General features: G+C 43.2%; 1 protein-coding gene across 1 annotated transcript; it reads right to left on the bottom strand.

Annotated features, from left to right (window-relative positions):
• Window positions 1–48,871: 48,871 nt before the first annotated feature.
• On the bottom strand, window positions 48,872–132,428 carry LOC133235654 (histone H1.1-like). Its single transcript, XM_061397356.1, has 2 exons — window positions 132,362–132,428; window positions 48,872–49,176 (listed from the first exon to the last, which is right to left on the bottom strand). The coding sequence occupies exons 1-2, from the start codon at window positions 132,426–132,428 to the stop codon at window positions 48,872–48,874; spliced, it is 372 nt and encodes a 123-aa protein (XP_061253340.1).
• Window positions 132,429–132,656: the final 228 nt, after the last annotated feature.

The raw sequence follows: 132,656 nt of genomic DNA, 5'->3' as shown, positions 1-132,656 counted from the left end.
GATACACTGAGAAAGTGTTGTTTTAAAATACCTGCCAATTCGGAAAGATAACAATTGTTTGCTATTTTAAAATTGCATCTAGATCTCTGGCATTTTTTTCTTAATTGTTCTTTAGTCATAACAACTAGCATATTAAAGAAAAGAAGCATAGAGAGATTCCTGAGGGGAGAAGAAGCAGGCAGTCATTTCTCAAAAAGAGCTTCCTTTTTATTGCAAGAGAGGACATTATAGGTGGTGTGAAACTTTTTCTTACTGTTTTGCTGAATTCACTGTGGTCCAGAGAGTGATCAGCACTCTGCAAGAACCATGGGGTCTTTATCAAGTAGGAAAGAGCTGGTCAGACCGCTGTGAGGTCAAGAGATGCCTGTGCTGAGTTGAGCTGGTGATATTAGGGTGTGATAAATTGAATCTGTTGGTGGCTTATGTTCTTTCTATTATCAAAAGGAATGTGAGATGACTTATACCAAAAGATACAGACACATTAGGAGAATCACCCAAGAAACAGAAAATTAAGCCTCATGTGGAGGGTTTTTGCGAACAGGCTCCCTGGCTGGCCGTGCCTGAGGCTGCCTCTCCCACCCGGTCCGTCCAATGACTCTGAGGAAAGTTCCTGATTCTGTATTTCAGTAAATGACACCTGTTGTTCATGCCAGAACTGGAGTCATTTTCCCTTTCCTCCTCCCAACTCCTTTTAAATTCAGAGTACAATTTATATACAGTGAAATGTACAGGTCATAAGTGTAGAATTTGATGAGCTTGGACAAATGCGTTTATCTGTTTGACTCACACCCCAATTAAAATACAGACTATTTCCGGAACATTCTGTTGTACTGCCTGCCGCCTAAGAGATAAATTGTGGTTGTAAAAACAATTTATTTGCTTTTCTTCATTACCTGACAGCACTTTTGTAACTTCCTTTGACAGATACCAGAGTCAAGAATACGGAAACTATAGCGCTGTCTGTGACCTTGACTGATGGGGTGTTTAATGAATTTCTAGGTGGTAATTATCACTGATGATTTTATATAATCTCTGAAGATAAGACCACGCAGTCAGAATGCCTCGGTTCTCAATATAAAACCTTTGTTTTGCTTGCTGTAGGAGCAATGTGTTGCTGTACATTAAACAGAGTAAGTTCTAATGCCAAGGGTGTTCCCCGGGCTGTAGGGCAGGAAATATCGGGAGGTGCCTTTTTATGATTCTCTGGCTGGTAAAGCAAATTCCCATCTCTTTCAATGGAGGGAACTTAATTTCAGCAAGAAAAAGCACTGGGGAAATAAAGTTTCACATGCGTAACCGGGCAGAATTCTGAGTGTTTTTATAGCTGGCCCTTGAAAAGTCTTTGAGCTGCATATATCACACCCTGGGGTAGCCTGGTCACGTGACAGCCAGGCTGAAAGTCACTCAACTAATGTTTTGTTGAAAGGCTTCCAAATACTCACCATGGACTGTGGACTTAATGGCAAACAGGTACTGAATACACTTTGACTTTGGGCACCAAAGCCACAGGCAGACACTGCCTCACAGAATTCCACTCCCGCCACCAGGGATGTGGAAGCACTTATTAGGGAAAGGGCAAGAAAGAGATTCATCCTGCTGTTTAAAATTAAAGATGCCTTTCCCATCCTAGGGCCTCCTGAGAGAAACATGAACTCCCTTCAACTGGACTTAGTGCCAGCAGCAGAAGCAGCACCACGGGAGTTGTCTAGCTGAAACTGGGCTGACGCGCTCCAGTTTATTTCAGACTAATGGGCTTCTCTGGTTTCAGTCCCAAAGTCCTCACCAGGAGATGTGGACATTTCTCCAGTCCTAGGACCATTCTACCTGCCCTGGGTTGTAAGCATGATTCTGCCTACAGATGTCATCATGTATTTATCTGGACATAGGGGTTGTTTTTAATTCAGGAATAGATGCCAAAGGATGAAAGAAAGATCATTTCCTACTGGGAGACTGGTCTGACTAATATTTGTCTGTGTATTTGTAGAAACTCCTTGTAGAACCTCAAGAATATGTTTATTCCCAAGTCAGTGCAACTTAACCCTGCTGAAGGAATTTTGGAAGGACATAGTTATGGAGATGCAGTTATTGAGAATGTGCTGGCATTACTCATGAGGCACCATGGCCTAGGAGCCCATACTGGACTAAGCCTGGGGACCAGGGTTCTATCCCCAACTTCATCACTAAATTGATGGGTCACTTACAAAACAGGGAAATTATAAAGAGATATGTTCTTACGTCTTTTCCAGTTATAAATGTCCATGTAGATAGATAGCAACAAGTCAGATTCAATTTTATGGGGATCAAGTTAAAATTTTAGGATTGGCACTAATGATGACCTGAAACTCCCATAACATTTTCCATCAGCAAATCTTTTAATAGAATATTCTGATTTTTGCAATGATCAGGTAGCTTATATAGGTCAATTAGACTGCTTAGAAATCTCTAAAAGCTGAGCAAACTACAAACAAAACTAAACAATCTCCCCTTCTCCTAGCTGTTTGAAGACCTTGGAAAGCAACCGTGATTTTGAAGAAAAATATATCATGGTGAGTCTAGGACTCCTGACTACTTTTCTTCTTGACGTATTTACTAATTTATAAGAAGTGAAGGGCTAAGAACAAAGCAGAAAAATGACAGCTCAAGCCTACTGTAGTCTCACTAGCTTGAGGAGACGACTTTGGTGCTCATGGTTATTATTAAATAGCTGGAACTTGAGGGTTTATTGTCTCAGAGGAAAGGGAAACTCCAGAGAAGTGGTTCTAAAATTTTATTCAGGTTTTACCCTCAAAACACTTGCAAATTCATAAACTACATGTTTACTTCATTTCAGTTCAGTCACTCAGTAGTGTTCGACTCTTTGTGACCCCATGAACCGCAGCATGCCAGGCCTCCCTATCCATCACCAATTGCTGGAGTCTACCCAAACCCATGTCCATTGAGGCAGTGATGCCATCCAACCATTTCATCCTCTGTCGTCCCCTTCTTCTCCTGCCCTCAATCTTTCCCAGCATCAGGGTCTTCTCAAATGAGTCAGCTCTCTGCATCAGGTGGCCAAAGTATTGGAGTTTCAGCTTCAGCATCAGTCCCTCCAATGAACACCCAGGACTGATTTTCTTGAGGATGGACTGGTTGGATCTCCTTGCAGTCCAAGGGACTCACAAGAGTCTTCTCCAACACCATAGTTCAAAAGCATCAATTCTTGGGTGCTCAGCTTTCTTTATAGTCCAACTCTCACATCCATACATGACTACTGGAAGAACCATAGCTTTGATTAGACAGACCTTTGTTGACAAAGTAATGTCTCTGCTTTTTAATATGCTGTCCAGGTTGGTAACTACATGTAGTAGAAGTATATACAAGGGAAGCAGAGAACAGCAGCTAAAAGCTGAAATGTTAATTAAGCACAGCTTTGTAACAAACCTATGATGCTGGTGAGAGAATTTGAATTTCAGGGCTCTTTGAAGGGAGATCCTGGTGTATATGCTGGGATCACATTTGAGAAGACTGGGAGTAAATGAAAAATTAGAACTAGACTAGCCCTCACAAGGACAAACTCTCAAGCTGAAAACATCTCAATTCTTGATCAGATAAGGTGATTTGCCCCCAGTCTATCTGCCTGTCAGAAGAAAATGAAATTTTCTCTGAAAAAAGTAACTTCACACAGAGCCTCTGTAATACTTCATTCACAATGTCCAGCATTCATTCAAAACTACCAAATATGTCAGGAGACAGAGCAAAATAAATGTAACTAAGAAAGAAACAGTCAAGAGAAATGGGCCCATAGGTGATCCATGTATCAAAATTTAAATAGGAATGAAATTTAAAATAGGAATTGCCTGGAGATCCAGTGGCTAAGACTCTATGCTCCCAATGCAGGGGGCCTGGGTTCAACCCCTGATCAGGGAACTAGATCCCACATGATGCAAGTAAAAGTTCTCACGATTGAAGATCCCAGAAGATTCGCTTGTGCCACAACTAAGACCTGGCAAAGCCAAATAAATCAATATTTTGAAAATATTTTTAAATAAATCCAGTTTATTCTTCAGATCAGATCAGATCAGTCACTTTGTGACCCCACGAATCACAGCATGCCAGGCCTCCCTGATCATCACCAACTCCCGGAGTTCACTCAAACTCTCGTCCATCGAGTCAGTGATGCCATCCAGCCATCTCATCCTCTGTCATCCCCTTCTCCTCCTGCCCCCAATCCCTCCCAGCGTCAGAGTCTTTTCCAATGAGTCAACTCTTCACATGAGGTGGCCAAAGTACTGGAGTTTCAGCTTTAGCATCATTCCTTCCAAAGAAATCCCAGGGCTGATCTCCTTCAGAATGCACTGGTTGGATCTCCTTGCGGTCCAAGGGACTCTCAAGAGTCTTCTCCAACACCACAGTTCAAAGCCATCAATTCTTCGGTGCTCAGCCTTCTTCACAGTCCAACTCTCACATCCATACATGACCACTGGAAAAACCATAGCCTTGACTAGACGAACCTTAGTTGGCAAAGTAATGTCTCTGCTTTTGAATATGCTATCTAGGTTGGTCATAACTTTCCTTCCAAGGACTAAGCATCTTTTAATTTCATGGCTGCAGTCACCATCTGCAGTGATTTTGGAGCCCCAAAAATAAAGTCTGACATTGTTTCCCCATCTATTTCCCATGAAGTGATGGGACCGGATGCCATGAGCTTCTTTTTCTGAATGTTGAGCTTTAAGCCAACTTTTTCACTCTCCACTTTCACTTTCATCAAGAGGCTTTTTAGTTCCTCTTCACTTTCTGCCATAAGGGTGGTGTCATCTGCATATCTGAGGTTATTGATATTTCTCCCAGCAATCTTGATTCCAGCTTGTGTTTCTTCCAGTCCAGCGTTTCTCATGATGTACTCTGCATATAAGTTAAATAAACAGGGTGACAATATACAGCCTTGACGTACTCCTTTTCCTATTTGGAACCAGTCTGTTGTTCCATGTCCAGTTCTAACTGTTGCTTCCTGACCTGCATACAGATTTCTCAAGAGGCAGATCAGGTGGTCTGGTATTCCCATCTCTTGAAGAATTTTCCACAGTTTATTGTGATCCACACAGTCAAAGGCTTTGGCATAGTCAATAAAGCAGAAATAGATGTTTTTCTGGACTCTCTTGCTTTTTCCATGATCCAGCGGATGTTGGTAATTTGATCTCTGGTTCCTGTGCCTTTTCTAAAACCAACTTGAACAACAGGAAGTTCACGGTCACATATTGCTGAAGCCTGGCTTGGAGAATTTTGAGCATTACTTTACTAGTGTGTGAGATGAGTGCAATTGTGTGGTAGTTTGAGCATTCTTTGGCATTGTCTTTCCTTGGGATTGGAATGAAAACTGACTTTTTCCAGTGCTGTGGCCACTGCTGAGTTTTCCAAATTTGCTGGCATATTGAGTGCAGCACTTTCACAGCATCATCTTTCAGGATTTGGGATAGCTCAACTGACATTCCATCACCTCCACTAACTTTGTTCATAGTAATGCTTTCTAAGGCCCACTTGACCTCACATTCCAGGATATCTGGCTCTAGGTCAGTGATCACACCATCGTGATTATCCAGGTCGTGAAGATCTTTTTTGTACAGTTCTTCTGTGTATTCTTGCCATCTCTTCTTAATATCTTCTGCTTCTGTTAGGTCCATACCATTTGTGTCCTTTAGTGTGCCCATCTTTGCATGAAATATTCCCTTGTTATCTCTGATTTTCTTGAAGAGATCCCTAGTCTTTACCATTCTGTTGTTTTCCTCTATTTCTTTGCATTGATCGCTAAAGAAGCCTTTCTTATCTCTTCTTGCTATTCTTTGGAACTCTGCATTCAGATGCGTATATTTTTCCTTTTCTCCTTTGCTTTTTGCTTCTCTTCTTTTCACAGCTATTTGTAAAGGCCTCCCCAGACAGCCATTTTGCTTTTTTGCATTTATTTTCCATGGAGATGGTCTTGATCCCTATCTCCTGTACAATGTCACAAACCTCATTCCATAGTTCATCAGGCACTCTATCCATCAGATCTAGGCCCTTAAATCTATTTCTCACTTCCACTGTATAATCATAAGGGATTTGATTTAGATCATACCTGAATGGTCTAGTGGTTTTCCCTACTTTCTTCAATTTAAGTCTGAATTTGGAAATAAGGAGTTCATGATCTGAGCCACAGTCAGCTCCTGGTCTTGTTTTTGTTGACTGTATAGAGCTTCTCCATCTTTGGCTGCAAAGAATATAATCAATCTGATTTCGGTGTTGACCATCTGGTGATGTCCATGTATAGAGTCTTCTCTTGTGTTGTTGGAAGAGGGTGTTCGTTATGACCAGTGCATTTTCTTGGCAAAACTCTATTAGTCTTTGCCGTGCTTCATTCCATATTCCAAGGCCAAATTTGCCTGTTACTCCAGGTGTTTCTTGACTTCCTACTTTTGCATTCCAGTCTCCTATAATGAAAAGGACATCTTTTTTGGGTGTTAGTTCTAAAAGGTCTTGTAGGTCTTCATAGAACTGTTCAACTTCAGCTTCTTCAGCGTTACTGGTTGGGGCATAGGCTTGGATTACTGTGATATTGAATGGTTTGCCTTGGAAACGAACAGAGATCATTCTGTCGTTTTTGAGATTGCATCCAAGTACTGCATTTCGGACTCTTTTGTTGACCACGATGGCCACTCCATTTCTTCTGAGGGATTCCTGCCCACAGTAGTAGATATAATGGTCATCTGAGTTAAATTCACCCATTCCAGTCCATTTCAGTTTGCTGATTCCTAGAATGTCAACATTCACTCTTGCCATCTCTTGTTTGACCACTTCCAGTTTGCCTTGATTCATGGACCTGACATTCTAGGTTCCTATGCAATATTGCTCTTTACAGCATCAGACCTTGCTTCTATCACCAGTCACATCCACAGCTGGGTATTCTTTTTGCTTTGGCTCCATCCCTTCATTCTTCCTGGAGTTATTTCTCCACTGCTCTCCAGTAGCATGGTAGCTTATTCTTAGAGTGATAAAAATGTTCAAAAAGTGATGTAGCTATCATTGTGTAATGTGAATATGCTTAAATCTGTTGTATTTTATATTTTAAATGAGTCAATTGTACTATCTGTGAATCATATCCTAAATAAAATTGGCAGAAAAGCCCCAAACTTAAAAAACTAATACACCAGAATAACATGTAGTGATACTAAATTTGTATACAGTGAGTTCTCTACATGCAAACGAGTTCCATACCAAGATGATGTCCATAAGTCCAATTCATTCATAAATCCAACAAAGTTAGTCTAGGTACCCGACTAACACAATCAGCTATATTGTGCTGTGCTGTGATAGGTTTATATTACTTTTCACACATATAATACATTAACAGCAAACACAATAAAAGGAAGAAAACATTTTTAATCTTACAGTAGAGGACCTTGAAAAGTACGGTAGAACAGTACAGCAGTTGGCATATAGGGGCTGGCATTGAGTGAACAGATAAGGAGAGTTACTGCCTGGAGGAGAGGAGGTGGGAGATGGTGGAGCGGAAGAGTCATCAGTAATAGGAGACAGAGGGTGAGCTGTGATTTCACTCATGCCTGACCGTGATGGAACACACGTTTGCATCTTTGAAAGTTCACAACTTGAAGGTTTGTATGGGGGCGGGGGAGCTTACTGCATTCTACTTGGATTGGCAGCCCCAAGGTGCTAAAAAGGAGGCCAATAGAGTGTTTATTTAATTAGAGGTAAATGGCTCTGTAGATAATCCATGCTGGATCTAGAGGACAGGAATGAGTAGTATGTTCTTTTCTGTAGAAAAAAATTACATCAGGAAACACTTTGATATCCCCACCATCCACTCTAGAACATTGGCTTTCTTTCCTCCAAAGATGTGGAAATTCAAGCATGAAATTCTGCAATTAAAAACCTCATTGTTCCTCTTCATACAGCACATAAGACCTGGAAATACCGTTTAATTATTTAAAGGGCCTGTGTAATAAGTAAATGATTGAATGGTACATCCCCTGGTTAGAATGTGAAACCCTGTGGGTGCATTTAATTCTCGGGGTAGTGAGCAGTGACTTCATTTTGATTAATGGTTTCACACGAAGCACTTTTAATTTTGGTCTCTGAAACAATAAAGATTAGGTACAATTAGAATAACCTTAACATTTTAACTTGAAGAATGCTCTTGGCCTGCTTGTTGCTTCATTATTTAACTGGAAAAAAAAATGCATCAAAAGCATGAACAACTTTCTTTAAAAAGCATCTAATTGATTTTTGCAGAAGTTTTCTTAGTAGACTTAGACTGTTGAAGGAACACTTGATTCTGGCAAGTCATAAAGTCACACTTGCCTGAGTCCCTGGTGACACGCCAGGGTCCTTTCGATTTGGGGTCCTGAGCTTTGCCTGTGAGCTCAAGTTTATCCGAGGGTGATGGGCTTTCCTGCTGCCGTCTGACAAAGTGACACTTTGAACATATCCAGACCTGCAAAGGCAATTTTTAAAGAAGGCAGAGTATATGTTTGCTCTTTTAGAGGTGGTCTTCAGCTTCTCCTGCCACAGACCTTTGGTCTAAATAGCTGGTTTTCTATGGGAAGGTGGGAATTTCTTCACTAACAGGGGGGTCAGGCTGTCCAGGAAGCAAAAAGAATCCATGAGATGTCACTTGAATTCCCAGATCAGTAGCATCTTCTCCATTCCTTCAATTCCCAGATCACATGAGCTGAGTCTCTCTTACCTCCAGGTGAGTTATGACTCAAAACCTAATTTTCCAACTGTTTTCAGGGTACCCTACTCATTAATGGACTTCCCAGGTGGCACTAATGGTAAAGACCCTGCCTGCCGATGCAGATGTAAGAGACCCAGCTTCAGTCCCTGGGTCAGGAAGATCCCCTGGAGGACGGCATGGCGACCCACTCCAGTATTCCTGCCTGGAGAATCCCGTGGACAGAGGCGCCTGGAGGGCTGCAGCTCACAGGGTCACAAAGAGTTGGACACGACTTAGCAGCACTCGTCAACACTGGGGAGTCACAGAAGACTTGAGACACTTTCTGCTCACTTGCCTGCCTTCTCCCTCCCAGAAACACGAGAAATCCCTTTTCTGGTCCATCATGCCTTCAGCATCCCATCACGAACAAAGAATCTTACCAGGAACAGGGTGGAGGGATGGGTGTATCAAAGAATTTCTCCCACGTGAACAGTGTTCTCTCTTTCTAAGAATACTTCTGGTGCATAGAATTTTGGCTGATACTAACCTAAATATTTATTTCCTCTGAGTCATCTCAAACTTTAGGATAGTGGAAAAATCATGAGCTTTAGAACACTTAACTGCGTTCCAGTTCTAGGGTACTAGCTGATAACAGTTATCCCCTGTAACTCAGTTTAATGGACAGTAAATGGTCACCAACAAAGCAAGGTCTGGAGCTCCCAGCAAGAGTCTGGCAGCTTCCCTTCCCCTTTCCCTTGTTTATCCTACGTGCAGCACTCAGCGTAGCTCCTGGCGCCTGGGATGTGTTTACGTTGAAACCAGTTTGCAGTGGGCTTCGGAAGAGTGACTGCTTTATCCTGGAAGGTCTGTACAGAAAGACCAGTCTGGTATGGAAAGAGCTTACTTGAGTTTTAAGTGGCCATTTCAGTGCTGTTTTTCAGAGATAAGGCTCTGCAGTGCTGTGTACAGTTATGATTATGTAACATTTGCTGCTTCTGGACATTCAGCAGTAAGCTTCACATCATCAGGCTGCAGAACGAGGTATTTTTGAAAAGCCAGCTCTTTAGAGCAGAGCTATGAAATCGAGGGCGAATCTGGCAGGGGATGGAATCTGTTGGTGGTAGGGAAAGAGGATAGGGTGATGGTGAGGTTATTATTGGGGGGGTGCGTGGTTGAAGAAAATAAAATATCTGCCTAATCTCAGTCTTCTGCTATAAACATGCTTATCTCTCTATAGACTCAGAGTCTCCCCCAAATCCAATCATACCAGATAATTTCTATACTTAGCTCCTTGTCACCTTAATGTCTACAAACTTGGAGTGCTCCCTATTGTAAAATCCAATCGAAACAAAGGGCTTGTTTTCCATGTAGGTTGTTTTCCTAACGGAATCTTTCCCAATGAGCTTAATGAGTGTTGATTAAATTTATAGACAGTGTGATTTCTTCAACAGCCCCCAAGTCTATAAAAACCACGAGAGGAAAATAGTCTTTCCCCAGGTGGTAAACATAAACGCAGCTCCCTATCCACCTGTTTTCATTTAATCGTGGATTGTTTGCCTCATTTTGTTCTTCCCATGTGGAATGGAAATGCCTGGTGTTGGCAGAGAGAAGCCAGCCACACTGAAACATTTCTACTCTGAAATCCTGAGTCGGTTAGACAATAAATCCAAACTTATTTTTCTCTTGTTTGGAATTAGCCTCATTCCCGCCCCACTCCACCCTGGTCTAAGCCAAATATAGTTTGCAGGTCGAATTTTGCAGTTTTTGACCTGTTCTTTGGTTAGGAAAAGACAATGTAGAATATGATTGGTTGATCATTTTTCCTTCTCTAAGATTTCCCAGCTCTAGTCCAAAGACTGCCATTTTCTCCTCTCTAGTGTCAAGAGTTTCAAAGCCTGAAAGGAAGCAGTGACAGAAATGGAAAGGATGATGGGGATTTAAAGCAGAACCCAAAGCATCTTAAGAACCTTACTCTGGGTCTCCCTGGCCCTGCCCAAACTAGTCCATTTTTCAGCAAGCAGATGAGCCTTTTCAAATAAATGAAGAGGGCTGTGATGATTCCAGAACTGATGGAATGCAGATCAAATAGAAAAGGGAGGAGCTATAAGTAAAAGCTCAATGAGGAGCGAGAGTGGAAAGGGAGGCAGTAGCTCCCCTCTCCTCTCGGGTTTTCTGACAGCAGGTGGGCTCAGAGTGAAGGGGGTAGTCTGCACCATCTCCTGTGAGATACTGTCCGTTATTCCCCTGTAACATGATTCTATTGTAGGATGAAGTGGAAGTTGAGAAAAGCTGAGGCGTACCTTGTCCCGAATCACGTGCTCTTTAGGAGGTAGATGGATTTCAGTCTGAGTCTGTTGTTTCCATGGCAACATCCCCTTTCTTGGGTTAGGATTAAGAAAGGATTAAAAGATAAAGGAAAACAGACTAAAAAATAGAAAATTCCACCAGATAATTGCTATGTTTAATACTTTAAAAAATGTGTCTGTATGTATAGGATCAAGAAATTGGAGAATCCAGTAAGGTATAAAAGAGGAAATAGAAACGATCTCAGTACCCCCAAAATAGTCACTGTTAGTTTTTAGTACATTTCCTTCCAGGACTTAAACATTTCAGTATTCAGCTATATGTTGAAGTCATCTATCTATAATCTGCACTTCCCTGGTGGCTCAGTGGTAAAGAATCCACTTGCCAATGCTGTAGACATGGGTTTGATCCCTGGGTTGGGAAGATACCCTGAAGAAGAAAGTGGCCACCCACTCCGGTATTCTTGTCTGGGAAATCCCATGGACAGACGAGCCTGGCAGGACATAGACTATGGGGTCTCAAAGAGTCGGACATGACTTAACAACTAAACAAGAGCCATCTGTAATCTGCTTTTTTCCACTTAATATATCATGAACATTTCCGTTCTACACATACTCTCCTTTAATATGGTTTTCTTTTTAAATATTTTTTTATGTGACTCATTTTTAAAATCTTTATAGAATTTGTTACAATGTTGCTTCTGTTTTATGTTTTGGGTTTTTGGCCATGAGGCATGTGAGATCTTAGTTCCCCAGCCAGGGATCAAACCTGCACCCCCTGCGTTGGAAGGCAAAGTCTTCCCTGCTGGATCACCATGGAAGTCCCTTTAATGTGATTTTAAATAATTGAGTAATTCGTTCAATCAAAAAAGTTTTATCAAACGCATCTTATGAACCAGGCACCATTCTAAGAAATTGGGATTCACACACAAAAAAAGCTAAAGACGTCCTGCTGCTGCTGCTGCTAAGTCGCTTCAGTCGTGTCCGACTCTGTGCGACCCCAGAGACGGCAGCCCACCAGGCTCCTCCGTCCCTGGGATTCTCCAGGCAAGAACACTGGAGTGGGTTGCCATTTCCTTCTCCAATGCATGAAAGTGAAAAGTGAAAGTGAAGTCGCTCAGTCGTGTCCGACTCTAGCGACCCCATGGACTGCAGCCCACCAGGCTCCTCTGTCCATGGGATTTTCCAGGCAAGAGTACTGGAGTGGGGTGCCATTGCCTTCTCCAAAAGACGTCCTAGCACCAGGCAGTTCTCACTCAATGAGAGGAGACACATAATACATGGTAAACAAATAAACACAATAAATACAGAATCTGATTTACAAAGTATTATGAAGTCCATTAGGGATATAATGGAAAAGAGCTCTATCTTCATTAGGGAAGTCAGAGAGACCATTTCTGAGGATGGGACTGTGGAACGGAGAATTCAAGACTAAAAAGGAAGGTAAAAGAAAGCTGTGTTCCAAGCAATGGAGCAGCAGTCCCGACGAAGGGCCCAGGAGGTCGAAAGACTTCAGATAGGAGAGGTCTTCTCTGTTCAGGGTGGGCACAGGGCTGTGCTGCTGGAGTGTCTGAAAGGAAGGGAGGGAGTTGGGGAGATGAACCAGCGGGGGGACACAGGGTGGAGCTCATCAGTGTTTGGGAGCCACAACCTTTATTCTTACCCTAAGCACAGCTGAGAAGCTATAGAGGCTAGGCGAGCCAGGGGAGCCCAACTTGATGAAGGTATAACAGGCACGGGTGTCTGAGCCACAGGCATGGAAAAATGGAATTTATTCCATAACCCAGTTTAATTTCTGACTTTTAGCCTCGGGCTGCCCAGTGGCAGCCAGTCAGATCTCTCCAATTGCAGCTTTCTCTCGGTTCAATCCAGTGACTTTTTAGTAAATCCAGAAGTGTAATTCAATCACCCCTTCCTTTTCCGGGGAGGAGGGGCTTGTGTGCATCCTGCCGAGATGTGCACGGTATGTGGGTGATGTCCTCTGTGATGGTGGTGGGACGGTTGGATTGTTGCTCCTTCTCTAGTCATCGCTGCCAGCACTCAGGCGCCATCCTCATCCCCATGGATCCCCTGGGAATGGTCCAGTTGTCTGATGTTGGAGGCTGGTCATCAGTTCTGTCCCACCGACGTGACTGGCCCCACCAACCCTCCAGTCACCAGGCCAGGGCAGGCTGCCCCTCTCATCAGTGGGCAAAGGCCACTGAGCTGCCCTCCCTCAGACCTTCCATGGCCTCCTCCTGAGATAGGATGGGGCCAGGGAGTCTCCTCTGCCTTTGTGAGGCTGCAGGGATCAGGGGACGGTGGGGGAGGCGGGGAGGAGCGGAGCGGCTTTCAGACCCTCACAGAAGTGCTAATCCTCAGTTTCTTTTCCAGGCCTCTAGGGTCCAGTGTTCTTGCTTGGAGAATCCCAGGGACAGTGGAGCCTGCTGGGTTGCAGTCCATGGGGTCGAGAAGCGTCAGACACGACTGAGCGACTTCACTTTCACTTCTCACTTTCATGCATTGGAGAAGGAAATGGCAACCCACTCCAGTGTTCTTGCCTGGAGAATCCCAGGGACGGGGGAGCCTGGTGGGCTGCCAGCAGCAGCAGCAGGGACCTATAGTTCTGACAAGCAGGAGTGCAAGTTCACTCTGTCCTAGGATTCCCAAAGGTAAAGAAAGTTTCCTCTGGACACAGACCCCAGAGCAGAGGTGATCAGACATTAGGGGACTCTCTCACCACCCATCCCAAGGACTGCCAGGTCGGTTGCCCTTTTTTTTGGTTCTTTCTTTAATTAGGATTATAGTTGCTTTACAATGTTGTTAGTTTCTGCTGTACCAGGAACTGAATCAGCTATTTGTGCATATATATCCCCTGCCTCTTGGACCTTCCTCCTACCACCCCCCCACCTTCCATGCCATCCATCTGGGTCATCATAGAGCGCCGGTGCTCACTGGCTTCCCACTGGCAATCTATTTAACACGTGGTAGTGTATGTGTGTGTGTGTGTGTGTGTGTGTATCAGTCCTAATCTCCCCTTCCCCCTCTGTGTCCACGCATCCTTTCTCCACCTCTGCCTCTCTAGTCCTGCCCTGCAAATGGGTTCAGTTGCACCATTTTTCTACATTTCACATGCATATGCATTAACATGCAGATTTGCTTTTCTCTTTCTGACTGACTTCACTCCGTATGACGGCTTCTGGGTCCATCCACATCTCTACCAATGGCCCAGTGTCATTCCTTCTTATGGCCGAGTAATGTGGTAGGTCTGAACCACAGATTCTCTATCCATTTGTCACCCCTGTTTCATCTTTCTGCCTCTTTCGTCTCTGGAGACTGTGGGAAGGCAGCAGTGTGATGCTCAGAGCTTCCAGCTTCACTGTGGACCTGGATGAGCATCGAGGGCACTTCCAGGGCACAGGGCAGTGGGGTCCACCATGGACTTTTCTCGGGGCTGCCCCAGTCGGCCCTGCTACCCAGCCCCGAGCTCAAGAAAGTCCCTGCATTTTCTCAGGTGTGTCCCCTGGTTACTCTTTAAGTGACTTGCCTTGCTTACTGGGAAATCAGAATTTTGTTGCCTTTCTGTAATCTATTCTCCTGTTAACACTTAAAGTTTGGGGTGTATGGTTACACATTCTCCTTTTTTCCAACATTGGTCTATTTCTGTTATTTTAACAGTTTATTTTCTTTTTATATACTTTGACCGCTTCAGTTAGAATTTGTAAGAGAAAGCTTTAATATCCAACCTTTCATCACCCGCTCATCCATAGGTTTTGTTTGAAGATGTTACCTGTTTAATACTCTGGAATCCATTTTGATGTTTTGTGTAAGGTGATGTTGTTCAGTCATTCAGTCACGTCCAACTCTTTGCAACCCCATGGACTGCAGCACGCCAGGCTTCCCTGTCCTTCACCATCTCCCCAAGCTTGCTCAAATCCATGTCCATTGAGTCAGTGATGCCATCCAACCATCGTGTCCGCTGTCGTCCCCTTCTCCTCCTGCCCTCAGACTTTCCCAGCATTACGGTCTTTTCACATGAATCAGTTCTTCACATCAGGTGGCCAAAGAATTGGGGTTTCAGCTTCAACATCAGTCCTTCCAATGAATATTCAGAACTGGTCTCCTTTAGGATGGACTGGTTGGATCTCCTTGCAGTCCAAGGGACTCTCAAGAGTCTCTTCCAACACCACAGTTCAAAAGCATCAATTCTTTGGCTCTCAGCCTTCTTTACGATCCAACTCTAACATCCATACATGACTACTGGAAAAACCATAGCTTTAACTAGACGGACCTTTGTTGGCAAAGTAATGTTTCTACTTTTTAATATGCTGTCTAGGTTGGTCATAGCTTTTCTTTCAGGAGCAAGAGTCTTTTAATTTCATGGCTTCAATCACCATCTGAGGTGATTTGGGGGCCCAAGAAAATAAAGTCTGCTACTGTTTTCATTGTTTCTCCATCTATTTGCCATGAAGTGATGGAACCAGATGCCATGATCTTTGTTTTTTTAATATCGAGTTTTAAGCCAGCTTTTTCACTCTCCTCTTTCACCTTCATCAAGAGATTCTTTAGTTCCTCTTCGCTTTCTGCCATAAGGGTGGTGTCATCTGCATATCTGAGATTATTGATATTTTTCCCTGCAGTCTTGATTCCAGCTTGTGCGTCATCCAGCCCAGTGTTTCTCATGATGCACTCTGCATATAAGTTAAATAAGCAGAGTGACAATACACAGCCTTGACGTATTTCTTTGCCAATTTGGAACCAGTCTGTTGTTCCATGTCAGGTTTTAACTGTGGCTTCTTGACCTGTATACAAATTTCTCAAGAAGCAGGTCAGGTGGTCTGGTATTCCACAATTTACTGTGATCCACACAGTCAAAAGTTTTAGCATAGTCAATGAAGCAGAGTAGATGTTTTCCTGGAACTCTTGCTTTTACTATGATCCAGCAGATGTTAGCAATTTGATCCCTGGTTCCTCTGCCTTTTCTAAATCCAGCTTGAGCATCTGGAAGTTCTCAGTTCACGTACTATTGAAGCCTGGCTTGGAGAATTTTGAGCATTACTTTGTTAGCATGTGAAATGAATGCAATTGTGTGGTAGTTTGAGCATTCTTTGGAATTGCCCTTCTTTGGGATTGGAATGAAAACTGACTTTTCCAGTCCTGTGGCCACTGCTGAGTTTTCCAAATTTGCTGGCATATTGAGTGCGGCACTTTCACAGCATCATCTTTTAGGATTTGAAATAACTCAGCTGAATCCTTCATCTCCACTAGCTTTGTTCATAGTGATGTTTCCTAAGGCTCACTGGACTTCGCACTCCAGGATGTCTGGCTCTAGGGGAGTGATCACACTATCGTGGTTATCTGGGTCATTAAGATCTTTTTCTATAGTTCTGCTGTATAGTCTTGCTACTTCTTAATCTCTTCTGCTTCTGTTATTTCCTTGCTGTTTCTAACATTTATCATGCCCACCCTTGCACGAAATGTTCCCTTGATATCTCTAATTTTCTTAAAGAGATCTCTAGTCTTTCCCTATTATTTTCCTCTATTTCTTTTCATTGTTGACTTAAGAAGACTTTCTTAATCCTCCCTCCCCCCCAAAAAATAGTTAACCAATGGTCATAGTAATATTTATTGGTGCAAAATGTTACCTTTGAAAGTCTTCTTTTAGTATATAAAACCATTTTTTTCTGTAGTTTAAGTTACTTTCACTTAATTATTGTCTCTTTATGTGTATTTTCATACTTAGTTGAGTAGTTTCTTTTTAATACTCCTTGTTTATTCAAAATATTCTTGGCAAGTATCATCCCTATATTTTCCAAAATGAACTTTTTTCATCAGTTTGCCAGATTAAAACAAACACACACTTTGAGCTGTTTTAAAGGACATGCTGTATTAAATTTATTTGGTAAGGATTTATTTTCACTCCAGAATATTGCACATAACAACACATTTTATTTCTCTTATAGAATTGTCTTACGCTTTTTTCTGTTGAGCGTATTCCTAGGTATTAAATATTTTATTGTCTATTGTGGAAGTAATAATTTTTCCACTGCAGCTATTGGTTTTTACATATATACTTTGTCTCTGGGCATTTTATTAGTTGTGCAAAATTTTCTATTGAATTATCTTCATTTTTCAAGTCAAATGATAGCAACTACAAATAGTAATTGTATCTCCTCCTTTGCAGTTGTTAAATATCTTAGTTACATTTATGTTTTTGATTGAATCTTTCAAAATAAGGTTTAAGAAAAGGCAATGGCAATAGTTCAAATCTTTGTCTCTTGAGACTGTTTCTGGTATTTTTGTAAGCTAAGCTAACCTTAGATTTTTTTTTAACCATGTTAAATGTTCTTTGTATTTCTAGTTCAATATTTTGTGTATGTTTATATTCCCCAAATGACTTTTTACTACATGGTTTTTATTTGATGTGATAAATTAATATATATTTTACTAAGAAATCTTAATTCAAGAATAAAAATTTTAGACGGTGTCCCGCTTGCTTCTGAGGTGGTCCTTTTTAATAAACTACTGAATCCAGCTATTATGTAAGAGCTTACTATTTATATCAACAGTGAGATTTATATTTTTCTATTTTGATTTTTTATTGAAGTATCACATTTATATAGAAAAGTTCAAATCATAACTGTGAAACAATCACATGAAATTTGTTTTATTGTATATTTTACTTCAACTTTCAATTTTATGTTTCTGTCTTTTCTATTAGGTTTCAGCCTCAGCCTTAGACTCATTACATAAATGAGCTGTGAAGCTTCCCATCATTTTCAGTGATAGAAATAGTTATGAGAATTTTCTGTCCCTTCATACTTTGAAATAACTAATCTACAAAGCCATATCTGAGTGAACTTTACTTTGGTAACATTTTCCATTTCTTTTGCAGCTATTCATTACCTATTTTATCTGTGTACAATTTTGTACTATTTTGTGTAAGAATTGGTAATATATATTACTTTTTAAAACTTTGAAAACAATATCCCTTTCTCTGGTTATATCATATTTTTCAACTTAATTTTGTGAATTTATTTCCTCTAATTTCTTTCTGAGATAACATTTGACAGAAAAATTCATCGCTGTCCTCAAGAATATGTTCTTTTATTTATGCAGTCTATTTCTCTTAATTATTTATGTTTGTTCTGCTTTTAGCTGTATTAATTCCCTATATTTCATTAGGTTTGTTTTATATAACTTCATATAACTTCTTGAGTTGAATCCTTTCTCATCTTTGCTATTTTTCTTGTTTAATAATTATAGCATTTATAACAATGAAATACCTCTTATAACAGGCCACAAATTCACATATGAGTTTTCTACAGTTGCATTTGATATGCTTTCTGAATCAAGAGTGCAGAAATCTTTAAAGTGTTTAAGTTGGATTTTAGCTGTCTTTAAATGTTTAAAAAAAAAGGTAGAAGTTTATTTCCATTCCACATAATACTAGTTCTAAGATGATCCATAAGTGGTTCCTCCCGTGGCTGTCCAAAGATTCATCTCAGGTCTTGCACCTCCATCCCTTGGGCTTGACCTTTGTCCACCTAATTCCTCCCAAGGTGAGGATAAGTCCATGATGTCCACCTGACATTAATTGTGACCACGCTCCAGGGCTTTCCCAATTACTCTACTGTGTATTTAGGATATTTGCTTCTTCTTTCAACTAAGAGATCCTCTAAGGGGAGATACTGTAAGATCATGCAAATATTTTGCTCTCCATTAAAAATGTCCCTCTAGATTTAGTATCCATTGAAGAGTCTTGCCTGGGAACAAATCCTTGGTATAGTCATCACAAGTTTATTGACCTTGAACAGTACATATTATTTTAAAATATGGACATTTTCTTAAATGAGAAAAGCAAATGAATTACCTTGATGAAAAGAACTAGCAACATCCCTTGGTTTCCTGATGAAAGGTCTTTTTTTTTTTTTGGCACGCTGTGAGACATGCGAGATCTTAGTTCCCTTACCAGGGATTGAACCGGCGCCGCCTACAGTGAAAGTGCACAGTGTTAACCACTGGACCACCAGGGAAGTCCCTAAAGATTCTTTTACCAGACTCATTAAACGGGACCCAGATGATACATGTTGTATCATCCTCAAGGAAGATGCTCAACTAGAGCACATTCCCCTTACCTTTGGCTCAGGTTTTTTTGATAGAGGAAAGACCAGCTGTATTTTAAATATTTGTTCTGCTTAGCAGAGACAGACAAACTCTTTCAAAAATGTGGGCCAATCGTTTATCTTACAATGCTGCAATGGTTTATAGTAAGACACTTGGCCCAGTAAATTTGTTCTAGCTCATTCTTGTGCCCCCAAGTGTGCAAACCTATCAATTGGGTAATTCAAGAATTACATGAATGGCATTAAAACATAAATTTTTATAAATCTATCAGGGGAGAGCACTGCCAAACTAGTTACTTAAAACATTTGTGGAATTCAAGGATGAACCAGAGGCTTCAGTGTTCCATATTATGACATCTGAAGCCTGTCAAGATTCCTGCCCAGGAGATAAAAGCTCTTCCTGGGGGATCCCTGAAACAATGTTTCCCTAACATCCATCCTTAGAACAGAGTGAGACCCACCTGGAGCTTTCCCCAGTCTAATCTAGACTTCAGCCTGGAGGAAAACTAACACCCTATTATCCGTTTTCATAAGCAACATCCAGTCAGTTGAAAGGGGAGAGTCAGATGTCCTTCCTTTTGAAAATAGTGGCACTAATAACTGCTATCTTTTCTAGGTTGGTTTTTCTTAATCTGCTCACTCAGTAAAATTAAAAGGTTGCAAGGCTTTGCCTCATCACTCAGTTTTTCGCGATTAACCCCACTTCCCTTAGATTCCTAGTCTGGGAGCCTCAATGCAAGGGCTGTGTGTCTCCAAGCCACAAATGCCTCTTGCATGTCACTCTATTGATTTTTCCCCTCTGAGGACATCTCCTCAAAGAAATGATAACTGGCGTCATCAAAAGGCACATCCAGATGGAAGTTCAGGTCCCCCCACCGCCCATGCCGCCCAGCGTGTCCTGCCCAGAGGGGCCCGAGTCATTGTACTGCTCCCTTTCAGGGGAGTACTGTGTCTGGAAAACTGACAGCGAATCAGCCATCCATGGCAACAGGCGGCCAGAGAGAAGAGCAGACCCCGAGAACACAAAGAAGCGAAAATATATGATGACCCAAACATGGCACAAAAAGCTGAGAACTTTTTTCCCTTTGAACACAAATGTGTGTCTCTTTTCCCTGGAACAGAAGCTCATTCCCTCTCCCATCTGTGTGACAGCTGCAGCCTGCGTGCCGGATGTCAGCTAGAACAGGGCTTCTGCTCTTCCTGTCCCAGTCCGCACGGCTCCATCCTTATGTAAGGTTTGGTTCAATGACTTTTACAGTAATAAGCAGCATCGATCCTCTTAAATTAAAAGGCTTTAAAATATTTTATAACCAAGTTCTGATTTCTGGATTGGAGTTTTAAAAATAATTTTATTAGCTTGTGAATGTTTACTTTTGGCTGTGCTGGGTCTTTGTCGCCGCTCGAGCTTTTCTCTAGTTGCAGTGAGTGGGCTTCTCTTGCTGTGGAGCACAGCTCTAGGGCACATGGGCTTTAGAAGTTGTGGCAGGTGGGCTCAGAAGTTGCAGCTCCTGGGCTCCTGAGTACAGGCTCAGGAGTTTTGATGCATGGTCTTAGTTGCTCCATGGCACGTGGGATCCTCCCAGACCAGGGATTGAACCTATGTCTTCTGCATTGGCAGGTGGATTATTTACCACTGAGCCTCTAGGGGAGCCCTGCACTATTGAATATGGATTTTTCTACTCCTGTTTTGGTTTTCCTTTTAAAATGTCTTTATATTTACTTTCTTCCTAAAGGGACGAAAACACTTTGCTCCTGCGGACGAATGTAGTTCTAGTTTACACTGTCCTGTACAGCACATGCTGCTGAATTGTGGGCTTTTACACTTCCTAGTGTCAAAGTATTTCCAGTGGTAGAACGATGAGAAAGATGAGTATCAAACTGACTCCGTGTGTGGGTGTGTGTGAGAGAGAGACAGGGAGCGCCAATTTAGAAAGATCTTTTTTAGTCTTTTTCTGTTGTTTTTTAATTCTTTATTCAAAGTAAGAAAACTAAGTTGTCTTATTTCTGCTTTAGTTTGTAGGCATGCCTGTGTGCGGGCTTCCCAAGTGAAACTAGTGGTAAAGAACCCACCTGCCAATGCAGGAGATGTAAGAGAGCAGGTTCGATCCCTGGGGTGGGAAGATCCCCTGGAGGAGGGCACGACAACCCACTCCAGTATTCTTACCCAGAGAATCCCACGGACAGAGGAGCCTGGCGGGCTGCAGGCATGGAGTTGCAAAGACTCAGACACAACTGAAGCGACTTGGCACATAGCGCACACCTATGGAGAGCGTGCTTTGTATACACCTGAGGCTTGTTGGATGCCACTGCCAGGCTATCTCTGTGGATGAGAAATGCTTTGTGAGTTGGCGGGTGGGGGTCGGGGGGTCTGGGAAGCAGGGAAGGAGAGACACAGAGAAGGACTGGGACACACCTCCTCTCAGCCTCTCCACTTGCTACAGCAGCAGCAGTGCTGAGCAGGGAGCCTACATGCCTATAAAGGGAATTCCTGTGTAAATGCCTCGAGGCCCTGTGACAGGCAGTGAAATTTGTTTAGAGTAAACAACCAGTCTTGCTTCCTGTAATCCAAAAATGGAAAAGTAAAAAAAAATCGAGTACAGGAGTCCTTATCACTTCTGGGAAACAATGTTTATGGTCTGACTAAGAGATGAGCAGATTTGAGGACATGGAGAAGGGTGGGTCCGTTCTCCAGATGGAATTTCTGGCCTTGAAGGCTAACTACTGCCCAAAGCCATTCTTCTCTTCTGGGCAGATTGTATCATTGCTCTAAATATTTTATGTCCTTCTGCCTTAGTCTGGATTCCCAGAAGGCGACCCCAGAACAAAGATTCAAGGGCAAGTAGTTTGTATGGGAAGTGATCACAGGAAAAACAAACTTGGGAATGAAAAGCAAGAAACAGGACAGAAGCTAGCGGAGGGGATGTTATAAAGCAGGTTACCACAGAGGGCGGCTGAGGGATGAGGGAGCTGGAATGTTCTTCCAGCTAGAAGCTGGAAGACTTCCTGGGCCTGGGGGGCAGTGGGAGGAGGCATGGATTTCCTGGCATTATGGCCCTGTTCTAAACATGGACAGGAACGCTCCATGCTGGCAGCTGCATGAGAGGCCAGTTTGTACCAAAATAGTCAGGCCAAGGGACTACTCGTCGGGGGCTCGCTCATCTGCCTTGCCCTCCATGGGAAAGGCATGCATATCCTGCCCCGACTTCAAGCTTGAACATGTAATGCATCATCTTCTCTACAGGAGGATTGTGTTGCTCTGTGCCACTGCCATGAAAATTTGGCCAATGAAATCTGAGCAGAGATAATGTGTTCAACTTTGTAACAGAAGCTTTAAGAGCCATCGCCTTCTCTTTTTTCTGTTACCTTGTACCCAGCAACATCCGGGAGAAGTGCTCACTTAATCTCAGTCTTGAGATGTAGAAAATATGTCACTGAATCTCAGCAAGGTGAGAATGAAAAAGAAATAAAATTTGTGGTTGTCAACCTCAGAATCTTTGAGGTTGTTTATTACAGAAACAAAGCCAGACCATCCCAACAAGTACCTGTGTCTAAAAGTAAGTGTTGAGGGAAAAACAAACAAAAAATATATGTACATCAACCCTAGGTCTGGCCAGAGAATGGCAAGGAAAGTTATGAGACCACTAAGACACCATCTCGTTTATGCTGTCGTGAAACATTTGATCTAATTCTCACCACTAACTTGGAAGAAAGATAATGCGCTCAATGAGCTTGTGGTCTTAGGAGTTGCAAACAGGATACTGGTAGCCTGACTTGGTACTATTGGCTGAATTTCACATTAAAGAGGTGAACTCAGAAAAATCATTGGCCTGTCTTCCAGGAGGAATAGAAGGGGAAAGAGGAAGTCCAGAAATGCAGGTACTTGCGTTCTGAAAAACCTTGGTTTATAACGACAGAAAGGTAGGACCTGGTTCCTCAATGGTATCCTGAAGCCACTGTTACTCCCTAATGCCCTGACTAATTCAGTTACTCTACACAGGAAAGCAAACTGAAGCCGTTAGAATTTCTGGTCTATTACCAATATCTGAATTCAGTTTTAAGCTGATGTGGTATATAGTCAAAGGACTCAGAGCAGTGTTTGTCCCAGGAAACTTGCAAGACTCGGGGGATCACGGTCTGGGTTTGGTCTCTGTGCAGTCGCCCCACAGGACCTGGCTTTGGGTACCGCACTGGGGCGAGCGGGGAGGAGCTTGTGCCCAAGGATCGTGCGTGGAGGAGCATGTGTACAAGGATTGTGGATGCAGAAGCATGCACGTAACTGTTGTGGACGAAGGCACTTGGGCACAACGGTTATGGATGGAGGCGCTGGAGCATAAAGTTGTGTCTTAGCAGCTCAGGTCCTGACACGTCCGCCCTTCATTGCCTGAGAGTCACAGTCAGGCTCTGGCAGAGGGGCTGTAAATTGTCTGCCAGTCACCGTGCGACCTCCTTGAGGGCTAAGGGGTCATGCCCCTCATTATTTATACAGAAGTCTCCCTCCTAAGTATTTGTGGCAAAACGTGTGTCAGGAGCTCCTTTTTGTCATTTTCAGCCTCTCCTCCTGGTCTCCCCCTGTGGATGGAGTCATCTTGAATATGTTCTACAGAATTTTGGTTGACTGCCTGGAACCCGGGGTGTGGAGAACCTGGGGACAATTAGCTTCATGTTCTTGACAAACAAAGGGATGCTTGTTCAGCAAACAGATGGGCTGATCCAGGGCAGGTATTTATTTTTTTAATTGATCCTGGTCTTCACCTTTCGTGAGCATAGCCTGCAGCCGCTGGGCTGCCAGGACTGTAAAAGCCTTAACACGATTGTCCAAACGTAAAGTAGACCTCCTTTCTCAGGGCCCATTAATCATTTGCCAAAAATGACCATGTCTGGGTGGTAAAGAAAATCTCAGTAATTTCCAGAAGGCAGATATTATAAAATCAATCTTGCCTGGCTATTCAGTAGACACACTTTAAAATGTTTGAATTCAATTTTCACAACAAGTAAATGTCATTAAAAAAAAAAGCAGGCTACTTCTCTAGATGAAAAAGACTTGAGTCACTTAAAATATAAAATGTTGCTCTTGTTTAGATTTTGGTTCAAACAAAACAACTCTAAAAAATATTCTTGTAACAGCTGGATCAGGGACTTCCCTGGTGGTGCAGTGGTTAAGACTCTGTGTTCCCAATACAGGGGTACGAGTTTAATCCCTGGTCAGGGAACTAAGATGCCACATGCCACAGGGTTGGCCAAAAGGGGGGAAAAAAAACAACAGTTGGGTTCAATAAATGATGGACTATTATGACACCAGGGAATTACCGATTTTGTTAGGGTGATCACGGCACTCTTTCTTCTGTAACTGAAATGTTCCTGATGAAAGAAACCTCACTGAGTGACAATAATCAGCTGCTGTAGACAACCTTCTGGCCCTGTCGTGACTCTGGTGCCACCTGTAACCATCAGGACAGTGTAGGCTCCAACCTGGGTGCTATACTTGAAATTCTCAAACACACACCTCTTGTAAAGCATTCAGTGTCCCGCAATCCTTCAACAATTCTGCTAGCAACGCTGTCCTGGAAGACTCAGCTCATAATCGCCTTCCTGTATTCCTTCCCCAGCCAATGTGGCATGCAGATGCCCATGTTATCACTTTATGACACTTACTTCATTAGATTGTATTTATTCTTGGAACATCTGTTTTGTCCCACTGTGCCCAGCATACTACCCCCCACCTCAAGCTATCACCCCAGTCTGCCCATTTCCTTCGAAATAGAGTCATCTCCATTTTCTCACCTCCATCTACTGCGTAGTCTACTTTATTTTTTTCAAAGAATGAAGCACAGTTGATTTACAATGTTGTGTTTGTTTCAAGTGTATAGCAAAGGGATTCAGCTACGCATATATATATTTATATACATATCTTTTTCATATTCTTTTCCACTATGGTTCATTGTGGGATATTGAATCTAGTTCCCTGTGTTATACAGTAGGACCTTGTTGTTTATCTGCTTTATATATAGTAGTGTATATCTGCTAATCCCAAACTCCTAAGTTATCCCTCCTCACCCCGTTCCCCCTTTGGTAACCAGAAGTTTGCTCTCTATGCCTGTGAGTCTGTTTCTATTTCATAAACAAGTTCATGTGTCGTATCTTAGATTCCACATATAAGTCTTAGCATACAATATTTGACTTTCTCTATCTGACTTTATTCACTTGGTATGATAATCTCTGTGTCCATCCATGCTGTTGCAGATGGCATTGCTTCATTGTTTTTAGGGCTGAATAATGTTCCATCTTTTGTATATACCGCATGTTCTTTATTCATTCATCTGTCAGTGGGCAGCAGGTTGCTTCAGGTTGCTTCCAGGCCTTGACTATTGTTAACAGTGCTTCTGCGACCATTGGAGTGCTTTTCAAATTACAGTTTTTGAATTAGAGTTTCTTTATGAATTAGAGTTTTCTCTGGATGTACACCCTGGAGTGGGATTGCTGGGTCATACTGCAGCTCTATTTTTAGTTTTTTTAAGGAACTTCCATATGGTTCTCCATAGTGGCCACACCAATTTACAGTCCCAGCAACAGTGTACGAGGCTTCCCTTATCTCCAGGCCCTCTCCAGCATTTGTTACTTGTAGACTTTTTGATCATGGCCATTCTGGCCAGTGTGAGTTGATACCTTATTGTAGTTTTTTGATGCTGCTTCCCCACCCACCTCTCTGGTGCACTCAGTGTGGTCTCCAGATTTCCTAATCTCACTCGACCCTGCATAGCATTTGAAAGTATTTTCATTCATGATTTTTTGATTATCTATGGGCTCATTTTTTTAATAACTGTCTCACTTTGACATGTCTCAACATAGCTTTCTCTGCAGATGATGAAACAAAGGCTTGTAAGCCAGGAATTAATTTTTGAAAGTGATTTCTGTCTAAACATGAGTTCAGAGGGAGTTGGAGCAGTAAAGCAGAGAAGGAAAACAAGCTGATTTGCTGGTATTACCCTGGGCTGAGAATATCACCACTATGGCCACCAGATTCTATCTTGCTAGGGACTGTATAGGGAGCTACGCAGATGCACTTGGGAACGTTCCTCCTGAGGTTCAGTAGAGGGGAGGCTTCACCCATCAGTTCCCATCCCCCACTGGTCAAGGCTGTTAAAAGCATTTCACTCCCCCATTTGCGTGAGTGGGGGAAGAGTCCAGGGGGTCCCTGAAGGTGCCCTTCCTGCTGATGGCAGCAAATCCTTGTAGCAAAACCCCCGCTCATTTGGTACAGCTGTGATGAGATACTTTCAGACTGTGTGTGAGCTCAGCTGGATGCGCCTCCCAAAACGGCAAGATTAAGAAAGGAGGGGACTTCCCTGGTGGTCGGGTGGTTAAGACTCTGCTTTCCAACGCAGGGGGCACAGGTTTGGTCCCTAGTCCAGGAACTAAGGTCACACATTGCTGAAGGATGTGGACAAAAATTAAATTAGTAAAACTGAGAGAATTATGACTTTAAAAAAAGAGAGGAAAAGGGGGCCAGTAGGATATGAAATAGGGAACAGGAGATGCTCAGTGCTCCATTTTCTTCCTGGGTCCTTTTCCTCTACCAGTCACTTAAATATGGTGTTTCCCAAGGCTGGTCCTCAGCTATCTTCATTTATTCATTTAGGAAATTTTTCTTGAACACCTATTCTTTTCTGGGCATTTGGGATTCAACCATAAACCACAGAAAAAGACTTTTTGCCCTTATGGGTTTAACATTATATGTTATGAATAAGAAAGTAATTTAACTAGTATATTAGAACTGTTATTGAAAAACAAAAGAATATAAAAGAAATCAGGGGCTCTGGGGATGGGGTGATTTTGCCAGGGTAGACTGCAAGAAGGACATGATATTTGAGCAAAGCATTAAAGGAAGTTAATGCTTCGAACTCATGTCTCTTGTGTCTCCTGCATTGGTAGGCAAGTTCTTTACCAGCTGAGCCATGAGGGAAGCCCGATGTTCAACAACACAGAAACCTGGAGGAAGAACTTTTCTGAGGAGGGAAGAGCCAGTTCAGAGGCCCTGGGCAGCGGCATGACCAGCATGTTTGAAGAACAGAGAGGAGGCCAGCGTGGCTGGAGCTGACTGGGCAGCCCAGCGGATACCTAGAGACCATGACAGGTTCTAAAGCAGAGGAGCCTGCTAAGCCACACGTGCACTCCTGATCCCCACGAGTTTTGAGAACATGGATGTTGCTGTTTCAGGCCAGGAAGTCTGGGGGACATGTGATATATAGCAATAGATAACTGACAGGTAACAATAGATAACTAATACAGGGGATATTGTTAATCCAGAGAAGATCATGGCTTCAATCAGGGAGTATCACTGGAGGTGATGGAAAGTGATCAGCTACAGCCTTGAGAAAAGAGTCAGGAGGATGTGAGATACAAGAAAAGGAAAGGCCAAGGGGGATGTGCCCAGAGTTCTGGTGACATCAGTGACAGATGGCATCAGGCACGCAGTTCCCTGCCGTCTTGAAGGAATGTGCTTGGAGCCAGAAGCAGCTAGATGAACTCTAAGGGAAGGACGTTCTCCCTTCTTACTCTCCCTTCTACAGGGCAGGAGTGAGCACAGCCTTGCTAGTGAGGATAAACAGCTCTTGGACGCATCGGGCAGTCTGAGCCTAGGACAGTGATGCCTGCTAAAACTCGCCAGCTGCCAATTCCTGACAATGTGAAGGGCAGCTTTGTTTGGGTGCAATCCCTCTTGCTCTAAAAAAGCAGAACAGGAGAAGTTATTTTTAAGATGAAAGAAATGATAACAGATTCTTATGTCAATGAGAATGATCCTGGAGAAAGGGAAAATCTGATGAGAAAGGGGAGAACTGTTGGAATGAAGTCTGTGGTGACTCGGGCCTGGGGATGGGACATGGCTCCCAACATTGGTTTAACCGAGGTGCACACCACATTCCCTCATCTTTGGTCTTCATGTTTTCCTGGTAAGGCAGGACCATAAACAGAAACAAGAATATCCGTCAGACCATGGCATGCAGGAGAGCACCCACTTTGACCAAAAAGGGTCGCTGTTTATAAGGCTCATGCTCTGGGCAGTTTTCAAAAGGTCAGGAATATGTCTCCCGCATTGCCAGGTCACCTAAGTTTCGAAAGAAGCCTGTAACTCTAAGTGTATATGAGAGCTCCCAATTGTTCGATGCCCACAACTAATTCCAAATAAAATTTTTAAAAGCAGTCCACAGGGCAGAGCACATTAGCATGTTGAATGGAATGGTGGTCCATGCCAGGCTCCCTATTTTAATTAATCTCTCCTCCACACAGTGCCTGAAGTGAGCTTTTAAAATGCAGGTGTGATTATCTCAGTTCAGTTCAGTTCAGTTCAGTCATACAGTCATGTCTGACTCTTTGTAGAATCAGCACGCCACACTTCCCTGTCCATCACCAACTCCTGGAGCTTGCTCAAACTCATGTCCATTGAGTCAGTGATGCCATCCAACCATCTCATCCTCTGTCATCCCCTTCTCCTGCCTTCAGTCTTTCCCAGCAGCAGGGTCTTTTCCAATGAGTCAGTTCTTTGCAAAAGGTGGCCAAAGTATTGGAGTTTCAGCTTCAACATCAGTCCTTCCAATGAACACCCAGGACTGATCTCCTTTAGGATGGACTGGTTGGATCTCCTTGGAGTCCAAGGGACTCTCAAGAGTCTTCTCCAACACCACAGGTCAAAAGCATCAATTCTTTGGCACTCAGCTTTCTTTATGGTCCAACTCTCACATCCATACATGACTACTGGAAAAACCATAGCTTTGACTAAATGGGCCTTTGTTGGCAGAGGAATATCTCTGCTTTTTAATATGCTATCTAGGTTGGTCATAACTTTTCTTCCAAGGAGCAAGTGTCTTTTTAATTTCATGGCTGCAGTCACCATCTGCAGTGATTTTGGAACCCCCAAAATAAAGTCTCTCACTGTTTTTGTTGTTTCCCCATTTATTTGCCATGAAGTGATGGGACTGGATGATATGATCTTAGTTTTCTGAATGTTGAGCTTTAAGCCAACTTTTTCATTCTCTTCTATCACTTTCATTGAGAGGATCTTTAGTTCTTCTTCACTTTCTGCCATAAGGGTGGTGTCATCTGCATATCTGAGGTTATTGTTATTTCTCCCGGCAATCTTGATTCCAGCTTGTGCTTCCTCCAGCCCAGCGTTTCTCATGATGTACTCTGCATATAAGTTAAATAAGCAGGGTGACAATATACAGCCTTGACGTACTCCTTTTCCTATTTGGAACCAGTCTGTTGTTCCATGTCCAATTCTAACTGTTGTTTCCTGACCTGGATACAGATTTCTCAAGAGGCAGGTCAGGTGGTCTGGTGTTCCCACCTCTTTAAGAATTTTCCACAGTTTGTTGTGATCTACACAGTCAAAGGCTTTGGCGTAGTCAATAAAGCAGAAGTAGATGTTTCTCTGGAACTCTCTTGCTTTTTCGATGATCCAATGAATGTTAACAATTTGGTCTCTGATTCCTCTGCTTTTTCTAAATCCACCTTGAACATCTGGAAGTTCATGGTTCATGTACTGTAGAAGCCTGGCTTGGAGAATTGCTTTGCTAGTGTGTGAGATGAGTACAATTGTGCAGTAGTTTGAACATTCTTTGGCATTGCCCTTCTTTGGGATTGGTGTGAAAACTGGCCTTTTCCAATCTGTGGCCACTGCTGAGTTTTCCAAACTTGCTGGCATATTGAGTGCAACACTTTCACAGCATCATCTTTTAGGATTTGAAATAGCTCAACTGGAATTCCATCACCTCCACTAGCTTTGTTCATAGTGATGCTTTCTAAGGCCCACTTGACTTCACATTCCAGGATGTCTGGCTCTAGGTCAGTGATCACACTGTCATGATTATCTGGGTTGTGAAGATCTCTTTTGTACAGTTCTTCTGTGTATTCTTGCCACCTCTTCTTAATATCTTCTGCTTCTGTTAGGTCCATACCATTTGTGTCCTTTAGTGTGCCCATCTTTGCATGAAAAGTTCCCTTGGTATCTCTAATTTTCTTGAAGAGATCTCTAGTCTTTCCCATTCTGTTGTTTTCCTCTATTTCTTTGCATTGATCACTGAGGAAGCCTTTCTTATCTCTTCTTGCTCTTCTTTGGAACTCTGCATTCAGATTCTTATATCTTTCCTTTTCTCCTTTGCTTTTTGCTTCTCTTCTTTTCACAGCTATTTGTAAGGCCTCCCCAGACAGCCATTTTGGTTTTTTGCATTTCTTTTCCATGGGGATGGTCTTGATCCCTGTTTCCTGTACAATGTCACGAACCTCAGTCCATAGTTCATCAGGCACTCAATCTATTAGATCTAGGCCCTTAAATCTATTTCTCACTTCCACTGTATAATCATAAGGGATTTGATTTAGGTCATACCTGAATGGTCTAGTGGTTTTCCCTACTTTCTTCAATTTAAGTCTGAATTTGGCAATAAGGAGTTCATGATCTGAGACACAGTCAGCTCCTGGTCTTGTTTTTGCTGACTGTATAGAGCTTCTCCATCTTTGGCTGCAAAGAATATAATCAATCTGATTTTGTTGTTGACCATCTGGTGATGTCCATGTATAGAGTCTTCTCTTGTGTTGTTGGAAGAGGGTGTTTGCTATAACCAGTGCGTTCTCTTGGCAAAATTCTGTTAGCCTTTGCCCTGCTTCATTTTATATTCAAAGGGCTGAATTTGCCTGTTACTCCAGGTATCTCTTGATTTCCTACTTTTGCATTCCAGTCCCCTATAATGAAAAGGACATCTTTTTTCAGTGTTAGTTCTAGAAGGTCTTGTAGGTCTTCATAGAACCGTTCAACTTCAATTTCTTCAGCATTGCTGGTTGGGACATAGACTTGGATAACCATGATATTGAATGGTTTGCCTTGGAAACGAACTGAGATCATTCTGTTGTTTTTGAGATTGCACCCAGGTACTGTATTTCAGACTCTTTTGTTGACTATGATGGCTACTCCATTTCTTCTAAGGGATTCTTGCCCACAGTAGTAGATATAATGGTCAGCTGAGTTAAATTCACCCATTCCATTTTAGTTCACTGATTCTAAAATGTCAAAGTTCACTCTTGCCATCTCCTGTTTGACCACTTCCAATTTACCTTGATTCATGGAACTAAGATGCCAGATTCCTATGCAGTATTGTTCTTTGCAGCATTGGATTTTACTTCCATAACCAGTCACATCCACACCTGGGTGGTGCTTTTGCTTTGGCTTTGTCTCTTCATTCTTTCTGGAGTTATTTCTCCACTGATCTCCAGTAGCATGTTGGGCACCTACTGACCTGGGGTGTCCTATCTTTTTGCTCTTTCATGCTGTTCATGGGGTTCTCTGGAGAAGGCAATGGCACCCCACTCCAGTACTCTTGCCTGGAAAATCCCATGGACAGAGGAGCCCGGTGGGCTGCAGTCCATGGGGTCGCTAAGAGTCGGAGACGACTGAGCGACTTCACTTTCACTTTTCACTATCATGCATTGGAGAAGGAAATGGCAACCCACTCCAGTGTTCTTGCCTGGAGAACCCCAGGGATGGGGGAGCCTGGTGGGCTGCCATCTATGGGGTCGCACAGAGTTGGACACGACTGAAGTGACTTAGCAGCAGCAGCAGCAGCAGCAGCATGGGATTCTCAAGGCAAGAATACTGAAGCGTTTGCCATTCCCTTCTCCAGTGGACCACATATTGTCAGAACTCTCCACCATGACCCATTTGTCTTGGGTGGCCCTCCATGGCTTATAGTTTCACTGAGTTAGACAAGGCTGTGGTCTATGTGATCAGTGACTATGGTTTTCATTCTGTCTGCCCTCTGATGGATAAGGATAAGAGGCTTATGACTGTCCCCTGCTAAAAATCCTTGAGTGGTTTTCTCATACAGGGTTGGTGAAGTTTCAGCTCTGCAAAGCACTTTCTGCTGCCTCTTGCCTGGGCTGGCTTTCACATCCTCGCCTCTGACCCTTCTCTTCCAATACTGGCCAATTCCAGCCCTTGGGGCTTCTCCCTGTCCTCAGGAGGCCACCCTCATGCTTGCTTGTGGTCGTTGGGCCTGCAGCCTCCACTGCTTGGCAAGTTCTTTGCTTCCTCTTTTTTACTAACTCCGTGATTTGTACTAACTCTTTAGTTTTCTTCTTCATTTTCATATTTTCCAGGCTGCCTGACCCATGCCCCACAACGTCACAGCCCCACGCCACCTCCAGGCCAGGTCTTTGCTGTGAAGCCTCTGCGTGTGTTGTCAGCAGCCCTTGCCTTTCCTCTAACAGCACTGAGACCCTCTGCCACACTGTCTTCTTTGTAAATCCCCCAGAGGCCACTCCATTTGGGGCTGGGGCCATTTCCACATGTGCCCTGAGTCTAGCTTGGTGACTCCTGTGTGACAGGCGTCAGGTACATAAGTGATGGTGGGTGGTGCCCTCCAGAGCTGGACACCAGCAGTCTCTGGAGCCCTTCCCCATCATCTCCTGGAGTCTGGATTGACCTCTGGCCCCTCAGATTCATTCAACATGCTCCTTTCTCATTTTGCTTGACATGAAAGCCCACTCAATCCAGTGGGCCTGAGGACTGCGGTCACTCTTACCCCTCACGTCCGGCATCAGATTCTGTTGAGAGTCATGACCATCCCCCTGATAAGACATCGTTTTCCTTCCCAGTGCTGCCGTCCTTGATGAAGCCGTCTTGGCTTCCCCCCGTGCTGTTTCTGTGTGCTCAGGAGCACCTCCTGGCAGCTGCCATTCAGCACCTTCTCATTTGCTTCCAGCCTTGCTGGCAAACTCAGCCACGTTTTCCGCTGCTTCAGGTGCTTCACCAATGCCTCATGGGCATGTAGCTCTCGCTGAAATGCTCTAACGGGTTCCTGCCCTTGAACTCACAGTCTCCCTGAGTTTATGTTTCTTCTGGCCTCCCTGCACACTGCCCCGTCTTACACCTGGTGCTCTAAAAATATCAAGCCTCTTAGAGTATCTCAGAGTCTTACACTATTTTCTAAATGGACTCTGGGGTTTCCCTGGTGGCTCAGTGGGTAAAGAATCCTCTGCCTTCTGCCTCCCTCAGTGCCGTCCACTATCACCAGAGGAAGTGCTCTTTGTCCTTTGAAGCCAACTCAGATCTCCACTTCTGCAGGAGTCACATCTTTAATATTTCCCCGTAGGAGTCACTCACCTGCTCTGAGCTACCTCTGATGTGTGATTATATTTCTGTTGTACTTACTGATGCATCTGCTTCTTCCTCTAGACTCTGAGGTCTTTGAGGACAGAGACAGGGCTTCGCTCATCCCTGTTCTCCCACTGATGGGCACCACACCTGAGGCGCCATTGCTGTCTGTAGACATCGTTCCAGTGAATGAATCGTGTCTGTTCTTTGTCACTGGCAGCTCAGTTCTGATTCTGAGAGCACTCCACACCCCCATTCGTATTTAAAGCATGTACCAAAATGTTTAGTTTCTAACTTACAAGAAAACCATCACACAGAAGGGACCTGTTGCCCTGATCTTGAAGTCAACATGCTCATGTCTGCGGCAGGGTCGCCAGGAAAGTTTGAGCAAATCTGTGAAGAAGTTGAAGTCACTTCGGTCCATTCCCAGCTTCGCTTTCCGAGCCCACTTCTTCCCTTCTGAAACGTGGCGCCTTCCAGCCTCCTCCCTTGTTCACTTTATTTCCTTCTCCCAAGGTGTTTTATATTTTGTTCTCTAACAGAATCATAGAAACTTTGATCAGCTGTAATCCTGAAAGTAAATTGAGATGCTTTTTTGAACTCTGGGTCTAAAAGGAATGAATCTACTGATGAGAACAAAGGGAAGAGATCTTTGAAATGGAGTCTGCTTCAGAAAACATACAATATATGTTCCATGTAACCACAGCTGACTCAACTTCACATTTCTTTTTATTAGCGAGAAAGGCAAAACCCTCAGATATGGCCCAAAGCCCCAATGCCAAGGAATTCCAAAATAATCTTCCAGGCTGTCACTCACAAATCCTCCTAAAACTTGAGGCAGGGAAGAGCAAATAGTTTCTCCACCACATTTCCAGGGGGAACTCTACACTAGAAGATCATTCAGGACTTAGTAGAATACATCTCTAAGGGTGAAGTTGTGAACACAAGAAAGGGGGAAACCACGTGCTGTTTAACTACAGGCACATGGCTGAATCGGGTAGGTCATGTGGCAAGTAGCAGAAAACGAAGTCAGGAGGGCTACCCATACATTTGTCTGTTCAGGATCTCAGGAGGACTAAGTGAGCACACAAAACCAGTTCTCGCGTCCACGTGGGCTAGTTCATTGTAGAGCACTGACGGAACTCCCTGTCTTCACAGTGCAGACCTGGAAGGCTGTCTGCTTCCCTCCGGGTGAGCAGGTATGGTGGGTGTCCTCTGGGCCCCGTCTTGCACAGCTGATGCCCAAGGTGCTGCAAGTGGAGATGAAAACAGCTGATAAGAACTTGGAGTCCCGGCTAACCAGCAGGTCTGGCCTCACTAACTGGAGTGAGCCCCCAATTGCAAATTTTGCCAATTGAGGTCCCTGTCCAGGAGCTGCACATCCAGCCCAATAATGAGCAGTAACAGCATTAGTATTCTTCTGGCTGATACCTTCCCCCAGCTCTTTGTTTTTGTTTTTTTTTTTTTAAATCCCTGTAGCCACTTTCTCCATGTTTTATCTCTGGAGTTAGACTTAGGAAACGCAAAGATAAATGCTGAATACTAATTAGACCCTCTGTGCTGGGAAACATGCAATACTTCATTTCGTTATTAAACAAGTTGCAATAAAGCCCCCACCATAGATGGGGAGACTGAGGCAGTGAGAGGATGAATCATTTGCCAGAGGTCACGACCCCTGGTCGTTAAGTTCCAGCGGACCACATACCACATCTTTGACAATACTCTTTTCAGTTGGGAGATAGAAAGTGCATGGCGGGTAGAAAGTTCATTTCACAATGCAGTGTGCAGGAAACATCACTGCAGGTTTCCACAGAGAACACCATTTCTACTATAACTCCTTCATTTGGCCAGTGGATGAAAACTTTCGGGCAGTCAGTTCTGATTTCCTCCCCCTTGCCTGTTTCCTGGAGTGGCATCTAAGTTCTGGTGGGCTTCATGGTCATGTCAGATCCCTGGGGAGAAGCAGGCAGCCTGGGCCAGCAACCCTGCATGCTGGACCACCCAAGGCGTCCTTGTTCCTGGGTCTTTAGGGGCTGATCCCAGCTGTTCCTTCCGGGGTTACTCCCGGTAACCAGGCTCCAACCCCACAGCCGGGTTCTTTGGGATCCAGCACTCTCTCACTTAATTCTCAGGCAGCTCCTGAGATCTGAAGTCATTCTGAAATCTGGGCCACAACGTGATTGGAAAAGTTGGCTTATATTGAAAAAACTCATATGAATATCTCATCTGCTGCATAAACAGCCTAAACTTCAATACCTGTTTATAGGAGAAACTCTCAGAAAATGATGATCAAAAGGGAAATATCTTTCAATCATTAAAACTGTATATTCAAAACTTAGACAAACATTAAACATAACAGAAAACATTTAGATGCATTTTCTTTAAGACCAGAAAAAGACAAGAAACACTTTCATTACTGCTACTTTTCAACATATTTGGAGGTTTTGTCCAGTTATAAGCATAGAAAACAAAAAGACAGAAATATTGTTTGCAGATGTGTTAATTATCTACAAAGAGTCATACAAAATCAAGACATTATTAGAATTAATAAAAGAGCATGGTTGAAGATGAGACAAATATAAATTTACAGTGTTCTTTTCACAGTAATTAAGAAATTATAAACAAAAATAAGATATTCTTGAAACTAACAAAAGTGATACATTATTTAGGAACTAACTTAACAAAGACAACAAAGAACTGTAGAAAGGATATTTGTAAGGTCTGTTGTAGGATACTGATGAGGAATTGAATGAATAGAGAGCTATATATTGTTTATATTTGCAATGAGCTAATACTTTAAAGATGTCAGTGCTACTCAAATTGGTGATACCGGGAAAGATTGAGGGCAGGAGGAGAAGAGGTCAATAGAGGATGGACATGAGTTTGAGCAAGCTCTAGGAGATAGTGAAGGACAGGGAAGCCTGGCATGCTGCAGGCCACGGGGTCACAAAGAGTCAGACACAACTGAGTGACTGAACAACAACTCTGATTGGTCTATAAATTCAATAAAATTCCAGCAAGATTGTTTTGAAGAAAATCACAAGCTTATTTTGAATATATACAGAAGAACTGAGGCCCAGTTGATTTGAAAAATAAAGAGTAAATAGTAAGAGTTCTTCTGAGGAAGGTCTTTGTGACACTGTAGTGGGAAAGAATTTTATATATAAGCTCTTCTCCCTCTATCACAAACCAAAATGGAAAAATCAGTGAATTTGACTTTCAAAACTGAAAGCTTGTCTTCAATGACGGACACCATAAACAAAGTTGACAGATGACACGCTGGGTGATGTTTGCAAAAATAATGACAGTTAATGGCCAGAATATATAAAGAACGGCTCTAATCAGTAAGAGGAAGAAACACTAGCAGAGGTGTGAGCAGAAAAATTAGAATCATCAAGTTCCCAGAGAGGTCAATAAGGACACAGTATTGGAAGAGAGCTTTGCATTTGGGGCAAAAGCCAAGAACAGTAGAACCTAGAGGCTTCAATGTAATTTGTCTTGAAACGCTGACATGTAGTTGGTGTGTGGATGTTTTCATGATTGATGTTTGCAGCTGTTTCCCCATGGCATGTGCTGCTGAGACAGGATTTGAGAGCAACTCCACCACGGCAGGGGGTCTAAACTGGATTGCAAAGACCAGCACTTGGCTCTCCTCACCACCAGGCGTCCACTTAGATTTTACAAATTTCCTGTCATCCATTTGGATGAGGGATTTCGTTAGGGTGGGGACTACCATTTACAGTTTTAATTCTCCCAGGAGCCTGGCTTAGTATTTGGCTTTGTGTGTAACAATCATTTGAAAAACAACAAAATTCAGTATTGGCTACAGATAAAGACAGAAGCTCTTTAAAATGGCCTTCGATTCTGTGGTTATTCTATACCACTTTTATCAATGAAAGAATTTTTTTTGCAATTTGCCCTTAAGTAGAAACATTCCCTCGGAGAAGACAATGGCACCCCACTCCAGTACTCTTGCCTGGAAAATCCCATGGACGGAGGGGCCTGGTGGTCTGCAGTCCATGGGGTTGCTAGGAGTCAGACACAACTGAGTGACTTCACTTTCACTTTTCACTTTCATGCACTGGAGGAGGAAATAGCAACCCACTCCAGTGTTCTTGCCTGGAGAATCCCAGGGATGGGGGAGCCTGGAGGGCTGCTGTCTATGGGGTTGCACATCGTTGGACACGACTGAAGCGACTTAGCAGCAGCAGCAGCAGAAACATTCCCTAGTCCACTGTTTGTTTATTTTTTTTTTGAAGAATTGATGCTTTTGAACTGTGATGTTGGGGAAGACTCTTGAGAGGCCCTTGGACTGCAAGGAGATCCAACCAGTCCATTCTAAAGGAGATCAGCCCTGGGATTTCTTTGGAAGGAATGATGCTAAAGCTGAAACTCCAGTACTTTGGCCACCTCATGCGAAGTGTTGACTCATTGGGAAAGACTCTGATGCTGGGAGGGGTTGGGGGCAGAAGGAGAAGGGGATGACAGAGGATGAGATGGCTGGATGTCATCACCAACTTGATGGACATGAGTCTGAGTGAACTCTGGGAGTTGGTGATGGACAGGGAGGCCTGGCATGCTGAGATTCATGGGGTCGCAAAGAGTCGGATACGACTGAGCGACTGAACTGAACCGAAATGAACTGAATACAAGGTTAAAAACTACATGAAATAGACATGTAACAATAATCTGAAGTACCACCTGCTTTATATTTATTTAGTGTCCAAAGCTGTGTAAGGGTGTGTTAATATTATCATGGGCTATCTTAAATAAAAACACAAGGAAGATATATTTGCATTTGAAATAGTCTTATACTTTTAAAATTTCAACTGTTTAATAGATTGTAAGCCATCTCAAGATAGAATGTTACATTAATATGTATATATACATGTATGTTAATATATATAATATAAATCACTAAATTATAAGAATTGCTATATATAATAATATACGTTACTAAATATTAAACTATATGTAAATAACATATACATTTCTTTCTTTTTTCTCCTTCAGCTCCCAAGGTAGTGATGATCTTAGAATTGGTGAATAAATCGGCTGATTTCCTTCAGGGAAAAACACTAACCAAGTAGAAGCTCCTTTTAGGGCCTTAGTATTTTATTTTTTAAGATTAAGTACCTGATATTCTCTGCCCATGAAACTATAGTGTCTAGAGTAAAAGGTGAAGCCATACTTACAGTGAATATTTTTGTGTTCAAGTCTAAGCCAGTTCATGTGATCAACAGTATGAGGGGAACAAAATTACCATTCTTGGTTTAGTGTCAATGTCTGAGTCACTGTCCTGGGAAGGAAGATGGTGTATGTGGGAAGATCTTTATGCAAATGCCTATGAACAGTTGAAAAGACTAAGCAGTGAAAGCAAAAGGAGGAAACAGCAGCATTTCAGTGGTTTTAGCAGGTTGAAATGAATTTGCATTCAGCACATTCCCACATAGCTTGCTGAACAGTGAACATGCAGGATGATGTTAGCATACATCCCCTTTCCCATATATATTCACCAAAGAGCCTAACAGATGCAAATTTATAACTAAAATAGCTAATGCCATACCGAGGTGTGAAGCAAACAAGTAACTCATTTCAAAGGAATCTTGTGATTTTGAGAGATGATCAAGGCCTGGTCCCAGCCCTGCAATCTGAAAGGGTTGGAACCCCTTAGATGTGACTTACACCCTTATATGTTAGAGAAAACAAAAACTAAAAAGATAATTTAAAATAAACTTTGAAGTAATTTAAAATAAAGCCCAGATGTGGCTTGCACCCTTCTATATTAGAGAAAACCAAAACCAAATAAATAAATAAATAGGCCATCTTTTCTCCTCACATGTAATTCATCAATCACATTTCATACTATTTACAAATGGTTTTACTTTTCTTCAAAGACAAGATGTATTTAATGTCAATTTGGGATATTACAAACAAACCAAGAAGCATTTCCTAGCAATTCTGTACCATTGGTTCTCCAAATAATTTTTTTTAAATATTTCTTCATTTGCCAAAGAGGAAAGGTTTTCAGGTAAAATGGGTATACACTTGGACTAACTGAGGTCATTTTAAGACTTCTCTCTGGAAAACCACACTCAGGATAAGCAGGTGGAAAGCTTGTGGGTATGTGTGTGAGTTTGCTTATTTGCTCAGTCCTGTCCAACTGTTTGCAACCCCATGGACTGTAGCCCAACCAGGCTTCTCTGTCCATGGGACTCTCCAGGCAAGAATAGTGGAGTGGGTTGCCATTTCCTTCTCCGGGGGATCCGACCCACAGATCAAACCTGTGTCTCCCGCATTGCAGGCAGATTCTTTACTGTCTGAGCCACCAGGAAGCCTTTTATTGGGGAATGGAGACTAATTTGGATAACTAGACTCGAGTGTCGTCCTGGCTTGGCCTTTCTGTAGCCGTGTGAACTTGACCCGGCTGATGTCTGTGAGCCTTGTCTGCAGGACGTCCCCCTTGCAGGGCATTTTTGCAGAGTGAATAAAATCACCCTGCGGAAGCCCACACTAGCCATGCCGAGCTGAATCCCAACCCACAGATACAGTTTGCTTGTTGAGTGTTGTTGCTCAGTTGCTAAGATGTGTCTGACTCTTTGTGACCCTGTGGACTGCAGCACGCCAGGCTGTCCTTCACTAACTCCCAGAGTTTGCTTATATTCATGTCCATTGAGTCAATGATGCCATCCAACCATTTCATCATCTTTCACCCCCTTCCCCTCCTGCCCTCAATCTTTCCCAGCATCAGGGTCTTTTCCAATGAGTCAGCTCTTCACATTAGGTGGCCAAAGTATTGGAGCTTCAGCTTCAGTTTGCTTGGCTTGTACCAAATGAAATTTTCAAGACTCGTTGACAAAATTTAAAAATTAGACAATTCATATTTTTGAATTTCTGCTTTTATGTGTAAATGCTGCAAAAACTTACAACTGCCTTTAACAGTATCAGCTTAGACACATCGTAAACCATCCCCATTATCTTCACGCATCCTGCCCTGTTGATTTTGTGCTTAAAATCCCCATTATTTTAAAGCAAAGCAAACAAACTGTTGACTTGATTACCTTGGTAACATCTTGTTAAAGCAAATTTTCTTGGACAAAGTGATTTTGAGCACAAATCAAAATTCAATGCTCATCAGCAGGGAACTAGTGAATATTCAAAAAAGAGAGGAAATGGGTCTAGATGATATTGTGTGTATCTAGATGACAGAACGGAGAAGGCTATGGCACCCCACTCCAGTACTCTTGCCTGGAAAATCCCATGGATGGAGGAGCCTGGTGGGCTGCAGACCATGGGGCCGCTAAGAGTTGGACACAACTGAGCGACTTCACTTTCACTTTTCACTTTCATGCATTGGAGAAGGAAATGGCAACCCACTCCAGTGTTCTTGTCTGGAGAATCCCAGGGACAGCGGAGCCTGGTGGGCTGCCGTCTATGGGGTTGCACAGAGTCGGACATGACTGAAGTGACTTAGCAGCAGCAGCAGCAGCAGATGACAGAAAGTTTATCTGAGCCACTGGATGGTTGAACACAGAACCTGGCTAATTTCACAGAGCTGAGAAACTGCCATCTCTTTTGCCATCGACATGGATGCATATTTAGGACGTGGATGATTTGGAACCATCTACTGATGTGAATGAACTAGTCATCAGAAGACAAATGTAATCAGTATGAGAAGTAAGGTAAGTCAATTGAACTGTGGCTAGTAATTGTTAATAGCGAGCACCGAGGATTTATCCCGGATACAGTGAGTGGCCATGTGCAGGCCAAGTGGCATTAAATAGATTCCAGCTGACAACCGTGTGGGGTCCTGATTCTTCTCAAGTAGCTATCGGATTTTTCCCCAGCAGCCAATTACAGATGCCGAGCCCAGTTTAATTCTGGGTTTAGATTCAAATATAATTTTTAACACTTCCCGTCACCCAGAGATCCATCTATATTTCTACCTTTTTCCTATTTTTTATTAACATTATTATTATTCAGAAAAGTGCACACACAAGTGTGGAATTCTTGAACACACCCATGTAACCACTACCCCGATTTAAAGACAGATTATTTGTACTTCAGAAGCAATGCTCCCTCTGTGTTCCCCTCCAGACCCCACTAACCCACCCACCCACCCCTTCCAGGGTAACAGCTGTCATGACTCTGAACACTTTTGATTGTTTGTGCTTGTTTTTGAACTTCATATGTGGGATCATAAAGTATGTACTTTTTATGTCTTGTTTCCCTCATGTATCATTATGTTTATAAGATTCAACCATATTTTCAAGCATAGTTGGAAGTCTTCTCTTAACTTTGGTGAGTAGTATTTCATTGTGTGAAAGTGCTATAATTTATTTATAGATCCTGATATTAATGGGCATTTGGGTAGTTTCCAGGGTAGAGCTGTTATAAATAGTTTCTATAAATATTCTCGGACATGACTTTTGGTGCACAGTTGAATGCTGCGTATCTGTTGAGTTTCCTGTATTCCCAGGGTCTGCTCTAAGGGATTTCTGAGATGCTAGAGTCATTGGCCCCTGGGTCAATCCTGGGGGCTGGTTTGATAATCCTGTTTGAGGCAGAGGTTGGCCTGGGCTTCAAGCATCCTTCCCCCCAATTATGCTCCTTCTCTTCTGAGCTCCCCACCTCCCCTGCCACCCAGACTCTCTGTACTGTCTTGATCTCTGCCATCTGACTCATCTGACCTCTCTCACTGGACTGCCTGCTGCCTCTGATGGACTGATGGCATTCCTTGGGTCCACTCCTGCTCTTGCCTTGCCCTTCTTGTCTCTCCTGCTCATGTTGACCACCTTTGGCTAAAGCACTCCCATGCCATCAGCGGTCCCCCACAAAGTTCTTTAGTCTGTGACATGTTGGAAGAACTTGCTCATCCAATTACAGATCATGTCACAGGCACACAGGAGGCAGTAGAGCAGAGAGGCTGAGAGCACGGGCTCTGAAGTCAAGCTTCCTGGTGCAAATTCTGGTTGGCAGTTACCAGTCATGTAACAGCAGCCACATTTTCTCTATACCTCAGCTTATCGTATGGGGACAGTCTGAGAACTTCTAACAAATAATGCTTATAATAAATGTTTTTCTAACCTACTTTTTGTCCTTCTTGGCTCTTTCTTGTCTTTTTGGTTGTTGCATGTTAATACCTCTTCCTCTGTTTACCTTCCTACTGCTGTGTTTACCTCCTCTCTCTCTACAAGCACACCTCAGTTAACATCACCTGCAGAACAGTGATTCTTTCTAAGACTCGTTAACCAAAGCAGCATCTATCTTAGGAGCAATGACATACCACACCGAGTGTTTCTCCGTTGAAGCTACACTGGCTGTATTAATTTCCTGTTGCTGCTGTAACAAATTCCCACAAACATAATGGCTTAAAACTATGTAATTTATTATCTAATAGTTCAGGAGGTAAGGCGTTCAAAATAGGTCCTCTGGCCCTAAAATCAAGGTGTTGGCAGGGGTGCGTTCCTTTTGGATCTCTTGGGAAGACTCTGTTTCCTTGGTTTTTCTAGCTTCTAGAGGCATCCTCTATTCCTTGGCTTGTGGTCCTTTATCTTCAACAGCTTATCATTCTAAGCTCTACCTCACGCATTACACGTCTTTTCTATGACCTTGATCCTCTTATTAGGAACCCACATGGTTACATTAGCCCCACCTGAATCATGCAGGATAATCTCAGATGTTTTGTTTTTAACTTAATCACGTAGACAAAGTCCTGTTCACAGTTTTGGAGACTAGAACGTGACATCTTTGGGAGGCCAGTCTTCTGTCCACCACGCTGGTCAAACCATTTGCTTTACTTTCCTAAGGTGGTCTCTATGTTACATCCTGTCCCTTAAGACAGTCAGATTCACAGCAGATGATTTGCTTTCTAAAGGACAAAAGAACAAAAATCATGAGCGCATTCCAATGACTAAGGTGCTTGCAAGGTATTAAAATTTAACTCCTGCTACAGGTCTGACAGGTAAATATCCGGAGAATGTGGCTTAGCTCTAGGCCTGGCTGTGCTGACCACTCGAATAATACCAAGGACACTCAGATGATGAGATATCAACTAGCAAGCACCTAATTCCATCTGTAATCGAGTCAACATGTAGGAATGTACCTATATATGGATTGCATCACAGTCACTCCTATAATCTTCCTTCAGTCAGCTCTGAACAAGCCCTCAGGCTACAGGAGATGGCCTGTGTCTTTGTTTCAACCTGTTTGCTATATGAGGTCATGGCTCTTTGGAACATGACTCAGGGGGCCTGAGTGCCCCAGGAGATCCCGGATGGGGTCATCTCCCCACATTCTCCCATATGCGCTCTGCCCTTTTTCAGGTTTTAAAGCTTTTTTTTTACTGAGACACCAAAGAAGAAAAATATGATTAATTTCTTCCTAAATTCATCTCTGCTTCATCTCAGACTAAGCCTCTGCTTGGTTCCTGCTCTTCAGTAAAGCTCCAGACAACCTCAGAGGTCACTGACCTGTTTTGGAAGTGTATCTGGTAGCCTCCAGAGAATGTATTATCATAGAGTGTCTAACAAATGAATTAACTATTGAAAGATGGGCTCTAGACCCAGAGTAACGACTTACTCATTTTTTCTCCTTGAATTTGTTTGCTGCCCAAGCATAAACATTTTCTCTGAATTTGTGGAGACTGTGTTTTTCAGATTCTTACACAGAGAAGCCAATGGATGGAAAATGGTGCTGGGTTATGGATGATAACCTAGTTCTGGGTTTGGAGTTTGAGGCCTGCAATTAGGATGTAGGAGAACACCAAAAAAGTGACAGCTATTGTTTGTGACAGGGACTGTGCTTCTGCCCTATGACCTAGATACGAAACAAGTCCAGGGAGGTCAGAGCAACACATTTGTTTGTCGTTTAACCAGACTGACTTGGTTTAACTAAGGAAACGGGAAAACAACAGAAAACCTCTTTCTGCTACAGGCCAACCCTTTAGCTTGTTTACATGAACAAGAGCAAAATGGCAAGACTTAAGCAATTAATATGATAACTCAGCTGCAAAACTTAATGAACAAAACTCTTTAAAAACTGCTTATGTACAGAGAAGAGATTGATGGTTGCCAGAGGTGGACATGGGGAGTGAGCAGAATGGATGAAGGGGGTTAAAAGATGCAGGCTTCCAGTTGTAAAATAAATAAGTCACTGGAGGTAATGCGCGGCATGGTGACTCTAGTTAATGAAACTGTAGCATGTATTTGAAAGCTGCTGAGAGAGTAGATCTTAAATATTCTCAGCACAGGAAAACATTTCATAACCATGGATGATGATGGATGTTAATCGGACTGGTGGTGATCATTTCATGATATATATTTATATAAAACTATGGAATCATTGTGTTCTATGCCTGAAATTGATATAATGTTATATGTCAATTAGGGCTTCCCAAGCGGTGCTAGCAGTAAAGAACTGCCTGCCAATACAGAAGACGGAAAAGATGTGGGCTCAATCCCCGGGTCAGGAGGAGGGCATGGCAAACCACTCCAGTATTCTTATCAGGAGAATCCCATGGACAGAGCATCCTGGTGGACTACAGTCCACAGGGCCACAAAGAGTCGGACGTGACTGAAGCAACTTAGCATGTATGCATATATGTCAATTATATCTCAATTTTTTAAAAACTGATTTTTTAGGATTTTTTTTCCTTATCTTTCCTATTCAGAAAATTGTGAAGCTTGAGGTTCAGACAGCTCTACAGTAACAACGACATGGGCGTACTTGTTAAAAGTGCAGACTCTTGACTCATGACATATTTATAGGGGGCAGGTTCTGGCACCCTTAGGTTATCCTGATGTGAATGAACTGAAGCTTGAGACTCACTGGTTTAGGGGAAGGTTTATAGTTATGAAGATGGACAACTGAATTTTAATTTTTTACTAAATAATGATTCCCTCATTTGTCATTTCAATGAAATATTTGTGAAATGCCTACATAAAAGACAGCTGTTAAATAATGATATAATTTCCACTTGAGGTAAAATCTTTGATGGCAACAATTTGTATCAGCATCACAGATTGTTTTCTCAGTTTGAAATGCCCTCTAACTCTCTGTGAACATATCAAGTCAAGCTACTTGTTTCGACTGTACACCCTGTAGATAGTATGTAATAATAACCACTATGGGAGTTTTAAAGAAACATAAGATAATTTAAAAAGCACTTTATTATAATAAATTATAGATTATACAGTACTACCAATAATGATAATCAGTTCAGTTCACTTCAGTTCTCGCTCAGTCGTGTCTGACTCTTTGCAACACCATAGACTGCAGCACGCCAGGCCTCCCTGTCCATCACCAACTCTTGGAATGTACTCAGACTCATGTTCATTGAGTCGGTGATGCCATTCAACCATCTTGTCCTCTGTCGTCCCCTTCTCCTCCTGCCTTCGGTCTTTCTGAGCATCAGGGTCTTTTCAAATGAGTCAGCTCTTCACATCAGGTGGCCAAAGTATTGGAGTTTCACTTCAACATCAGTCCTTCCAGTGAACACCCAGGACTGATCTCCTTTAGCACGGACTGGTTACATCTCCTTGCAGTCCAAGGGACTCTCTAGAGGCTTCTCCAACACCACAGATCAAAAGCATCAATTCTTCGGTGCTCAGCTTTCTTTATAGTCCAACTCTCACATCCATACATGACCCCTGGAAAAACCATAGCCTTGACTAGACAGACCTTTGTTGGCAAAGTAATGTCTCTGCTTTTTAATATGCTGTCTAGATTGGTCATAACTTTTCTTCCAAGGAGTAAGTATCTTTTAATTTCATGGCTGCAGTCACCATCTTCAGTGATTTTGGAGCCCCCCAAAATAAAGTTTGCCATTGTTTCCATGTTTCTCCATCTATTTGCCATGGAGTAATGGGACCAGATACCGATCTCTGTTTTTTGATGTTGAGCTTTAAGCCAACTGTTTAACTCTCCTCTTTCACTTTCATTAAGAGGCTCTTTAGTTCTTCTTCACTTTCTGCCATAAGGGTGGTGTCATCTATATATCTGAGGTTATTGATATTTCTCCTGGCAATCTTGATTCCAGCTTGTGGTTCCTCCAGCCCAGCGTTTCTCCTGATGTACTCTGCATATAAGTTAAATAAGCAGGGTGACAATATACAGCCTTGGCGTACTCCTTTTCCTATTTGGAGCCAGTCTGTTATTCCATGTCCAGTTCTAACTGTTGCTTCCTAACCTGCATACAGGTTTCTCAAGAGGCAGGTCAGGTGGTCTTGTATTCCTGTCTCTTGAAGAATTTTCCACAGTTTATTGTGATCCACACAGTCAAAGGCTGTGGCATAGTCAATTAAGCAGAAATAGATGTTTTTCTGGAACTGTCTTGCTTTTTCGATGATCCAGCAGATGTTGGCAATTTGATCTCTGGTTCCTCTGCCTTTTCTAAAACCAGCTTGAACATCTGGAAGTTCACAGTTTATATATTGCTGAAGCCTGGCTTGGAGAATTTTGAGCATTACTTTACTAGCGTGTGAGATGAGTGCAATTGTGTGGTAGTTTGAGCATTCTTTGGCATTGCCTTTCTTTGGGATTGGAATGAAAACTGACCTTTTCCAGTCCTGTGGCCACTGCTGAGTTTTCCTAATTTGCTGGCATATTGAGCACTACACCTTCACAGCATCATCTTTTAGGATTTGAAATAGCTCAACTGGAATTCCTTCACCTCCACTAGCTTTGTTCATAGTGATGCTTCCTAAGGCCCACTTGACTTCACATTCCAGGATGTCTGGTTCTAGGTGAGTGATCATACCATCGTGATTATCTGGGTTGTGAAGATCTTTTTTGTACAGTTCTTCTGTGTGTTCTTGCCATCTGTTCTTAATATTAAGAATATCTTCTGCTTCTGTTAGGTCCATAACATTTCTGTCTTTTATTGAGCCTGTCTTTGCATGAAATGTTCCCTTGGTATCTCTAATTTTCTTGAAGAGATCTCTAGTCTTTCCCATTCTGTTGTTTTCCTCTATTTCTATGCACTGATCACTGAGGAAGGCTTTCTTATCTCTCCTTGCTATTCTTTGGAACTCTTCATTCAAATGGGTATATCATTTCTCCTTTGCTTTTCGCTTCTCTTCTTTTCACAGCTATTTGTAAAGCCTCCTCAGACAGCCATTTTGCTTTTTTGCATTTTTTTTTCTTGGGAATGATCTTGATCCTTGTCTCCTGTACAATGTCATGAACCTCCATCCATAGTTCATCAGGCACTCTGTCTATCAAATCTAGTCTCTTAAATCTATTTCTCACTTCCACTGTATGATCATAAGGGATTTGATTTAGATCATACCTGAATGGTCTAGTGGTTTCCCCTATTTTCTTCAATTTAAGTATGAATTTGGCAATAAGGAGCTCATGATCTGAGCCACAGTCAGCTCCCGGTCTTATTTTTGCTGACAGTATAGAGCTTCTCCATCTTTGGCTTCAAAGAATATAATCAATCTGATTTTGGTATTGACCATCTGATGTATACATGTGTAGAGTCTTGTCTGTGTTATTGGAAGAGGGTGTTTGCTATCATCAGTGCTTTCTCTTGGCAAAACTCTATTAGTCTTTGCCCTGCTTCATTCTATACTCCAAGGCCAAATTTGCCTGTTACTCCAGGTATTTCTTGACTTCCTACTTTTGCATTCCAGTCCCCTATAATGAAAAAGACATCTTTTTTGGGTGTTAGGTCTTCATGCTGCTGCTGCTAAGTCACTTCAGTTGTGTCTGACTCTGTGTGACCCCAGAGATGGCAACCCACCAGGCTTCCCCATCCCTGGGATTCTCCAGGCAAGAACACTGGAGTGGGTTGCCATTTCCTTTTCCAATGCATGAAAGTGAAAAGTAAAAGTGAAGTCACTCAGTTGTGTCCGACTCCTAGTGACTCCATGGACTGCAGCCTACCAGGCTCCTCCATCCATGGGATTTTCCAGGCAAGAGTACTGGAGTGGGTTGCACTGCCTTCTCATAGAACTGTTTAACTTCAGATTCTTCAGCATTACTGGTTGGGGCGTAGACTGGGATTACCGTGATACTGAATGGTTTGCCTTGGAGATGAACAGAGATCATTCTGTCGTTTTGAGACTGCAGCCAAGTACTGCAGACTCTTTTGTTGACTATGATGGCTACTCCATTTCTTCTGAGGGATTCTTGCCCACAGTAGTAGATATAATGGTCATCTGAGTTAAGTTCACCCATTCCAGTCCATTTTGGTTCACTGATTCCTAAAATGTCAACCTTCACTCTTGCCATCTCCTGTTTGATCACTTCCAATACTGGTAATAGTACCACTAATAATGATTTCTGTTTCCCTATAGACCCATCCTCTGTTGCCCCCTCCTCCTCCTGCCCTCAATCTTTTCACAGCATCAGGCTGTTTTCCAATGAGTCAGCTCTTCACATCAGGTAGTCAGAGTATTGGAGCTTCGGCTTCAGCATCAGTCCTTCCAATGAATATTCATTGTTGATTTCCTTTAGGATCGACTGGTTTGATGTTGCAGAGGATGAGATGGTTGGATAGCATCACTGACTCAATGGACACGAATTTGAGCAAACTTAGAGATAGTGAAGCACAGGCAAGCTTGGTGCGCTGCAGTCCATGGGGTCGCAAAAAGTCGGACATGACTTAATGACTGCACAACAGTAATCCTATAGACTAATCATCTTCTCTGTTTATCTTTAGTTCTGGAGTCTTGACACTTTTCTTAGCAGCAGCCGCCCCAGAGGCCTTCTTGGGCTTCTTAGAAGCGCTTGTTACCTTGGTTTTCGTTGCCACCTTTGTGGCGGTGGGCTTGGCATCCACGGAGGCTACTTTCTTGTTGAGCTTGAAAGAACCCGAGGCGCCGGTGCCCTTGGTCTGCACCAGGGTGCCTTTGCCCACTAGGCTCTTAAGACCCAGCTTGATGCGGCTGTTATTCTTTTCCACATCGTAGCCAGCGGCCGCCAGCGCCTTCTTCAGCGCTTTTTACAAGTAAATACAGCACAGCACATGCAGAAAAATAGAGATTTATAGAGTTAAGACCCTGATAAAGACTCTGATGCTGAGGGCAGGAGGAGAAGGGGGCGACAGAGGCTGAGATGGTTGGATGGTATCACCTACTCAATGGACATGAGTTTGAGCAATCTCTGGGAGATAGTGAATGACAGGGAAGCCTGGCATGCTGCAGTCCATGGGGTCACAGAGTCGGACACAACTTAGCGACCGAACGACATCATAGAGCTAAAGCCCAGCAGCTCATTCCAAATTATTTGCTGCTTTTGTGCAACGATTTAAGAATTTGTCTCTACATCTTAAACCTGTACACAAGCAGGCAGAGAATCCAGAAACAAACAGAAAGAACAACAATAATGTTGAGCCTGAAAAAGGGGCTCCATCCACTCTGCTTTCTTGGCTTGGAAAGCCCTCCTCCTCGCTTCACTCCAAACGTGTTTATTGGGTGCTCGCTTTCCATTTCAATGTCTCTTCCTCCAGGAAGGCTTCCAGACTCAACATGTGGATGGTTGTTCTATTGTTTATAACCCATGTCATTATATACTTATGGATATGTATAATGGGTATGAATATGTAATAAAAACATCAGTTGGCCTTGTCTCCCACTAGGGCCCGTGGAGCCAGTGACCCCAGGGGCTTCTACAGTGTGTGCGGGTCTATCTGTCGCTACTGCACTCTTTAACATGCAGTGCAGAAGCTGGAATATCGGAGCTGCTCCAGAAACATCTGATGAGTGTGGGAATGAAACCAGATCCTTACCCTCTTATCAACTGAATAAGAGGAGATAAGAACGCAAGTGCTGAGGACAATAGGAAAGACATGGAGCAGATAAAGGGACATTTAAAAGAAAAATTTAAAGAAAAGAATAAAAGGAAACTGGGAAAAAAGAGAATGTGTAGGAGCAATTAGCGCTTTCCCCGTATAAAACCCCCCAGCTCTCTCGCTGACACTGCTGCCTCCAGTGGCTGCTGCCACACACGTCACCCTGGGCCAGGGGACCATCTGGACACTCGGCCCTCGCTGGAGCTGCTTGTCAGTGTGGAGGGACTGCAGAAACCGTCCACAGTGCCTGGGCCTGCTGAGGCCCGGCTGGCAAAGCCTCCTCTGGGCACAGAGCATCCCCTTCTGTCTCCCAGGGCTGCTGTTTTCCTCCCTGGAACTTCCGGATGTAGATTTCAGGCAGGTTGATTTGAAAATTGTTTAAATATAACCACTGCTGCTGCTGCTGCTAAGTCGCTTTAGTCGTGTCTGACAGACGGCAGCCCACTAGGCTCCCTGGTCCCTGGGATTCTCCAGGCAAGAACACTGGAGTGGGTTGCCATATCCTTCTCCAATGCATGAAAGTGAAAAGTGACAGGGAAGTTGCTCAGTCGTGTCCGACTCTTAGCAGCCCCATGGACTGCAGCCTACCAGGCTCCCTTGTCCATGGGGTTTTCCAGGCAAGAGTACTGGAGTGGGGTGCCATTGCCTTCTCCGAACCACAGCAACATCTAAAAATAATACATCTAAAGCTGGACATCATGAGAAACGCTGGGCTGGAATCAAGGAATGCACAAGCTGGAATCAAGATTGCCGGGAGAAATATCAATAACCTCAGATATGCAGATGACACCACCCTTATGGCAGAAAGTGAAGAGGAACTAAAGAGCCTCTTGATGAAAGCGAAAGAGGAGAGCGAAAAAGTTGGCTTAAAGCTCAACATTTAGAAACCATCTAGTCCTATCACATCATGGCAAATAGATGGGGAAACAGTTGAAACAGTGGCTCACTTTATTTTTCTGGGCTCCAAAGTCACTGCAGATGGTGATTGCAGCCATGAAATTAAAAGACACTTACTCCTTGGAAGGAAAGTTGTAACCAACCTAGATAGTATATTAAAAAACAGAGATATTACTTTGCCAACAAAGGTCCGTCTAATCAAGGCTATGGTTTTTCCAATGGTCATGTATGGATATGAGAATTGGACTGTGAAGAAAGCTGAGCACTGAAGAATTGATGCTTTTGAACTGTGGTGTTGGAGAAGACTCTTGAGAGTCCCTTGGACTGCAAGGAGATCCAACCAGTCCATTCTAAAGGAGATCAGCCCTGGGATTTCTTTGGAAGGAATGATGGTAAAGCTGAAACTCCAGTACTTTGGCCACCTCATGTGAAGAGTTGACTCATTGGCAAAGACTCTGATGCTGGGAGGGATTGGGGGCAGGAGGAGAAGGGGACGACAGAGGATGAGATGGCTGGATGGCATCACCGACTCAGTGGACATGAGTTTGAGTGAACTCCGGGAGTTAGTGATGGACAGGGAGGCCTGGCGTGCTGCAATTCACGGGGTCGCAAAGAGTCGGACACGACTGAGAGACTGAACTGAACTGAACTGGACTGACTGAAAGCTGGACAACCTTGGAATACCTGAAATGAAGTACAGTCATGAGAATTAAGAGCACAGCATGGCTTGGGGACATTGCATTGTACATCTGATATTCGGGCCTGGCTGTCCTGCTTGACCGTGTGACAGGATCCAGGGATTTGCATTTATGTTTAACATGGCTTTGAAACTGTTACAGCTTTTATTTTCTCTAATTTACTGCCTGTGAATTGAATTACCAGGAGATTTGGTGTTTGATTTACAAAAAAAATGTAAATTAACAACTTTGTGGTAGTTTCTGATAAACTGTCTATAATGTTTTTTTTTTTCACTCTTTTCTCATCAAGGATCAGGATCCATGTTCCCTTTCTTAAATCTGGCAGCTATGGCTGGGTCTTTTTTGTTTAATTATTTTTTATTGGAGTATGGTTGCTTTCCAATGTTAGTTTCTGCTATACAACAAAGTGAATCAGCTGTATGTATACACATATCCCCTCTGTTTTGGATTTCCTTCTCCTTTAGGTTGCCACAGAGCCCTGAGGTGGGGTTCCCTGTTTTATACAGTAGGTGCTCATTAGTTATCTATCTTACACATAGTATCGATAGTGTATATATGTCAGACCCCATCTCCCAACTCATCCCACCCACCCCTTCTTCCCCACCTTTGTATCCATGTCTGTGTCTCTATTTCTGCTTTGCAAATAAGTTCATCTGTACCGTTGTCTGGGTCTCTTAACCTCAACATCGTTGATGTTTTGGACCAAGGAGTCTTTGTGCTGTGGGGTGGAGGACTGTGCTTTGCACTGCCTGATATTTAGCAGCATTCCTGGGCAGGAGGCGCTAGTGCCAGCAGCCTCCCAGTCGTGCAAGCCAAAAGTATATTCAGACACTGCCCAGTGTTCCCTGGGGGCAAACGTGGCCCTGGTTTGAGAACCACTGCACTGGCAGAAATGAGCTTTCGAGACTACTGAAGTCAGGCCATCATAAGAGGTTGCTCAGAATTCTCCTGGTTCTTCTAGGACACTCATTCCGGGAGAAGGCCACCACGATGGAAATCCAGCTTCTCTGAAGTCGCCCTTCTGGAGAGACTCCATGTACACATCATACATGACGATCCTGGCTGAGCCCAGGTGACTCCCCTGGCTAAACCTTACCCAAAATCCTGGCCCCCAAATCTGTGAAATAATACTGTTGTTGTTTTACCTAAGTCTGGCGTGGACTGTTAATACAGCAGTGGTAATTGAATCGGAATCACTGAACGGTGGGAAAAATATAATTAACTAAAGCAACACGTGTGTGCATGCTAAGTTGCTTCCGGCTTGTCTGACTCTGCGGCCCTATGGACTGTAGCCTGCCAGGATCCTCTGTGCATGGGGACTCTCCAGGCAAGAATACTGGAGTGGGTTGCTGTGACTTTCTCCAGGGGATCTTCCCAACCCAGGGATTGAACCTACATCTCTTAATATCTCCTGCGCTGGCAGGCGGGTTTTTTCCCACTAGCACCACTGGGAAGCCCACTGAAGCAACATGCTTTCCTTCAGTTCTCTGTGTCCTTTATCAGAGGCATAGCGCACACTGGAGCGCCTGCAGCCTGAATTCTCTGCCTGCTCTTCCGGGCGTGTGCTTGTGGTATGCTGAGAAAATAAGAATTGGCATCCCAAGCTTGTTCTAATCCTTTTTTTTTCCCCCTCTCTTTTCTCAAGAGAAAATATTTTAAAGATGTAAGAGTTAAAGAAAACATCTGGTTTATGGGAAAAGTATAAGAACATGTTTCTCCACTCCCACAGGGGAGCATCAGCAAATTCTAGGACCTTAGCAACAGAATCAATAACAACAGCCAAACGATTACTCCCTGGAGAGTGCAAGCGGGGTCAGCTCTGACTTTATTAAGCACGAAAAACACACATGTGAAAGGCCGGCATCCCTCAAGGACGCAGAAATTGGGAGAATGCAGGAAAGAGGGCAAGGCAGCTCACAAATATGCTGAATTGAAGGAATTAGGATCACACCCAGAAATGGCAGGAAAATGAATGTTTGCTTTTTCTGGCTTATTATTTGCTTAGTGATACTTCAGCATTTCTAAAAGATAAATGCCTTGGCCAGGCTTCTATCCATCTCCCTGCTCTATTTAATGTTACCAAGAGGAATGCTCAGATGTTTATAGACTCGTTCTTTTTTCACTTACGATTGACTTCATTTTCTACTCAAAATGGAATGACCCACCAAGGTAAGGTCTGAAGCCCAGAAATTACTTCACATTCACCTGGCATGGATTCTGTGATAAGTTCTTGGCAGCTTTGCATCCTGTTATGAAACACCCTGGGGGCGGTATTTTGAAACCAAAGGATCCCTCCCCATTTACCTTGATCAGGAAGGTCAGGATATTGCCATGTCCAAGCTCAGTCTGCTTGCCACGACAGGCCAATTAACTGAGAGATGAGGTGTTGAGGCAGGGAGTATGACTTTATTCAGAAAGCTGGCTGACCTAGAGGATGGCAGACTAATATCTCACAATAACCATTTTCTTGGGGGCTAGATGCCAGGTTCTTTTTATAGGATAGAGTCGGGGAGGAGTTGAGGAAGTAAAGACCATTATCTTGCATTATCTTGCAAGTATCTCCTGGAATGGCCAGCCTCAAGGAGGGGATATGTTAATCTCTTCAAGCTGGGGTGGGGTTGGGGGAGCGGCCCTAGGCAGGTCATTATATATGACTATAATCACAAAAGCAATGAGAAACAAAGGTTAAAATCAAAGAAACAGATCCATCATGGAGTCAGAATTGGCTCTTCCCTGTAACAAGGGATAAAATTTAGAACCTCACACCTTCCACAGCAGCCCATCTCCCCTTCAGTTTCTCACAACCGAAGGCAAAGAAGCATGTCCCACTGGGAGCGGGCTGGTCACTTGCCTCTGTGCCCTGAGGTCTACCTCCTGGCCTTCCCCGGTCTCCCCACAGGGCTGATCCTGCCCAGCTGCCTTTCCAGGCTTCTGCCTTCCGGCTGTGATCAACTCACAGGAGGCACAGAGGTTGCAGCTGGACAATGTCGCCCAGCTCTGGGCTGTCACATCATCTCCTGCCTGGTCCTGACCCTCTCCTGCAGCTACAGACCTGGATCCAGTTTCAATCCAGCGTGGCTATGGCCTCGCCTCTGCTGTCCTTCCCACCCCAGGGCTAGTAGCAGCTAATACTTCCAAGGTTCAGTTTCATCTGATGAACATGACCCAGAGAACATTTTTCTTCCTGGACCTTGACTCATCCAGGGAGAATCTAGCTCCAATGAAGCCCAGGTGGAGACCTAGAAATTACATGTGATGATTTCATATGTTCACGGTTTTTCTTTAGAGTGTGTTGGTTGACTTCACAGTGTCGGTCAGAAAGCTTTTAGAATAATATGATATAAAATCCTAGGAAAAGCAGCACTAATTTACAGTGAAAGAAAGCAAACGGTGATGTCTTGGGCCATGGATGGAAGAGGTTTACTACAGAGTGGTAGGCGGAAGCTTTTTCACGTGATGGAAATATTCCAAATCACGATTTTCATGATGGCTAAATATGAATATATATTTGTCAAAAGCCACTGAATTGTTTACATGCAAATAGGGCTTTTTACTTTGCGATTTATTATTTTTTTAAGACAGTTTATTTTTTCGGCCACTCTGCGTAGCATGCAGGATCTTGGATTCCCCAACCAGGGATGGAACCCATGCCCCCTGCAGTGGAAGGGTGAAGCCTTCACGCCTGGACCACCAGGGAAGTCCCAGGGCGTTTTATTGTATGCAAACTACACTGGGACTTGTAGCTGCTAATATTTACAAGATCTTTCTACATCCTTTATTTCTGTGGTATTTCCCTAATGATGATTCTTCTCTTCTACATGTATTACGTTAAATATTGCTGTGCAGAAGAACTATCTCTTGGCCTCTACGTATATATCTATTCCACTATTGATCTACATCAGTTTGGACTCATGGGGGTTTATTCTGGAATCAAAGCCCAGTCTTGTTGCTACAGTTCTGGTGCTAACACTTTCCCAGCTGGGCCATGAAGTGCTCCACTGGGTGGACTGGTGTGTTCTGTTGCCGAGACTTTTTGAGCATCCCCTTTCCTTCTGGAATCGCGTGATGCTTGTGGCTCGTTTTATATTTGTGATGGCCCAGCTGTGAAACGAATCACTTTTCTGAGGAGCCTTGCTTCCTTTCATTTTAATACAGTGCTTAGAGGCAGTATCTGAGTGTTAGCTGTGCTCAGGTACTGGGGCATCGTTGCTGTGCTCTCCACTTGGGCAGAGCTGGTTACTTCACGCGTGTGCACTAATCCACATGTGTGCATGCGTGCATGCTCCGTTGTGTCTGACTCTTTGCAACCCCCTGGACTGTGACCCACCAGGCTCCTCTCTCCATGGAATTCTCCAGGCAAGAACACTGGAGTGGGCTGCCATTTCCTTCTCCAAGAGATCTTCCCAACCCAGGGGTCAAACCTGTGTCTCTTTGTCTCCTGCCCTTACAGGCGGGAAGCATGTACTAATCCACGCTTATACACATGTCTACATAGATAAGATGAAAACTCTTGAATGCATTCCTGCCCTCTCTGGTTCTAATATGATACCATGGTGTTTATTTAAGTCTTTCCTTTTTCCTAATTTATAAATTCTTTTTCTAACACTGAGAAACCCTACCTCCCATTGTCTAGAGTCTATTCACTTTTTTGTTCAAGTCTAATATTAATAGAAAGTAGTTTCAGAATTGCTAGACTTTAAAGAAAGAAAGATTTTACCCCCATGTAAAGACAAAACCAAAAACTTTGACTAACTGGGTGAAATTTTCACAATTTTTACAGTTCTTTTTGTCCTTAGTCTTCCAATATCCAGTCAGGGAAGGTACAGTTTTCCAAGGCTCCTTGGATGGCTCTTCTCCCTCCATCCCTTTTAGTGTGGTCATTATTTATTTGTCATCCTGTTATGTTCCTTGGCTAGTGTTTGTATTCCATTTTGAGTTACCCTTATGTTCTGTGTGCTTTAAATAAAGAATTTAAATTTGAGGGTTTGGGAAGGATATATGGTTAGTAGTGTGGTTCTAAGAGTCAGTTACATGGAAAGTTACATTCAAGGAAGTGCATGCCCACCCCACCCCCCACCCCAACTTTTCATGCCTGCTGCCTTATTCCCTTATCCCGTTTTTTCCCAGTCCTTTCCCCAAGACCCCTGGAGGTAACCAACCTCTTTAGTTTCTAGTTTCTCTCTCCTGAACGCCTGCTTTAGGAACAAAGGAAAATGGAGAATCATTATTAGACAAATGATCAGATACCAGTATATTGCCTTCTATTCCTTTCTCATATAAAATGTTAACACACTAGAGACAATTTTTTCAGGCTTTGCATTTTTCACTTGAGTATATCCTGGAAATCATCCCACACTGTCTCAGTGAGATCTTCCTCAACTTACGTCTTTGTCACAGCCATATAGTAGTCCATTACAGCCTGTCTGGTAATTTTTTTTTAACTTTCAAGTGCTGTGAAATTTACATGGATATTTTTGCATCTCTCTAAATATTCTTAAACTTTGTGAGAGGCAGTTAAATGACTTGGAAACAGTTTGATCCATTGGAGTCTTTACTTCAAGTTTGTTGGGCAGGGAGACTAAAGGCGTAGCTGGGTCCAGCATCCAGGGCATCTACTCAAAGCCCAGGGAATCATGAGATTTTCCACTCTGCTGGGAGGGGACTGGCACCTCCTAGGCTTGGGTGAGGCCGGGAAACTGCTGCCTCTAATCCTTCCTGTGGTTCTTTCCTGGGTTCTGGTGGTTTCCTCACATGCATGTACTGCCCAGGAGTCTACTGCGTGTCCAGGGAAGCCCTCTGCAGAAATCCCAGAGAGCAGTCTTTAGACTCGCTCTCTGCAATCTCCTCCTCTCCGTACACAGCCCTGCAGAGCTGCCTTGGTTTTCCCAGATGCTTATCTCGAGCCTCTTAACTCAGGGAGTCACCAGGCTCTGCCTCTATCTCTGCATCCTCCCTCTTCCTCCCCACAGTCTGCAGACTCTCTCAGCAGTAGGATGGAGCCACTGCTCTGTCATCTCCTTTGTTCCATCTCTCAGGAATCCTCGTCCTTCTTTATCTGATGTCTAACATCTTGAAAACTTCTGTTTCATATCTTGTCCTTTAAAAAATTTTTTTCAGGCAGAAGGTCAAATCTGGTTCCTGTTATTCCATCTTGGCTGAAAGTGAATGCCTCTTCTATTAGAAATGTGTTTCTTTTGTACTTCAGTGTCAATTCCCAGTGTTTTTTTCTAATATATACAAGTACATAAATATATAAAATATATCCATTTGTGAATTAACATTTTATTTTGAAAAATTGCTGAACTCATTGATTGTAGTAGCTTTTTTTTGTAGATTTTTAGGGGCTTTCTCTACAGACCATATATTGACTCTGAATAAAGACAATGTTCCTTCTTCCTTTTGTTTACTTTTCTTGTCTTATCTATGGTCTCTAGTACAAAGATGAATAGATATGATGAGAGTAGATACTCTTGCCTTGTTCTTGCTCTTAGAAAAAAAGCGTTAAGCATTTACCATCAAGTACAATGTTACCTGTAGTTTCTTTTCGTAGATTTTTTTTTATCAAGTTGAACTTCTAATTGTAGTTTTCTGAGATTTTTTTCATGAGATTGCTCTTACTGAATAATAATTTTTAATCATCTTTTATGATAATCACATGAATTTTCTTTTCCTTTTCAGTTAATTTGGTGATTTACACTAATTGAACTTTTTATAGTAGCATTATTGAGAAATAATGTACATACCATTACAGTTCATCATTTTCAGGTATACTATTCAGTAGTTTTTAGTCTATTCATTTCATAGTGCAAAATCTAATTCCAGAGCACTTTCTATTAATTGATATTGGAATGTTAGTTCAACTTTGCGTTCCTGAGAAAAATTCCATTTGTTATGATGCATTATTCTATTTATAACCTGATTCAATATATTAATATTTTCTTAATAATATTTTAATTTCCATTCATGATGGATATTAGTCTATGGCTTACTTTTCTTTTACTGTCTTTCCTGGATATGGTATCTGAGTTATACCGACCTTGTCAAGTGAGTCTGGAAGTGTTTTTTCTTCTTCTTTTTCTGTAAGAGTGTGTGTGGAATGGGTATAATTTGTAAAACTTTGAGAGACTTCATCAGTGTAAAGTCATCAGAGCCTGAAGTTTCTTTGTGGGAACATTTTAATACACATTTAATGTCTTTAATAAATTGCAGGTTGTTAGGTATCCAAGCTTTCTTGCATCAGATGTGGTTGTTTGTATTTTTTAAGGAATTTCTATTTTTAGATTTAGGTTGTCAAATTCATTGTCATAAAATAATTCGTAATTGTATTAGTTATTGAATAGGGCTTCCCCAGTGGCTTAGATGGTAAAGAATTTGCCTGCAGTGCAGGTGACCTGGGTTCGATGCCTGGGTTGAAAAGAACCCCTGAAGAAGGGCATGACAACCTGGTACTCCAGTATTCTTGCCTGGAGAATCCCACCGACAGAGGAGCCTGGTGGACTATAGTCCATGGGGTCGCAAAGAGTTGGACACAACTGAGTGACTAACAACACTGTTTTTAAATATTACCACAAAACAGTGGCTTAAAAACAGCAATAATGTATCATTTACACCTCTCCTGGATTCTGCAGTCCAGGAATTCTCAGAAGTGGTGTGGCTGGTTCTGGCTCAGGGCTTTTCCAGATTGTGGTTTATGTGTCTGGTCCTGCAGTCACATGACAGCATGGCTGGGCTTAGAGGGTTTGTTTCCAAGAAGCTCACCCTCAGGGCTCGCTGGCTGGGGTTGCTGTCCGGTGGGAGGCCTCATATACTTCCCAGCTCAGCCTCTTTTCAGGATGGCTTGAGAGTTTCCCCAGCCTTGCATTTGGCCTCTTGTAGAGAAGTTTGGGGCTTTCCTGGTAACTCAGTGGTAAAGAATCCACCTGCAATGCAGGAGACCCGAGTTTGATCCCTGGGTTAGGAAAGATCCCCTGGAGGAGGGCATGTCAACCCACTCTAGTATTCTTGCCTGGAGAATCCCATGGACAGAGGAGCCTGGGGTCACAAAGAGTCAGACACTACAGACTGGTTCCAAATAGGAAAAGGAGTTCGTCAAGGCTGTATATTGTCACCCTGTTTATTTAACTTATATGCAGAGTACATCATGAGAAACGCTGGACTGGAAGAAACACAAACTGGAATCAAGATTGCCGGGAGAAATATCAATAACCTCAGATATGCAGATGACACCACTTTTATGGCAGAAGTGAAGAGGAACTAAAAAGCCTCTTGATGAAAGTGAAAGTGGAGAGTGAAAAAGTTGGCTTAAAGCTCAACATTCAGAAAACGAAGATCATGGCATCCGGTCCCACCACTTCATGGGAAATAGATGGGGAAACAGTGGAAACAGTGTCAGACTTTATTTTTCTGGGCTCCAAAATCACTGCAGATGGTGACTGCAGCCATGAAATTAAAAGACGCTTACTCCTTGGAAGGAAAATTATGACCAACCTAGATAGCATATTCAAAGGCAGAGACATTACTTTGCCAACAAAGGTTCATCTAGTCAAGGCTATGGTTTTTCCAGTGGTCATGTATGGATGTGAGAGTTGGACTGTGAAGAAGGGTGAGCGCTGAAGAATTGATGCTTTTGAACTGTGGTGTTGGAGAAGACTCTTGAGAGTCCCTTGGACTGTAAGGAGAGCCAACCAGTCCATTCTGAAGGAGATCAGCCCTGGGTGTTCTTTGGAAGGAATGATGTTAAAGCTGAAATTCCAGTACTTTGGCCACCTCATGTGAAGAATTGACTCATTGGAAAAGACTCTGATGCTGGGAGGGATTGGGAGCAGAAGGAAAAGGGGACGACAGAGGATGAGATAGTTGGATGGCATCACTGACTCGATGGACATGAGTTTGAGTGAACTCCGGGAGACGGTAATGGACAGGGAGGCCTGGTATGCTGTGATTCATGGGGTCGAAAAGAGTCGGACATGACTGAGCGACTGAACTGATGAAGACCTACAAGACCTTCTAGAACTAACACCCAAAAAAGATGTCCTTTTCATTATAGGGGACTGGAATGCAAAAGTAGGAAGTCAAGAAACACCTGCAGTAACTGGCAAATTTGGGCTTCAGTACAGAATGTAGCAGGGCAAAGGCTAATAGAGTTTTGCTAAGAGAATGCACTGGTCATAGCAAACACCCTCTCCAACAACACAAGAGAAGACTCTACACATGGACATCACCAGATGGTCAACACCAAAATCAGATTGATTATATTCTTTGAAACCAAAGATGGAGAAGTTCTATACAGTCAGCAAAAACAAAACTGGGAGCTGACTGTGGCTCAGATCATGAACTCCTTATTGAAAAATTCAGACTTAAATCGAAGAAAGTAGGGAAAACCATTAGATCATTCAGGTATGACCTAAATCAAATCCCTTATGATTATACAGTGGAAGTGAGAAATAGATTTAAGGGACTATATCTGATAGTATGCCTGAGGAACTATGGATGGAGGTTTGTGACATTGTAGAGAAGACAAGAATCAAGACCATCCTCAAGAAGAAGAAATGCAAAAAAGCAAAATGGCTGTCTGAAGAGGCCTTACAAATAGCTGTGAAAAGAAGAAAGGTGAAAAGCAACGGAGAAAAGGAAAGATATACCCATTTGAATGCAGAGTTCTAAAGAATAGCAAGGAGAGATAAGAAAGCCTTCCTCAGTGATCAGTGCAAAGAAATAGAGGAAAACAATAGAATGGGAAAGACTAGGGATCTCTTCAAGAAAATTAAGAGATACCAAGGGAACATTTGGAGAAGGCAATGGCACCCCACTCCAGTACTCTTGCCTGGAAAATCCCATGGATGGAGGAGCCTGGTAGGCTACAGTCCATGAGGTCGCTAACAGTCGGACACGACTGAGCGACTCCACTTTGACTTTTCACTTTCATGCATTAGAGAAGGAAATGGCAACCCAATCCAGTGTTCTTGCCTGGAGAATCCCAGGGAGGAGGGAGCCTGGTGGGCTGCCGTCTATGGGGTCGCACAGAGTTGGACATGACTGAAGCGACTGAGTAGCAGCAGCAGCAGCAGCAAGGGAACATTTCATGGAAAGATGGGCACAATAAAGGACAGAAATGGTATGAACCTAACAGAAGCAGAAGATATTAAGAAGAGGTGGCAAGAATATACAGAAGAACTGACAAAAAAGATCTTCGTGACCCAGATAATGATGATGGTATGATCACTCACCTAGAGCCAGACATCCTGGAATGTGAAGTCAAGTGGGCCTTAGGAGGCATCACTATGAACCAAGCCAATGGAGGTGATGGAATTCCAGTTGAGCTATTTCAAATCCTGAAAGATGATGCTGTGAAAGTGCTGCACTCAACATGCCAGCAAATTTGGAAAACTCAGCAGTGGCCACAGGACTGGAAAATGTCAGTTTTCATTCCAATCTTTAAGAAAGGCAATGCCAAAGAATGCTCAAACTATAGCACATTTGCACTCATCTCACATACTAGTAAAGTAACACTCAAAATTCTCCAAGCCAGGCTTCAGCAATACATGAACCACGAACCTCCAGATGTTCAGGCTGGTTTTATAAAAGGCAGAGGAACCAGAGATCAAATTGGCAACATCCGCTGGATCATTGAAAAAGCAAGAGAGTTCCAGAAAAACATCTATTTCTGCTTTATTGACTATGAAAAAGTCTTTGACTGTGTGGATCACAATAAACTGTAGAAAATTCTGAAAGAGATGGGTATACCAGACCACCTGACCTGCCTCTTGAGAAACCTATATGCAGGTCAGGAAGCAACACTTAGAACTGGACATGGAACAACAGACTGGTTCCAAATAGGAAAAGGAGTATGTCAAGGCTACATATTGTCACCCTGTTTATTTAACTTATAAGCAGAGTACATCAGGAGAAATGCTGGACTGGATGGAGCACAAGCTGGAATCAAGATTGCCGGGAGAGATATCGATAACCTCAGATATGCAGATGACACCACTTTTATGGCAGATAGTGAAGAAGAACTAAAGAGCCTCTTGATGAAAATGAAATAGGAGAATGAAAAAGTTGGCTTAAAGCTCAACATTCAAAAAAATAAGATCATGTCATCCGGTCCCATGACTTCACGGCAAATAGATGGGGAAACAGTGGAAACAGTGTCAGACTTTATTTTTTTGGGCTCCAAAATCTCTGCAGATGGTGACTGCAGCCATGAAATTAAAAAACACTTACTCTTCGGAGAAAGCAATGGCACCCCACTCCAGTACTTTTGCATGGAAAATCCCATGGATGGAGGAGCCTGGTAGGCTGCAGTCCATGGGGTTGCTAAGAGTCAAATATGACTGAGAGACTCCACTTTCACTTTTCACTTTCATGCATTGGAGAAGGAAATGGCAACCCACTCCAGTGTCCTTGCCTGGAGAATCCCAGGGATGGGGGAGCCTGGTGGGCTGCGGTCTCTGGGGTCACACAGAGTCGGACACGACTGAAGCAACTTAGCAGCAGCAGCAGCAGCTCTTCGGAAAGAAATTTATGACCAAATTAGACAGCATATTAAAAAGCAGAGCCATTAGCTTGTCAACAAAGATCCATCTAGTCAAAGCTATGGTTTTTCCAGTGGTCATGTATGGATGTGAGAGTTGGACTATAAAGAAAGCTGAGCTCCGGAAAATTGATGCTTTTGAACTGTGGTGTTGGAGAAGACTCTTGAGAGTCCCTTGGACGGCAAGGAGACCCAACCAGTCCATCCTAAAGGAGATCAGTCCTGGGTGTTCCTTGGAAGGACTGATGCTGAAGGTGAAACTCCAATACTTTGCCCACCTGATGTGAAGAGTTGACTCATTGGAAAAGACCTTGATGCTGGGAAAGATTGAAGGCAGGAGGAGAAGGGGACAACAGAGGATGAGATGGTTGGATGGTATCACCGACTCAATGGACGTGAGTTTGAGTAAACTCCAGGAGTTGGTGATGGACTGGGAGGTCTGGCGTGCTGAGATTCATGGGGTTGCGAAGATTCAGACAGGAGTGAATGACTGAACTGAAAGTATTTATTTATTTCTGGCTGTGCTGTGTTTGTTGTGGTGCAGGCATTCTCTAGTTGCAGGGAGCAGGGGCTACTCCCTCGTTGTGACGCTCGGGCTCTTCATTGTCTTGGCTTCTCTAGGGCCAGTGGGCTCAGTAGCTGAGGTACACTGGTTTACTTGCCCCATGGCACGTGGGATCCTCCCAGACCAGGGGTTGAATCTGTGTCCCCCTGCATTGGCAGGCAGGTTCTTAACCACAGGACCACCAGGAAATCCCTGTTTTCAGGTTTTTTAAAGCTTCTCTGATGAGTCTGAAGCTAACATGTGGCCATATCAATTTAAGTTAGTTAACATTAAGTACAATGAACATTAACTTCCTCTGGCACAATGGCCATACTCCAGGTACTCACAAGCCCTATGTTGCTTGTGGCTACTCCTTTGCACAATGCACATGCCAGGCATTTCCATAACACAGCAAGTTCTGCTGGACAGGGCTGACCTTGAGTAGCCTCTCCTCTAGGACTAGTTTAGGACCCTTACTACACCACTACCCTCACCCTTGTGAATCTACTGGATGCCCTGCACTCACTTAGGACTCTCCCCCAGAACTGACACCTGTCCAGCTCTGTGAAATCTTTGGAAATGGGTCACCTGGTAGACCTCCAACCATTTCTGCCTGGCCTCATGGATTTCAGGCTATGTATATATGGCTTAGAATTTAGCAACAGACTCCTGACCGTGATATCACTCTGGAGCAATTTCTCTGTTTAGCCTCCTTCTTTCTAGAATTCTGCTCCCAAAGCTCAGCTTCCTCGGCTCCCTGAACTCTGAGCTCTGATTCCTTAGCTCAGCCTCAATACCGTGTTATGCTTGTATTTCCCTCTCTACACTGCAGTCTGGAGTGTGCTTTTAGGCAGAGAGTGGGATGATTTGGGGGCTTCCTTCGTTAGTTCCCTTATCTCAAAAATCATGACCTGTTCTTTTTCCTTGTCCAGTATTTGAAAGATGATTCGTGTATATTTTTCAGTTTCCTAGTGTTTATGGTGAGCAGACAAGTCTAACCCCACTTACTCCATCATGGTCAACAGCAAAATTTTGTCCCCTTCATTTTGAAGATCGTAGTAAAATAATTTATTAGATTTTTTTTTTTTTACTAATCTACTTATTATTAAAAGTAATCTATTTTTAGATTTTTGACATGTTCACATAATGGTACCTGGTTTATTTCTCAACTCTCATTAGAGTGACTATCTAAAAATTCACTGTTTTATGGTAATTGTTTTTGCTTTATTGGGGTAAAAGTTCTTTCTTTCTGAGGATTTTTTTTTTTTTTTTGGCCTTTCCACATGGCAATGTGGGATCTTAGTTCCCGGACCAGGAATTGAACCTGTGCCTCCTGCAGCGAAAGTTTGACATCTTAACCACTGGACTGCCAGGGAAGTCCCTTGAGGACTATTTCACATGTGATTGTTTTATTTGTTTATTGAAGTTTTGGAATTTGTGACATGTTGTGAAAGTGAAAGTCACTTGGTTGTGTCCCACTCTTTGTGACCCCGTGGACTATACAGTCCATGGAATTTTCTAGACCAGAATACTGGAGTGGGTAGCTGTTCCCTTCTCCATGGGATCTTCCCAACTCAGGGATTGAACCCAGGTCTCCCGCATTGCAAGCAGATTCTTTACTAGCTGAGCCATAAGGGAAGCCCTGTGACATGTTAATCTGTGTCAAAATCCAATACATTTAAAAGGAATTGAGTGAAATCTTTCCCTTATGTGTTGGTTATTTATCCCCATTTACCAACCTCCAATGAAGTAACCACTATTGCTTGTGTGTCTTTCTAGAGATCCTTTATGTTTATTCAAGGCAGCTAATATATAGGATCCTAGTTTTTTTCTTTTTAAATAGAGTGTCTTAGAGATCTTTCTGTATCAGACAATAATATGGAATGATAGACAGAAGCATTAAAATGTTTCTAGGGAAAATGATTCTCAGTCATCTCTTAAGTCATTCAAGTCATTCCCCCAAAAGGGAAAATTTGAATTTAAAAACTTGAAAGACTGTGATAAATTTAGGAAATAATGAACATCTTTTAAACTCAGAAGACCCTGATAAGTTTGACATAGCATTCGGCTTCTCCCTTCCTCTCTTGTACGGTCATTTTACAATGGTGCCCGCTACAGTGATCAGTCACTCAGCATGGGCAAAGAGTGAATGCAATTTGCAAACCACAAAGGAGACACCTTTTCCGGTGGAAGCATATTTCAGATCAACCTGAACTATTCCCTGTGGCATCAGATCAGATCAGATCAGTCGCTCAGTCGTGTCCGACTCTGCGACCCCATGAACCGCAACACGCCAGGCCTCCCTGTCCATCACCAACTCTTGGAGTTCACTGAGACTCACGTCCATCAAGTCAGTGATGCCATCCAGCCATCTCATCCTCTGTCGTCCCCTTCTCCTCTTGCCCCCAATCCCTCCCAGCATCAGAGTCTTTTCCAATGAGTCAGCTCTTCAAATGAGGTGGCCAAAGTACTGGAGTTCCAGCTTTAGCATCATTCCTTCCAAAGAAATGCCAGGGCTGATCTCCTTCAGAATGGACTGGTTGGATCTCCTTGCAGTCCAAGGGACTCTCAAGAGTCTTCTCCAACACCACAGTTCAAAAGCATCAGTTCTTCGGCCCTCAGCCTTCTTCACAGTCCAACTCTCACATCCATACATGACCACAGGAAAAACCATAGCCTTGACTAGATGGACCTTTGTTGGCAAAGTAATGTCTCTGCCTTTGAATATGCTATCTAGGTTGGTCATAACTTTTCTTCCAAGGAGTAAGCGTCTTTTAATTTCATGGCTGCAGTCACCATCTGCAGTGATTTTGGAGCCCAGAAAAATAAAGTCTGACACTGTTTCCACTGTTTCCTCATCTATTTCCCATGAAGTGATGGGACCGGATGCCATGATCTTAGTTTTCTGAATGTTGAGCTTTAAGCCAACTTTTTCACTCTCCACTTTCACTTTCATCAAGAGGCTTTTTAGTTCCTAGGAAGAGGCTGTTGAGAAGTGTGGGGTGATGTGGTGAAGGGAGTTTACTTTTTTAGGGAAAATGAATTGGTGAAGTGTCTCATATGGGATAGTTAAAACACAGACACCCAGGAACTTCCCAGGTGGTCCAGTGGTGAGGACTTCACCTTCCAACGTCGGGTGTGTGGGTGCAGGCCCTGGTTGGGAAGCTAAGACCCCACATGCCTCTCCGTCAAAAATCCAAAACATAAAACAGAAGTAATATTGTAACAAATTCAATAAAGATTTTAAAAACAGTTCACATTAAAAAAAAAAAACAAAACAAAACTTAAAAAAGCAAACCACGGACACACAAACATACCATCCTTTCATGAATTCAGACTAAGCACAGAGATGTAATTGACATACTGCAGAGTCCAGAGGCTCACTCTTTGATTGATGTAATCAGGAGACCAGAATATGAGGAAAATAATGAAACTTTGTCTTCAAGTGGACAGTGAGTTTGGAGGAATTAATTCTGTGTGATCAGTGCTGGGGTGAAGATGAAGACTTCACTAAGTATAAAATAGGTAAGCCAGTTGCAGTATATTCATACTGTACAGCCATGTATGAATATCTCAAACACCAAGTTTGATGAAAGAAAGCCAGATATGAAAGAATACAGATTTTTTAATTCCATTTATATGAAGTTCAAAAAGTAAGTAAAGCTGAACGAGGGTACTACAAGTTAAGATCATGGCTATCTGTGGGGAGAAGGGCAGGCGTGTTGACTGATGAACGCATAAGCAGTATGTTGGGGATGTGTGTCATAGTGTCTTTCTAGATCTGGGTGATGTTAATGTTACTGAAAACTCGGCTTCTCTGCACCGGTGCCGGATCGAATCTCAGAAACAGAATTTTGGATGAAATAGAAAAGAATAGCTTTACTGTTTTGCCAGGCAAGCAGCTCCCACCTCCAACAACTGTGTATCCCCACCCAGGTGGACTTGCTGAGGAGACTTATAGCAACCTTTCAGTGGTGAGTTTGCTGATGAGATGAGGGTGTGTGCCGTGTCTCAGGCAGTCTCTCCTAATCTTTATCAGCTTCTCTGTCCCTTTAATCTTGCCTCCTTGGAAGAAAAGCTATCACCAACCTAGACAGCATATTAAAAAGCAGAGACATTACTTTGCCAACTAAAGTCCATTTAGTCAAAGCTATGGTTTTTCCAGTAGCCATGTACGGATGTGAGATTTGGACTATAAAGAAAGCTGAGCGCCAAAGAATTGATGCTTTTGAGCTGTGGTGTTGGAGAAGACTCTTGCGAGTCCCTTGGACTGCAAGGAGATCCAACCAGTCCATTATAAAGGAGATCAGTCCTGGGTGTTCATTGGAAGGACTGATGTTGAAGCTGAAACTCCAATACTTTGGTCACCTGATGCAAAGAGCTGGAGCTGACTCATTGGAAAAGATCCTGATGGTGGGAAAGATTGAGGGCAGGAGCAGAGGGGGACGACAGAGGATGAGATGGTTGGATGGCGTCACCGACTCAATGGATATGAGTTTGAGCAAGCCCCGGGAGTTGGTGATGGACAGGGAGGCCTGGCGTGCTGCAGTCCACCGGGTCGCAAAGAGTCGGATAAGACCGAGCGACAAAACGGAGTCTTGCCTCAGGTGGTTTCTTGGCTGCTCCTCCTTTGATGAGCAATTGTTTGAATCTGCCCTTTGGAGCTCAAGGAAGGTCACAGAGGCTGGAATCTTCCCTTCAAGAAACAGGAAAAAAATAAAAGGCTTCCGTTCCCAGGAACCCACAGGGCACTGCCTCCGCCCCAAGTGCTCCCAGCCCTGGGATTTCAGGAACACAGATGTTTGCTTTGAGGGATTCACTGTGTCATTCACTGAACTGTACAGCTATGTTTTGTGTGCTTTTCTGTGTGTGTGTGCTTTGTTGAAAGACTAACAAGAAAACTTTTAAAAAATTGAGTGGCCAACAATATACCAAAACTCAGTTTTTAAAATTAAAAATAGCAAGCTCCGAGAGTTGGTAATGGACAGGGAAGCCTGGCATGCTGTAGTCCATGAAGTTGCAGAGTCAGACATGACTGGTGACTGAATTGAACTGAACTGATGCTGGAGACAAAGGGAAACTAAGTTACCCCTTCCACTAGAAGTGTGAGGAATGTCCTGCAAACTCTTCTCTAAAAAGACAAAAAAAGACATAAACAGAATGCCAGCTGTTAACGGTTTCCACCTATTAGATGAGTGGTTTCAGGTTAATTGTGCAATTGTGTCATTTCATGTATTTTTAGTGTTATGATGGGAAACCCAATTCATTTCTCAGAATGAATCAGTAAATGTGTTTAAGATCCTTCATATGAAAGAGTTTTAGTTTTGGTTATTGCCCTGTCTCTCGTGCTTAGAACAAAGCCTGCTGCACAACAGATGCTATGCAGATATCTGCTGATGACAGTCAGGCAGAAATGCTTGGTTCTCTGAGGAGATGATCTCATTAGGATGTGGCCAGCATTCTTAGATCATGTTTATTAAACGCAGCATTACACTGTAAATAAGTTTTAGGCTATTTGGTATTTTTGTTACTCTTAGTTTCCTTGGGAACTGAGATGAGGCAGGAAAAATAATATGGGCCAAGGCGAGGAGGTGGGACAGCCTGGGAATATGCGGAGACGAGTGAGTAAGGTGCTCTCTGCAGTAAGGTGCTGAAGGGTGGGGGAGTGGGAGTTAATGATGTGTGAGGAGGGAGAGAGATGGGCAGCATGGAACATCAACCATGACTACGGCTTCCATCTCCGCTCCCCAGGCCGGCCTTTCATAGCTTCACCCCTGAGACCACAGTGAAGGCCCATGAAATGATCTAGCCCCATGGCAATGTCTACAGTTTTCCCCAAACCTGCAAAATTTTCTCTAGAATGTTTCTGAGTATCTAGAGAACATCAGGGTATCCGGGGGGAAAAAATATCTGACTGCTGTTGTGTGGTCCTACATGCTTGACAGTATGATTCTGTCTTTCATTCATTTTAAATGGATCTCTTTTCACTGGGGTTATGGTCACCTCTGCGATTCAGCCTTAACCTGGTTATTATTCCAAATGCCAAGGCTTTACAGTTAGCCTGGCCGCGTTCTGGCTGGCTTGGCACAGTCGTCTCCGTGAGTCTTAACGATGATCCAAAATAACACATAATGACAGTGCCTCCTGGAATGCCTTGATTGTATGCATCAGAATGAAATGAATTCTATACACTTAAGCAAAGGATTTTAAAAATGTAAAGCAAGCACTACAAGCCCACATGGTCCCATTCCCACTGAGCAGGGCTGAATATGCAATTACATTTTGAACAATAGGTATTCATAAATCAGGCAGCCTGCTCGTGAGACAACAGTCCTCTAATTAAATAAAAGGAGAATCAGTGTTTCTCTTTGCAGGGATTGTTGGTGGGATTAAAGGATTGTTCTGGAGCCCAGCACATGTAATGAGAGCCCTGGCTGCCTGCCTCCAAGTTCCGCAGACCCCACCTGCTGAGTCGGCCCCAGCCCCCGGGGCCAACTCAGTTTCACAGAGCGGGAGGATTAAGGCAGACCTTGGCCGTCACTCTCCCTCCAGTGCAGCTCTCATCCTCGGGGTCGCTGTGTGAGCTTACAATTTGAGTCCTATACAAAGGTGCCGGGCTGGCAGAGCGGGCCGGGCAGAAATCCAATCCACCAGCTGGTGCCAAGTCGCGGCCCCTGATGGAGGGCTGTCTGCCAAGGGGGTGCCTGGTGCTAATTCACTTAAAAATTCTCTCCAGACCCACAGCAGCCTGCCCATCTGTCCTGTGGGGTCAGGAACCCTCCTATTTTACCCCCGTCTTGGTGTCACTGCTTCTAGTGTGCAGTTCCAGGCCCTCTGGTGGGTACCTTGTGCTGTCTTGAAGCCTGAGCCTAGCTCCCATCACTGACTGGCTCCTGCCTGAGACCTCCTCTCTCCTGCTCTTGGTACAGTGAAGGTTCTGACCCCTCTCGGGGTCCCTGCCCTGTCACACCCCCTCTGGAGCTGAACAGTCTGTGTTCTGAACAAATGTAGATGACATCTCTACCATGGTGGTATCGTGCAGATTTCTTCCCTGCACTAAAACACCTCTGTGCTCTACCTCTTCATCCTTCCCGCCTCCCTAACCCCTGGCAACCACTGATCTTTTTGTCTCCATAGCATTCTAAAATGTTCTGACCATATCCTTTTCTAAATTCTTAAAAGAAGATAAGAATTCAGAATTTTGAATGATATTCAAGTGGCAGAATTCTTACCCCAGATCACCCAGGAATACAGCTTTCCTGTACCTTTAGAGCAGAGCTGTAACAATACGGATTCAGATTTAATGGCCAAAAGGTGGGAAGTAATCTAAGAACACTTATATGAGTTCTACTACACCATGCTGCCTCATAGAGAACCACTCAAAAAATATTTTTAAATTAAAAAAAAAAAAAAAAAAGCACTATCGGTAAAGAATCTGCCAGCAATGCAGGAGACCTGGGTTTGAACTCTAGGTTGGGAAGATCCCCTGGAGAAGGGAATGGCTACCCACTCCAATATTCTTGCTTGGAGAATCTCACGGACAGAGGAGCCTGGCAGGCTACAGTCCATGGACTTGCAAAGAACTGGACACGACTGAGCAGCTAATACACGGTTCTTAGGAGGCACTGTTGAGAGCATTTATCATATACACAGAGTGTTATCACTTGGATGTTTCAGAGACCTTCCCCATGCCTGAATCGTATTAGACAGGACTCAAATTCCAGCTTCGGATCCTGAGGTCTTGTAAAACAACAAAGGAAGATCTACTTTGAGACAGATCAGGGGAGTGCTTGCTTCTCACAGAGTAGGTCAGCAGCTGAGAAGCAGAGAGGTGCCACCATTGCTGTGCAGAGTGGGGTGGGTCCTGCTGTCCTGGCCCCCAGCTGGGTCCTCTCCTGGAAAAGCAGGCACTGCCCACGCTTGTCTCAGAGGCACGCATGCCTGGAGAGGCTGGCATGCTCTCCAGCTGCCGTGAAAAGCCAGGCTGGCCCTGGGAAGTGGAGCCAAGAACAGTTGGATGCTGTTCCCCTGGGAGCCCAGGTCCCCAGAGAAGGCTATTCTGGGAGGGAATGCAGAGTGGACAGCAGCCAGGCCACAGGGGCTGGGGTGTCAGCTGACGGGATCCCAAGGGTCAGGGCAGGACCTGTGTCCTGCGTATCTCACCTCGCACATAGTACTGTTAGACTCTCAGAGAATGCCTTCTGAGCGAGTGAATAAACAGAACTTCATGTCCAAATAAAAGATCTCCTTGAAATGCTCAGAATCTCTCTTTGTACAGAGTTCTTAATATAGGCAGTCCCACAGATTGCTTCTCAGCTCCTGCTGTCAGCAAAATCAGGCCTATCGTTAGTGTGAGCGTGTAGGGTCTCACCTGGCCCACTGCGAGCCTTTATGCTAGAGAGCTATGTCGCTTCAGTCATGTCCAATGCTTTGCAACCCTATGGACCATAGCCTGCCAGGCTCCTCTGTCCATGGGATTCACCAGGTAAGAATACTAGAACGGTTGCCACGCCCTCCTCCAGGGGATCTTTCTAACCCAGGGATAGAAGCCACGTCTCTTACCTCTCCCGCATTGGCAGGCGGGTTCTTTACCACTAGCGCCACCTCGGAAGCCCATTTTGAGAGCCTTCAACTCTGGTCAAATGATACCCACGGTAAACATACCACTGGGGCATGCAGAAGGTTGCTCAGGGCTGGGGTTTCTCTGTGCGTACACGTTTTTAAAATTTTTTTCCATGTAGCATTTTAAAACTCAAAAATGATGTGGCTTGAATTAGAAACATAATAGACAGGTAATATTAGTTCTTTTTCTGGCCCTGTTGCATGTATAAGGATAATGCTCTGGGATTATTTTCATCTGAGAAAAGAATTACTATATTGCTGTAAAAGTTATTTTGTCATTTTGTAGGTAATCTCATAAGTAGAGCACAGGGCATTAAGCATGAAGCCTCTTCCAATCGCTCGCAGAGCACAGTTATATTTACACTTATAAAGGCAGAAGTGGGCTGTGTCAGTTGTAGTCAGATTTAGCATCAGTTTTGAGTCATTATAGTCCGAGTGGATTTTGGTGAGAATGTTTAATTCTGCTTCTTGACTCAAAGACACCTCTAAGACCAGAGGTTGACCAGCATTCTCTGTGAAGGGCCTGATGGTAGGTATTTTATGCTTTTCAGGCCCTGTGGTGTCTGCCGTTTACGTGTCTGCGATACGTGGATGAAGGAGCTTGGCTGTGTCCCCATAAAACTTTATTTATGGACCTGATATGGGAATTTCATATAATTTGTATGCATCATGAAGTGTGTCTTCCTTTGATTTTTTTCAACCATTTAAAAATGTAAAGTCATTTATAGCTTATAGCTCTACAAAAAACAGGCGATATGAGACCCCTCTCAACCTCATACTAATAACATTCACTTGCTTTTAATATTTTAATTAATTAATTTATTTGGCTGCATAGGGCCTTAGTCGCAGCACACAGGATCTTTGTTGCATCATGTAAGATCTTTCCTTGAGGCTCATGGACTTTAATTGTGGTGTGCAGGCCCTCTTGCCCAGTGGCATGTGGGATATAGTTCCTGACCAGGGATTGAACCTGTGTTCCCTGCATTTCATGGCAGATTCTTAACCACCAGGGAGGTCCCCATTCACTTGCATTTTGTCAATGGCTGGAATTCCATTCAGAACAGAGTCCCACCACCTGGGGCCCAGCACCTTTTCCACCGCCTTGGCTGCCAACACACAGCCTGCCCCAGCAGTCACACACCTGAAGTTTCTGTCTCCTCCACTAGCTTTTCGAATTGGATAGAACTATAGCTCAGCTGGTAAAGAATCTGTCTGCAATGCAGGAGACCTAGGTTCAATCCCTGGGTTGTGAAGATCCCCTGGAGAAGGGAATGGCTACCCACTCCAGTATTCAGACCTGGAGAACTCCATGGACAGAGGAGTCTGGCAGGCTACAGTCCACGGGGTCACAAAGAGTTGGATACGACTGAGTGACTTTTCAGTTCAGTTACTCAGTTGTGTCCGACTCTTTGTGACCCCATAAATCGCAGCGTGCCAGGCCTCCCTGTCCATCACCAACTCCCGGAGTTCACTCAGACTCACGTCCATCGAGTCAGTGATGCCACCCAGCCTTCTCATCCTCTGTCGTCCCCTTCTCCTCCTGCCCCTAATCCCTCCCAGCATCAGAGTCTTTTCCAATGAGTCAACTCTTCACATGAGGTGGCCAAAGTACTGGAGTTTCAGCTTTAGCATCATTCCTTCCAAAGAAATCCCAGGGCTGATTCTCCTTCAGAATGGACTGGTTGGATCTCCTTGCAGTCCAAGGGACTCTCAAGAGTCTTCTCCAACACCACATCATATCTTCGGGTGTGAGTCTGGTATCATAAAGGCCGCCAAAGGAAAAGGTCATACAGTCCAGAAGCATAGAGAACTCAATTTCCATTGATGCAAACTTGGACCAATGGGAAAAGGTAGAAGGGAGGTAACACAGTTACTATGGTAACAGTTTCAGGTACAAACTCATCCGCTGCATCCCACCTGGCTGAGTGTTTGCACCTGTTAAGTGGTTTGCAACGCCCAGAAATGTTACCCAGCTCCCAAAAGTTGCTTCCTATGATTTCCTGTCTCACTTTCCTTTTTCTGTACTCTTCCTGTGCTAGGTTTGGACTTCCCAAAGCACTTAATCCTTGCCTCGGGCTCTGTTCTCTGTGAACCCTGCTAAGACATTCTTAAGAAGATACACAAACACTAAAAATTTACCAGTCCAACAAAATAAAAGTAAAAAAGTCGAGCATTCGGCATGCTCAAAATACATGGCAGCGATTCCGTATTCAACTGGGGCCAGTCAGGCCATGTAAACACAAGAACCAGAGAGGAAAGGTGCCGGCTGGGGCCAGGCTGCATCTAAAGAAGGGAGATTGAATCCAGCTTCAGGACCGACAGTGCCAAGCAGGAAAGTGGGCTCAGGAGTTCCAGATCTTTCTATTCTTTAAAAAAAAAAAATTTTTTTTTATTTTATATTGAAGTATAGCCAATTAACAATGTTGAGATAGTTTCAGATGGACAGCAAAGGGACTCAGCCATACATATACATGTATCCATTCTCTCCTAAACTCCCCTCCCATCCAGGCTGCCACATAACATCAGCAGAGTTCTCTGTGCTATTCAGTAGGTCCTTGGTGGCTATCCATTTTAAATGTAGCAGTGTGTACATGTCCACCCCAAATTCCCTAACTATCCTTCCCCCTCGTCTTCACCCCACCCCCTGGCAACCTTAAGTTATTTCTCAAAGTCTGTGAGTCTGTTTGTACATAAGTTTAGTTGTGTCATTTCTTTTTAGACTCTGAATATAAGGGATATGACATGATATGTCTCTTTCTCTGTCCGACTTACTTCCCTCAGTATGAAAATCTTTAGGTTCATCCCTGTTGCTGCAAATGGCATTATTCCATTCTTTTTAATGGCTGAATAATATTTCACTGTATACACGTGCCTCATCTTCTTTATCCATCCCTCTGTTGATGGACATTTGAGTTGCTTCCGTGTCTTGTCTGTGGTAAACAGTGCTACAGTGAACCCTGGGCACACCTGAATACTTGAAGCAGTATTGTAACGACAGTGCTTCACAAGACAGATTTGCCCTGTTGATAAATTACAGCACTGTTCCAGGACATTTCTAGACTCCTGAATGCCAATCTCAGATCCCATATGAATTTTCCTTCGTTTTAAATGTTGGGAGCTAATTTTAAAACTTTAGATGCCACATGGGGTAAGCCTGTGGGCTGGCACCACGTACCATCCAACCTCTGGCCTGTCGTCTACCATAGGGAGCACGCATTGGAAGCATTCTACAGTGTGTGAGAAATGACCAAGGAGAATTGGGGAGGGTGTCACTAACAGGTATGTCTCGGATGTGGCCATTTTTCTCTTGCCAGTTCCCCAGGAAAAGAACAAAGCTCTCAGCTGTTCACAATTAGGGTTCCGTGTTTTTTTTGTTTTTTTTTTTTTAGCTTGAGAAGGCCACTCAAACTATGGCCAATGCTTTTTTAAAAAAAATGTTTACTTTTACTTATGTATGTGTTTGGCTGAGCTGGGTGTTAGTCGTGGCAGGCAGGGTCTTTCTTGCAGCATACACGCTCTTAGTTGTGGCATGAGGGATCTCATTCCCTGATCAGGAATTGAACCCAGTCCCCCTGCAGTGGGAGCTCAGAGTCTTAGCCCCTGACCCAGCAGGGAAGCCCACCAGGGCTTCGTTCTGTCTCTTAAACTGCAAGCACTTGGCCTATGGCTTTTGGGAAAAGCGTGTACCCCAGTGCTGGACTGGCATTTACAGTGTGGATCAAGACAAGAAGCGACAGCTGACGTCTTTTTTCAGGCTCACAGTTGGGGTCTGCCTCTCCTCTGACATCCCAGCAAGGAGGAATCTTACTTGCTTAAAGACTTTGATTTCATGTTTACGTTTGTGTAAATGTGAATCCTGCATTCAGCTTACATTTATCTTCTTTATCCTTACTCTGACCTTACGTTTATCCCCAGGTAATACATTCAGTTTTGCCCTATTCCACTGAGGAGTCCTCTACACTGAGCACAATTATTCTGTCTCATAAAATCTTCCTTCTTTTAGGTTAAAACCATTCAGCTCCTTTAACCGTTCTTCCCAAGGCATTATTTCCAAGATTCCCCCCTACCCCGCTATTTCTTAGTCTTAACTGAACCTGTTCTCTAAATCTTTTAGGACCTGGAACCATAAATTGAATAAACCTTGTAGGAAAGACCTGATTAGTATAGAGCAAAATTAAATTATCAGTTTCCATACACAGGATATTAAATCTTGATTCATTTAGTCCAATACTGTCTTAGCTTTTCAGGACTCTGGGCCACACTGTGGATACATCTGTACTCAGCTGCACAGGAGTTAGTTGTATGCATTCTTTTGAATTTGTATGCGTTTCTGAATTCATTTCAAACCTGCTCTGTTTTATATTTATAGTCTTCCTTTGCTCCATTTTCATCATCAACTTATTTTTTTTGGTGTACATATATCACAAGCTGCCTCAAATACTTTTGGAAATGAGATAGAGTATGAAGTAATATAGAAGACGCTATAACCAATCATTTTTATTTCTCAGACTTACAAAGCAATGTTATTTTCTTCAAACCAGCCTGGATTAAGGGTTCACATTTCAGTATTCCTTTGGCAGCTTATCGATTCATATTTGCTTACAGAAATGAGTCTCATGGAGATGTCTGCTGGGTAATATGTTGTCTTAACTCTCTCTCTGTATATATATATTTATACTTTTATAATATATATATATGTATATGCACACTTATATATGTATACATATTTATATATGGCTCTACACATATAAAATGAGCACACATTCCTTGAAATGGCCTCTAATTCAGAATTCTTAAAGTGTACAGCTGTCATTCTCATTGCTTTAGAATGGGTATTGTTCGTTGCCATCTGTTCCTGTCTCACTTTTCAATTCTACAGTTATATTTTTATGACTTACTTTTATCAGAAATCTCAAGAGCCCTGACTTGCCTATATCAAATCATCTGGTTAATAACCAGGTCAACCCAGCACCAAAGACATGAACAGACTGTCTTCTGGAATGTAGATGGGATCAGGCGAGGCCTGACCAATGACACAGAACCAGTAGGAGTGGTATTTATTGGTTTTTAGTTGCTAAGTCCAGTCCGACTCTTTTGCAACCCTGTGGACTATAGTAACGCATCAGATTCCTCTGTCCAAGGGATTCCCCAGGCAAGAATACTAGAGTGGGTTGCCATTCCCTTCTCCAGGGGACCTTCCCAACCCAGGGACCGTACCCACATGTCCTGCATTCCAGGCACATTCTTTACTGCTGAGCCACCAGGAAAGTCCAAGAGTGGTACAGAATAAATTGCTTTTTTTCACCGAAATTTGACTACTCACAACGAAGGGAGGCGGTTAAGAAGTTTATATATGAGTGTTGTTTCTAACTCTGGTACTGCGTCTGAAGTCAGCTGCAGGGCAGGCAATCAAAGAAAGAAAGATAGATGTGAGGTGGGAGAGAAAAGAGACAAGCAGATCCAGGGCTGGAAGCTTTCAGCTTCAGCCATGTGAGTGGCCTGCAGGAGAAAGCGCTGCTTCATGGGGTCACGGAGCCTGCACCTGGCCTGGGAGCTGGGACCTGAAGGGAGGCACCTGGGCGAGAGGAGGAGCGGAGTGCCTGGCTCCGCCCACATCCGTCGGTGAGGCCAGAACAGCCCTCACACAGCTGAGCTACGATGGGGTGTGGTGCCTGCCCGGGTGCCCACACTGACCTTCAGTGTTTGAGAAGAATATGATTTATGCCTGACTTCCAAATCCCACCGTTTATGTTTCTTGTGACCCAGGCTAAGCTGGAATTATTCAATGGAGGGAATTCTGATAATACAGTTCCTGCTCAGCAAAATTGACATGGCTCCAACCTGCCACACAGATGATCAATTCAACCTCGTTTTCCCTAGAGACAGTCTGACACTCCCTTGGACTGCAAGGAGATCAAACCAGTCAATCCTAAAGGACATCAACCCTAAATAGTCACTGGAAGGACTGGTGCTGAAGCTCCAATCCTTTGGCCACCTGATGTGAAGAGATGACTCATTGGAAAAGACTCTGATGCAGGAAAAGATTGAAGGCAGGCGGGGAAGGAAGCAACAGAGGATGAGATGGTTGGATGGCATCAGCGATTCAATGGACATGGCTTTGAGCAAGCTCTGGGAGATGGTGAAGAACAGGGAAGCCTGGTGTGGGGGAGTCCATGGGGTCACAAAGAGTCAGACACAACTTAGCCACTGAACAGTAGCAACCGTCTGAATTAAGGGTTTTGTGATTTTCCTTCCATCCTAGATCCTTGTCAGGTACCTCTGGCCCACATCCCCATTGTGTCTTGGCCAGGACAGGCGTGACGGCTGATACCTTGGCATTGAAGGCTCAGACTCAGGAGCAGGCCATGCTTCAGGAGATGGAGAAGCACGCCGCGCTGGAATCCCAGATGCCAGATGAGGTCGTTTCTCCCCCGCCCTCTCGGGTTAGGACTGCAGCACGCTGGTTCTCATGGTGGTTCCCAAGTAAACAGCCTGCTTCCTGGCTTTCTCTAATCAGGGTGGCAGGGGGATGTGGCCGCCTCTGAGCAGCCCTTCCCGTGCTGACAGCGCTGCTTGTTCTTCCCATCCCTCTGGGGAGAAGTCGTCTTATCTTTTCTGTGCAACGTATTTGGGGAAAACACATTTCTCTCTCATAGAAATGGATTATTGTGTTTCTTGAGACTAAAAAGGAAAGCCTTTCTGGACCCAAACCCTGACTTTAAAAACCGTCTAAATTCCTCTTACATAGCAGGAAAAAGGGCTATTTTTATTCAAAATGGGTGGTACATTTTGAATCATTCTGTTCACTCAAAATAGTGTGTATATGTGTGCATGCTTGTGTGTGTGTGTGTGTGTGTGTGTGTGTGTGTGTGAGTGAAAGAGAGACAGAATTTGAACAATTTTCCAAGAACTTCTCCTATATTGGGGGCTTCCCAGGTGGCTCAAATGGTAAAGAATCTGCCTGCAATGCTGGAGACAAATTGTTTTAAATAGCCTGGGAATGTGTTGGTATTGGTTGAGGTGTGCAGGGTTTTGATGATAAACTTTAATGGGCAGTTAAATGCAATTTAATTAAAAATTATCTCTGCACAGGAATTACTTGTATGAAGGCATCCTAGGCTCAAGTCTACTAGTTTGTAGCAATGACATTTATGAGAAAGAAGTTATATATAGAGAGAGTAAGGAAATTTGTCTTGAACTCTATTTCAGCTGTCTTTTTCGGGCTTTTAGGTGGCTTCCAATTTTCCCTTTCATTATAACAAAGAGCTGTAGGCATTTCCTCTCAACAGTACAGCTGTATATGCAGGACTATGGGTCTCTCTTCCTTCCTTGATCTTTTCTGTGAGGCTCATGAAGGCTGCCAAATGATGGAGAGGGCGGAGGTGGCTCTGGGTCTTTCACTGATTAGAATCATGTATTGTTTCTTTCTAAAAATTCCACTGTATAGTGAGGCTGTGCGTACAATTTTTTTTAAGGATTTCTTTTTATGTGGACCGTTTCTAAAGTCTTCATTGAATTTGTTACAATATTCCTTCTGTTTTATGTTTTGGTTTTCTGGCTGCGAGGCATGTGGGATCTTAGCTCTCTGATCAGGAATCAAACCTGCGCCCCCTGCATTAGAAGGCAAAATCTTAACCACTGGACTGCCAGGGAAGTCCCTATGTGTACATTTTCACTTTTGAGACAAAGTTGGTGAACCACAATTAGTGTGTTCAGTGTCTTATAGTCCATGAAAATATTTTCTGCTCTCAATGTTAATTAAATAGGCAATAATACAGTTGTTTGCTAAGCTGAAAGCAAGAAGCTCTATTTGGAATCAGCAATGAGTCCTCAAGAATTTGCTAAGTTAGCTAGTGAGAGGGTCATGCAATTAACCAGGGTACCAAACAGAAAGAACTAATGGCAGCAAGTGAGTCATACAATGAATTTTGGGAGTTTAAAACAAGGAGGAATTAATTCTCTGATTTGGGGAATTGGAGCTTTATTGAGGTCAAGTGGAGTTGAGATGAGTCTTGAGGATAAGTAGAAAGAAGATAAGAGATGAATAAACTTGTTTAGAGAAACACATACTGGTGTTGCCTGGGCTTAGAGCTCTCGTTTCCCTTTTTATAGGTGTTTCATCATCTTTTTCTTTTATTGGAACAGGTTAGAACACTGCTTTGGGGGTGTATTTATAAGCCAGGTTATACAGATTAGAGCATGGATGATAGTGATGCCCAAGATCTAATATGCAGAGCTAACTAAGTGAGCACATATCTTCCAGCTGCTTTGCATGGATTTTCCCATTTAACCTTCACAACCAACCTGCAAAGGAGATACCTTTAAAATGTCCATTTGAAGCTTTAAGGGATCAGATAATTTGCAAAAGTCACGGAATGCAGGGAATGCAATAAGGATTAAAAAGCTGGCTAATTCTGGAGACTGAATTCTTTTCTAAAAAAATATTTTTATACAATTCTTAAAGGTTGCTTTCCATATGCAGTTATGACAAAATATTGGCTACATTCCCCATGTTGTAAAATACATCCTTAAGTCTGTCTTACGGCCAAGCATTTGTACCTCCCAGAGCCCACTCCTATCTTGCTCCTCACCAGTTTCCTTCTCCCCACTAGTAACCACTGGTTTCTTCTCTGCATCTGTGAGTCTGCTTCTTTTTCTGTTATATGCACTAGTTCCTTGTAGTTTTTAGATTCTACGTATAAGTGATATCATACAGTATTTGTCTTTCTCTGACTTGTCTCACTTAGCATAATGCCCTCCAATTCCACCCATGGTCCTGCAAACATAAGATCTCATCCTTTTCATGGCTGAGTAATATTTCATTGCATATGTGGACCACATCTTCTTTACTCATTCATCTGTTTAGTAGGTGGCTTCCATGACTTGACTGCTGTAAATAGCATCATTGTGAAGAGATTGAACTCTTAAATATGCTCCTCTCCTGCCTTAACAAAGCATGTGATGCCTCCTATTCTACCGTAGGTATATCTGAAATTTGCTCTGGCCAATCTGTAGGCTTCTCATTTGTCTTCCAGGACACTCATGTCTCTTGGGTGAGGACTCAAGCGACTCCCCTTATTGTCTGCCCTCCTTTGGGGCACCTCATCATCACCCCTTCCTCCCCTCTGGCTATGATGCTATAAGCTCTTATAGCTCAAAGCCACCTGATTTTTTATTTATCTGATTCACATTAGGAATCATCTGAAATTAGTCTTTCAATGGTTTTTAGTCCAGTTTTGATTTTCCAACTGTGTCTTGTGAAAGCATGAACTTTCACAAGTCACAAGTCTCTAGATAGCTGAGGATAATGTGGCACCTGAGAATGAAGTCTCAGGGTACATCCTAATCCCAGAAAGGTCTCCTAAGATGTTAGTTCAAAATAACATAACCTGCCTTTTTAAACCTGTATTTTCTAAAAGGTTAATTGCAATTGGCCAAGGCCTCAATTATTAGTTTCCTGGGATATGATGTTCACTCATCTCACTGTGGGTCCTGGATCCTGAGTTAACATTCAAATAGAAAGCGTGGGGACTTCCCTGACAGGTCAGTGGTTAGAACTCACCTTCCAAGGCAGGGGACTCAGGTTCAAACCCTGGTCGGGGAACTAAGATGTCCACACCATGGGGGCAACTGAGCTCACATACCACAGATAGAAAAGCCTGTGCACCACAGTGAAGACCCAGCACAGCCAAAAATATTAAAAAAGACAAAGTGGGTGGACTGGGGAGATCCAAAATATGCCTCACAGAAATTCTGGAACAAGAAACTTGAAAGAACGGAGGAAAGACAATAAGGAGTATATATATATATATATATTTTTTTTTTTTTTTAAAGAAAGAACGGATGGGACTAGCTTCAAGCAATCCATGTTGAAATCCTGACTTGCTACTCATTGGTGGGCTAACACCTTCAAGCTATGATGAGAGTGCAGGTCTCTTACTCTGAAGACCATGTTCCTTCCACTAAACTGCAAACACGTTTCTTTGGCAGGACCACGCAAGGAGGAACAGGGGTTTTTCTGGCTGTTGAGAACAAGCTTTGTTAATGGGCCCAGGAGGATCCACCTCCGTCGAAACATCATGGACTGAGGCATGAATACTTCTCTGCACAAAATAGCATCGGCCGCATGGCCTAGGCACCTGGCCATACATCTCACTTCTTTTGGCATAAGCTTCCCACTTTTTTTGCAGGTGGAAAATTACTAGTATTAATACCATGTTGCACCAGCTCATGTGGTGCACTTGATCCTTCCCAGGGAGAGCAGGGCCTAATTGCATTTATAAGCAGCCACCTGCAGGAATAAATTGTCCATTCAGCACAGCACACAAAGGGGCCAGCAGAGCTTCTTATACTGCTCAGCTGTCCCTGTGGACATGCAGTTCAGTTCATATGTATAGGGGATGTGTGAACACTTGATTCATATGTACACGACAGGGACTGGGGAGGCAGAGAAAGGCAGAGAAGGACACTCATCCTTACTGCAGCCTTGCCAGAACATTCAGAACCTGTGAAAATGTCTCTTTAAAGCTATGACAAATGTATGCACCACTGTAATATCCTAGCTGGGCTTCCCAGATGGCTCAGTGGTAAAGAATCCACCTGCCCGTGCTGGAGACGTGGGTTCGATTCCTGGGTCAGGAAGATCCCTTGGACGAGAGCATGGCAACCCACTCCAGTATTCTTGCCTGGGAAATCCCATGGACAGAGGAGACTGGTGGGTTACATTCCATGCTGTAACAAATAGTTGGACATGACTGAGAGACTGAGCATGCGTACACAATATCCTAGTTATAATTTCCTTCTGGAGTAGTTTGGGACCAAGTTATATAGCTAATATTGCCACAGGCTTACACAGGACTGAACACGCCAAGCCTGGTCTAAACAGCGTTTAGTTTCTTGTGTCATTCAAAATGAGGCCAGTTTAGTAAAAATGAAATGAAACTATAAAAATGGTGAGATTCTTCCTTTATTTGGATATCTTCCTGTGTTCTATCTTTAAAAAGTTGTCCCACTTTGTGGGGAAAAAAAAGTGAATCTCCCTTGATTTTATTTTTATGAAATGAATTATAAGACTAACTAGGGATTTTAGATTTTTTTGTTGTTATTAAAACATCTTGAGAAAGAGTAAAACTGGAATTTTAAATGAGCAGAGTGAAATAATGGTGACCCAATTAGCTGAAGACATTACAAGTGACCTACAACCTTAAGAATAGAAACTCATCTCCTGTCAGAATTGACTTCCTTGTAAATAATAATTTTAAAAAATGCTCTAGCAATCTGAAATTGGCATGAGAAGTTATTAGAATGCAAGAAAAAAAGGGTCTGTTTCATAATTTTAGCTTGGTTTGACAGCAATTAAATTCTTGCTCTTCGTGGAGGAGAAAGCATTTTATAAGGCTCCAGCTCAGGAAGTCAATACCATTCTTTTCTGTCTTGGCCCTTTTTTTCTTCTCTTGGTTGGCTTTTTAATAACCTCCCCTCAGCTAACGTCCCCCACCTTCCTCTTGCTTTTGCTAAGAAAGTTGTCATGCAGAACTCTGATAATGGCCCAAAGGTCTAAGAAATTGCAGCCGGGCTGACATTGGGCAGAATGTGCACCCTTCTGCCACCAGTCTCACCACCGATAAAATGGGAATGACGACCATTCCAGCTGCAAAAAAGTTGTTGAGAGAATTACTGAAATATTCCATAAAGCAAATCCCTAGCGTAGTGCCTGGCACTTTGGAACTGCTTATTAATGGAGAGAAATTACTGTATTACTTTCAAGATACTAAATGTATATTTTCTTCCTTAATAAAATGGTAACTTCTAAGTTCTCTAGAGGCTTTACTAGATATGTTGTTTGTAATTTTTTATCCAGATATAATTATATATAGTTAAAAACATTCAAGTATTCATTCTGATTATATGATATATTGTATGTGTGTGTGTGTTAGTCACTCAGTCATGTCTGACTCTGCGACCTCATGGACTGTAGCCCACCAGGCTCCTCTGTCCATGGGATTCTCCAGGCAAGAATACTGGAGCAGGTTGCCATGCCCTTCTTTAGGGGATCCTCCCAACCCAGGGATTGAATCCACATCTCCTGCATTACGGATGGATTCCTTACCTTCTGAGCCACAGGGAAAGCCCATTATGTGTGTGTGTGTGTGTGTATGTATTTGCTATAATCTGAATATTTGTGTTCCCACAAAATTCCTGCCCCCCAAAGGTGATGGTATCAGTAGGTGAGACCTTTGGGAGATGATTAAGTCATGAGGATGAAGCCCTTATGAATGGGATTAATGCTCAAGAGACCTCACAGGGTACCCTAACCTCTCCCACCATCGAGGATTCAGACAGTCTATGACCTGGATAAAGGGCCCTCACCTGACCAAGCTGGCTCTCAGACTCCTGGCCTTCAGGACTGTGAACAATAAATTTCTGTTGTTTACAAGCTGCCTAGTCTGTGGTATTTTGTTACAGTGACCTAAACCTACCTTTGGGCGTTCTGAGTTTTGTGGGGACACAAATATTCAGATAATAGCAAATATATATATATACACACAAACACATACATATCTATCATCTATCTATATTTATAAATATAGACAGGTGTTATACAGGTAAGGGTAGATAGAAAGCAAACAGACAGGAAATGCAATGGTCCGTGTGCAGGCACAGATCCCTAGGGTTCTTGCAGCCTCCTTACTGCCAGTACAGCCTTGTTGACTTTGACCTGTGTGGACCTCTCCTGGAGTTACTGTCAGAGCACTGAGAGCCGGCTCTTCTTGAGTTGACTGGCTGGTTTACAAACAGTTGTCATACCTGCTTGGTAATAAATGTTTGTTTGTGCCCAAACACTTGGTTGTAGACTGGTTTTCATTGCAACCCAGTCATGACAGTAGGGAAGAGAAGCCAGAAACCCTCACATACCACCGACAAATGGAAGTTACTCTACTTACCAAATGGGTAGGATGGTCATAAATGCCACAACTGACTTAGCACAAAAAATAGTCTACTTTAGGAAATTTAACTGTGAAGAAGAATGATAAAGCAGGGCCACTTTTCCATTGACCTGAGCATCTTCAAATGGCGTGAGGTGAGAGTTTTCATTTTTAGCAGGTGTTTGTGGTTTATGCTACGGGATGCACACTAAAATCCAGCTTCCCCTTTCCAATTCCAAGGAATCCCATTAGAGTCACAGTGTATATCCACTGAGGATCACATCTCACTGATGCTCTTACAGATCTGATCTTGTAGGTCTCAGACCTGTTACCTGCTCTGTGGACTTGTGTCTTCATTTCCTGCCTGAAAACAGTCTTGAAGGCTGTTGGATCCTGCTGTGTTACAGGGTTTTGTTTTGTGTTTGTTTGTTTGGTGGGTATGGACTTCCCTGTATCTCATATGGTAAAGAATTTGCCTGCTATGCAGAAGACACAAGTTCGATCCCTGGGTTGGGAAGATCCTCTGGAGAAGGAAATGGCAACCCACTCCAGTATTCTTGCCAGGAGAATCCCATGAGCCTGGTGGGCTACAGTCCGTGGGGTTGCAAAGAGTCGGACAAGGCTGAGCAACTAACACCGCCACCTTGGTGGGTATTTTGCTTTCCTATTTTTATTATGTCATTTTTTTGAACCTTTAAGATCCAGGGGGGTTTGGGTTGAATTACACAGGGCTGCCCTGGCTCATCCCGTCCCCACCTCCCCTTCATGAAGGTTTGCTGTTCATAGATTCTTACTGCCCATTGAGCTCATTCAGGCCAAAATTGGAACTTGGAATCCAAGGCCTGGATTTTTCTCTGACTCAGTTTCCTGTGTTCTGAAAAAAACTCCTTTTCCCTATATTAATTGTCATTCTTCTTTTGTTAAGACTTAAGTGTTTGTGAAGGTAAACTCTCATGTTCTCTTTGAGGGCCAACTTGAGCCTTTTAAAATCCTGGAAGCATCCCAACCAGTGAGTTGTGTTCCAGCCCTTTCCGAGCATCATTCACTGCTCTCATTTCACAGATGCAAACACAAAAACACATCCTTTTGTACACACACTCATAAATATTTTCCCAAGGTCAGGAATAATAGTGTCAGGAAGGCTTTATTTTACCAAAGAACAGGATGTTCTGATAAACTCAATATTCTGAGAATTATCATCTGTACCTATCAAGGTTCCGGCCATCAAGCCTCCTACTCTCTCTCCACTGAGAAAGCGGAAAGCCTTTCATCTGCCCTCACTACCTTCTAAACTGTTCTCATCCAAGGAATCCAAATATTGGCTTGATGTTTCGCAAATTGTGAGAGATGGAGATATATATTACAAAGGAAAAGAAGGAAGCTTTTACGAATGAGAATTTTTCAAGTTGCTCCAGTGTGTTCATCACAGGACTATTTCTGCATTGACCTTAGTATTGTTTGGTTTTGCCTTTGCCTTTCGTCTTGATGTCCAGCAGCTCTAGAATGTCTGGTTTTCATTACTGGCTGGACTCCTGCGTTAGCCAGGTTTTGCCATTATTATATTTTTGGTGGTGAGTGGAGTATACTGCCTTGTCTCAGCCAAAAGCTGCTCCTAACCCAAAGAATTCATCTCAGGGGAGCCTGAGTCTAGGTCACTTTATTTGCATATCTCATATGTTAAATAAAAGTGCTCTTACTCTGTGAGATGTTACTAGATATTCTTTGAACAAAAAACAATGCCCTTTTCCTACTACAGTAATCTAAATATATATACTTATATATATATATGAGAAAAATATTAAGCACATGTGTAGTGTTATTATTACCCAATAATCTGACTTTCAAATCATAAGAAAAACAGGTAGTTGCAAACAGCTGATGCAGATGTGAACATTATTCCATCACGCCCAGGAAAGATTGCCTGGAAAAGTGTGGATTTTCCATAATTTAGAATCTGGTTCAGATACCTGGTCTTGTCACTTCCCAAGACTGACATGACTCTTTGACACAGAAAATGCTAGCACACAGGGGTTGAGCACCACAGATTTTGGAGTCAAAGATACTCCGGTTTTTGTCCAGCTGAGGTCTCCTGAGCTGAGCATATTCCTTGTATATTTGGGATCTGGTTATTTCCTCTGTGGGCTTCACTGGTGGCTCAGATGGTAAAGAGTCTGCCTGCAGTGCAGGAAACCCAGGTTCGATCTCTGGTTTGGGAAGGTCCCCTGGAGAAGGGAATGGCTACCCACTCTAGTATTCTTGCCTAGAGAATTCCATGGACAGAGGAGCCTGGCAGGCTACAGCCCATGGGATCTCAAAGAGTCGGACATGACTGAGAGACTAACACTTTCACTATTTCCTCTATAAATGAGAATCCGAGTATCTTGCTCATAACATCATTGTACAGACCTAAGGGTATGATGCATACATACAAACACACATAGCAGGCAAGAGGGCTGAGAATGATAACTATGATTAGCCTAAGAATGATTATAAAGCAGAATTTATAGAAAGAGATGTTAAGAGACTGAGATACTCGTAACTCACAGAAGTCAAATCATCAGTTCAGTTGCTCGGTTGTGTCTGACTCTCTGTGACCACATGGACTGCAGCACCAGGCTTCCCTTCCATCACCAATTCCTGGAGCCTGCTCAAACTCATGTCCATTGAGTCGGTGATGCCATCCAACCATCTCATCCTCTGTCGTCCCCTTCTCCTCCTGCCTTCACTCTTTCAGCATTCAACCCTCCAGCATCAGGGTCTTTTCCACTGAGTCAGTTCTTCACATCAGGTGGCCAAATGATTGGAGCTTCAGCTTCAGCATCAGTCCTTCCAGTGAATATTCAGAACTTATTTCCTTTAGGATTGACTGGTTTGATCTCCTTGCAGTCCAAGGGACTCTCAAGAGTCTTTTCTAACACCACAGTTCAAAAGCATCAATTCTTCAGTGCTCAGCTTTTCTTTGTGGTCCAACTCTCATATCCATACATGACCACTGGAAAAACCTTAGCTTTGACTAGATGGACCTTTAGTTGGAAAAGTAATGTCTCTGCTTTTCAATATGCTATCTAGGTAGGTCATAACTTTCCTTCCAAGGAGTAAGTGTCTTTTAATTTCACGGCTGCAGTCACCATCTGCAGTGATTTTGGAGCCCAAGAAAATAAAGTCTGTCACTGTTTGCATTGTTTCCCCATCCATTTGCTATGACGTGATGGGACCAGATGCCATGATCTTAGTTTTTTGAATGCTGAGTTTTAAGCCAGCTTTTTCACTCTCCTTTTTCCCTTTCATCAAGAGGCTCTTCGGTTCCTCTTCACTTTCTTCCAAAAGGGTGGTGTCATCTGTATGTCTGAGGTTATTGATATTTCTCTTAGCAATCTTGATTCCAGCTTGTGCTTCAACCAGCCTGGCATTTCACATGATGTACTGTACATATAAGTTAAATAAGCAGGGGGAAAATATACAGCCTTGATGTATCTCCTTTCCCAATTTGTAACCAGTCCATTGTTCCATGTCAGATTATATTTAGAAACTATGTTGTGCAAACAAGATGACAAGGAGAAATGGTCAAATCTAGGATGGAAATTTTAAATGAGTCAGGTTATAGCAATTTAAGGTTCCCATCTCATGAGATGAGTGTAGCTGACCCCAGGACCACACAGGTGGATCAGGGGAGAAAGGCACCCACGGTCTCAGGAGAGCATCATAATTCCTTTCAGCTCTCTCAGCAATTTTCGTCCCTGATACAGTCTTTAATTACTCTAAGACCTTCAGTCTGTGTCTAGGCATGTCTTCCCAGTCTTTGCATCACGCCCTCTCATTAAGATGGTGGTATATTTCTTTTACAATTTATTTTTGGGGAAGAACAGCTGTGTTCACTCATATGTGATAATATAGTTGGAAGACTCAGGTTGGCAATTAGATTTCCTGTTATTTACACACCAAAAAGTGCACTGACCTCAGAATGTCTCAGCTGGTTCTACTCACATACACTTAAGCGGGGAGGAGCAAACTGGCTGGGGAGGGGCACAGGGCTTGGGCACAGACATTTGTTGATGCTGCTTTAGATCCTGCACAATAGCCAGGGCTCATAAAGTAAAAGATTGTATATAATTTTTGATCATTGTTTTTCTAAACTTTTTTCTTATAAAAGTAGAAACCATAATACACAGCCTCTCCAGTATTTTGCACCTCCCTCTTAACTCAACCATCATCAACTTTCTTTGTATATCTCCAAGCAGGCCACCTCTTAGAAGCTGACTGATTAATTAATTGATTTTTTAGATTAGTTCTTTAAAAATGTTTTTAATGACATTTATAGTTTTTATGACATTATATAGTTGATTTACAATATTGTGTAAGTTTCAGTTCTATAGCACAACAATTCAGTTGTATACATATATAACTTCTAGAATAAATATGTTCTAGAAGCTGATTTACTGAATGACCATTTTGCCAAAGGCAAGTGATTGTAATATAAGTAATTGAGTATAAGAATGTATTATTACCCTAAAAAGGAACAAAATTGTGCCATTTGCAGACACGTGGACGAAGCTGGAGACGCATACAGAGGGAAGTAAGTCAGAAAGAGGAAAACAAATATCGTATATTAACATATATATATATATATATATGGAATCTAGAAAAATGGTACAGATGAACCTATTTGCAGGGCAGGAATAGAGACACAGATGTAGAGAACAAATGTATTGACACCAAGAGGGAAAGAAGGGTGGGGTGAATTGGGAGATTGGAATTGACATCTGTACACTATGGATACTATTGGGTCCCTGGGTCAGGAAGATCCCCTGGAGAAGGGAATGACTACCCACTCCAGAATTCTTGCCTGGAGAATTCCAAGGACAGAGGAGCCTGGCGGTCTATGGTCCATGGGGTTGCAAAGAGTTGGACACGACTGAGTGACTAACACTTTCACCTTCACCTCATAAAATAGCTGTCTAAAGAGAACCTAGTGCGCAGCACAGGGAACTCCACTCAGTGCTCTGTGGTGACCTAGATGGGAAGGCAATCCAGAAAAGAGGGGATGTATATATACATACAGCAGAAACCAACACAACATTGAAAACCAGCTATACTTTTTTTAAAAAAGGATCATTATTATGCATCAGAGGTTCTACTGTTAAGGATTCTTTACATAGTCAGTAAATATACATTCTGGAGTACCTTCTTGAATGAGTGTGTGAGTGCTGTCTCTTCAGTCGTGTCCGACTCTTTGTGACCCTATGGACTGTAGCCCGTCAGGCTCCTCTGTCCGTGGGATTCTCCAGGTAAGAATACTGGAGTGGGTTGCCATGCCCTCCTCCAGGGGATCTTCCCAATCCAGGGATCAAACCTGCATCTCTTATGTCTCTTGCATTGGCAGGCAGGTTCTGTACCACTAGAACCACTTAGGAAGCCCACTTTTTTGAAATTCAGGAACTATTGCCATTGATACTTGTGTGAGTGATAATTATCTTGAAAAATACATTGATAAGACTGCTCCCTATCTGAGATTATGCAATAGTTTAGTCACTACACGCTTCTCACCCTCTGTGGAGTCTCTCTCCTCCACCACTGCTGACCCCTCCCCAGCTTCCCCCTTTCAAGTTTCCTTTCTCTGCTCTTTCTTCAGCCTCTTCCTCTCTTGTCCTTTGGCTTCAGTTGGAACAGTGGAGACTGTGGCAGGAACAAATTAAATGTTCCTTAAAACACTGTAAGGAGGACACGGTCAAAACCATGAACCCCAACGAAATAGTTGAATGGTATGAGCAAATGTGATGAATTGGGTTTTTGGTGAATTGGCCTTTTTACTAATTGGCTTTAGACAAATTGCCCACTCAGTTACTGGACTTCTGGAGAACTTACCTGACCTGGCATGTTCTGGGAAGAGGCAGACCAGTGAAAGCATGGAGCTCAGGAGAGATTTTTTTTTTTTTGTATATAAATTGGGGACCTGCAGTAAAATGTAGTTCTGTGCAAGCAGAGCTGACATGAATCAGCCAACCTGGAAGTGTAGGTTCAGTAACTCTATCCAACACCAGTGACTGAATGTGACTTCCTGTGTTTGGGGTCACTGGGAACTTCGTTTTATTGAATTTAGAAAAATACGAGGACCTGGTTTATGTGATGCATAAGAGCAACATCCCTTTTAAGTCAGTAGGCAATCAAATTAATTAAAGTGCCTGATGAGTATGCCTGGTATATTTTTAAAATATGAGGCATCAAATGGTTTTTGTCTAGTGGTCCTTGTTGAAATCCCCAAACCATAGCTTGGCTTCAAAGAGTTACCATGTGTTAAGTGCTTAACTTTCTTTCTCTTATTTAATCATCACAGCAACCCTAGGAAGTGAACACTTTTATTACCCTCACTTTACAAGGGAAAACTGAACTTCAATTCAATTCAGTCGCTCAGTCGTGTCTGACTCTTTGTGACCCCATGAATCGCAGCACACCAGGCCTCCCTGTCCATCACCAATTCCTGGAGTTCACTCAGACTCATGTCCATCGAGTCAGTGATGCCATCCAGCCATCTCATCCTCTGTCGTCCCCTTCTCCTCCTGCCCCCAATCCCTCCCAGCGTCAGGGTCTATTCCAGTGAGTCAACTCTTCACATGAGGTGGCCAAAGTACTGGAGTCTCAGCTTTAGCATCATTCCTTCCAAAGAAATCCCAGGGCTGATCTCCTTCAGAATGGACTGGTTGGATCTCCTTGCAGTCCAAGGGACTCTCAAGAGTCTTCTCCAACACCACAGTCCAAAAGCATCAATTCTTTGGCGCTCAGCCTTCTTCACAGTCCAACTCTCACATCCATACATGATCACAGGAAAAACCATAGCCTTGACTAGATGAACCTTTGTTGGCAAAGTAATGTCTCTGCTTTTGAATATGCTGTCTAGGTTGGTCATAACTTTCCTTCCAAGGAATAAGCGTCTTTTAATTTCATGGCTGCAGTCACCATCTGCAGTGATTTTGGAGCCCAGAAAAATAAAGTCTGACCCTGTTTCCACTGTTTCCCCATCTATTTCCCATGAAGTGATGGGACTTATTCAAGTTAATTTATCTATAGTCTTTCTGCTACTAAGTGAGGATTCAGGGCTTGAACTAGGGCTTCCCAGGAAGGAAATCTATATAAAATATGAGTGAAATATTTTTTATTTTTCTTCTTATTAAATCTTTGGTGCTAGTGGTAAAGAACCCACCTGCCAGTGCAGCTAGATTTAAGAGAAACAGGTCGATCCCTGTGTCAGGAAGATACCCTGGAGGAGGCCACAGCAAGTGGCCACTCCAGTATTCTTCCCTGGAGAATCCCATGGACAGAAGAGCCTGGCGGGCTACAGTCCATAGGGTTGCAAAGAGTCAGACAGGACTGAAGCAACTTAGCAGGAGCATGAAGCATCTAGACCACCATTGTCCACTAAGAATATAAAGTGAGCCATATATGCGATCTTGCATTTTCTATTTTAAAATTAGAAAGAAATAGGTGAAATTAATTTAATTTACCATAGTATATCTTACTTAATCCAGGATAACCAAAACACACTGTAATTTCAACATGAAATCTATATAAAATATGAATGAGATATTTTTTATTTTTCTTCTTATTAAATCTTTGAAATCCACTCTGTGTTTTATACTTCCTGCACACCACGTCTCCATTCAGGAAAGCTGCATTTAAAGTACCCAATAGCCACACATGTGAAGTGGCTATTTTACTGGAGTGGTCTGTGAACCAGCGGCATAGCTGTTCCCTGCAAGCTTATTAGAAACTCAGGTTCTCAGATCCACCCCATTTCTACTGAGTCAGAATCTTCACTTTAACTAGATGCACAGAGGAGTCAGGAGCGTGTGAAGATTGGAGAAGCACATTCTTCACCATTTTACTGCTGCTGCTCCAGGGTGCCCGTTCGCTGCCTCCCTGCAGGATCCTGGATTGATGCCTGTTACATGGCAGCCATCTGCGAGGAATGCTGATAGCAGAGTTACATCATGAAGAGTCTGTGCTTTGGGATGAGGTAGGTCACAAGCTATAGTATTTTCTGATTGTGCACAATTATTTGACCACAGTGAGCCTTAATATCTGCTTCTGTAACATGGACATGACAGCTGAATCAGTAGTATATTAAATGTTCTTTAAGGAAAGAACAGACTCCCAATTTTTAGGTGAGGACACTGTCTCCATAAATATTTGTGATTCTCAGTCTTCTTGTGACTAAGTTCTCAGCAATGAGAGGTTAGCCTGAGTGTTCTCTCTAACTTCTGGAAAGGATCATTAAAGTTTCAGACCCAGTCTAGAGTTATATCCCTTTCTTTTCTTCCATTCTCCTTCACCCTCAAGTATAAACATGGTAACAGCCCCAGTAACCATCCTAAAACATGAGGTGATCTTATGGAAGTCATACCCTGGGATGGTAAAGAAGAAAGATAGCATGTTCCCAGATTCCTGGCTGCTGTAAAGCCTAATCAAGCCTAATCGCCTTCTTTGTGTTTCTTCTTTGTGTTGTACAGATAAACTACATTACTCTATATATAGATCCTTCAGTTCAGTTCAGATCAGTCGCTCGGTCGTGTCCGACTCTTTGTGACCCCATGAATCGCAGCACGCCAGGCCTCCCTGTCCATCACCAATTCCTGGAGTTCACACAGACTCATGTCCATCGAGTCAGTGATGCCATCCAGCCATCTCATCCTCTGTCGTCCCCTTCTCCTCCTGTCCCCAATCCCTCCCAGCATCAGAGTCTTTTCCAGTGAGTCAACTCTTCGCATGAGGTGGCCAAAGTACTGGAGTTTCAGCTTTAGTGTCATTCCTTCCAAAGAAATCCCAGGGCTGATCTCCTTCAGAATGGACTGGTTGGATCTCCTGGCAGTCCAAGGGACTCTCAAGAGTCTTCTCCAACACCACAGTTCAAAAGCATCAATTCTTCGGTGCTCAGCCTTCTTCACAGTCCAACTCTCACATCCATACATGATCACAGGAAAAACCATAGCCTTGACTAGACGAACCTTTGTTGGCAAAGTAATGTCTCTGCTTTGAATATGCTGTCTAGGTTGGTCATAACTTTCCTTCCAAGGACTAAGCATCTTTTAATTTCATGGCTGCAGTCACCATCTGCAGTGGTTTTGGAGCCCCAAAAAATAAAGTCTGACACTGTTTCCACTGTTTCCCCATCTATTTCCCATGAAGTGATGGGACTGGATGCCATGATCTTCGTTTTCTGAATGTTGAGCTTTAAGCCAACTTTTTCACTCTCCACTTTCACTTTCATCAAGAGGCTTCTGAGTTCCTCTTCACTTTCTGCCATAAGGGTGGTGTCATCTGCATATCTGAGGTTATTGATATTTCTCCCGGCAATCTTGATTCCAGCTTGTGTTTCTTCTAGTCCAGCGTTTCTCATGATGTACTCTGCATATAAGTTAAATAAGCAGGGTGATAATATACAGCCTTGACATACTCCTTTTCCTATTTGGAACCAGTCTGTTGTTCAATGTCCAGTTCTAACTGTTGCTTCCCGACCTGCATACAGATTTCTCAAGAGGCAGGTCAGGTGGTCTGGTATTCCCATCTCTTTCAGAATTTTCCACAGTTTATTGTGATCCACACAGTCAAAGGTTTTGGCATAGTCAATAAAGCAGAAATAGATGGTTTTCTGGAACTCTTGCTTTTTCCATGATCCAGCAGATGTTGCCAATTTGATCTCTGGTTCCTCTGCATTTTCTAAAACCAGCTTGAACATCAGGAAGTTCATGGTTCACGTATTGCTGAAGCCTGGCTTGGAGAATTTTGAGCATTACTTTACTAGCATGTGAGATGAGTGCAATTGTGCGGTAGTTTGAACATTCTTTGGCATTGCCTTTCTTTGGGACTGGAATGAAAACTGACCTTTTCCAGTCCTGTGGCCACTGCTGAGTTTTCCAAATTTGCTGGCATATTGAGTGCACGGCTTTCACAGCATCATCTTTCAGAATTTGAAATAGCTCAACTGAAATTCCATCACCTCCACTAGCTTTGTTCATAGTGATGCTTTCTAAGGCCCACTTGATTTCACATTCCAGGATGTCTGGCTCTAGGTCAGTGATCACACTGTCATGATTATCTGGGTCGTGAAGATCTTTTTTGTACAGTTCTTCTGTGTATTCTTGCCACTTCTTGTTAATATCTTCTGCTTCTGTTAGGTCCATACCATTTCTGTCCTTTATTGTGCCCATCTTTGCATGAAAATTTCCCTTGGTATCTCTAATTTTCTTGGAGAGATCTCTAGTCTTTCCCATTCTGTTGTTTTCCTCTATTTCTTTGCATTGATTGCTGAGGAAGGTTTCTTATCTCTTCTTGCTCTTTTTTGGAACTCTGCATTCAGATTCTTATATCTTTCCTTTTCTCCTTTGCTTTTTGCTTCTCTTCTTTTCACAGCTATTTGTAAGGCCTCCCCAGACAGCCATTTTGCTTTTTTGCATTTCTTTTCCATGGGGATGGTCTTGATCCCTGTCTCCTGTACAATGTCACAGACCTCATTCCATAGTTCATCAGGCACTCAATCTATTAGACCCAGGCCCTTAAATCTATTTCTCACTTCCACTGTATAATCATAAGGGATTTGATTTAGGTCATACCTGAATGGTCTAGTGGTTTTCCCTACTTTCTTCAATTTCAGTCTGAATTTGGCAATAAGGAGTTCATGATCTGAGACACAGTCAGCTCCTGGTCTTGTTTTGGTTGACTGTACAGAGCTTCTCCATCTTTGGTTACAAAGAATATAATCAATCTGATTTCGGTGTTGACCATCTAGTGATGTCTATGTGTAGAGTCTTCTCTTGTGTTGTTGGAAGAGGTTGTTTGCTATGACCAGTGCATTTTCTTGGCAAAACTCTATTAGTCTTTGCCCTGCTTCATTCCGTATTCCAAGGCCAAATTTGCCTGTTACTCCAGGTGTTTCTTGACTTCCTACTTTTGCATTCTAGTCTTCTATAATGAAAAGGACATCTTTTTTGGGTGTTAGTTCTAAAAGGTCTTGTAGGTCTTCATAGAACCATTCAACTTCAGCTTCTGTCCTTAGCAGGCAGTAAATAAATGTTGGTCTTTTTAATAGATATGACAGACATGGCGCTGGCCCTCAAGGAACTTGAAATAGAGCATAAACAATAAAGGAAATAAAAATGTGTAAGAAACATTTGTCTAGCATTCCATGCATTGTTTCTTGCCTCGGGCATGCACATATAAGTGCATATCTTCTGACCTAAAATTCGTAAGAGTATACTGCTACAGCTAATGCTAAATATGTTTATGTCTAGGTGAGACCCTTCCTTGAATTGGTAATGAGATCTCTCCAGTGCCAGTGGTGCTTCTTAGTTAAATTTGTCTCTACTGAGTTGCTTTAAAGTTTTTATATAGTGTCTACTACCTTAGCAACATTGCCAAGACCTAAGACTTTGGAGTAACTCACTCAGGATTGTTTCTGGTCATTTAGGAGGAAGTATATATATATATATTTAATGATATTTGACCATAGAACCAGGATGCAGAGATTTTCCTCAGGTGTACATGTCATTGTTTACTTTGAGATGAAGGGTAGAGCAGGGAAGAAATCAACAGATGAATTTCTAAAAACCTTAGAACAGGTTTTTAGGCCATGAAGGAACTATATATTAGGGTTATCCAAACATATTGTATCACAGATGAGGAAATTGCGATCCACAGGTGGAAAAGGGCTTGTGTCCACTGCATGTTGCTTATGAGAGGGGCAGCTGGCAGCAGGGCACAGCAGGCTGGTATCCAGAGCCACGTGTTTTCCAGGGCACAGGATTCTCCATGCGCACACACATACAGCCACACACGCACACATACGTGTAGTAGTGGTGATTATTGTACATGATGGCACGACAGTGGGTGTTCACCATCATGATCACATGGAGCTCTTTCAAGAACCCTAAGAAGTAGACATTACTTCCTCTTTCTACAGATAAGGAAACTGAGATAAAGGTCATTTGAATCCAAATGTATATTTATTATTTCAAGCATATACTGCAATAATTAATAATGATTTTTGAAACTGTTAATATGGCATAACAAATATTGTTAAGAACCTTTAAATAATTAAATGAAGGGAAAGTGATTGATGGAAAATACTATGAGAGAATATTTTCATGAAATAACATAGAATATTATATTCTTGTGTCAACATATATTTTCCAAAGTTAAATCATAATACAAGGCATAAAAATAGAGTTTAACTTACACCACACTTCTAATCCTTATAGGTTTATTTGACGTAGTAGTATTCTTAGCATAAAACAAGATTGCTTTTATGTTTAATTTTCACTTATTTAATTGCACTGAAGCCATGAATCTGTCAAGAAAAAGCCCCATTAAGGAATTCTTCCCTTTTTGTGAATGTGAGTCAAAAGAAGAATGTCAGCTTTCCCAACTTAGTATAGAATGGAAAATTAGAAAATATGTAGGCAATTGTCATTGTCAACGGAAAACCAGGACAGCTCTGAGTGATTTGGGCATCACAAGTTTTCAATTTTTTCACACTCTCAGCTGTGTTGTTTGGAAAGTAATTATAGCAATGGGAAATATAGCAGATTTGTTGGCTGTGAGCAGAAAGATAGTCACTATTTTTCCTCATTTTCTTTAGAAAACCTCATTTTCATAGAAAAGCTCCATGACGCACTAGAAATGTTGAAACTTCTGTCTGCATTTTTATAAACTTCTCAAACAAGATGGAATAGCAACTGTGGCACGATTAAAGCAAAAACTGCTTGAAATGAAGAAAGCCCCAATACTCAACTTGGCCAATAAAAAAAAAAAAATTAACAACAGATGACTGCTTGGCAAGAGCATGGTTTATTGATCAGAATCTGGTAAAGAATAAAAGCAACTTGTTTATTGAGCATGGAAGCATTTCTTATATGTATCACATAAGAATAAAGAAAAATCACTCTATCTTTCTGTTCCAGGGAAGGACTACTACATGGAGAAAGAGCGAGGTTGTCACCAAGCAAGATGGTGGGCCTGATGCCATCACCTCCTTGAAATGATGGCAGCTTCCAGCCAGCCCTCATCCTTCCATCCTTACAAAGCTACCCCTGATGATCATGTATGCATTGACCTGTTCAATTGGTTATTCTATATGGGAATGGACATATTTTAGCTCATTAGGAAGGGATCCTGGGAAATTTTTATAGCAGGCAATGGTGTCATTTGCATAAACAAGTCATTACCATAAAAACATGTTTCCACAGCGGGTGGGCTGCTGACTTTGGAATGAGGGGGTGGTTGAGGAAACATGATGGAGTCCTGATCTTTTAGAGGTTGCTCTGAGCTCTGATGGGAGAAGGCGATGGCACCCCACTCCAGTGCTGTTGCCTGGAAAATCCCATGGATGGAGGAGCCTGGTGGGCTGCAGTCCATGGGGTCACTACAAGTGGGACACGATTGAGCAACTTCACTTTCTCTTTTCACTTTGATGCATTGGAGGAGGAAATGGCCACCCACTCCAGTGTTCTTGCCTGGAGAATCCCAGGGACAGGGGAGCCTAGTGGGCTGCTGTCTATGGGGTCGCACAGAGTCGGACAGGACTGAAGTGACTTAACAGCAGCAGCAGCAGCAGCTGAGCTCTGATGGGATACTGGATACTAGCCTTTCCTGTGTGTCTAACTGATCAAGGTCACTGAAGAGATTGTATCATTCTGTTCAACTACAGGGCACTGTTCAAATACTAAGAAATCCTCAAATTCTCGCTCTGTAGCTGAAAAGAAAATGAATATCCCCATATTCCCTGAGGAGCCTTTTTTGTCACAGTGGCAAAGTGATTCATCCACACAAGGTCACTGGTAAATTGAAATGTGAGCCAGGACTTTAACGGAGTTACTAAGTGTTTTGACAAGGTGGGATGAGCCAGGTTAATAGAAAAAGCCACTTAGAAAGGGGATATTTTTTATCCACACACTTTGGTTGGAAACCTTACATGAAGATTGATAGCAAGTTGGAAAAATTGCAGAGAAAAAGAGAGCAGCATTACTGCATGTAAGGAGAGTAATTTGGTTTTAAACACCTCATAAGCTACCAGTGGGAGCTACTGAAAAGGCCAGAGGGCGCTGGAGTGGAATTGAAAAAATGGAAGAGTTATTTCAGGAAACGGGAAACAGGGACCAAAATATGGGCTAGGAAAATTCATTACAAACATGTCAGTCCTTATAAATGAAGAGAAATACTGCAACCCTCCACCAGCCAGGCCCAAAGCAGGCTTATCTCTAACCTCTGGTCACACACACGGAAAGGACATGCCCAGGTTTTTCTTGTAATGCCAAACAGTCCCTTCCTCTCTCCATCATATCTCTTGAAGACTTATTTTATAGACCTTTATTTTCTTGCCCACAATTGTATTGTAGGACTTTTTTTTTTTTTAATGTTGACCATTTTAAAAGTCTTTATTGAATTTGTTACAATATTGCTTCTGTTGTTTATGTTCTGGTTCTTTGGCCATGAAGCATGCAGGATCTTAGTTGCCTGCTGCTGCTGCTGCTGCTGCTAAGTCGCTTCAGTCGTGTCTGACTCTGTGCGACCCCATAGACGGCAGCCCACCAGGCTCCCCCGTCCAGGGGCCAAATCAGCACCCCATGCATTGGAAGGCAAAGTCTTAACCACTGGACAACCAGGGAAGTCCCCTAGGTTGTATATAACAAGGCAGAGAAGGGTCCCTTTTCAAGGGCAATTCAAAGACTTGGGACTGAAAACTCAAAGCACAGGTGATGCAAATGGCAAACAGATCTCAGTGGCCATCTGTGATGTTTAGGATGTTATGAAAGTTTAGGTTAAAATTGTTGGCCACATCTAGAAACAGAATGCTGGGAGGAGTGTGATTCTGGGTGGAGCTGGCTCCATCAAGAGAAGGGGACAGCTCCTAGGTCCTGCCCATCCAGGGGCAGTGCATCTGAACCTTTCAACATGTTAGGAGCAGAAAAGGGGCCTGGCTGTGGGAAGGGACAGGATTTAGTGGCTTGCAGGTGAGTCCCAGTCTTGGAGACCCTTAGTAGAAAGGCTGCTGTAACCAAGAGTCTATCTACATGACTTAACCCCTCCATCTGCCATGCCAGGTTGACTGGTTACACAGAAGTAGCAAAGATGGTGTTACAATTCTGATTATTAGGACAAAGATTTGATTTGGTAGTCTCATGAACATTTCTCCTAATTGTTACTTTACAGGATGGGAAGCAATGCTTTGATATGAAAACAGAGCTTACTCAGTGAAGGGTTTACCATGGCTGGATCCTATGGTCAAGTGTCCACTTCGTGGCCCCTGGATGAAGGGAAGCCACGTGGATGAACACAGTTGATGCCCCAGCTCTGATTCCAATGATTCACTCAGCATAGGAAACATCCAGCTCTCTGTTCAAATATTCATTCCAGTTCCTGGCTGCTTTAAGGCCTTTAATAGATCTGACAAAAATCCGTTAAGTACTGAAAATTTGTCAGCAAAAAAGTCAACTTGTAGAGAGAGTTTGTCCATTTTGCTTTATTTTGGCTCAGGCAAATCTTGTAATCTCTTTCTAACATCAGCAGTTTAAACAAGTTCGCCTCTCAATTTAATTAATCAAGGATCCCTCTTCAATTACGTGATAAAATCTGTTGCTAAGATGGCCCTTCTGTTGAGTCAGCAAAATACTGGAGATAGTTGTTTCATCCTTTCTTCTGAATTCTTCAGGTGTGTTTTGTATATATAATTGCTTAGGATGGTAATTTAAAAGTAAGATTATAGACAGGATACTTGGACATTTGAATCTTCTTACACCCTGCAATGAACATGAAATGAACCCTGCAAAAAAGCAACATACGTAATACAATCCTAAACTGCCACTTGTTCCTTGGAAGGAAAGCTATGACAAACCTAGACAGCGTATTCAAAAGCAGAGATATCATTTTGCTGACAAAGGTCCATCTAGTCAAAACTATGGTTTTTCCAGTAGTCAAGTACAAATGTGAGAGTTGGACCATGAAGAAGACTGAGCACTGAAGAATTGATGCTTTCTAACGTGGTGCTGGAGAAGACTCTTGAGAGTCTCTTGGACTGCAAGGAGATCAAACCAGTCAATTCTAAAGGAAATCAACACTGAATGTTCATTGGAAGGGCTGATACTGAAGCTCTAATCCTTTGGCCACCTGATGCGAAGAGCAGACTCATTGGAAAAGACCCTGATGCTGGGAAGGATTGAGGGCAGGAGGAGAAGGGGATGACAGTGGAGGAGATGGCTGGATGGCATCAGACTCTGGAAGATGGTGAAGGACAGGGAAGCCTGGTGTGCTGCAGCCTATAGGGTTGCAAAGAGTCGGTCACCACTGAGAGACTGAACAACAGCTGCACTTCCAGCAAGGATGTGTTCCTTCCCCGAGTGCATCCTGGATTCACGGCTCTAGGGCTGGGATTCTACCTCTCCTTATCAATGGACACCCTTCCCAGCACCCTCCACCTGATGGTCCTATTTCCCTTGTAGAGGAGCTGAAGCTTTGCATTAGCCAGGGCTGATTTCCTGACCACTTTTTCTCCCCATGTGAGCTGAGTTAGCACTCTCTAAGGTCCGCCAGCACCTGAGATCCATTTCCATCTCAGCATTTCCCAAGCTGTGTCATTTCCAAATATTTAGCCATCTGTTTCCTGATGCACTCCCTGAGGATGGAAATAAATCCACCTTGTATATAAAGCCCTACCACAGAGTGAGCCCTGAATAAGTGTTCTCATTGAGAGAAAAAAAATCATGACTAGATCTCCTGGGATGACCACTCCCTCCCTGGTCAAGCTCTTCATCCACAGGACACAAACTCAGACTCCCTTTTCTACATCATGAAACAATGAATGCACATCTCCCGTGCCTTCTTCTCCCCAAGCCACATTTTAATTAAAAAAAATATTTTATGTGATATTTCAGACTTCATATATGTCTAGAAATAATTTTAAAGGCTATCAGCTTATTAAAAAATAAAAGGTTTATGGTACTGCTTCAATTTTCAACATTTCTATGGGGAAATATATTGTATCCATGCTCATCCTATTTGCCTCACCTGGTCACTTTATACCATTTCCTCTCTTAACAAGTTTGCCTTTGGGGCCCTACCATAGCAGGTAGTTAAAAGTTCTTTAAATTCTAATGTAAACTTAAGGTTTTAAATATGTGGGATTTCCGTTTTTTTATTGTCATGTTTACAATTTACAGAAATATAAGGTAGCTTCAGTCTTCAGTACAATCTCTCTTTTTTTTTGGCCACAGGGCATGTGGGAATCTTAGTTTCCAGACCAAGTATCAAATCCTCGCACACTACATTGGGAACTCAGAATCTTAACTACTGGACCAACAGAGAAGTCCTACAATCTCTCTCTCTCTTTTTTTTCTCTTTCAGGTGTCATAAAGCATGGAATGTCCAGGAAAAGAGAACTCACCAAACTTGAGATTTGCCTTCCTCTTGATATGCAAGGGACAAGATTTGTCAGTTGGAGATGACCAGACATCACTTACGGTAATTTGTTCATGATCTGAAATCCTTGCGTAAACAGAGAGTGATAAATCAGGGCAAATAAATTCGGCTGAAACCAACACTTACTCTCAGCAAGTGCGTCAGCCAGCGTGAGGGTGTGGTGTGTCTCAGAGTGTCCCAGGCACAGCTGGAGCCCCACCTTCGTGCTTTCTGAAGCCCATTGCAGTCCAGGGATGTTCAGGACATACAGTTCAGATGTTTCTACACTGAAATAACAAACATATTGCTGGAGCGCATGTTCTCCAAAACTAGACTTGTTCGTGAGGAAATTCTGAGGTGGTTTTCCATGGCATTTGTTTAAAATAGGAAATAGTGATTTCTTTAGAGAGTAAGAGGAAAGGGACTTGCCTGGTGGTCCAGCAATGAGGCCTCTGTGCTCCCAAAGCAGGGAGCCTGGGTGTGATCCTTGGTCAGGGAACTGGATCCCACACGCACAGCTCAGGATCCCACATGCTGCAACTGAGACTTGGCAGAGACAAATAAATAAATACTTTCTGAAAAGAGTAAGAGGAAAGGAACTTCCCTGGTGGTCCAGTGGTTAAGACACCATGCTTCCATTGCAGGGCATGCAGGTTTATTAATTCCTGGTCCAGGAGCTAAGATCCTACACACCGCATCATGCTGTGGCCAAAAAAAAAAAAAAAAAGGATAAAGGAAAAGAGAAACTTGAGGCAGAGTACTGGGGTGAAGCTTAGAACCTGTGTAGTTGCCATAAGGTAGGAATTTGAAATGTGGAAACATCTTTTGCTGTTGTCAAGACAGCTGAAGGAGAAGTCCACGTTTTCTGTACTGCTGTGCCCTCAAAACATGCAATCCTAGTGCTCAGTCTTCTGAGAATTCTCCAGTAGAATTTGTCCGGTACTCCTATTGACTCATGGAGCATTGATAGCAAGAACAAGCCTTGCTCAATGCAGATGTTCTTCTAAGCCCCTTACCTGTATGACCTCATTTAATCATCAATGTTGTCCTTTGAGGTAGATATCATATTACCATCATCCTCATTATTCACATGAGGCAATTGAGGCCCAGAGAGGGTGAGTCACTTGCCCGAGGTCACACAGCTGGTGAGTGGTAGAGCAGGGCCAAGCCCAGGCAGTGCGGCTGCAGAACACACTGCTCACAACGCCCATGTCGTGCCGCTTCCCATTCCGCACCTGCCTCCACCAGAGTGCTGGCCCTGCTAGAATGCAGAGCTGGTCTGTGACTATCTCCTTTGCTACCTGCAAAGCCAGTATCCTGCTAACTCCTATCTTCTAAATGCCACCAAAATACTGCTCGTTATTGGACACATGAAGACTTGTTGAATAATAAATACCCTTTCTGTTGATTCAAGTATTTGAGTTATTGGTAAGACTTAAATACAGGTACAAGGAAAGAAATAAGGGGAAAAAATGAATAAAGCATTATTGTGTGCAACAGAGAACAGCATATGCAAAGGTCCTGTGGCATAAAGGAACGTGGGGAGCAAGAAGAAAGAAAGACGTAAAAGGAGGAATCAGATTAACCTTGGAATCTCATCGGTTGGGTCCTCTCTCTCCCTGATGTTCATGGATCATTTCGAATTGACTGCAATTGATAGGCTTTTGGGTAAATGCATTCTTAGAAATAAACTGCATTCTATTCTTTTCATGACACCAACATTGTATTCCAAATGATTCCCACTTTGCCTCTTCAAAAGGTATCCCTTCTATACAATCAGACAAAGGAGAGAGTTTTAAAGGTCATATACCTTGTCTTTTTTATTTTCAGGACTTTCAGAAAATTAAGGAATCTTGGACATATAGTGATTCTACCAATAGTATTCCAGTCCAGGGTATGACAGCTGCTGCCAATACTAAGCTAAGTGAAGAGAATATTTTTTGAGAGGTAAAGAACAACTTTAATCTTTTCTTTTGGAAATTTAAAGAGTCGAACTTCCCTTCCAGGAATAGAAAGAGCTGCTCTGTGCTCAGCATTATCATTGCACCAAGAGAATTCCCATGGAGTTACTTAGGAGGAGAAACAGAATTTGTTCTTTCCTGCGCTCTTAAAAATAGGTTCAGGATATCAGAACCGAAGTACATGTTTATCTCGGCATCCCGATTTATCCTCTGCTATTTTACAGTCTTCCTGTCTGTGTGCGTCTCTCTCAGGGAACCACATGGAAACAAATGTCTGGTGAGCAGAGTCTCCTGAGAAATAAAAATGTAGAGGTAAAATGTATTCCTCAGTAAACATATTGCTGGGGGATGTGGGGGAGGAAGGCAACTGGCAGACAGACTTTTTCAGAAACCTAGATATACTGTGAGACTAACTGGAATCTTCTCTCAAGGGAAGTCATAAAATGCCACGATGTGGAAATGAGTAAAGGGCCAAGAGACGTGGTGGGGGAACACGCATTTCCCCACTGTCCCCGTGTGGTACTGTGTCTTCACATAGTTCGTGGGATCTTAGTTCCCAGACCAGAAATTGAACCTGGGCCCTCAGCAGCGAGAGCAGGGCGTCCTAACCCACTGGACCGCCAGGGAATTTCTGATGTTGTGTTCACAGTTGCAAAGGGCCCTGGTGACAAGGGAGAGTTGTGAGTGGACAGTTGTCCTGCGGGCGGGTGGTTGGTACCTGATGGGTTCCCTAGAGACAACTGAGCTGATGAAAATGCTAGTATATAGGAAAAAAGCATTGATCACAAGTAATGATGGATGAGACTGCCAATGTGTGGCTTGCGTATTGGGTTGCTTTTCTTTGATATGGTCTTTGGTAATGGTAAGCAAAGACACTTGCTACTGTATGGAATTGCGTTCAAAGCAAAATTCACATGAAGTCCTCCTATTTTATTTTCTTTTACCGGTGGTGACTTGGAAGATGGGTATTGGATTTTGGAGTTGTCTGGATCTTAAGCAGGATCACTCTGCAGAGATGAATGCATTGTAAAGATGGCGGAATTTTGGTCTGAGGTGTTGTCTAGTCGGAGGGTCTCATTAATCGAGGGTCTCATTAATCACCCTGTTCCTCAAAAAACCACATAGTCACCATCTTAAATGGTCTGGGTCATTGTCATTTAAACTCTTACCTGGCTTTCTAAATTTTAAAATCATTTCAGACTAACAACAACAAAACTTCAATAATCATACAAAGAACTACTGTTTACTTGGGATTCCCCAAGTGTTAGTCTTTTTCACATTTGTTACTTATTTTCTCTGTTTCCTTGAATTATAGACTCACTGATATGTTACAGCACATTAATATTTTCTTTTTAAGGTGCTTCTAAAAATCTTAGTTGGTATTTAATTTTCACGGCCTAACATGACAAGAATGATGTAATTTAGCCATGTTCAGAGAACTAAATATAATGCAATCATCATTTGCTTCTATAGTTTAGATCAGTTAAAAACTAGGGTAGAGCCCAGAATTCCAGGAGCAGATCTAATGAGAAACAGGGACAGGAAAGATGCCCCTGAGCCCTGGTGTTTTGTTTTTGAGGCTGATGTCTCAGCCTCACAGACCTCTCGTTTCAAAGCAGAGCCCTGAGCATGCAGTCAGGTGCGTTCTCTTTGCCCAGCGAAGTGAGAGGCAGGCAAGAGGCGGAACATAAATTTGATAAATGTGGGTGAAATCAGTACCGATGTAGGAGAATAAATAGAGTTTTGATTAATGTAATTATTTGTTTGAAATCCACTTGCAAAATAACATCTTGAGAAACTAGGGCTGAACTATCAAATCCCAGCCCCACACACCCTGCCAGCTTTGTATTTTGTGTGTTCTGATACCTTCACACAAGCAGTGCATGTGTGTGTATTTGTATATGTGTATGTGTGAAGCAAACTTCTTCATTGCATGGAAAACATGAATATATGATGAAATATATTTTTAAATAAAAGCAGTTGTAATAATGTGTGGAAGCGTGAAAAGTTAGGTGGATGTTTCTATGTGTATGGTCTATATTGCCTTCTAGATAGAGTATATTTTGCATTTTTTATGACCAGCTGGTGTCCAGGTCATTTCATGAATAGGGACGGTTTGTTGTATCTTTTGGTATCGTCCAAGGTCAGCAAATAGCTGCCATTCATTGCATTGTCACAATTATTTCTTCATAATTAAGTATTCAAGAAAGTGTTTTAACCTAATTATTTGAAAAGTTGATATACTGCCACTACATTAGAGTTGTGTGGGGCATGGCTTGATCTGTGGCATTTTAAGTCAGATCAAGGTAATCATCCTTCCTTTTAAAAAGCCTCCTTGTTAACCCTCCTACACTGTTGGTGGGAATGTAAATTGGTGCAGCCACTACAGAGAACAGTATGCTGCTGCTGCTGCTGCTGCTAAGTCGCTTCAGTTGTGTCCGACTCTGTGCAACCCCATAGACGGCAGCCCACCCAGCTCCCCCGTCCCTGGGATTCTCCAGGCAAGAACACTGGAGTGGGTTGCCATTTCCTTCTCCAACGCATGTAAGTGAAAAGTGAAAGTGAAGTCACTCAGTCGTGTCTGACTCTGCGACCCCATAGACGGCAGCCCACCCAGCTCCCCCGTCCCTGGGATTCTCCAGGCAAGAACACTGGAGTGGGTTGCCATTTCCTTCTCCAACGCATGTAAGTGAAAAGTGAAAGTGAAGTCACTCAGTCGTGTCCGACTCTGTGCGACCCCATAGACGGCAGCCCACCAGGTTCCTCCGTCCATGGGATTTTCCAGGCAAGAGTACTGAAGTGGAGTGCCACTGCCTTCTCCAAGAGAAAACAGTATAGAGGTTCCCTAAAAAAAAAACTAAAAATAGAACTACCATCTGATCCTACAATCCCACTCTTGGGCTTATATCCAGACAAAACCATAACTTGAAAAGATACATGCACCCCAATGTTCATTGCAGAGCTGTTTACAATCGCCAAGACATGGAAGCAACCTAGATGTCCCTCGACAGAAGAACAGATAAAGAAGATGTGGTACATGTATACGGTGTAATAATACTCAGCCATAAAAGGAATGAAATAGTGCCATTGGCAGCAACATGGATGCACCTAGAGATGATCATACCAAGTGAAGTCAACCAGACAGACAAATATCATATGATATCACTTGCACATGGAATCTAAAAAAAGGAAACAAATCAACTTGTTTACACGACAGAAACAGACTTACAGACAAACTTATGGTTACCAAGGCAGAAAGCGGGGGAGGGATAAATTAGGAGTTTGGGATTAACATATACACACTACCTTATATAAATAGATAACTAACAGAAACCTACCATATAGCACAGGTAACATTATTCAATATTTTGTAATAACCTATAAAAGAAAAAAAATCTGAAAAGGAATATACACATATATATATACACACACACATTTATACAAAACAAAATCAACCTCATGAAATATACAGACTACTGGGAGAAAATGACCTTGAACGAATAATTAGAAAACTAAATAACCAGTGATGGTGATGCTGCGAGTAAGGAAAGTACCAGATGCGTGATGGGCAGGAAACTGTCTAGGCTGAGGTCAGTCTTCCACACAGGTGTGACTTCCTCACAGGTGCCTGGAGTGTCGCCAATTAGATTTCAGAAACTGTGAAAGTGTCATTTGTGAGTATGGAGTGTTGTGCATGAAAATTAGAAAGTTGAGGTATGTTTGTAGTCGTGAGAAGACACACACATGCACACACACTCATCACTTCTGTAAACTAAAGTAACGACAGGAGGACACTGGCTCACAGTGCTGAGCGTAAGCACCCAGGGGTCAGCTCCCAGAAGGAACCCAGGGCCCCAGCCAAGCAGCGAGACCTTGAGGGCAGCTGAGGCTGGCAATGCCTGGATGCAGGAGGACCACTTCCCTGCTGCGGTTCATGAAGAGCACTCACTCATCTTAGCCCCAAGAGCAGCTCAGGAGCGTCATTTGATCTGCCGGCTGGTCTATGACCGACTCCTCCTTGGAGGCTTTGTCACTTTCAGTTCTCCTTTCTCCAGCTTCACTCTCTGGGGACCCAGAATTGGGAAAAGGACACAAAAGTCACCTAAATCCAGATGTTCCTGCTCTTTATTCTTAGTTCCGGTGAGCTTGGGCCCAGAACTGCCCGTGGCTCAGGGAACAATCGTAAACCTTAACTAGACTTTCAGATTGAAACCTATGTAGTATGTGGTCCTTTGAAAATATGCATGTGGTCTGGGAGGCCAGGATGAAATGTTACTTCAGCAGAAACTTACGAGCTGGTGGGTGTCAGCCAGGGGAAGGAGGAGAGGAGAAAGCATCCCAGACAGGAGGGATAGTGACCGGAACATACGGTGTGCTGAGCAGTGGGGAGCAGGGGGCTTTCATTAGAGAAACTGGACAGCGTGGCTGCAGCATGACAGGGGTGGGGGCGAGGGGTGCAGGTGCGTCCCTGGGGTTAGGCAGGGGCTAGGACCTGCAGATCCTGGAGGGCAACCTGAAGCAGTTTGAACTGTATTCTAGACTAACCAGAAGCCCTACAAAAGCTTTATTGAAAGTAATCGGGAGAAAAGAGACTCCAACTAATTGGAGCCTGACTCACAATGCATGATGAGAGATTCATACCTCCCATTTCACACAAAAGAAATGCTGACATCCCAAGGAATGTTTGAGCACAATCAGCCCTTGACCTTCTGGGTATCCTTAAATCACCTACTTGTCCTCAGTACTCAACCACAATTCATGGCATTCCTGGAAGATAGTTCTCAAGCCACCAACAAAAGGACAAGAAATACTTACTCACGAATTAAGCCATGAGTTGTTGGGTGAGACACCCAGTAATTTCAGCCAAAATAATGATGTGCTTATTTTTTGTGGGACAAAATATAAAATTCAATTAGAATTTCAAAATCAGACTCTATTTAGGGAAAAGTCTCCAACAGTCATTACAAATCTACTTTAGAAAGAGAAATGGAAGCTGGCATTTAGATTGAAGTGCTTTTCCATCAAAATATATAATGAGCTCAACTGAGGTTATTTCAAACAACACTGTGAACATAATTAATACATGGAAATATATGAGAAATGATCATGAGAATAGAATTAAATAATGGGAACTCATCATGCAGGGCAAGTTGCAAGGGCATAACATTCATTATATTCCTCATTCTCAAGGCAACAATATCATTAAATATGAAAATGATTTAATATAACCTTGTAATTTTAGGCTAAAAAACTGAGAAAATGTGACCATTTGCACATTGGAAATGAAAGTGAATATTAGCATTCTGAATATCTAGTCTCAGAAATACATATTTGCCCAGGACTTAGAACACTTGCACAAGCAGTACCAATTCTGAATATGGACTCCAAATGTGATTAGTCTGTAAATCTTTCAATGATATATGTTAGCAAGTACTTTTTATGTATTTTTCTTTAACAAATACTTTTTAAATAAGTACCATTGACACAGGGCAATGCCCAGACCTTTGCTAGGTGCCCTGAGACCATGAAAGACACAGAAAACACCGTTTCTCCTTTCCAGGAGCTTATAATCCATTTGAAAACAGTGCCTGGGGAAAGTGGCCCCTCTGTATGTGTGTGTGTGTGTGTGTGTGTGTGTGTGTATTGGGGGAGGGGTGTGAGTTCTAAAATCATAAGCCTTAATAAGGAAAATGGTACAGATCAAAGTTATATTAAGGAGGATGGGGACTTCCCTTGCGGTCCAGTGGATAAGAAGCCGCCTTCTAATGCAGGGTACGTGGGTATGATCCATGACTGGGGAGATAAGCTCCTACATGCCTCAGAGCAACTGAGCCCATGCACTACAACTAAAGAGCCCTGTGCTGTAACTAAGAACAGACACAGCCAAATAAATAAATAAATAAAGTATTAGGAGCACGGAGGTAAAACAGAAGCGTGGGCAACCCATTTGTGTGTGTGTGTGTGTGTGTGTGTGTTCGTGTCTCCTTGGAACTAGTTGTTTCTGGGACTAGTTCTTCCTACTCTTTCCTATGATCTGCTTATGGGAATTAATATATTCCCTTGGCTTCCCAGGTGGCACTAGTGGTAAATAATCTGCCTGCCAGTGCAGGAAACCCAAGACTGATCCCTGAGTTGGGCAGATCCCCTGGAGGAGGGCATGGCAACCCACTCCATTATTCTTGCCTGGGAAATCCCACGGATGGAGGAGACTGGCGGGCTGCAGCCAATGGGGCCGCAAAGACTCTGACACGATTCAGCACAGCACATTTTTGCTTAAACTAATTTGAATTATACATCCTGGCTCACATATCATTGGGAATCAGCAGGTAACATGGACAGCTTTTGGAGCCCCTAGACGGGGTTAGAATTCTGACCTAAGTGCTTATCACCGGACTGAACTAGGGACATTAACTTAGCCTCTGAGAATGTTTTCTCATCTGCAAATGGGGTTAAAAAGTTTCTATGCTATGTTTTCACTAAGATCACACAATGTAATGCATATTGGTAAAGTGCCTGCCAATAAAAAGAATCGTTAAATCAATGATCTTTTTTTCCTTCTTTATAATACTGTGCCTTTTGTTTTTTTTTCTGTATCCCTCAGGGCCTTCTATAATCATCACCAGCTGGTCCTCTGGAGAAATGTCTGTTCAGCCAGACCTTGCCGAGCGACTTTACAAGTTTCTGTCCAGTGGCGATTGGGTGATTTTCCTTAATTCAGACCACAAGCAGCAGTGCAAGCTGTACACATGAAACCATGCCATGAAATTTCCTCCATGCCATTTTTCCTGTTTGCCTCTACTCTCTGATTACCAGTTAAAATTTTACAGGAAAGCCAACTGAGTACAAAAAAATATTTCTTACAAAGGTAATTAACTTCCATAGAACTATAAAGTTGGAAGAAATATTAGAGAAAATATTGCCAACCAAAGAAGGAAATCAGGAACGAAGAGGGAAAATATTAAGCTGAACTTTTATATATGCTTCCTTATTCAACTCCTTGCCACCTTTAGAAGTAAATATTATGACCTGACTTGATAGGTGTGGAAACTGAGGGTCGGGGTGAGGGATCTATCAGAGAACACAATACTGTGTCTTACCCCAGAGACCACACCTTCTAGTAGACTACGTGACTTCCAATAACAAGACAGCTGATGACTGGGAATAAGTAAGCATCAGTGATGAGCCTTAGGAAAAAAGTTTTTGCTTACAGAAAGGGCTTCTTGGGAAATTTTCAGGATTAAGAATAAGATCTGAAATTTTACTTGGAATAAATTTCTTAGCTAGAGAATTGGATTCCATTTTGCCGTTTATTTACAGGGCAATTTGGAGGAGGGCATGGCAATCCACTCCAGTATCCTTGCCTGGAGAATCCCCATGGACAGAGGAGTCTGGCAGGCTACCATCCACGGGGTCGCAAAGAGTTGGACACAACTGAGCGACTAAGCACAGCACGTAGGGCAATACAATTCTCCTCTGTTTTAAGGCTATAATTTTAAAAAAATCCATTTAAGTTTAAAGAATACTACTCAGTATTCTTTAAAGACTATGAAATGTGGCTGGATTTTTCAAGAGTGCCAAGTGAAATGTCACTACACGGGGAACGTCACGTTTCCTAGAAATAGAAAAGGTCTGTGCTGAGTTCATCCTTTCTGATCCATGGACTCACTTTCCACATTGACGGGTTTCTTTTCTTCTTCTTCTGCTTTAGTTGCTGCTACCCTATTGTAATGCCAGCTTTCTATGAATTTGTTACAATATTATTTCTGTTTTATGTTTTGGTTTCTTTTTTTTTTTTTTGGCCACCAGGTATGTGGGATCTTAGGTCATGGACCAGGGATGGAATCCAATCCCCCTGCAATGGAAGGCGAAGTGTTAACCCCTGGACCACTAGGGAAGCTCATATTTATGTGCTTTTGAAACAGCTTTAAAAAAACCAAAAAACTGGCATAGTGCTTTGAAAGCTTCAGTTCTGAAGTCAGATCTTCCTGGGTTTGAATTCTGGCTTTCCCATTTCTAGCCATGAATCCTTGAGCTAACTGCTTCACTGCTTTAATCCTCAGTGTCTTCATCTGTAAAGCAGGAAGACAGTAACACTCATCTTATTGGACTATTGGTAGAGTTCAATGGATGGAAAACGCTGGGCAAAACAGATAGAACATAGTCAGTCCATGGAGTCCATGGGGCTGCAAAGCGTCAGACATGGCTCAGCGACTTAACAACAACATGCTCGATAAAGTGAAGTATTCCCTGTCATTATCTTCTCTTTCTTTATAAGGTGGGATATTAATACACGAGTTAGGTAAATAGAAGAATGACAGGTACAAGTCATTTTTTTAAATGTATGTATTTTTAATTGAAGGGTAATTGCTTTACAGTATTGTGTTGGTTTCTGCCAAACATCAACGTGAATCAGTCACAAGTATATGTATGTCCCCTCCTCTTGAACTTCCCTCCCACCTCCCTACCCATCACCCCCCATCTAGGTTGTTAGAGAGCCCTGGTTTGAGTTACTTGAGTCATACGGCGAATTCTCATTGGTATCTGTTTTACATATGTATGTTTCCATGTTACTCTCTCCATACATCCTACCCTCTCCTTCATGGAAGTATGACAGGTACAAATCATTTTTAAGGACAGCTTTTCAATATTGACTTTTCAAGTAATGTGAAGCAATCCCAGGGATCTGTGCCACTACGAAAAGCTGTAAACACGTTGCAAATTGTCACCCAGTACTTCTGATTCAGCTTATGTCACAGTGCACACGCCCTCCTTGATGGAGACATGGTTACCAGGGGCTTGCCATGGCATTTGGAAGCAGAGTATGTCAAACAACAGCTGAGTCAGAGTACCCCTTAGACATTGGAACAGCACACAGCTGCACTGTTAAGTTCATACTGGAATCATCTCTTTGTTATTTTTTCAAGATTACAAGAAATTTTTATTTCCATTAAAAAAAAAACCTGTTTTTGGCTATTTTGGTAGAAATGAGTGATTTTAGAGAGGAAAATTGTTTCAATAGAAACTATAATACACACTTGTGCGTATTAGATTGGAGTCATCTCTTCTTTGGTTGTTGCAAATGGAGTCAAAATTTACGAAACACCATCTCATCAAATACAGATGCTGAAAGAGTGTGGGAAGGGATCACAGCTTCTTTGTAGAGCACGGCTGGTATAAAACTTGTGAGCAGGGCTGAGAAGCCGTGATCGCCTCAGGGCTGTTGAACAAACATCTCCTTAGCGTCCACTGTCCACTGTGTTGAGGTACTGGGCCTGGGCCTGAGGGGGCGACGGAGAGCAAGCCGTTGTCCCAGGTCTTATGAGTCTTGCAGCCACAACTGGGGTCAGGGAAGGCAGGCTATTTACAAAAGGGGATGACAGCTTTTACTGCAAAAATGCTGGGCAGCAGACTCTCCTAAATCAGTGATTTGAAACAAGCTAAACAGTATGCACAGTGAGAGTCAAAGGAGCATGTAACCCAGGGTTTCTCAAAATTATTTTCACTAATACCCACTTAAGGAGTCTTTTTAGATGTTTTCTTCTAACTGCTGCCCCTGAGATGAAAATTTCATAGTATAGGCACATGCATGCTGGTAGCTTCAGTCACGTCTGACTCTTTGTGACTCTATGGGCTATAGCCCTCAAGGCTCCTCTGTCCATAGGCTTCTCCAGGCAAGAGTACTGGAGCAGGTTGCCATTTCCTTCTCCAGGGGATCTTCCCAACCAGGGACTGAACTCACATCTCTTACATCTCTTGCCTTGGCAGGTGCGTTCTTTACCACTACTGCCACTAGGGAAGCCCCATCATGTATGTATGAGTTTTATACATAAATAGAGTAAGAATTTTTTTGCCTTCCAAGAGCCAATTTTCATCCCCTCTGTTCATTATCCCCCCACTAAGAATGCAGGATCTAATCCACCTGGGTGGGTTTATGAGAAGCTTCTAGAGACAGTTGGGTTGCACCAGGGAGGGAATGGGAGGTTCTCAAAGAAGAGGAAGGAGCATTCCAGCTACTGGGAACATCGGTGAGACCAAGGGGTAAAAACAACTTTGTTATTTGGAAACTGGTGGGGTGGTTGGAACATGGGGTTCATGTCTGGGTGTGGTGGGACAGAAAACCAGCAGCGGGGCACATTTGGTGACTCAGCACCATGGGGGCGCCTGACCCGAAAAATCAACATTTCGGTTTCTTCTGGATCTTTCTTTCCTGCTTACACTCTAGACGTGGAAACGACTTTGCTTCCCAGGATGACCGACCCTCACCGTAACCTTTAAAATGCTCCTGCAGTGGAAGGGGAGGCAGGGTCCTTGCAACCATGAGGCTGGTAACCAGGGCTTGAAACCTGCTGTTCTCCCTGATGGGTCAGCTGGGAGATCAAGGGAAATGAATCACTGCAAGCAGCTGTGTGGGTTGACCCTGCCTTTTGGCATTTGGCCACCATTTGCCAGTAAAAGCAGAAGCAGAAACTGACCTATACTGATTGTTACTCACATGAGTCAACTTGCGGTGAATTTCTTAAAAGCTGATTTAAATATTCTTCCTGAATTTCACTATTAACAAGAATGCCTTTGGTACATACTTGGAATTCTGTTTTTTAGTTATTACTAATAAAAGTATGCATTCCCTGATTGGAATGATGAGTGGAATAAGAAATACGTTACCGTGATCTATGTGATTCTTACCACCTTGAAACTTATGGTGTGGCAAGAAAATCAGACAATCAACAAAACTAAAAAAGGTTTAAATATTGTGGTAGATGAAGTATAGATTACCTTGAAAATTTAACAGAAGCAAGTTATCCAACCTAATGGCTGCTTTTCTTTTGGTACTGAAGCTCTTGTGTGCATATAGTTCAAGTGCCCACCTGCCCCTCCCCAACTCAGAAGGTGCAGAATCCATCTGCAGTGCAGGAGATATAGGTTTGATCCCTGGGTTGGGAAGATCCCCTGGAGGAGGGCATGTTAACCCCCTCCAGTATTCTTGCCTGGAGAATCCCCATGGACAGAGGAGCCTGGCAGGCTACAGCCCATGGGGTCGCAAATAGTGGGACATGACTGAGCGACTAAGCACAGCACAGCACACATATATACACATACACATATATACACGTGCATACATACATACACACACACACACACACACACATGTGTGTGTATATATATATAGCTTCCCTGCTGGCTCAGTGGCAAAGAATCTGCCTGCAATGCAGGAGACACAGGAAATTCGGGTTTAATACCTGGGTCAAGAAGATCCCCAGAGAAGGCAATGGCAACCCACTCCAGTGTTTTTGCCTGGAGAATCCCAGGGACAGGGGAGCCTGGTGGGCTGCCATCTATGGGGTTGCACAGAGTCGGACACGACTGAAGAGACTTAGCAGCAGCAGCAGCAAGAAGATCCCCTGGAGCAGGCAATGGTAACCCATTCCAGTATACTTGCCTTAAAAGTCCCATGGATAGAGGAGCCCGGCGGGCTACAGGCCCCGGGGCCACAAAGGGTCAGACGCCAACTGAGCAACTGAGCACAAGAAGTATATGTGTGTGTGTGTGTGTGTGTGTGTGTGTGTGTATTTTTTCATATACATACATGAACAAAACAAGAAAGTCCTCCCCTTATACCCGAGAGAGAGACTGGGATGCCTACAAACTTGCAGCACCAATGTCAACTTCACTGTCTTTCACTGAGACAGTCATTTCCTAGGCAGGTTGATAGGGCGTCTAGGGGTCCCCAAGGAGAGAGGGGTCTGGAATTCTCAAGGAGGAAGAAAGGACAAACTTTTTTTCTTTCTCCACATTCCTTAGGATTATATAACAATAATGTATCCTGCCTAAGGACAGTCTTTGGATTCAACCTTCTGTTATCTTAAAATGTTAATTATGGGAGTAGACCTGGTCTTTACAAGGATGTATCTTGCCTGAGGACAGTGTTATCTTAAAATGTAAATTATGGGAGTAGGTCTGATGAGGTCTTTACAACCTCCAGATACTCTTTGGATTATATAACTTCATTTTTAACACTAGCAAGCGGGTACTCTTTCGGCCCCCTTCTGATGCCTATGTCAGAAGCTTTCTGTATCTCCTTTATACTTTAATAAAACTTTATTACACAAAAGCTCTGAGCGATCAATCCTCGTCCCTGGCCCCGGATTGAATTCTTCTCCTCCAGGGGCCAAGAATCCTGGTGTCTTCGCGTGGTTCAACAACAACCTTTCATCACCTTTGCAGCTTTAGCAATTAAGAAAATGATGCCAAAAAGCTAAGCAAAATTCTCTTTTGCCCAATATTTTCTACACCAAAATTGTGGTCACCCTAAAGTGAGAAACATGAGCCTCTCTAGTGGGGGAATAACACAGGAAGTTTGAAACCAGGACTGGTGAAAAAAACTTAACGAACGTAAAAGTCGACACATTTTTGGCGAATCTGGGACTTAGTAAAAAAAATCATGCTACAAAATATTGAAATAATTCCCTGACCTACACCTACTTCATCGATTTCTGCTGAGCTAATTTTAACCTCAGTGAAAAGAAAAAAAAAAAACAACTCTCCACTGAATATTTGCAGAATTGAATTCCAAAGCCTGTTAAGTTTGGTTCCTTTAATCTAACATGGATGAAACTTCTGTTTCTTTTTCTATAACGTAGAGTACAGAGAAACAGGAAGCCCAGAACTGCTAAATGCAGGCCACTGTGCAGATATAATGTAATTGTGCTCAGATGTGATATTTGTTCTTCTGGGTCTTATTAGGGGCACTCTAATTAATTAAAGCATGACAGATGTCATTGCTGAATCCTCTGTCCATTATAGTTAAGGCTTCATTTGGGGAGCATGGTACCATCTGAGTGAAAATGATCCATTCACACCACGTTAAGCAGAGATAAATAATCCAAATTAAATTAAGCGGGAAGCACTGAGCCCAGCTATGATTCACAGCTGAAACTAAGTCTGATCTAGTTTATAATGCAGAAGTTTCCCTGTGCGGGAGGCTGCCTCTGGGTGAGGGGCCCTAGCTCTCGCCTCCCAGATACCCCCTTCCCAGCCCCCACCACTCGCTCTGCCTTGTTATCAGTACTGGAGCCAACTTCCTCCAACAGTGATCTTTTAGAAGTGGGAACCTTCCTCTAGCTTCGGCTCAAGTAGGCACTTGGAGTCTCCACTAGTCTTTCTGAGACACCGAATGTACCAAAGATACTTCCAAAGAGAGTCACAGAGTCATGAGAACTGGTGAGGGGGACTGAAGGAACAGGCTGATCCAGATCCTAGTTCTTTCTCTTTGGACAAATGAGGCTCCACAGGGACGATGTTTTTAATCGAGTAACTTCAGTATCTGCTGAAATCTGAAAATGGAAACATCTGCTCTGTATAGAACTGTACTTCATGTGGACTTACCCCCCAACACAACCACTGCTTGCTTTTATCAGTAAATGAGGTGGATTTATGACGAAACCAAGGAAGGCTGTTTTAAAGACTTTTTCAAAACAATGGGAAAGGCTTTGGGTAAGCCATGCATTCTTTATAGTCACGTTTGAAAGTGCCTCGTTTTCCCTAAAGGAGACCTGGGTCTCTTTCCACTCCGAGGTCCCCTCCATCATGTTGGTCTCTTGCATTAAGTGCCCTCAGACATTCTAGGGTTTTAGCAAAGAGGAAGTTTAGTTAAGCATATTTACATAATTTGCTGATAGTGCTGTGTGTTTACTGACGGTTGTCGCCTTGTAGGAATAGCTGCTAGTTCAACTCCTAGTTCAACTGTGCCAACTCAGCTCAACCAGAGCTGAGACACACAGGTGCCCGGGATCCAGAAGTTGTGTTAGAAAATAAAGGTATCTCACAGCACCTGGTGCAAGAAGTATGTAAGTAGTGGAGGAGAAACAAGGCTCAAAGTGTCTAGAGACAGAAATTCTTCCATATGAAGAAGTCTTCCAAATCTTACACAAGAAAGAAACTTCAAGGATATTTTCTCAAATTTGATATCCTAAAATTTTATGATTCCCAATAAAAGTTTGTAAAACAGGAAAACACTTTTCTAAACTATCAATAATTATAAATACATACAATATTATGAATTACATATGCCTCTATTTGATCATTCACTTAAATATGGCCAGCCCATCAACACAGCGGGCTTCCCTGGTAGCTCAACGTGAAAGAGCCCACGTGGAATGCAGGAGACCGGGTCTGATCCCTGGGTCAGGAAGATCCCCTGGAGAAGGGAATGGCTACCCACTCCAGTATGCTTGCCTGGGAAATCGCATGGACAGAGGAGCCTGGTGGGGTCCATGGAGTCGCATAAGAGTTGGACACAGCGACTAAACAACGACAGACCAACGCAACACCCAGAAACACACTATAATAATTAGATCAGTAATGGTTGGCACTTTCTGTCACCTGAAAGCTGCAGAGAGACGTTGAAGCTTTGTTTCCAGAAGCGGCTTCCAGGCCTCTAGGGATACTGACTAGTCCTGATAGGACTGTTCAGAGAAGGAACAGAGGCTGTACGAGACGCTTACCCTGATGACAACCTTGACCACATTCTATGAGCTGAGGGTGAGGGAGCTGGCTGTTCGGACTCACCGGGGTAAAGGCTCTCAGTGCTGCAGCCGCATCCCTCAGACTGGTCAGTCTGTCTCACCGTCAGTAATCGGCCTGTCTCTGTACCTTGTGTCTCTGAACCACAGCAGACTGCTGGCTCTGCCCAGAAGCCTGAGGGCCAAGCCTGAAATGCCAGGAAATTAACAAGGCCTGAGAGCAGGGCTCAACCAGGAACTGAGTAAGTGGACAAGTACACGGGCTCCCTCACCCTCACCCGTTGGATGGGCTTATTCCAAGGCATGCGTTCTTTGCTCCCCATTGTCTCCCCATGGACATGAGCGTCCCTGCCTACGGGATAGGTATCTCAACACCCACCCCCTCTCACTGCCCCGTCGCCCGCTGGCATTCCCTGCAACTCCCAGGTAACTGTATGCCCTGATACGTTGTCTCAGGTCTGCTTCTGGGGAACCAAACTAGGGCACCCGCTGCCAGACATGGTGGATTTTCATCTCTGTGTATACAATGCTTCTTCTTCTTCTTTTAGAATAGATGAACATATTGATGTTATTAAGATTGTTTGTTGACAGTCTTGGCTGCTGAAAGTGATTTGCCACTAGTCTTTGAAATAGCCATGTGCAACACCCAACGGCCACATTATGAAGAAGTGAGGTGGAAATTAGCTGATCGGGTCACTTTTTGGTTGTTGTCATATTATTTGTACTTGGCATTTGGGTTGGTCTGTAACATCGCTGAGAAACTTCAGTGTTTAAAACATCCTCATTTTTTGTTTTTTTTGGCTTTTTATTTCAGTATCTATGAATTTACAACTTTGGCAAGGGGTTTGTGTTTACTTTTAATGGAAGATGTCCATATTAGTGTTAAATTTTTAAAACATTGACACACCCATATTGTGTAGAGTATGATCATTAATGGGTAACCAAGGTATGATCTCACATTGTTACTTCTCCCTTTTATTGAAAAGGATTACCTGAGTTTTTATTATTTCCCTCCTTGAATAAGTCATAAATTTGGTTAAGCTAAAAAATAATGGTATCTTAATAATAAGATGATAGTGATTTTTTTAAATTTAATTTTATTTTTAAACTTTACATAATTGTATTAGTTTTGCCAAATATCAAAATGAATCCGCCACAGGTATATATGTGTTCCCCATCCCAAACCCTCCTCCCTCCTCCCTCCCCATACAATCCCTCTGGGTCGTCCCAGTGCACTAGCCCCAAGCATCCAGTATCGTGCATCGAACCTGGACTGGCATCTCGTTTCATACATGATATTTTACATGTTTCAATGCCATTCTCCCAAATCTTCCCACCCTCTCCCTCTCCCACAGAGTCCATAAGACTGTTCTATACATCAGTGTCTCTTTTGCTGTCTCGTACACAGGGTTATTGTTACCATCTTTCTAAATTCCATATATATGCGTTATTACACTGTATTGGTGTTTTTCCTTCTGGCTTACTTCACTCTGTATAATAGGCTCCAGTTTCATCCACCTCATTAGAACTGATAGTGAATTTTTAAACTGAAAAGCTGTTGATTCCACGTACTTTTGTAACCCATTGTCTTAAAATTGAAGCAAAGCATGCATAGATTATACCAGCAAAATAGGTTTATTGTGAAAATTGGCTCTTTGCCATAGCTTGGGGAGAGTTTGTGGAGAACACAGTGGCACAAGTGGTAAAGAACCTGCTGCCAATGCAGGAGACACCATAGACACAGGTCCCATCCCTGGGTCAGGAAGATCCCCTGGGGTGGGCACGGCAGCCCACACCAGTATTCTTACCTGGAAGATCCCAGGGACAGAGGAGCCAGGTGGGCTGCAGTCCTTGGAGTTGCAGAGTCAGATGCAACTGAGCACACGCAATAGCAAGAAAGGACACAATGAGGGAGATCTAGCATTTGATGGGGGTGGAACCCAGGCCCCCGTTCAGGGAGTGCAGAGTCTTCGACGCTGGACTGCTGGGGAGGTCCCTCTGTCTGGAGTCATTTCTGAAAGTCTTTCAGCCGAAAGAGATTTAGGGTCTCCAAGTGCAACAGTGGTTCATGAAGCCCAGCTGCAGGGGCTGGGACCCTGGGCAGGAAGCTTCTGGTTCCAGCCTGTCATGGAAGCAGAGATCCAGCACTGTGGGCTCGGGCCCTGAGGCTGACAACACACTTGGGAACTGGCCGTGACGAGTCCGCCTGGCCTTCTGGCCTCCACCCGGACCTCCTGGATTTTGGTGTGAACATAAGTGACTGCATTGCCATTTCCTACCAACCTAATTCAGTAAAGTTTGGTGTCAGATATCAATTAAAATATAAAAACCACAAAAATACAGAAATGTGGTATTTCCTGCACACCTGAATTATTCAATGGAGACCATGCCAACTGCAAAGCAGACCCCTCGCTCTTTTCCATCTGTGGCTTTGTCAACTCCACATGGCCTGGCACACTTTCCCACACAAAGCAGGCGTCCATGCAGTGGGGGGTTCTTGTTGAGGAAATGAGAAGAGCTCTGCTATAGGGGTGACAGTCAGTCAGTCAGTTCTGTCGCTCAGTCGTGTCCAACTCTTTGCGACCCCATGGACTGCAGCACGCCAGGCCTCCCTGTCCATCACCAACTCCTGGAGTTCACCCAAACCCATGTCCATCAAGTCGGTGATGCCTTCCAACCATCTCATCTCCCTCAGTCAGTGTCTCCCATCAGGAAGCTTCCATAAGCCTCTTATCCCAATTCATCAGAGGGCAGACAGAATGAAAACCACAATCGCAGAAAACTAACCAATCTGATCACACGGACCACAGCCTTGTCTGACTCCATGAAACTATGAGCCATGCTGTGTAGGGTCACCCAAGATGGACGGGTCATGGTGGAGAGTTCTGACAAAATGTGGTCCACTGGAGAAGGGAATGGCAAACCCCGTCAGTGTTCTTGCCTTGAGAACCCCACGAGCAGTATGAAGAGGCGACACTGGTGGTAAAGAATCTGCCTACCAATTCAGACACGAGTTCCATCCCTGGGTCGGGAAGATCCCCTGAAGTAGGAAATGGCACCTCACACCAGTATTCTTGCCTGGAAAATTCCGTGGACAGAGGAGACTGGTGGGCTACACTCCAAGAGGTCACAAAGAGTTGGATGCGACTGAGCACACAGGAGCTGGCCATTAAGAGTGTGGGGGCCACCAGGGGGTCAAAGCCAGTGTTTCTGCTTGGTGGGGAAACAGAACGGGATGCTGAGTCTGTTTCTTAACGCATTTGTAGGACTCAGCTCAGGCAAGGGTAGCGGAAGAAGACACTGCATCAATGACCCCATGATCTGGGGGATGGAGAGCAGCCTTGTAACCAAGTGTGAATGGAGCTTGGAAAGTATTGATGGGAAGTGGGTCAGTTTTGAAGAGTCTTAGAAGTTGGGCTATAATTATGAACATTTTTTCAACAGATAAGATTCCTAAGGAGGAGGTTGAATGAATAATAATCTTTTTAAACTAATTAAACCATTGATAACATATTATAATGTATTATATTATATGATATATAATATAATTTATTGTAATATTATATTATATTATCTGATAATATTATACAGGATAAAGGTTCTTTTTTTTTCCCCTGTATTTTTAATTTACATACAGTTGGTTTATAATGCGTTAGCTTCAGGTGTACAGCAAAGTGATTCATGTATGTATATGTATGTATATGTATGTATATGTATGTATATGTATGTATAATGTATGTATACCTATGTGTATATATACTTTTTCAGATTCTTTTCCATTAGAGGTTATTAAAAGATGCTGAACATAGTTCCCTGTGCTATACAGTGGGCCCTTGTTGGTTATCTACTTTATATATAGTGTAATCATTCCTAAAGAGGGATCATCCCAGACCAGCTGCATTGGCATTACCTGGGAACAAGTGTGGAATGTAGATTCCGGGGCCCCACGCAGGCTGACCAAATGGGAAACGTGGCATCCGTGTAACCAGCCCTCCAGGTGATTAGGATGACCACTCATGAACCACTGGGAGTGGAGACCAGGGGGTCATGGTTTTCCTTTGAGTCACCTGATGAAGCCTGGATTCACTGCCTTCAAATGTTTTAAGCCAAAGGTCGCAGCCTACACTTTGTTAATAGGTTGCCCACCCCCTAAACAGAGAAAGCAAAATGTGTTCCTTTGTGTAAGGAACATATGAAAACACTGCCTTATTTCCTTCTTTGCTGAATTTCACATGAACTAGACAAAACACACCCCAGCCTCAACTATTTTCCAGAGAAATGAGTTAAGGTAAGTGGTGGAGAGCTAAAATTAAGCCACAGGCTCCTCCTATCCCCCAGACTCTCCTGATGGTGAACTGCAAAAGGCTTTCATTCCATTAACCCCGGAGCTGGAGGCAGAGACCTTCAGGAGAGGGTTTTTTCAGGTGACTATCACACTTAGAGACACATCGACTTGATTTTGGAATTCTGCAGAGCTGGTTTAAAAGCTATTTTGGAAACATTCTTGGTTGAACACCCACGCGATGTTGGCCAGGTGTGAGGGTAGCAAGTACAGGAATGTTGGGGCCTTGGGCAGGTGGGCAGGCAGGGTTAGCAGACAACCCTCCTTTGAGTTCTGCCAGGCCTTACACATGCTCCCTGGGGCCCAGTGCTGCAGCGTTAGACCCAAGAGCTCAGAAGTCCTCCTATACTAGGGGACCTGAGGAGAGCGGCCCACACGGTGAGGGCAGGTCTGGGCGAGTGGGAGACTCTGTGACTCCAGAAAGACCACCCAGCACTCCTGTCTCATTAAAAATACGGCCGGCGACCACAGGTTTCCCAGCTCATGGGCTGACTCACATTTTGTTTCAGCGACCTCTTGGGAATGCAATCAGATACCCCTGAGCTTGGAGGGAACTGTCTAGGCAGTGAAGACCTCCCCTTACTTTCTTCCCTGACAGATGCTCCTGGGGTTTGTTGACTGTTTCCAGAGACACAGACCACACATCACTTTGAAGCCTGTAAAGCATCAGAGTCTGAACCCGTCAGGCGCTCCCATGTTTCAAGCATGGAGTTAGACACCAAAGCAGAACTGCAACCAGGTTACCTCTGATCCAGTCCTGAGACTGTCACCCTATTAAAGGGATCAGACTTGGCAAGAATGAAGTCAGCATGAAGAGGGACATCTCTTTAGAGAGGACTGGCATGGCTGTGCTGTGGGTCCCACCTCCTCTATGAAATAACATAAAACCCTGGTGTCATCTGTGGACTCAGTTCTATGATGGAGCTAAACCAGGTTTCTGAACCTCAACACTAATGATGTTTTGGTGCCAAATAATTGCTTTCTGATCGGGCCTGTGGGGGATTGTGGGATGTCTAGTGGCATCCCTTTCCTCTACTGTTGAGGCCCCGTAGAACCTGCCTTCTGTTGTGATGGTGCAAAATATCTCTGGACATTGCCTTATTACAAGTGAAATTGTGTGTGTGTGTGTGTGTGTGCGCGCGCACGCGCATGCACTGGTATAAAATGCCTTCTTTAAACGTGGGTCTGGAAGGAAAGAAAACAGCTGGAAAAGGGAGGCTGGTATTTGGGATTCATGTAAAACCATGAGACGTCTGTGGTTTTTAATGCTAAGAAGATTGATCTGGGCCAGTGTCTATACAATCATTTGGTCTTAAGGGGTCCTCGTTCATAAAGTGTTGCCAGTCTGAGATCCTAGGACTCCCCAAAACCTGAGAAATGAGGGGCCCAGGAAGGTGTGAGGACCTCAAGGTCAGGGGGTAATCCCCTGGACCGTGCCTGACCTCACTTGTGGGAGCTGCTGGTGTTACTGTTCACTAATATTCTTGCTCTGTATTGGAGAGCTCTACATCATGTCCTCATCTCTCCCCACTCACAAACATGAGTGGAGGGCTGGAATCTTGCCTCTCTTGAAGGAAAATCATATCAGCTTTTCAACTTAGAAACATGTCATTGAACTGTATTAGGCCTTTTGTTAATTATTATCGAACTTCACTCAATGCCATGTTTGCTAGACTTTGGAATTCATTTTTCTGTTTCTAAAACTCCCTGTCCCCACTACCCACACATGCACACGTGCACACACACCCCTTTATTACAACCCCAGGTGACAGGGGTCTGAGGTTAGGATGCTGCTGTCCCCTCAGATACCAGGACCAGCCAGACAGCACTCCCCCTCATCCTAAGGATCTGGGTCTCATCTGAAATATCTGCTCACAGACTGGCCATGTTTGCACAGGAAACTGAGAGGGAAATCCCTGATAAAGAATGAAAGGGCCCAGGGACTTTCCTGATGGTCCAATGGTTAAGATTCCACCTTTCAATGCAGGGGGTGTGGGTTCAATTCCTGGCCGGGGAGCTACTATCCTTCATGCTGCTGCTGCTGCTACTGCTAAGTCACTTCAGTCGTGTCCAACTCTGTGCGACCCCACAGACGGCAGCCCACCAGGCTCCCCCATCCCTGGGGTTCTCCAGGCAAGAACACTGGAGTGGGTTGCCATTTCCTTCTCCAATGCATGAAACCTCTTGGCCAAAAAACCAAACAAAAAACAGAAACAATATTGTAACAGATTCAATAAAGGCTTTAAAAAAATGGTCCACATTAAAAAAAAAAAAGTCTTTAAAAATCAAAAGAATAAAAAGACATGCTGCTGCTGCTGCTAAGTCTCTTCAGTTGTGTCCAACTCTGTGCGACCCCATAGATGGCAGCCCACCAGGCTCCCCTGTCCCTGGGGTTCTCCAGGCAAGAACACTGGAGTGGGTTGCCATTTCCTTCTCCAGTTCACAAAAGTGAAAAGTGAAAGTGAAGTTGCTCAGTTGTATCCGACCATTTGCGACCCCATGGACTGCAGCCCACCAGGCTCCTCCGTCCAAGGGATTTTCCAGGCAAGAGTACTGGAGTGGGGTGCCATCGCCTTCTCCAATAAAGAGACCTAGACCATTCTAAACATTGAGAATGGGCCATTCTTCAGGAGATTATATTAAAAGCATACTCCTAGTACTAAAAGGAACCTACTTTTCAGGATTCAGGTTTCTGCTGTTGTGTAATTTTTCACCAAAAATACTCTCCCCTGGGCCACCTACCACAGCTCCCCAGCATCTGGCCCTGTGATTGTAGTTCGAATTCCTTGGAGTGCTTCAGCAACTCCTAGACATTCAATCACAAAGATTTCATTTGAGGTCTGAACTATACATTGCTGAGATTTTAGAAGCTCTCTCCCGCTAGGGATAAGAAAGGAAATGGTTGCCTTAAGTGTAGTGAATGAAGGATCCAGAAGATTCCATTCACAAAAGAATGCAGGAGGGGAAAGATATTATTTGGATTATTTGGCTGTGAATTCATTTTGTTCTTCCAGATGCTATAAATCTTCCGTACCACTTAAAATTCCAATTCTGTGCTTGGATGAGATGCATAGAGATTACCTGATCTAACGCTGCAGGCAAGAAAAATAAGCACCAAGGAATTTAAATGACTTATCTGAGCTCCTTTAACTGGTTATCAGCAAAACTATTGGAGATGGCATTGATTTCCGATAGATAATTTGTCTTGAGAACATCAAATGTAATCCATTATGAAGCAGCACAATTTATGGGAGGAGGACTACAATTTCACAAGCATTTACTTGGCATTGAACTTTTAATTTAAAAGTGTGCATCTACTCAAAAGCTGCTGATGGAGTATCTGGCTCAAGCGTCACATGGCTTACCCCCACAGTGCACCGGGCTCATGCCAAGGTGTGTTACATGAGCGGGGAGAGACACACAGCCTCATTACCTGGCTTAGGTGACGTACAGGCAACCGTGGGTGCAGTTGCATTTGTACCCAAAATGGGATTTTCTAGAAGTGAAGATACAATTACAGACCTCAAGCTAGTACAATATCTTAAGAAATGGCATGATCTCAGCTTCTCTGTTGGTATTCAATACACATGATTCCAAACGCCATCGCATGGTAATGTATTCTTCAGTTGGAGGCAGGGTGATGCTGCCCTTGTGAGTCACTAGCAGGATACTTCTCAGATATTAATGTCAACTGGATATCCTGTTAAAATTGCAGGTTCAGATTCAGTAGGTCTGGACGGGGCCTGGGGTTTTGCCTTTCTAGCAAGCTCCCGGGTGCTGGGGCTGCTGCTGCTCCACAGACCACGCATTGCTACCACCAGTATCAAAGGTCTTGTGGGCTTTGTACATGGAGTGGGGCGCGGAAAGGCAGAGGCAGGACCACAGGCATCCTAATTCTCCCACTCACTACATCTTAGCAAGGACTTCCCCGGTGGTGCAGTGGATATGAATCCACCTACCAATGTAGGGAACACGGGTTCAGCCCCTGGTCCTGGAAGATCCCACATGCAGCAGAGCAGCTAAGCCCGTGCTTACAGCCCTGCTCTGCAACAAGAGAAGAATGGAGTGAAGTGTTAGTCACTCGGTCATGTCCAGCTCTTTGAGATCCCATGGACTGTAGCCCAACAGGTTCCTCTCTCCATGCAATTCTCCATGGAGAATAGTGGAGAGGGTAGCCATTACCTTCTCTAGGGGATTTTCCCTGTCCAGGGTTCGAACCCAAGTCTCCTGCATTGCAGGCAGATTCCTTACTGTCTGAGCCATGAACAGAACAGTAGCCACTTCTCACCACAATTAGAGAGAAAGCGATGACGACCCAGAAAGGCAAAAAAAAAAAAAAAAAAAAATTTTACCAAAATCCTTGAATCCTGTTGAGCAGTGGTTTTCTGATAAATAAACTGAGATAATAATAATGATGAGACTTGTTCCAAGAAAATGGAAAAAAAACATGGAGAAATAATTTTGAAAAGCCAGGACATGTACATAATTTCTAGCTATGGATATAAGATATGTGTGTATATATATATAATATCCATGCATGCATGTATGTATGTATTCTGTATATATAGCCTATGTATATCCTATGCATCCTATGTATACATATATGTATATATGTGTGAGTGTATATATTTATATATGTATATATATGTGTGTGTGTGAGTGTATATATATATATATATATATATATACACACACATATATATATCCTGCATATATTCACATACACAGGATTACTATGTACCCTAATCTGAACTCAAGGGAAAATATGCTTCCTAAGTTAGGGAAAAGTTCCTCACTAAAGCTCAGAGAATGAACTTCTCCCTATCTGCACTTTACAATCACATTTCCAATAGTTTGGTGGTGAAGAACTATTTTACAGGAAATAGCTAAGGTCCCCACAGGTACGAGAACATATTTACCCGTCATACATGGTATTTGGTCTTGCTGAGGTTTAGCTCAGCCGGTGACATTCACGGGCTGTGCTATAAAACCAGAGCCTGGCTATGCAGGCTGTTTACTCTATTACAGACTCAGGACTTTGGAAGGCTCTCCAGACCACAGTGGGTCTTGAGAAGATGCCACCCTGGGCCGAGCAAACACACAGTGTGCCCAGGCAGACTTCTGGTGGCTAATGGAAATCTAGCAGCTGAGCAAAGCCTAGGGCTCTGTTTGTAAGGCCCTCCTTCTCTTCCATGGCCAGCCGAGCAGGAAAGTGAATTCCTCTGAGATGACCACAAGATGCTTCTATTAGGTAAACAGCAGGTTTGTGAAAAGCCTTCTGTTACAGTCTGTCTTATTTAAATGGAAGGGGGATGATTTCATAATAACAGCTTTCAACAATCCATATAACTAATGGAGATAGGGCCATACTTCATTCTGACTGTCCAGCTAACATTTTTAAACTCACATGATAATATCTCATTGATATGAGATAATACTCAGTTTATTTTATACAACTATATTAAGACTGAAAGCAACAGTAAGTCTTTTAATTAATAGAGTGATTTCCTCTAGCAAATGCTTTATAAATGTTTGTTCTTATACCTCATTGGTGAAGAGGGCAGCCACAGAGTTAGACATTTGTTCAAATCTGAGCTCCTCTTCTTTCTAGTCTCAGGCAATTAACTTCTTATACCTCAGTCTGTTACGTATAAAGTGGGGGTAGCATCAGCACTCCTGAAGTCACCAGGGGGCTTCAGTAGATACTGAATGTGTGCAGCCACTATGGAGAACAGTATGTTGGTTCCTTAGAAAAGTAAAAACAGAGTTATCATATGATCCAGTGATCCAACTCCTGGGTTATATCCAGAGAAAATCATAAGCAGAAAAGATACATGCAACCCAATGTTCACTGCAGCACTATTTACAATAGCCAAGATACAGAAACCACCCAAGACTCCATCAATGGATGATTGGCTTAAGAATATATGACATATATGTATCTATCTATTATCTATCTATATGTTATAGTTGTAGTTTAGTTGCTAAGTCATGTCTGACTCTTGTGATCCCATGGACTGTAGCTCACCAGGCTCCTCTGTTCATGGGATTTCCCAGGCAAGAATACTGGAGTGGGTTGCCATTCCCTTCTCCAGGGATCTTCCTGACCCAGGGATTGTACTTGCATCTCTGGGTCTCCTGCTGCAGGCAGATTCTTTACCAGGAGCCGCCTGGGAAGCCCAATATGTGTGTGTGTGTTTGTGTACATATGTATTTAATTTGATATACAATGGAAATTTACCCAACCATAAAGGACCTAGAGGAGCAGTCTCCAACCTTTTTGGCACCAGGGACCAATTTCATGAGAGACAAATTTTCCACGAACTGGAGGTGGGGGATGCTTTGAGGATGATTCAAGTGCATTACATTTACTGTGCACTTTATTATTATTTCATCTGCTCCACCCTAGGTCATTAGGCATTAGATCCTGGAGGTTGGGGACCCCTGACCTAGGGAATACCATAATAAGTGAAGTAAGTCAGATAAACAGAGATATACATTAGATGATATAACGTATGTGGAACCTAAAAAATAATACAAGTGAATTTATACAAAACAGAAACAAACTCACAGATATAGAAAACAAACTTATGGATACCAAAGGGGAATGTGGGAGGAGGAATAATTTAGGAATATGGGATTAACAGATACAAACCTCTATGTAGAAAATAGATTAGCCACAAGAATTTTACTGTATAGCACAGGGAACTAAATTCAATATCCTGCAATAACCTATGCTGGAAAAGTATCTGAAAAAAAATATAACTGAATCCCTTTGCTATACACTTGAAACTAACACAATATTGTCAATCAACTAAACATCAAAACAAAAGGTATTGCACATGTGTAATTTTTATCATGTGACTTGGTCTAAAAAGACCCTAATAATTCTTACTATTATTGTCTCCATACTAGCCTGCTGACATCACAGGCCATGACCTGCCTTTTAGTAGGACACATTTTCTGGTCTAGGAGTTTATAGAAGTGATGTCTCAGATCTTGTGGATGCCTGGGTTCAGTAGATATTGACATTCGTAATCTTAACAGCTACCATTAATTGGATGTAAAGTGAAGTCACTCAGTCGTGTCCAACTCTTTGCCACCCCATGGACTGTAGCCTACCAGGCTCCTCCATCCATGGGATTTTCCAGGCAAGAGTACTGAAGTGGGTAGCCATTTCTTACTCCAGGGGATCTTCCCAACCCAGGGATCAAAACCAGTTCTCCCACATTGTAGGCAGATGCTTTACCGTCTGAGCCACCAGGGAAGTCCATTAATTGGATAAGACAGAAGCAAGTGTTTTCCATGTGTGAAGTCTCAGGGTCACCCTCAACCATATTATCAACATATAAATGAGGCAACCACATAAATGGTAGGATGTACAGTTGGGATTTGAACCTACGGATGGCTCATCCTGTGTCCCTTGTTCTGGCATGCTAATTAGCACACAAGCTAAAAGCCCAGGTGGGGGCTTCTCTGGTGGCTCGGTGGTAAAGAATCTGCCTGCCAATGCAGGAGACACGGGTTTGAGCCCTGGTCCGGGGAGATCCCACATGCCCTGGAGCAACTAGGTCTGTGCACCACAGCTGTTGAGCCTGTGCTCTAGAGCCTGGGAACCACAGCTACTGAAGCCCGTGTGCCTCAGAGCCTGTGCTCTCAAACAAGAGAAGCCACTGCAAGGAGAGGCCTGCACACTGCATCTAGAGAGTAGTCCCTGATCACCACAGCTGGAGAAGAGCCTGTGTGGCAACAAAGATCCAGCATGGCCAAAAGTTAATAAATACAATTTAAAAAAATAAGCTAAACAAATTCAGTTTTTAAGAAAGTCCAGGTGGTTCCAGCTGTGGACTGCTGGGCACTTTGGGCTCTTTCTGGGGAGGTACACATTTTTTTTTTTTTTCTAGAAAACAATAGAATTGTGGGAGATTACAAAACTTAGTTTTATGCAAACAATTCCTTCTTTCTAAAAGGGAGGCCCCTATAATCATGGGCCCCCATGTCCTCAGCTAGCTTTTTGTCTGGGGAAAAACTTTAGCCCAAGAATAAGTTTAATCAGAGAAATGAGAAAATGCAGAAACAAAGTGGTCAATCAGGACAAAACAATTATATAGTCTGTGGAAATGGCAACCCAGTACAGCATTCTTGCCTGGAAAATCACATGGATGGAGGAGCCTGGCGGGCTACACCCCGTGGGGTCACAAAGAGTCGGACACGCCTGAGCGAGTAACACACAGCAAAGTCAAGAACCTTTCATTCCTCAAGGGCTTGGAGAAGGAAATGGCAACCCACTCCAGTGTTCTTACCTGGAGAATCCCAGGGACGGGGGAGCCTGGTGGGCTGCCGTCTATGGGGTCGCACAGAGTCGGACACGACTGAAGTGACTTAACAAGGGCTATAGATAATACTCAGAAACGTTCTGTGAGCTGACTTGTAGATACTGAAACCTCCACCACATGGAAGAAGTTAATCACATAAAGAGCAAACTGTAGCTATAACATAAGGTGCCACAGTTCCAAGGATTAGGAATTCAAAGAAATGGGAACAAACTAATTTGGAACTGAAGATTAACTATACTTAAAACAATGAAGATGACACTTGTCAGACCACTGATGACCAATTCCAAGATGACTCTGCTGTTTCTGCATGGAGCCCTTTCCCTGCCTCTGTCTAAAAGAGCTCTTGCCCGCTGGTTGTCAGTGCGGGAAGTCAGGTTTTGGACAGGAGTCTGCCCTCCCTCTTTGGTTACCAGCCTTCGAAATAAAGCAAACTTTCTTTTCCACCAACCTTGCCTCTTTATTGGATTTTGAGCGGGGAGCACCAGGATCCACTTTCACTAACAGGTTTTGGCGCCCACCTGAGGCCGCGGTCTCGCGATAGCTGGCTCCCAGGGTGGGGTTTCCCCCATGCCGAGCTGCCGCCATGATGCTGGGAAGGCAGTGATGAGCTGCTGCTCATGGCTCTCGGGCCCTGGGAGGGCGTTTGGGGGATGTTCCCAGTAGTTGCTGAAACCATTTGTTTCCAGGATCCTCCCAGCTTCTCCCCTGCTCAGCACAGGCTGCCAGTGTACGCTTTTCCTTGTTGGAACGGAAAGATGCTTCTGGACTAGCTGAAGAGCTCCAAGACTTAAGTCCTCCGGCGTGTACCCGGCT

The sequence above is a fragment of the Bos javanicus genome, chromosome 22 (genome assembly GCF_032452875.1).
Source record: "Bos javanicus breed banteng chromosome 22, ARS-OSU_banteng_1.0, whole genome shotgun sequence".
NCBI classification, from domain to species: domain Eukaryota; kingdom Metazoa; phylum Chordata; class Mammalia; order Artiodactyla; family Bovidae; genus Bos; species Bos javanicus.
This window is presented reverse-complemented; position numbering and strand designations above follow the sequence as displayed.

Excerpts from the sequence above, each read along its gene's own strand:
- LOC133235654 (XM_061397356.1), bottom strand. The coding sequence starts at position 132,428 with ATGGCGGCAGCTCGGCATGGGGGAAACCCCACCCTGGGAGCCAGCTAT. Across the intron at positions 49,177-132,361 it reads TCGCGAGACCGCGGCCTCAG|CGCTGAAGAAGGCGCTGGCG; the intron begins GTGGGCGCCAAA and ends ACTTGTAAAAAG.